At 35.2% G+C, this 117104-nt stretch overlaps 23 protein-coding genes and 2 long non-coding RNA genes across 47 annotated transcripts; 12 read left to right on the forward strand and 13 right to left on the reverse strand.

Annotated features, from left to right (window-relative positions):
• The first annotated feature begins 684 nt into the window (after positions 1 to 684).
• On the forward strand, positions 685 to 2067 carry Gr10a (Gustatory receptor 10a). The gene is made up of 2 exons (XM_014236435.3): positions 685 to 1862; positions 1915 to 2067. Exons 1-2 carry the CDS (start codon positions 789 to 791, stop codon positions 2065 to 2067), a joined length of 1227 nt encoding a protein of 408 aa, XP_014091910.2. The 5' UTR covers positions 685 to 788.
• A 1108-nt stretch (positions 2068 to 3175) lies between these two features.
• On the reverse strand, positions 3176 to 3670 carry LOC138857180 (uncharacterized). The gene is made up of 2 exons (XR_011396203.1): positions 3586 to 3670; positions 3176 to 3507 (listed from the first exon to the last, which is right to left on the reverse strand). It is a non-coding gene; the product is annotated as an uncharacterized lncRNA (long non-coding RNA).
• LOC118683125 (gustatory receptor for bitter taste 22e-like) lies at positions 3293 to 4591 on the forward strand. The gene is made up of 2 exons (XM_036374478.2): positions 3293 to 4366; positions 4433 to 4591. The coding sequence occupies exons 1-2, from the start codon at positions 3293 to 3295 to the stop codon at positions 4589 to 4591; spliced, it is 1233 nt and encodes a 410-aa protein (XP_036230371.2).
• Positions 4592 to 7328: 2737 nt separating this feature from the next.
• ppk6 (pickpocket 6) lies at positions 7329 to 10540 on the forward strand. The gene is made up of 6 exons (XM_014236434.3): positions 7329 to 7558; positions 8051 to 8254; positions 9215 to 9951; positions 10024 to 10141; positions 10199 to 10308; positions 10373 to 10540. Exons 1-6 carry the CDS (start codon positions 7329 to 7331, stop codon positions 10522 to 10524), a joined length of 1551 nt encoding a protein of 516 aa, XP_014091909.2. The 3' UTR covers positions 10525 to 10540.
• Positions 10541 to 10566: 26 nt separating this feature from the next.
• l(2)k09848 (lethal (2) k09848) lies at positions 10567 to 12396 on the reverse strand. Its single transcript, XM_014236482.3, has 4 exons — positions 12192 to 12396; positions 11268 to 11953; positions 10850 to 11208; positions 10567 to 10780 (listed from the first exon to the last, which is right to left on the reverse strand). The coding sequence occupies exons 1-4, from the start codon at positions 12277 to 12279 to the stop codon at positions 10669 to 10671; spliced, it is 1245 nt and encodes a 414-aa protein (XP_014091957.3). The 5' UTR covers positions 12280 to 12396; the 3' UTR covers positions 10567 to 10668.
• A 110-nt stretch (positions 12397 to 12506) lies between these two features.
• On the forward strand, positions 12507 to 13922 carry LOC106618661 (pseudouridylate synthase TRUB2, mitochondrial). Its single transcript, XM_014236483.3, has 3 exons — positions 12507 to 12908; positions 12963 to 13166; positions 13229 to 13922. The coding sequence occupies exons 1-3, from the start codon at positions 12779 to 12781 to the stop codon at positions 13834 to 13836; spliced, it is 942 nt and encodes a 313-aa protein (XP_014091958.3). The 5' UTR covers positions 12507 to 12778; the 3' UTR covers positions 13837 to 13922.
• Positions 13923 to 14025: 103 nt separating this feature from the next.
• Positions 14026 to 17535, forward strand: SmydA-5 (SET and MYND domain containing, arthropod-specific, member 5). The gene is made up of 5 exons (XM_070108995.1): positions 14026 to 14382; positions 14525 to 14918; positions 15121 to 15375; positions 15456 to 16017; positions 16102 to 17535. Exons 2-5 carry the CDS (start codon positions 14563 to 14565, stop codon positions 16639 to 16641), a joined length of 1713 nt encoding a protein of 570 aa, XP_069965096.1. The 5' UTR covers positions 14026 to 14382; positions 14525 to 14562; the 3' UTR covers positions 16642 to 17535.
• Ars2 (arsenic resistance protein 2) lies at positions 16853 to 22417 on the reverse strand. 4 transcript variants are annotated; one of them, XM_014236478.3, is made up of 9 exons: positions 22312 to 22417; positions 21769 to 21923; positions 21536 to 21708; positions 21188 to 21470; positions 20188 to 20254; positions 18741 to 20123; positions 17944 to 18683; positions 17765 to 17872; positions 16853 to 17027 (listed from the first exon to the last, which is right to left on the reverse strand). In XM_014236478.3, the coding sequence occupies exons 2-9, from the start codon at positions 21918 to 21920 to the stop codon at positions 16949 to 16951; spliced, it is 2985 nt and encodes a 994-aa protein (XP_014091953.3). In that variant the 5' UTR covers positions 21921 to 21923; positions 22312 to 22417; the 3' UTR covers positions 16853 to 16948. The 4 variants fall into 4 exon arrangements, 3 of the variants coding, with proteins under 3 accessions (XP_014091953.3, XP_014091952.3, XP_014091954.3); XM_014236477.3 differs by having other exon boundaries at positions 16853 to 17568; XM_014236479.3 differs by having other exon boundaries at positions 16853 to 17568; positions 22336 to 22400.
• A 5624-nt stretch (positions 22418 to 28041) lies between these two features.
• flap (flapper) lies at positions 28042 to 38211 on the forward strand. 3 transcript variants are annotated; one of them, XM_036374446.2, is made up of 5 exons: positions 28042 to 28349; positions 28993 to 29228; positions 33485 to 33799; positions 34721 to 37027; positions 37506 to 38211. In XM_036374446.2, the coding sequence occupies exons 2-5, from the start codon at positions 29099 to 29101 to the stop codon at positions 37964 to 37966; spliced, it is 3213 nt and encodes a 1070-aa protein (XP_036230339.2). In that variant the 5' UTR covers positions 28042 to 28349; positions 28993 to 29098; the 3' UTR covers positions 37967 to 38211. The 3 variants fall into 3 exon arrangements, with proteins under 3 accessions (XP_036230339.2, XP_014091975.3, XP_036230343.2); XM_014236500.3 differs by having other exon boundaries at positions 28042 to 28253; XM_036374450.2 differs by lacking the exon at positions 33485 to 33799 and having other exon boundaries at positions 28044 to 28253.
• A 1575-nt stretch (positions 38212 to 39786) lies between these two features.
• Rcd1 (Reduction in Cnn dots 1) lies at positions 39787 to 45199 on the reverse strand. Of its 3 annotated transcripts, none has more exons than XM_014236442.3 (9): positions 44780 to 45199; positions 43541 to 43887; positions 42957 to 43483; positions 42585 to 42882; positions 42373 to 42520; positions 42080 to 42314; positions 41874 to 41924; positions 40969 to 41781; positions 39787 to 40905 (listed from the first exon to the last, which is right to left on the reverse strand). In XM_014236442.3, the coding sequence occupies exons 1-9, from the start codon at positions 44876 to 44878 to the stop codon at positions 39941 to 39943; spliced, it is 3483 nt and encodes a 1160-aa protein (XP_014091917.3). In that variant the 5' UTR covers positions 44879 to 45199; the 3' UTR covers positions 39787 to 39940. The 3 variants fall into 3 exon arrangements, with proteins under 3 accessions (XP_014091917.3, XP_069965091.1, XP_014091919.3); XM_070108990.1 differs by lacking the exon at positions 44780 to 45199 and adding an exon at positions 44112 to 44307; XM_014236444.3 differs by lacking the exon at positions 41874 to 41924 and having other exon boundaries at positions 44780 to 45198.
• A 291-nt stretch (positions 45200 to 45490) lies between these two features.
• LOC106618643 (WD repeat-containing protein 43) lies at positions 45491 to 48121 on the forward strand. Of its 3 annotated transcripts, XM_036374454.2 has the most exons (9): positions 45491 to 45762; positions 45817 to 45930; positions 45995 to 46524; positions 46586 to 47074; positions 47173 to 47301; positions 47368 to 47517; positions 47586 to 47683; positions 47742 to 47933; positions 48032 to 48121. In XM_036374454.2, exons 1-8 carry the CDS (start codon positions 45550 to 45552, stop codon positions 47894 to 47896), a joined length of 1878 nt encoding a protein of 625 aa, XP_036230347.2. In that variant the 5' UTR covers positions 45491 to 45549; the 3' UTR covers positions 47897 to 47933; positions 48032 to 48121. The 3 variants fall into 3 exon arrangements, with proteins under 3 accessions (XP_036230347.2, XP_014091928.3, XP_036230348.2); XM_014236453.3 differs by lacking the exon at positions 48032 to 48121 and having other exon boundaries at positions 47742 to 47973; XM_036374455.2 differs by lacking the exons at positions 47173 to 47301; positions 48032 to 48121 and having other exon boundaries at positions 47742 to 47973.
• On the reverse strand, positions 48099 to 51697 carry Pgi (glucose-6-phosphate isomerase). Its single transcript, XM_014236451.3, has 5 exons — positions 51312 to 51697; positions 49775 to 50357; positions 49459 to 49698; positions 48865 to 49396; positions 48099 to 48811 (listed from the first exon to the last, which is right to left on the reverse strand). Exons 1-5 carry the CDS (start codon positions 51443 to 51445, stop codon positions 48624 to 48626), a joined length of 1677 nt encoding a protein of 558 aa, XP_014091926.1. The 5' UTR covers positions 51446 to 51697; the 3' UTR covers positions 48099 to 48623.
• A 570-nt stretch (positions 51698 to 52267) lies between these two features.
• lin (protein lines homolog) lies at positions 52268 to 57265 on the forward strand. Of its 4 annotated transcripts, none has more exons than XM_014236447.3 (2): positions 52268 to 52595; positions 53061 to 57265. In XM_014236447.3, exon 2 carries the CDS (start codon positions 53121 to 53123, stop codon positions 56406 to 56408), a length of 3288 nt encoding a protein of 1095 aa, XP_014091922.3. In that variant the 5' UTR covers positions 52268 to 52595; positions 53061 to 53120; the 3' UTR covers positions 56409 to 57265. The 4 variants fall into 4 exon arrangements, with proteins under 4 accessions (XP_014091922.3, XP_069965093.1, XP_069965094.1 ...); XM_070108992.1 differs by lacking the exon at positions 52268 to 52595 and adding an exon at positions 52612 to 52798; XM_070108993.1 differs by lacking the exon at positions 52268 to 52595 and adding an exon at positions 52612 to 52782.
• LOC106618642 (probable serine/threonine-protein kinase DDB_G0268642) lies at positions 57259 to 61566 on the reverse strand. Its single transcript, XM_036374462.2, is given in 5 exon segments — positions 57259 to 57661; positions 57735 to 57968; positions 59753 to 59837; positions 59931 to 60787; positions 61479 to 61566. Coding segments are annotated over 4 exon segments (1386 nt in total). The 5' UTR covers positions 60774 to 60787; positions 61479 to 61566; the 3' UTR covers positions 57259 to 57437.
• Positions 61567 to 61935: 369 nt separating this feature from the next.
• Positions 61936 to 63756, forward strand: LOC106618673 (ADP-ribosylation factor-like protein 6-interacting protein 6). Of its 3 annotated transcripts, none has more exons than XM_014236506.3 (3): positions 61936 to 62248; positions 63207 to 63426; positions 63487 to 63756. In XM_014236506.3, exons 2-3 carry the CDS (start codon positions 63248 to 63250, stop codon positions 63593 to 63595), a joined length of 288 nt encoding a protein of 95 aa, XP_014091981.1. In that variant the 5' UTR covers positions 61936 to 62248; positions 63207 to 63247; the 3' UTR covers positions 63596 to 63756. The 3 variants fall into 3 exon arrangements, with proteins under 3 accessions (XP_014091981.1, XP_014091980.1, XP_014091979.1); XM_014236505.3 differs by having other exon boundaries at positions 61938 to 62373; XM_014236504.3 differs by lacking the exon at positions 61936 to 62248 and adding an exon at positions 62549 to 63133.
• Positions 63437 to 64844, reverse strand: LOC106618672 (uncharacterized). Its single transcript, XM_014236503.3, has 4 exons — positions 64738 to 64844; positions 64187 to 64681; positions 64000 to 64125; positions 63437 to 63949 (listed from the first exon to the last, which is right to left on the reverse strand). Exons 1-4 carry the CDS (start codon positions 64748 to 64750, stop codon positions 63792 to 63794), a joined length of 792 nt encoding a protein of 263 aa, XP_014091978.3. The 5' UTR covers positions 64751 to 64844; the 3' UTR covers positions 63437 to 63791.
• A 57-nt stretch (positions 64845 to 64901) lies between these two features.
• sotv (exostosin glycosyltransferase sotv) lies at positions 64902 to 67489 on the reverse strand. Its single transcript, XM_014236502.3, has 3 exons — positions 65928 to 67489; positions 65712 to 65871; positions 64902 to 65642 (listed from the first exon to the last, which is right to left on the reverse strand). Exons 1-3 carry the CDS (start codon positions 67396 to 67398, stop codon positions 65141 to 65143), a joined length of 2133 nt encoding a protein of 710 aa, XP_014091977.3. The 5' UTR covers positions 67399 to 67489; the 3' UTR covers positions 64902 to 65140.
• Positions 67490 to 67746: 257 nt separating this feature from the next.
• 128up (GTP-binding protein 128up) lies at positions 67747 to 69527 on the forward strand. The gene is made up of 6 exons (XM_014236458.3): positions 67747 to 67942; positions 68059 to 68182; positions 68243 to 68418; positions 68482 to 69020; positions 69087 to 69209; positions 69266 to 69527. The coding sequence occupies exons 1-6, from the start codon at positions 67901 to 67903 to the stop codon at positions 69366 to 69368; spliced, it is 1107 nt and encodes a 368-aa protein (XP_014091933.1). The 5' UTR covers positions 67747 to 67900; the 3' UTR covers positions 69369 to 69527.
• A 415-nt stretch (positions 69528 to 69942) lies between these two features.
• On the reverse strand, positions 69943 to 75580 carry pds5 (cohesin associated factor B pds5). 2 transcript variants are annotated; one of them, XM_036374438.2, is made up of 14 exons: positions 75410 to 75580; positions 74571 to 74734; positions 74129 to 74514; positions 73857 to 74064; positions 73627 to 73795; positions 72806 to 73547; positions 72485 to 72748; positions 72325 to 72418; positions 71431 to 72267; positions 71212 to 71348; positions 71056 to 71135; positions 70726 to 70997; positions 70308 to 70664; positions 69943 to 70239 (listed from the first exon to the last, which is right to left on the reverse strand). In XM_036374438.2, the coding sequence occupies exons 2-14, from the start codon at positions 74649 to 74651 to the stop codon at positions 70144 to 70146; spliced, it is 3723 nt and encodes a 1240-aa protein (XP_036230331.2). In that variant the 5' UTR covers positions 74652 to 74734; positions 75410 to 75580; the 3' UTR covers positions 69943 to 70143. The 2 variants fall into 2 exon arrangements, with proteins under 2 accessions (XP_036230331.2, XP_036230330.2); XM_036374437.2 differs by having other exon boundaries at positions 75402 to 75580.
• Positions 75581 to 75889: 309 nt separating this feature from the next.
• LOC106618646 (retinol dehydrogenase 12) lies at positions 75890 to 77892 on the forward strand. The gene is made up of 7 exons (XM_014236456.3): positions 75890 to 75946; positions 76010 to 76150; positions 76208 to 76373; positions 76825 to 76922; positions 76986 to 77142; positions 77209 to 77468; positions 77526 to 77892. Exons 2-7 carry the CDS (start codon positions 76092 to 76094, stop codon positions 77764 to 77766), a joined length of 981 nt encoding a protein of 326 aa, XP_014091931.3. The 5' UTR covers positions 75890 to 75946; positions 76010 to 76091; the 3' UTR covers positions 77767 to 77892.
• A 370-nt stretch (positions 77893 to 78262) lies between these two features.
• LOC106618683 (protein 5NUC) lies at positions 78263 to 88301 on the reverse strand. Of its 5 annotated transcripts, none has more exons than XM_014236525.3 (8): positions 88041 to 88301; positions 80416 to 80655; positions 80202 to 80352; positions 79881 to 80137; positions 79704 to 79825; positions 79472 to 79626; positions 79108 to 79408; positions 78263 to 79051 (listed from the first exon to the last, which is right to left on the reverse strand). In XM_014236525.3, exons 2-8 carry the CDS (start codon positions 80640 to 80642, stop codon positions 78486 to 78488), a joined length of 1779 nt encoding a protein of 592 aa, XP_014092000.3. In that variant the 5' UTR covers positions 80643 to 80655; positions 88041 to 88301; the 3' UTR covers positions 78263 to 78485. The 5 variants fall into 5 exon arrangements, with proteins under 5 accessions (XP_014092000.3, XP_014091997.3, XP_014091998.3 ...); XM_014236522.3 differs by lacking the exon at positions 88041 to 88301 and adding an exon at positions 87824 to 87963; XM_014236523.3 differs by lacking the exon at positions 88041 to 88301 and adding an exon at positions 84794 to 85042.
• Positions 88302 to 88677: 376 nt separating this feature from the next.
• On the reverse strand, positions 88678 to 91405 carry Mppe (Metallophosphoesterase). Of its 4 annotated transcripts, XM_070109002.1 has the most exons (8): positions 90899 to 91405; positions 90620 to 90764; positions 90386 to 90471; positions 90218 to 90327; positions 90063 to 90162; positions 89711 to 89873; positions 89119 to 89626; positions 88678 to 89057 (listed from the first exon to the last, which is right to left on the reverse strand). In XM_070109002.1, the coding sequence occupies exons 2-8, from the start codon at positions 90671 to 90673 to the stop codon at positions 88876 to 88878; spliced, it is 1203 nt and encodes a 400-aa protein (XP_069965103.1). In that variant the 5' UTR covers positions 90674 to 90764; positions 90899 to 91405; the 3' UTR covers positions 88678 to 88875. The 4 variants fall into 4 exon arrangements, with proteins under 4 accessions (XP_069965103.1, XP_014091986.1, XP_014091985.1 ...); XM_014236511.3 differs by having other exon boundaries at positions 90386 to 90448; positions 90620 to 91405; XM_014236510.3 differs by having other exon boundaries at positions 90386 to 90451; positions 90620 to 91405.
• On the reverse strand, positions 91377 to 92736 carry LOC138857179 (zinc finger protein 497-like). Its single transcript, XM_070109004.1, has 2 exons — positions 92578 to 92736; positions 91377 to 92508 (listed from the first exon to the last, which is right to left on the reverse strand). The coding sequence occupies exons 1-2, from the start codon at positions 92689 to 92691 to the stop codon at positions 91474 to 91476; spliced, it is 1149 nt and encodes a 382-aa protein (XP_069965105.1). The 5' UTR covers positions 92692 to 92736; the 3' UTR covers positions 91377 to 91473.
• A 3583-nt stretch (positions 92737 to 96319) lies between these two features.
• LOC138857194 (uncharacterized) lies at positions 96320 to 96802 on the reverse strand. Its single transcript, XR_011396220.1, has 2 exons — positions 96685 to 96802; positions 96320 to 96473 (listed from the first exon to the last, which is right to left on the reverse strand). It is a non-coding gene; the product is annotated as an uncharacterized lncRNA (long non-coding RNA).
• A 121-nt stretch (positions 96803 to 96923) lies between these two features.
• Positions 96924 to 116114, forward strand: otk (off-track). Its single transcript, XM_014236464.3, has 9 exons — positions 96924 to 98492; positions 103093 to 103224; positions 103287 to 103448; positions 107948 to 108864; positions 109969 to 110404; positions 110529 to 111343; positions 111413 to 111573; positions 111660 to 111996; positions 112183 to 116114. The coding sequence occupies exons 1-9, from the start codon at positions 98429 to 98431 to the stop codon at positions 112273 to 112275; spliced, it is 3117 nt and encodes a 1038-aa protein (XP_014091939.2). The 5' UTR covers positions 96924 to 98428; the 3' UTR covers positions 112276 to 116114.
• The last annotated feature ends 990 nt before the right edge of the window (positions 116115 to 117104 follow it).

Below are 117104 nucleotides of genomic sequence, written 5' to 3' on the forward strand. Positions count from 1 at the left end.
CCAACCTGTACTTGTATACGTGCGCTTTCAACACCACGTTATTATAAGTAAAGGTGTTATGGTATATCATTGTATTATAAATTAACCGACACGCTTAGGCTATTCGGCCGAGAAAATGTGTTTATTATAATAGCCATTTAAGGAGCATAACATGAATTTGTCGCAAAAATTTATATGTGCCTTCATCAAGGCAACATAAAATCACTTGCCAACACTTTAAATCAGCGTATATTACTCATAGCAATGTCAATAAAGCTGGGACGTTGTCACGTTCGCGGCACCGCTGCGCTGCGTTGCTCGCAGTTATAATAAATCCTTTGGGCCACGTCATTGGTATACTCTTTTTTCTTTTGCTAACGCTTTTACATGTTACTACTCTTAAGCGAGAGCGTAGCGTGTTGGCGCTTACGAAGGTATGTGTGCTGGAGCATGCGTGCGCCTAAGCTGACAAAGATGTGACGCGCGTGACATAACTGCGTGCTTGAAAGCTGGTAGCGCACCGTTTGGGTTATAAATAAGTAAGGAGTTCTGATATTTTTTGTGAAACGAATGCAAAAGCAATACATTAAAATGATTAAAGCACGAAATCCCAAATTCGACAACAGAGAGGTACAAATTGTTGTGCAAAATGTTTTTAGTTGTTAAATCCACTGTGGACAGCATGGCGGATGGCGTGCTTTGGAGCTTAAACCTTATACGACGTTTTTGGTGGGCAGCTAAACCATTTGTACGATTGGCTGTCATCATTTCGTTGGGCAAAACAACTTTCTCCCTGCGCCTTCAGCAGCATGAGTTTCTGGGAGCGTCACAAACACAACATCTACAAGTATGGTCATATTTACGCCACACTCTACGGCCTCATGGTAATCAATTACATACCTCAGCGTCGAACCAATACATTCACGCATCGACTAGCCGTTATTTATGGGCACGCGCTCAGCGTTTGCCTGATCCTTGTGCTGCCCATTTATTTTGCTCGCCACATCTCCGTCCTTACTGAAGCGCGTGACGAGCGTGGCCACCTGTTGCTTCTGGTGAATTTCGCCAACACTTTGCTTAAATATATAACTGTTGTGGTAACGTACGTTGCCAATTTTGCACATTACGCAGCCATACGTGCCGTCACTAGAGTGCGTCAGCAGCTGGAGGATGACTTCAACAGCAGCCTACATGCGATGCCAGCATACGACGAGCGACCACGCAAACAATTCGAAGCGATGCTACTCTTTAAATTCGGCCTTATCAACGCCATGATGGCCGTACAGGTGGCGAACATACTCTACCAGCATTTTAACGGAGCACATCCGGTGCGCGTACACATCGCTGTGTACACATTTGTTCTGTGGAACTATACAGAAAATATGGCAGACTACTTTTACTTCATCAACAGCAGCGCTTTGAAATTCTACCAGCAACTCAACCAACAGCTGCGACAAGTGTTGCGCGAGAACAAACTGTTGCATTACTTTTGGCTGCGCGGTCAGCGGCGCGGCACGGTCCCGCATTTGTGCGGCTTACTATGCGACCGCCTGGATACGCTAGCGCAGCGCTACCAGCAGATAAATCGCCTCTACCAAGACAGCTTGACAATGCATCAATTCCAGATACTCGGTCTTGTCTTCATTACGCTCATCAGCAACCTCACCAACTCGTTCATTCTCTTCAATCTGTTTGTGAAGCATTCAGAGTCAGGCGCCTCACCGGCCATTGTGCTGAACGCGCTGCATGCCATCATCTTCTACGTGGACACCTACATTGTGGCGCTGGTGAGTGAGAACATCAGTCTGGAATTGCGAAACATTAATCAAACCTTGCGGCAGTTCAATCAACTGGCCGTCCTCGATGTGCGCCTGCAGCAGACGGTGAGTAAGACAAATCAAATTAAATACTTATATCCAGTTTTCATTAACGCAGGTGGAAGGTTTCGCGCTCTACATAATGAACAATCGAGTTGAGGTTCGCATCTGCGGCCTCTTTGTGCTAGATAGGAGCTTGACATACCTAACGGCGGCCGCCGCTTTGTCATATTTCATAACGCTCGTGCAATTCGATATGAATTTGACGTAAGGATTGTAAGCAAATTTTAATTGAATTCATAAAAAAATAAGCTCACGTCTGCCCGGTATTGAATTTTATAAATTTCATTGTTTTCATATAAACCATAATCGATGCGTTTAAACTCATAACAAGAAACATTTAAATATAAATATATTTTTACTTCTAGTTGAGTCTCGCCAGAAGTATAGCTAGTCATACTAAGGCGTGGGCAATTTAAAAACTCCAACATATCGGCTTAATGACAAATGAATTGCCTAAAAATAAAGCAAATTCATTTTGTTAGACTCCATTGTTGGAAATCATAAGAGCCTTTCGGTTCAAAAATAAATTTGGCGCTCAAAATAGAAGCGTAATGCTCATTTAAAGACCGCGTCAGTTTAGTTTTATAAGTCTTCGGCAAAACATAAATGTTTCAGGCGAAAGAGGATTAAATATATTTTAGGCAGTTCTATTTTTGCTTGTCTCCCGGAAGCGTTCTCTTAAAGAGCAGCGTGTTGTTGGTTCAAAGGCACAGACAAATTATGTAATTCACTTTAAAGTTCGATTGGCGCTTATCAAGCCGTGGGTGGTGTCTCTAATGCTTACGCAGGTCGAATTGAATTATATGTAAAAGTTTGAAAGCTCAGTAGCACCGGAGTGAAGACAAGAAAACGGTAACAATTGCAAAAGGCACACGGCTAAATACTTACGTTGTGGGTCCTTTTGAAGGATTAATATGAGTATAATGGGAAGGTAGCATGATTATTTTATACTCCAAAAAGTTTTTTTGACTAAAATCAACCTCCCAATATGCGATCAAATTTAAAAATCAGTACCCTACACTGATTCTTCGAGGAAGCTTTCGGCCTTGTTGAAGCTACACATCTGCTTATAAGACACTTAGTCACATAAGTTTCGTCTCTACAAACTATGCAGCTCCTTTCAAAAGCGTGGACATGTTCATTTGACCAATATATTGGCCAGTCGGTATTAAGCAGACAAAGAACCAGAGCTTTCCTCGTCCGACAGTTCATGTTCGATTAGTTGAAAGTCCCACTGTTTAATAAACAATTTAAGATGCATAACCTCATCATTGCACTAATTAAAATATCTGCTTCATCAATCAACAGATAGCCAGTCAAAGTAAAACGTTGTTAATTTATTAAAGGTTATGCATAAACTCCATCAAAGGCACGTAACAGTCGATTCGTATTACTCTGACCGCCAACACGTCGATTTTAGGTGCACCAGACCAATGTCGTTAACCGCGACGTCAACACTGACGACGGTCGCTCCGCGGCGTTGGCAACTTTATACTTACTACTTTGCTCTCGCCATCGGACTTATCGCGTTTCGTGTCGATTTTGATCAGCGCCGCGTCTATCGTTGGCCGTTCATGCAAATCTACGCCTGCACTTTAAATGCGCTGATCGTCATCACTTTGCCACTATCGTACCCCATCACCTTGTCCTACTTAAATAACCTCAACGAAAATCGTTTGATGAGAATCGTAAACATATTCAATACAATACAGATATTTTCGATTACCGCATTGGCCATAGTTTTTCGCTGGAAACGCGAGCATACAATCATCGAAATTCTAACGCGGATGCTGGACTTAGAGCGCGAGTACTTTGAGAAGTGTGTGCCTCCTGTGGTGAAGCGCAATTGCGAACAATTCTACAGCAATCGTTTACTTTGGATAAAATACTTCAGCATCATCACTCAAGGCATATACACTGCATATAACCTGTCGCTTTTAATTCCCGAAATTAATCTCATCTCGCTCCTCTATAGCTCACACATGCTCTGTTTAATCAGCGTGATTTTACACATGATCCTACATTACTTCCTCGCGATGTGGTATGTGTGGCAGCGGTTTTGCTGGTTGAATGTGCAACTGCGACGTATTTTCAATATTCTTCAACTTTTGGCCCATAAGCGCTATAGCCGCTCTTTGCGCAGGCGCCTGAGGAGTCGCTTGGCGAGAGAGTTGATTGATGTGGCGCGCGTACACCGCCAGCTCACAGGATTCGCTGAGCGTCTGACCGACTGCTACCGACTACAGATAGTCGCTGTTCTATTAAGCAAAATCATCAACAATATCTCGATCGGTTATTTGTGCTTGAAATATGGCAATAACCCTTATTTAAGGAGCCTAGGTGCATTTAACCACACGTTCAGCATTGTGGCAATTATGATGACTCTATCAGACTCATTCTACTTGGACATAATCTGCGATCGTGTGGCTATTGCCGCCCGCGAAACGTCGGAGGTATTAAAACGATTTCACGAGCTGCTTAGAGTTGACGATCCAGTTGACTATGCGGTGTGTATGACTACAAATGTAATTTATAAATGAACATTTGTGAAAACTAAACAAAATTTCTCGCAGTGTGACTTGCTTTCCCAGCATTTGCGCTTGTGCAAGCTAAGTATTAGTGTGTTTGGCGTTATCGGTGTGAATAAGCGACTTTCCTTCCTAGTCTTCGGAGGATTCGTGAAAAATGTGTTGCTTCTATTGCAGTGGGATCTGGCAAAGCAGTTCGATTAGAAGCAGAATGACCTAAGAAATGGAATATTATCTTATTTATAAATTGGTATTGGCACTTTAAGGAAAAGGAAATTATTGGTTTTTTCTTTAAACTAAAATGGGTTTTTTGACAAAAAAATAGTCTATCTAAATGGAGAGAAATTCACTTTTATATTTTTACACTCCTTTTGCTAGTAAATTTGGCTACTGATGCGGCAGAGTACGTTTTCCATGTGTGTCAACGTCGAACGTGAGCTTCGTCACTTCAAGTCAAAAACTGTATATCTGGAATTAATAATAATGAAATAAAACTTGAGACATATGAGACTAGAGGCCGAGTCTCCTAGTAAATTGTCATCGTATGCATAGGATGTGCATATACAACGAGTAACGCGGTGTTCAAACATGTTGGAGGGATATGTAAAGAATTTCACATACAATGACTGTTATTGTTTTCCGTTTTGGCAGCACACTACCAAGTCTGGATGTCAAACGCCAACGGATGGACTCTGCTGCATAGCTGCCATATTCTTTGTTGGTGTGTTTCTATTTCATTAAAGGTCCAGCATGTGCGCGCCATTAATGAAGTATTCGAGTGGGTGCCAGTTGTATGTTTCGTAGCACAAAAAGGCGAATTGCGAAGGTGCTCTTGCACCAACCACCGCTCAGCACACCAGCGCCATCAGCAGCCCATTGTCAGCGTAAAGGTGTCGCTGACAGCGCTTTCGAAACACTCCTATTATTGGCGGCTTTGACAAGAACTCGTTGGGCGAGCAATAACGCTACCTGGTGTAGATAGTTTATTTGTAATATTCCAGTTTCTGCTGCACTAAATTTTGCTTTAAGATAAATGAGAAAATCTTTTTAGACACTTGGCCAATAAGTCGTGGGTACATTTTTACATGGAAATGTGAAATAAGGAACAAATGGAAGAAAATAATCGACTCTCATCCCCTATTTCCGAGTAATATTTGTATTATCAATTTTGGTAAGACTTAGTCACCCTTTAACCTGCACGTCACACATACATATACTCGTATACACACTTTTATGTAAAAGCATATACCTTCAAATGTGTGCCAGCAATATGATTCTCTTTCACTCTTACTTCTGCGACTAAGATTGAACTTCTGCGACTATCTCTCAAATATGCAAACTAAAATTCTTATAAGACAAATCCTTCTTATTATGAACAGTGGATTTGCAAAGGTTTTCCAGCCGTTCCATCCAAGCTTTGAGCGTATCTATCGCCATGGCTTGTGGACTTTCAGCCCTGGCGTTCCCCCTTCAATAAACAAATGCATTTAGCTTCACGAACTTGCTCGAGGCTTATAAAGGAAAACCAATTCATAGCGTTAATCAAAGGTTTGCAGCGGCTCTTGTTCTTGCGCTATTCACCACAAAACTTTAACTATTCCACAGAAAATTGGCTATTATGGGTAAATGAAGATTTGAACAAATTACTTGCGACCGCGAAACATTTCTTGGCTTGATATAATTTCGTTTACACCCAAGTGAGTCTTGTTAAGGATTTCAAATACTGACAGTTTCTCGTTTCACTTGAGAATGATATTCGCCTTCATTATATTTCCCCACCTCTGATTTGGTCACCTTAATCAACACATAGTGCGGTATCTACATATGTTCGCATTATATATTATTATGTGCCATTGCAAAGAGCTCACCACCAAGCCAAGCACAATTCTCGATGAGCTGAGAAGTGGGTTCTAGGTTGGCCATTAAGACCATTCATATTTCTCATTAAAAGTAATTGTTTGTTTTGCTCAATGGCAAGTAAATAGTCAAGATAGTATAATGCAGACACACATATGATTGTTGAAGAAGCTTGTAAACATCACTAAAACACAAAATACATATATACGAGTACTTATTACTTACTTAGGTGTACACTTTGCAGTTATATCATTGTTAGCATAGTGGACATTTGCGCTGATAAAAGAAAATTGAGTTTCTTATTGGTAATAACGAGATTACAAACATATTAATGTACGTAAATATGTGCATCAGGATGGAGCGAAAAAAATTTTTTTTTTGCTTGGCCTGAGGGTAAAATTTGTAGATTATAAAAAAAAACAATTTTGGACAAAAAAAATGTTTTTTTGCTCCACCCTAATGTATATGGTTATGTATATTTTATGTATGTTTATTGTACACATATAAATTTCCATTGAACAAGGTATGAAATATGGGAAGTACAGATGCTTATTCGTAAAAACGTCCATTTAGCAGAGTCTAGTCAATACAAGCCGTTTTCAAGAGCATTAACACAAGTTGGCTTTAGAACATTAACACAAGTTGGTAAACCACAAAAAAACTTTGTTGAAAAGAGCACACATACCACCACACATACAGTCGAGCATAGACTAATGTCCAAGCCATTAAAGGATACAACGACGAAATTGACTTGTTGGACTTTATTGATCAATTTGCATGTCTCCATTTTATTTCTTCTTCTTGCTTTTATTTTCCAAAGACAGAACCGAAAACTGAATGAGAAACGACAGTATATTCTCTAGCAATTGTTCCAAGCTTTCCTCATCGTGCTCCTCCCCCACCGTTGTACTTAATTAGGAATATTGTGTTAATTGATATAACTTTGGAGTTGTGGACTTGTAATTGTTATTGTAGCTACCGAGTCCTATACATACTGCCTAATCAATTGAAACATTTAAAGGTATTTCTGTCGGAGAGTATTTAAAGCTCTGTAATGTGAAGATGTTCAGCACAGTCTGACGAAATGTTTCTTAACGTGTGGAAGCAAAAGGCCAAAGGCAATAAGCTCAGAAAACGCGGAAAATTACATCAACCGCAGCGTTTTCACTCCAAAGTGTTGAATCCCGATTATCGCAGGGATGTGGCACAAAGATTGCGTCTTGCCATTGTGGACACCTTTTGGGAGTACACACAGACAACTAAAGTAAGTGGCATATGGCTACTACGACGGAACAGAACCCATGGCGTTTCCAGGTATGCTTTATCGACACTCCGCCATGCATTTATGTACATACTATTATATATGTAAAACAAACGATCCAATAATCAACTCTGGTGGTAGATTTTTTCTGAAACAAGAAATATATGCTTTGCTAGATTTATTGATGAGTTAGGCCTTTACGTAATACTCTTATTGGAGTTGAAAGTGGAGAACGCAAGATATGACAGCATTTCCAATAAGGAAAAACTTCGTATGAAATTCATCAGAACTTCGCAAGTTAAGCTCGTTGAATATGCAACTTATAAATTATACATGTAGAATCCATATATAAATATGTTATATTGGACTTGATTTAAGTAGTGAAAGTAACGAATTGTGTTATCACTCGAATATAAATCAGGAAAAGTACTTGTAAGAGAGCTTCAATAACCTAGATAAAATAATATAACCGTTCTGAGTTTAAATTTCGTTTCACTTGAAATGTATTTGTTAATAACCTTATTATTTGTCTGTTTGAAAACCAGATGGATTTGGTCGAGTGTGCTCATCAGTCTGTTCCTGCTCGGCGTTTATTTGTCTCTACAACTGTGGCTGAAGTTCTACTCATACCCCATCTTGAACACCGTATCCAGTGACCTGGCCATAACCGACGTAGCATTTCCGGGCATTACCATTTGCAGTCCTAAGGTGGTAAATCGCGAGCGTGTACAGCGTTATATAAAGACATTGTAGGTTTAAACAAATTCATCTGACACAAAAATAAGCATGGATGCCTAAAAGATTTCAGAAGATTTTTTGGTTTTTTTTGAAAATTTGTGTGTTGATACTTCAAGCAACTGTAGTGGAAACATCTGGTATTTGCCGTTTGTTAGCTTATCTTAATGCTCTCTTGAAGGTATCCATGCAATTGAACTTGTATAAAAATATACAAAGTCTATGCTTGCATGTACATTAGGGTGTTTATTATTTCACATGTTAATTTTGTTTGCAAATGCTCCTTTAAGTTTCAGTTTTTGCCCTAAAAATAAGCATCCAACGTAAAGAAGCTCATATTTAAACCGTCCCTATATTATTTTTTTCTTACTTACTTTCTTAGTTTTTGCAATAAATTTTTTATCTGCAATGCAAATAAACCTAGAACTTTAAAAGAACGATATTCAAATACAAACATGTCCGCTCTACAAAAAGGTCTTGATAATTTTTTCATAAAAACATTCCTTTAGAAGCTATATGCAGTTAAAGTTATGCATCAAATGTACTGCATTCATATAGTACACCATGTCGTATGAGCAACACAGAATGTATACATGACTTGTATGTTATGAATACTCAGTACATTTGATGTATAACTTTAGCTGTGTATAACTTTTAAAGAAATGTTTTTATGAAAAAAATCAATAACATTTTTTGTAGAGCGAAAAGTTTTGTATCAGAACTTTTTCAAAACTGTAGATTTATTGGCTTAATGCAAAATATCAAAAAATGACATTATTATGAAATATGACTTAGGTACGGTTTAAATTGAAAATAAAGAGCTTGTTTAGGTTGGATCCTGACTTTTAGGGCAAAAACTGAAACTTCAGGGGACTATTGCAGAAAAAATCAATATGGAAAATAGCGGACACCCCAATGTACATACATATGTAAGTACAAGTATATATTTTTGATTTCAAATAAATGTGACATAGAGAAATTCCTGCTGGTATCGACCCACAAGATGTTGCCATTGGTTTGGAATATATAAACGCTTTCACCGATCAGAATTGGAAATCACCATCGCAAGATAGCTTTAAAAATGCTGACGAAGTGCTACGACTAAACAACTTAACAATTTACGACGTTGCCAGAGCAGTTAGCGGTAGTTGTAATGATTTTGTTAAACGTTGCTACTGGGGCATCAAAGAGTTCCCTTGCCGTCAGAAACACGAGTACCTGTCATTCATATCTACCACATCATTTTTAGGTCCTTGTTGCTCATTTAATTATAATCCAAAGAATCTTTCCTACGTCCCTTTTTCGGCAAATATTTTCGGCATAGATGGAGGCTTAACTATTATCGGCGTTGAGGGCTCCGAACGGAATCTTTTAACCGGCTTAATTGTGCTGGCACATCACCCTATGGACTACGTAACGGAAGCGACATCCTCGGTAACAATTACTTCGAACTCAGAGAGTTTTGTTGAAATCTCACCGACTGTACAAAGCTCTTCAACTGAAGTACTGGAATTATCGCAAGGCAAGCGTGATTGTCTAATTTCAGATGACCTCGAGTTGCATAATTATCGGCAAGCAGCTTGTTCACTCGCTTGCCGCACAGAAGCTATAATGAAAAGGTGTCAGTGCGTACCGTATCACATTCCGAATGCGAAGGCCGATTATCGAGAGTGCAAATTAAATGACAGTGTATGCTATTCCAAAAATTATGGTTTGTATATCGTTTTTCTAGCCCATACACTTGTGGATTTGTCTTAATTAGCATCTGTATCTTCTGCTATAGATGGTTTTAAAAGCGTCAAGTGCGAAAGTTGTCTACCAAACTGCTATGACGTCACATATTCAACTTTAGCCTACAAAACCGATCTGAAACTACATAATTGCTCCGTCAGCACACATTAGTAAGAGCAATAACGTTAACAGATTATAAAAAAAAATCAAATTTGTAACTTTTACAGTAGGACGAGCTTTGATACACAGGATATATTTATCGTTCGGGCTTATTTGATAAAGCAAACAGTACCGGCTATACGCAAGGTGGTGGTCATGTCTTGGATCGGTTTGTTATGTGTGTAAATGTATATACTTTGGTTATAACAGCACCTAACACGAATAACTCTGCTCTCTTTCAGCGGATTTGGGAGGAGTATTTAATTTGTGTCTAGGGATCAGCATGGTATCCCTAATAGAATTCGGATACTATTGCATACACCGTTTATACATCAATTATAAAGCACGTTGCGTTCTACTTAAACCTCTCGTTCGAGGAAATGATGAAAAATAAAGGATTTAAAGTACGATTCAATTAAAAGGTTTCAAAAATATCTTTGATAAAGATAAAAAAATTTATTTTGTAATTATCATAACATTCCTCTAATCTTAAGTTATTTATACATTTTTAAGCCTATGTAAAGATAGTTCCATCTATTCACTCTTTCTTCTTTTTGCTTGTATTAAAGTTTTTACCCCCTTTTCGTTTACTCCCGATTTTTTGAGATTTTTCTTCTTCCTTCTCAGCGTCACTGACATCATCGACGTCACTAAAGCAAATGAAATTTTAGGTTTATTACTTAAATTCACCTACTACCACTAAAAATACTTTGACTTACCAAACAGTTTGCATATTTTCAAACATATCTTCGTACTCCTTATCCTCGGGAACATTAGGTTTCACATTTTTTTTCTTTTTTGTCGAGTTTTCGTTATTATCCACGTCGTCTTCAGTTGCTTCAGTGGTACTGCAGTTGGGGTTTTCGGCTGACTGGCGTAATAAAACGCGCGTAGCTTTTGATTTAACATAGCATTGATACAACAGTACTGTAGAATCAATGTGGTGCACACGCACATAACGATCCAAAGACGCTGAAGCTAGGTATTTACCCGTAGAGTCTAATGACACATCACTGATGGCACCAGTAAATCCTTTGTAAGTATGTACGAATGTCTTCATGCGCCTTATGTCAAATGCCTGCAAATATGAAATGGGTACTAATACTGATAACAATTTATTTTTAATTTGTATCTTACCTTCATAGCGCCCATAGTAGTACCTGTGTATATGTAATTTCCATGTGCGACCAAAGTAGCAAAACTCATTTGTTCTTCTGTAGCAAAACACTGCACTGGCCGCCGTTGTTTACGTGTGTCATAAAGGCGCACATAACCATAACGAGAGCAAGTAGCCAGTGTATGTGGTGAATCTATAAATCCAACGTCACTATCCCATACAGGTACCTCCAACTGGAGGTAGTCGTTTGGCAAATTTTTTGAAGTGAATATTTGTTTTCCATCTGCTGCCATATCGAAAACCTTCAAATTATTTTGACGACCTTTACCTCCTGTAGCTACCAAATTTCGATTGGTTGGGCATTGTCGCATATGTGACATGTCGTCGCCACTACTAACAATGAGCTCTGAATCAACGCTATTTTCAATAGCTATTCGTTGCACTTGACCATTAGAAAATCCGGCGGCTAGGTAATCGTCAAAACGTGCAAAACCTACTACGGGCGCAAATTTAAGTTCGATTGTGCGTTCTACTGTGTCACTGCGGAGAGAATGCAAGTGGACACTTTCTTTAGCCCGCCCAATAAAAATCTCTGAGGTATCATTCCCAAAAGATAGCGCCGTAACCCGATCATCTTTTTCAAGCTGATTTATATCGTATAGGTTACGTTGAGCAAAGGGATTCTCCTCAGAGGCAGGAACAAACCCTGAGGAAGATGAAAATAATACAAAGGAAATTGTTTTGTATTAAATGGGCTCACATAAAAACATGTACATACATATGTATGTACGAAAATGGCCAACATGAATTGTTATGAAGATACAAGCTCATAGTTACATGCATAAAAGGAAACTTAAAATTATATGAGGTAATTTCATGCGTTTATGAATATGAATATGAATTATGTGAGAAATTAAAGATCGAAATATATAATTTTAACTTACTTTTGAATGTGCCGGTACTAGTGCCAACGTATATCTCGTGATTTTCTGTATAGTTGGGACTTTTTAAATTTGCTGTAGACCACTTCATTTTTCAGCCACAAACTTATAGAAAACCCGAAAAATATTAAAAAATGTTAAACAATAAATTTATTACAAGCAAATCGAAATACCGCGCACGTGTAACAGAACAAAACAAATCAGGAATAAAATGTACAAAAGTTACTATTGACAATTCCAAAAATGAATAGCTGTCAGAAGAAATGAACTGAATGTCAAAATCATCTGTTACGTGGATTGAGTTTTTCAACATTCGATTCAAATGTTTAATATAATTTTACGCGGAGAATAATAATTTATTAATTTGATAATATTAAAAATTCGTTTTTTTTTTAATAATTTATTCATAATATAAATAATACCTCTAATAAACAACAATTTAACAATTTTGCATATCATAAAACGAGTTCTGTCGGTATTGCAAAACTGATAATAATACCCGACGGAGGAAAGTTTACAAATTTATTTAATGAAAAAGTACATAGTTAAAACAAAATATCCGTAATAGTTTTTTTTTATTATTAGTGAAAATGTCGTTGACAAAGGTTTACGACGCGCCAACAGTTTTTAGACATTTGAACGGTATTATGAATATTTACAAGCCTGCTGGAATGAAAGCTAGGCACGTGAAAGACGCAGTTCTCCACAACATAGTCCAAGGTAAAGCTAATAGAATATAAATTGTGCAAATATCAATACCGATTATGCTTTTAGATTTAAATAATATGCAAGTACGAGAACCTCGTAAACTGGAAACACCGCTGTTAGAACCTGGAGGTGATGCAAATCCTTTGTTGCGTAAAATCCATTCGATTGATTTAGCCGACCATGTGTTAGCCACAGGCCCAAGGTATCAAATATCAGATATACGTTGTGCACAAGTCGCCGGATTGGGTATACACACGAGCGGTGTGCTATGTAATCATAACTTTCACTTTATTCTACATAAATAATTTCTTAAATGATTGTTCTCTTTATAGTGTTCGGATTGAATAAGGGCATTGGCAAGTCACACCTCATTCAACGAAATCGGCCGTTACGTGCTTTTCATATAACTGGTCGTATGGGTATCGCAACCGAAACACATTTTGCTGATTCACGCATAACGGTTAAATCCGATCATCGGCACGTGCATCCAGACCGTATAAGTGCATTAGCAGCATCGTTACAAGCATCACACCAACGTAAAATGTACGAACTCTGCGGTGTAGATTTACAATCACAAGCAGCCTATGAGATTGCTTGCAAAGGATTAATCCGTCCAGCGGATAATTCACAGCCAATTATATATGGTATTAAATTAATAGATTTTAAGCGTCCGGAATTTACAGTGGAGGTACATGCAATCAATGAAACTGAGGAGTATTTGGCATCTCTGGTGCATGAGATGGGCATTGAAATGCGTACGGTGGCACACTGCACGTCCATACGCTGCATACGACATGGCCACTTCGGTGTAGAAAATGCGCTGCTCCGACATGGTTGGAGCTTGCGAGGTGTAGTGAAGAATATGAGAGAGCAACGGAGAGTTTTGGAGCAGCATCCACATCTTTTAGAACAGGATAAAATAGAACTCAGAAGAGATTAGAAAAAAAATTTGATTCTTGTTTTGTATTATAATGTTAACTTATTTCATCTAAATATAAAATGAGAAGATATATATTTATATATAAATATTTCCTTTCATTAGACCTCAAATCATACAATATCATCAATCGGATCGCTTCGGATATTAATGATGTTATTGTTAAAGAGCGATTTTTCTTTTTAAGAGATGATTGTGGGCGAATAATTTTTGGTTAAGCTCTATTTTTACGCCCTCGTTTATCAACGGTAGAGCATTCGACAATTTTCAGAATTCGTTCTGAAAAACAAGCATTCGATCCACACCCCACTAGTGTAGACCATCAGTCGCAGAGAAACAGCAGCCCAGTAAAGACGCTAGTGACGATAACTAAGAAAATACGTGTTTAAAGCATACCATAATTACGCATATCTTTTAAATGAAAATTCTCAAATTTTGTGCCAGATAAACTCGGAACTGCATGGAAAGTGTCGAAGTGCGGAAATAATCATCGTGTGCTAAAAATAAAATATCAGTGTACAAACATATACACATATGTCATACATATAAGTATGTATGCATATGCAATTATATCCATATAAATACTCTGAAATGTGGCAGATATAAACATTTATTGAATGAATCGAAATTTATACAAACGCTAACGGGATTAAATTTTATAAAATAAAATAATATTATTTTTATTAAACAGAATTTTACGAATAGTAGAATATAAAGAAGTATTCAAACATGTCCACCTCACCACCTGAATCTCTCACGACAAGTAACTGTGCCGTGTGCCAAACACCTGCGAAGCTATATTGCTCAGCATGCAAACTAGTAAAATATTGCGGCGCTGATCATCAGAAGCAGCACTGGAAGCATCATAAAACCGAATGCCGGCCATTTCGCATAGCCAAAGACAAGGTTTTAGGTCGCTATTTAAAAGCCACGCGCTCAATTAAAGCTGGCACTGTTATTTTCGCTGAAATGCCTATTATAGTCGGTCCAAAGTGGTATCTGAATGAGCGCGAGGAGCAAGTGCCTGTTATGCCATGCGTGGGATGTTTCACACCTTGTCGTATGGGAGCACATCATTGCCCCAAGTAAGTGAGGTACACTAACAAATACAATACACGAGTGAATTTGGTATCGACAAGTCAAAATTTTGATGTATTAGTTAATTTTTAAATTTCGCCAATCGGAACTTCCGGGCAACGGAAGTAAAACTGTTTGATGTTTTACTGGTGGAAATGTGTAAAATTATACTCTGTTAGGAATAATCTGTTCTATGTTGACCGATTTCAGATGCCTTTGGCCAACGTGTTCACCGAATTGCGGTGGGTTAGACAATCCAAATCTTCATGGTCTTGAATGTTCAATATTAATGTTGGGACCTGGACCCACTTCCTCAGACCCCCGTTCACTCATGGACTACTATCGCTCTGATGCCTTGGTTGTCTTAAAATGTTTGTTGCTACAACGTCAAAATCCCAAAAAATGGTCCGAACTGATGGACATGCAAAGCCATGAGGTGGAACGCATTGGTTCCGAGTTACACGAGTAAGCGAAGTATTTTTTCCAGAGCATACAAATTATAAATATAGTATATCTACACCATATCTCACTCTACGAATGCCTAGTGATGCAGAGAAAAGGGTTGTGTCTTATCTTCAGCGAAACTTCCTACAACGCCTAAAAAGTGTGGAGCAGAAACAAAAGCAAAAATATCTGCAAGAGTATGACACAGCAGTACTACATCGTATTTGCGGTATCATTGAGACGAATTATATGTGCATCAGCTTGCCGTCTGGCATGGAGTTAAGTGGTGTTTACTACACCGCCTGCATGATGGAACACGCTTGCCAACCAAATTGTTATTTTCAATTCGATCAGCGAAATGGCTTCAGAATCTCTGTTATAGCCGGTAGAGATATTGAACGCGACGAACACCTGATTATAATGTACTCGAATATGCTGTGGGGCACTCAAATGCGCCAGGAACACCTGGTCATGACAAAGCATTTCCTCTGTAAATGTGAACGCTGCCGCGACCCCACCGAGTATGGTTCGAATTTCAGTGCAATGCTATGTATGGGCGATGAGGGCGAGTCATGCGATGGCATTCACCTGCCAAAGAATCCACTTGATATGAAAAGTGATTGGGCATGCACCAAGTGCCCTATCATGATCAATGGAGAAGAGGTGAGGTGACATATATATTTCTAATCCATACACTTACTAACTTATAATCTGCTCATACACTCACACACATATGCATGTGTATAGGTGCGATATCTTCTCACGCAAATGACCGAAGAAGTTGACAATCTTCTATCGCGCAAGCCCACAGTTAAGCAATTGGAAGCGCTGATTAACAAGCTTTCGAAGTTTTTGCATCCCCATCACTACCATTTATTCAATTTGAAGCATACGCTCATACAGTTATACGGCACCGAAATCGGCTACTCACTGAAAAGTTTAAGCGACTCACTGCTAAATAAGAAATTACAGTTGTGCGAAGAACTCTATGACATCTGCCAGAAATTGGATCCATACACTATTCGTTTGTCCATTTACGTGGGTATTATTTTGTTTGAAATGCAAACGGTGCAGATTGAGCACGGCAAACGCCTACTTGCAAACGCCACCAAGAGCGAAGAGCAATTCCTTACGGCATTGGATTATTTCAATTCCGCTCGCGAGAAACTGCTGAAAGCTGCTAAGATCTTGGAGAAGGAGCTGGATAATATGGCAGGTAGCAAATTGAGCGATGCTGTACTGAAATCACTCACCGAATTGGATACTCTAATCAACAACAATACCTAATTGGATTCACAAGTCTCAACTATCGAGCGTTTTTCAATATTAACTTTTTTTTTAAATGAAACTCATCTTAAACAACATTACGCCGCAATAGATTCCATTAATGAATATTGAATTTACTGAAAATCTCGTCGCCTTTTTAGCATGTTCTATTCGCATTTCTTTTTTATCTTCGTAAGAAAGACAAAAAAGTTTAAATAACAAAACTAATAAATTGTAATGTCTTGCGTTTTTAATTAAATTTAAATCTTGTTTACATAAGAGTCTTAACGTTTAATTAAATACAATGGATATAGCTTTTCATTCAGCATTAGTTAAATAAGTCAACTGGTTCTTGAGGGGCATCCAAGTCCCTGTACTGTGTTAATTGACGATACTTATTAGCGGGTCTGTAAGCATACAAACATAAATAGAATTGTTTTATATTTAACATACTTCACTTTTTCTTTGTAATTTATTAAAAAAGTTCTTAAGTTCATTAAATTAAAGACGAAAATTAGGAAAAGTGAGAATTAATATTGACTTCAAGCAATGGTATACGAAAGGCTTTAAGTGCTTTGAAAACTTTCTTTCCTTGGCAAATATTTTACAGAAAACAAGTTTAAACTAAACACAACCGCTAAGATAATTTAACTATTTATAAGGAAATCATAAAATGTACATGGTTAGTTATTCGCTGAATGTCATTTTATGTTTGTAGTTGTAAACAGTACATTTCCTGTGGCCTCTTTCAGATTCTACATAGTATGTGTATTTATATCGTGTTTTTTAATTTTTTATTTTTATCTGAAATGTGGCGTGTAAATATAGCAGTTGTATGTTGTTGTAGTGCTCCTACGAGTCAACACAATTTATTCGAACATATCGAAATTTGCGGGCGCGTCCAAGTCATGATAACCAATAATACGACGTTGTTGTTCCATTGGTTCTCTGTAAAAAGGTTGTACACAACAAATTTCACAATACGTTCGTAAAATATACTTTTTATAAAAGAAAAATAAAAACATAGTCAAACAACAAAAGACAGGAACCAATACAAACTACAGTTATCAATACTTTGCAATATTTACAACATAATATATCTATTTATATACATATGTATGTAAGTTCTTTAATTAAAAACTACCTGCGACCAGGTCCAAATCCTCGTCCCCCACGACCAGGCATCATCATCGGCGGCGCATAAGCCGCATATGGAGGCATAAATGATGGTGGATATGCCGGTGCTCGATAACTATTAAAATAAGAAATTTTAATCAATAAATATATTGATGAATATTGAAGCAAATGCGCCGCATAACTTACCCAAAACCACCAGACTCTGAAGTGGTTCGCTTAGTGGAACTGGCATGTTCGGGGAGTTGTGGTCGTTTGGGGTCCCGCAAATAGTTGTTAAAGAACTCCACCTCCTTACGTACTTCTTCAACCTTCTCTGTATGCTTATTGAATATGTGTTTACGTATAAATTCTGGGCCTTTGAATTTCTTGCCCGATAGCGGACACAACCACTTGTCTTTCGCCAACTCCTGAGTGTTCGCTTGTATAAACTTCTCGACTTCAGCTTCCGCATCTTTGCTTCCCAAATTTTTAAGCTCTTCATCATCTATTAGCGTCGTCTTGGCCAAAAATGTTTGCATTTTATTTTCGAAATTCTTAATATAATCCTGTATGTCATTCTGTAGAACTTTTGCTGGCGGCGGACCACGTGCGTGTATTATGCCACAACGGTTTGGCATCTCATCTTCGTAAGGGTATTCACAGTGATTGTAAAAATCAACAGAATGCACAATGCGAAGATATAAAATTAGGCTGTCAAGCACCGAAATGAGTTGCGCATCTCTTTCAATGGTTTCACCCTCGGATTCTTTATTTTCACCAGATATACCCAGTAATTCGTCTTCTTCAGCCGAAGCTTCTTCAATTAAGAAATCTGTTATATTTTGTAGAACTGGATTGTTCGACTTGAAGCCATAGGAGGCACCGGCATCATCAATGCCTTTGGGGTTCTCCATGTTTTGATCGCCATGATCCTCTAAACTCTTATCCTGTCAAAAGATAGTTATTTAGCTATACAAATAATAAACATATATCTAAATATTTACCCATAGCTTAAATTTCTCATCTAAATTCATCGCAATCTTCGCACATAATTTGATGTCAGCGCGCACAATAGTTTTATGCCCCGTCATACCATTTACTGGACGCACCCGTCGACTTAGGTCACGATTCACAATTGCACCCATTTCGCAATCACGCAGCCTAGTATTATTCAAATTCCAACAAATCTCTTTTATGTTCACATCCCGTTTGAATGTTACCCAGCCGCGACGGTACCAGCGGCGATCCACCAAGGGATCTGCAATAGCTACACGCAGATATCCATCAAAACGTTGGCATAAAGCTTCAATTTCCGCTTTGGTAATCGATGGAGCTAGATTTCGCAAGAAAATAGACGAAGTTCGGTGAAGCGCCCGTGGTTGTGGACCATCCTTTACATTGTCCAAATCGATAGTCTCAGGCTGCTCTTCGGTATCAATTGTTTTGTCTTTTTCTTCGCTAGTTTCCTTATTTTCACTTGAAAGTGAATCATCCTGGTCGTCTTTATTTTCTTCGTTCTTGGAGTCTTCAGTATTTGGGCTTATTGCTTTCATACCTGTATCGTCAGGTACTGTTTCATCAACATTGTCAGAATCAATTTTTTCATTAAGTGATTCTCCATTACTCTTTTCTGCAACTTCTACAGACAAATCTTCTGTATCCATACCATTTTGGGTGACCTCTGACTTGTTTTCGTCCTCTCCAATGGATATATTTTCAACCGTAGCAATTTCTGAATCTTTTGTCTCTTCTTTTATCTTACTTTCATCTTCTTCCTCTTTGTCTGCCAACTTTTCCGTCTCTTTATCTTCTTTCACACTACCCAAATCATATTTGTCTTTCACTTTTTCATCATCGTCTTCGTCACTAGAGCTGGAGCTACTGGAATCCGAATCAGAAGATGATGAAGATGATGACTCAGAACTGGTACGTTTCCGTTTTAAGGACTTCTTGTCTTTACTCTTTTCATCTTCATCACTTTTATCTTCGTCGTCCGAAATATCTTTTTTCTTGTCATGTTTGTTATTTGTAGTTTTGCTATCAACGTCTTCTTCGTCCCAGTTCTCTTCATCATCTGAAATAGGTGCGCGACGTATCGGCCGTGGTGACACCACTTTCGGTTCATCCTCTTCTTCATTGCGTTTTTTGCCAACTGAAGTAATAATGACATCATCATCGTGTTCGGGCTTCTTATCAAAAGACCGATCCGGAAAGATGTATTCTCGGGGTTTTTCATCTAGAATTTTCAAATCCTCATCCGTGCCACCTTCTAATTTAATAACCACCGTATCAAGCAAACGCAACAAAGGATCCGTTTGCGATGTATCAATTGATACTGCTTTCACCTGGCCATTTTCCAAAAGTTCATTAAAAACTTCAACCCGGTTCTGAAATAAAGAAATATCAGGTATGTATTAACAATTACAATTTTGTGTAGTTACAGTATAATACCTTCAAGAAGCCCAATTGCTCTTCCTTACGTTTAACGCTGTCTAAGGGATGGTATTTATTTTTAAACCTGTTTAAATGAAATTAAAAATAAAAAAATTATTTTTACATCGTTTAAGTATTAAAATGTATGAGAATATATATACATGTATTCCTTTCTTAGTATTATTATTTAACATAAAGCACGAAGGCGGAAGACAAGGTCTTCATGTCACTGGTTGTTAAATTCAATTAGCTATAGATGTTAAATTTTCGAAGATTCATCATTGCTAGTAAGCTAAAAAAAAATTGCAATTTTCACTCGGTACAGAAGTAGTTGTAAAGTGCCATATCATTTAAATTTAATTAAGAGTTAAATACCCAAATCTTACCTCTTGGTCAAAAATTTTTCATATCTTATTTGTATGTGTATTTCGTTTGAATTTAAAAGCGGATAAAATTAAAACGCGATCAAATTAACACACTAGAGCATTGCTCGCCCAGTGCAAAAGTTACAAAAATTCGAAGATCTCGATATATATTTCTGAATATATACGAGCAGCGCGAAAACGAGAATGTGATAGTAGTAGTGGTAGTTGGGAACATATTGTAGTAGCTACGTGCGTGAGCGTGTGTAGCCTTTTCGCTAAAATTGAGCTGCTGCTGCAACCAGCTGCACAATATTTTGCACATACATAAGTTTAACAGCAAATCTCAAGTAACGTATAGCTCCCCATACGCAAATAGCTGTAGAGAAAAACTTTATTATACAAAACTTTACAATAATTGTAAATCATATCAAAAAATTGTAAAGGAAATATTCAAATAAAAAAAAATTAAATGTATGTGATTACATACACATAATAAAAGAAAGTTAACAAAATCTTTTATTTTCCATGTTGCATTGGTTTTCATTTCTAACATACTATAGACTTTGAGCAGCAACAAACAATGATAAAACTACTTAACCATAAGCAATCTGGATTTCGTTTGTTAATTTTCTTTAATATTTATAATGCCTTACCATTCCTCGTCTTTGTGAGCGACGAAAAATTCATTTAATTGTTGGCGCTTGAACTCAGTTTTATATTCACTATATTTTTTCAAGACTTCGGAGTCAGAAATTCCATCATCTTGTGTATCTAAAAATTGTTTTAACGTTAACATCGCGGGCTGTGTTTGCAAATCGTTTGAGCTTTGTGACTCCCGAGGCGCATGTGGTGCATGACCATGGCCACCGTAACCGCCGTGATAACTATGTGCAGCATAATGTTCATTCCAAGCATGCATAAGATAAGGATCATATCCTGTATTAAAACAGAAGACCATAATTTAAACAAATGGCATTTAAATATAACTCTCATGTGTATACCATAACGTGGAGTTGCACGCATGTCATCACCCCAGTCCGGTCGCATTCGTTTTGCCGGGGGCATTTCCCGACCAGGAGAGCCATAACGTTCACGACCGCCGCTACGATACTCTCGATAATCTGGCCTAGGCCTGCCACCGCTTCCACTTCCACCGCCTCCTCGGAAAGGATTACTGTAACAAAAATGTTGCTTATTTATATATACAAAGTAGAATGAAGATATTTCTACTTACCGCTCTGCCCAGTCATCACGCCCACTTCCAGCAGTGCCTCCACCACCGCGACGGTCCTCACGACGTTCTGAACGGTAGCTATCCCCCGAGCTGCGCTCGCCACGGAATTTATCACGACGTTTGCGATCGTACTCATCATCTGAATCGGCCATTATCTATCAGGTGTAAATAAAAAAAAAATTAGTTTTAAATACACAAAACGTGTTCATATGTATGTACATTCTAAAATTGTAATACGGGAAAAATAAAGCGAGTTTAACAAGTGAAAGCGCCGAACATAACCTCAACATGAATTGATGATAACAGCAACTTTTTCAAAGACACATTTTTTAACACCGAATTCAATTATAAATTGATTTTTTACTTCTTTTCACATTTGCTTTTGCTAATTTCACTTTACATTGTTTATAAAGCATACATTTGTACGCCCATATACATAACATATTACACGCACTCTTTTTACCAAATCGGCAAGTTACTTTACTTTCACAATAATATTTATTATTTAAATAATATAAAATACACAATATTACAATCACTTACCAAGAAGTTCTCAAAAAAACTCACAGAAAAAGACGCTGATGAACACCAAAGGAACGTGAAGTTGGTATATTTTCAGCAATGGTTGACGTATAAATGACACATAATCATCGCTTTACAGACAGCACGAACTGCTGAAAGTCAGCGCGTATTGTTTAAGCATTGATTCTACAGATGGCGCTTTTCAAAATAGGGTAATTCTAGTGAAAATGTCTTCGGAAAACAATATATAGTTTGTTTCATTATGTTATATTTTTATTTTGTGTAAAGACTTACCTTATCTTACTTAGAGAAAAATTAAACGAAGCCGTTTTCATACATTTGTAATCTGCATATGTATAAGTAAATGTCAAGCAGTGCCAATAAAGAAATTTTTTCTTGGTATGTTCACAAAACAAATGATATTTACATAAAATATTTATAAAATATAAGTTTGTTTACATTAACTATACACATTACATGATATACTTAAGTACATACGCATATACACATATACTACATTCATACACACTTATGTATGTCCTACCCGCTCCTGTAAACCTTAGTGGCGGTTCACATAAAACTTTTGCTCCACGTTGCTTTAGATATTTCTTTTGACAGAAAAGTTGTGATGTATGCTTTTGTATCAGTTCCTTCCCAGCAAACCGAAGGAAAATGCAGGGCAATTCTTATCTTTTTACTCTTTACCAAGCAACAGTCGCCACTTTTCTTTACGGAAAGTAAAGCGTTCATTCTGCAATAACCTTTGCTTTCCTCGCTTTGTTGTTAAAGTGTTTTGTAATTTTCATTTCATTTTCCTACATTCTTAATATACATACATACATATGTAAGTATGTAACTCCATACCTATATAATAAATTTACATTTACAAAATCCGTTGATCTCTTCACCTTTGTCTCTTTCTTTGCAATTTTCTATAAGCATGCGAAATTTGAATAAACAAAAACTTTTAACCAGCATCCACGACACCAACAGAAACATGATATGAGCAGTCTTCCAAATATGTTGTCATCTGAGAGCTGTTGAATGTGTGTTAAGGTCAGGGTGAAGCCGCGCGATGATGAGGCGGCGCTAATACACACCATAAAAACAATCATGTATACAAGTTAACAACAAACACTCCGCAGGTAGGTGGTGCCAGCGTCAGCTTGTGTGAGATTGTATAGCACAGAAATTATCAACAAATACTGCAGTAAACAATATTAAAATTAAAAGAACAACAACATACTACGCATCGCTGTTTAAATTGAAAAAGCGACAATAGGTCAACACGGTTATGGCCACATTTTGGCCATAAAACTTTACGAATGCAAAAACTGCATTTTCCAGTTTGCAAGCACGTTTCTTAATGTGCGCTCCTTTTTAAGTCTGGCTCTGCGTTCAATAATAAACTAATTGATTGATGTAATTTTTTTCACATTTTCAATAATCGCCCACTATCCATATTCGCATTTCGGCAATACAATACATGTATGTACGTATTCGGCATTTGCAAGTGTGTAAAGCAAGGCGCATTTTTATGGTAATACATATTAAGTTTTGAAATTATTGCTGACTGAAAATGTGTTGCTCACATGGCGAGTATAACTATTATATTAGCACGTCAATCGCTGGCGCGCTTTACTGCTTGAGCAACCAACAGCATCATCACCATCGCTAAGCATCATGATCGTCAGTCATCACTTTTCTATGCGACCACAAATTCGAGCAGCGACATATGAACCATGCTTCTAGTCATCTGTGGTTATTTCTTTAGAAACTGGTTCATAATTTAATACAGTTAACTACATAGTAATTTGTAAACTGCGATCAAACACACGTAGATACTATATACAAATCGGCAACAAATTTACGAAGTTATACTAGTTTTGGTTAAATTTTATTGGTCGCAGAAATTCAAATTCATCTGTGCTATTATAAATATTCGGCTTTCAAGTTATATAATTCATAGTTTTATTCATTTGGATACAGCTGATATATGTATGTACATACATACATCTATACATATGCACATCTAAACTTAAAACTGTGTGCTTTACCTGTTTACTGTTTTTTGAATGCTAAATTTTCCATATTTCAAGACGGCCTGGAAAAAAGGCTCTCTCATTTTTAGCCATCCAATGAATACATGAATATGCACATATATAAACTATTTTTGTTTATAACTTATTGAAAAATTAGGCAAGTCAACACTTGGCTGAATATATTTGTATGTTTTGACGTCAGCAATCATGTCTGTATAATTTTCAAACACCTAAAGGTACGTGATAAATCACTAACTTGTTGCCCGATTATAATCGTAATTTGTTGTACTGTGTTATTAGATATTGCTGTTTATTTATTTATTTTGAACGCTGAATGATGAATGAATGGAGAAATATAATCCGCAACCAAATCTGCAAATCTCAAGTACAGAATAACAGTAAACGTATAAAAGATCTCCTGTGGCATCCAATTATGTATATGTACATATGTACAACAATATTTGCGTATATGTATACCCTCTTACAAACATATAAGTCAGCTGAAATTAATTATTATGATTAATAATTAATACGAACTTATGCAATTATTTCATGTATGTGTGGGTATACATATATTCCAATTCCAGACGTGAGCTAGTATTTTTGGGGGATTCAATTGTTTAATACTCTACCTTGATTCATCTAACCATTCAAAAACTAAAGCGAGGACATTCCCACAGATATGTACGAACATGTGTATGTATGTATTTCTAATACAATAAGCAATGCAATTTCAATAAATTTTAATAAAAACCCGTAATGCAATAAAGTTAAATCCACTCAACACCAGCTTATTGTATGCGGTAGTTGTGGGTATCTAAATAAATTATTGATTAAACAATCACACACGAACGGCAAACGCCAACCGGTAAATGGCTTAAGGCTTACGCTTTACGATACTTACAAAACTATAAAAAGAAAGCAGGAAAAAAATAGAATTGAATATAGAAACCGGGCGCGAAATGAAAACAATTGACAATACCACGGCCACAGCCAATCCCGGATATCGGCTCGTTCGTCTACACCGTCGAACAATAGATAAAAAGTCACAAATATTAGTTGATAGAACCTAACGAAAAGACAAAAGCTGCACGATTATTAGTTTGCAAAAATTAGCAAACACAAAAAAAAAAACAAGTTTATATTTTCACATATTCATGGTTATCCACACATACTTACATATCTCTACTCAATATGTTAATGTGTATATAATTATTTATAAATCGCACGCCTCTGACCGTCAATCAAGCCGTGTAGTAAAGAAATATGCCCACAAAGTCTATGTTTGAACATATATTTTGTTAGTAAAATGATCAATTGCCCAACGCCCTAGAACGTGAGAAAGCGATAAGTGGTCAAAATATAGGTACGTGAGCATGCATATATGTATGTATTTATAAATTAAATGGAAATTTTATTAAAACTTATCATTTAATATTTTCACGAAACTCTCCGCTAAAACCGATTCATTGTATAAAACAAACTTATGGGAATAGATTTCCTCCGAAAATACTGATACTCTCGCAGCATTCCGCAGCATGTCAATCCGGCATGACCGGAAATTATATAATCACACTGGTGCATACATTGAAGGTGCTGTTTTGCACAATTGTTAAGAATAATATGACAAGAATACGAAAAAACTCAGTTATCACAAATCGCCAATATAAGCTTTCCTGTGCATGTAATAGCATATTTAGTACATAGCATGCATATACAAGTATATACATTACTATAAAATATGCCAGTTTCAATAGAAAATAAGGCTTTTTTTTGCTTGCCAGCTGAATTTGATAGAATTCTCGCAAACTGTTCCGGTTCTTCTATTGTTATATCTTCTTGGAGTTCAACCAGTTTTAAATTAGCATAAACCAATAAAATTCGACACTAACATGAAAATCCACAAAAATCTTGTCCCATCGGAACAAAAACATTCACATACAGTAAGCTAAAATAAAGCAATACAACAAGCAGGCCTCGCTTGTGATGAGACACGGCGTTGTTTACTAACACCAAAGCTTACAATTTTCTTTTGAAGATGCAACTCAATCAAAATGTTTGTCTCAAGAGTCTGTTTAATTATGATTACGAGCGTCCTTGCACAATCCATCATTGCCATTAGTTATGCTGATTGTGTATGTATCGAGTCTTGCCATATTTGCGTTACGTCATGGCAATATTTTATTAAGTTTCATTGAAGTTTTGAATCCGCTGATTATAATTTTATAGACAATCATGACATGAATGCAGCTGTGGAGTTTATAGTCGATATCGAAAACCTGATCGCAGCGGATGGGTGGCTTTTGCTGGATTCAATGGAACACTGCAAATTTTGATTTCTGTTTAATTCATTACAGTGGCAATACCTTACCTCCATTCTATTTTGTAGGTGCATATTAAGCCCTTATAGAAATATTTTGATAATGTACACATATGGTCATAAGTCATATGAAGTTACAACAGTAGAGTTATGACCTCACTAATACGAGTACTTCGATACGATTGTGTATGCGTTAATAAGCGTATTTCATAATTCACGGCGCTAGCTTCATGGTACCATTACTTGCTTCGTTAATTGATCCATTTCATAGCTAATTACGAATTTGATAATGAGAATAATTACAATGATGATATATAGTAGGCACCGTTATAGCTATGAATAATTACACATTTATTTTTGGCTTCCATGTGTATGTCAATAATGATATTTAACTTGGATCCGGAAACTAAGGTGGCGTAGTGTTTCGTTGGAAAATTCACAGCAATACCATTTAAACATAAAAGTATTATTGTTGTAATAAAAATTTCCAAAAGTAAAATCTTAATATTTTCAATCTTTTCAAAGTGCTTTTGAAAATAGAAATTGGAAAGTGCAAGAAATGCGAACGCACTCGTTAAATTAAGTTCTCTTCTCCAGGCCAGCCACTTTACGCTAGTGCGATTGCAGTTCTGCATACATTTATACATACCATATGTGAATAATTGCATACTACCTATGTATGTATGTGACTCCTCGGCATTTGACACAGCCATGTTTTGAGTACGTATGTACATACATATGTATATGTAAAATTATACTCATAGTAGCAAAAAATCCCAGCATCGTCTCAAAGTAACAGTAATAAAATATATGACTGTCGCTTTGAACTGAGATTTTTTCCAATGCATAGCTAATAAATTTCCTAAAAATCACAGTGTTGGAAAACTAAGCTCTAAGTTATTAAAGACAAAGCTTTATACACACAATCATACATACATATGCACATAGGTAAATATGTATTAACGAGCATATAACAATGACTGCATGATATAAGCAGTAGTAATGTAAGAAAGTTAAAACGTGGTGTTGAAATATGCATTGAATACGCTGAGCAGTCAGGTAATAATAACGCCCCAACACTGTGATTGTTCATTTGTGTGATCAGCCAAGCAACCGATCGATTATACGCGATGCAAAACAATCTCGTATTCATCAGCATTTGTTTTGCCATATTTATACATACATATGTATATATATTATACACGGTTGTGTGTGTATTTTAACTTTGCGGTTTCAAAGCGCCTGCGCGGCTCCCTATTTGCGCCTTACATCAACGCCAAAATAATCATTAAAAAAGCAAAAGCAAAACTCTAGATTCATCATGGAGCGATTGAGTTTCGAGACGTGATGCTGCAGCGCAGTGGCTGACGATCGTTCGATCACACTTTGCTATTGACTAGACGTCACCGTCAGCAGCTCAGACGACCTGTTAAGCGCTGGGAGCACAATGCTTTAAGTTGTGGTGGCGAACTGTGGCAAGATACGCTTAAGAAATGCGCGCTTATTAAAACTGTAGAACTCGTGCGGTGCGGACGTATTTTTTGACTTTCCGCGTTCACATTAACTACACAGAAAGTGAAATAAGTTACTACACACCAAATGTACGCTCTTAATTCAGTAAATCGTGCGGCTACGGCTATTTAATGCCTTCTTATACTATCTTCATATGAACGCTGCTTCAATCGTTTTCATTATATGTATCTATAGATAGTACTCACAGTTTGAATGTTTCTTTTTTTTTTTGTAACGAATTTGCCAATTTCTGATCTACATATGTATATATGCATACATACGTACTCGTATGTAAATAATACAGCTATGTGAATGTGAAAACTTAGTTTAGTATTGCGGGAAATACTCGAGTGCGTCTTACTTTCAGACTGGCAGACACAGTATACCTTACATTTTACATGCTCACATATGTAGTATATACATACTAAGTGGATATTTCAAGTACTAAATGATATCCGAAATAATACAATATGTTGAAATAAAACTTGACAATAAGCAGAAAACGGTGAAATACTGATGTAGATTTTACAAGGAAAACGAATTAGTGACAAAATAAAACCTTAACATAAATGCTCGAATACATATGTGTTAGTGGAGAAATCAATAATAATACAGTTGGGAATTTATGCCCGCGCACATTTCTCTAAATCAAAAAACCGAACAAATCAAAGTCATGTTTCATTAAGTTGGCAGATTTTATCGCAATCAAAATTTTGTGTGAAAAGTGCTCAGCTGAGATTTATACAAGACATTATCTAACATAAAAATTAAATATTTTCGCGACAACTTGAATATAGTAATCCACATTTCTTTTTTTTAACTCAACAGATCTTGAAAAAAAGTGAAGTTAACCGTTAAAGTTATTTCAAGTGCCAAACAACCAAGAAACAAAATTTAAAAAGGATATATAATTGCCGTATAATAAATAGCGAGCATGATGCGGTCACCAAACGGGCGAATGCCTCAACAGGGTCTGAACAGACTTTGGATAGCCACCATTTGTGCCATTACCGCTTTGAGTGGATCATTTGTGAGCCCCGTTTTCGGAGCACCTGCCAAACTTGGTATTTCTAGTCCTTGATCAGTTCTTTTTTGTTATTTTTTATATTTTATAAATATAAATTTCATAAATATAAAATATTTATAGTATATGAATGTGTACTTAAATAACGTTACGGTAACTCATATATTTTACTTATGTTTGCTTCTGGTTTAGGGAGCTTCATTACTAATGCTACTCTGCTATGAATATTTATTTTAATTTCTGCTTTGCAGCAATGCCAAAAAATACATACTTTAAGTGACTGTAATAGACACTTTGTACGTACATATGTATGTATAATAACTGTGCATACATACATAAATCTTTCTAATGAAATAATATATATGTTTATTGTATTGAAACCGAAATTTTTGGCTATTCAGACACATTTATAAATATGTGGAAATTTATATGTATGTGTATGTGTGCATTTATTTATATATTATATATATATATATATGTATATATTGTTGTTGCTAACATAAACATTTGTATATAAAAATTAATTTGTAAGTAACATACATTCACGCCACTGCTTATTTAGTAATTTACCTGTTGAATTTTCGCAAACCCTACTGAAAGTGCATTTGTCTGTGTTTCTACTACTAAGTTGGGCATTATCAATCTCGGGAGCTAATTGTTTGAGCATATGGCGGCATTTACTAGTTAGTATCCGCACTCCAAATGATTGAAGCCATTAGCGTTGTCTAAATACCCTTTCTTTCGCATCGGCTTCACCATCGAAGGTGTACTTCCTGATGCTATCCTATGAATATAAGTTGAGGCCGCTTTTGAAGGCTGTATCTTTTTTGTAGCTCTTGATTCTGATCATACAGTTTTGTAATTACTCACAGAAGCTTGAAACATTGCATCATAGCAATTTTAGACATAAGCCTAAATATGTACTCACCGTCATATATTTTTTTTTTTACAAATAAATAATAAAAAAAGGCCGAAACACCTTTTTTTGGGTTTACGAAACTGTAAAGCTATTTATTTTATGGACCTGTCGTATACATTGGTAACAAGTACCCTTCGTATACATTTTAGCATTTTAAATACTTTTTTGTGCATTAAGTTGACAGAGATATTTGTTTTGCTAATTGAGTTGAAAAAAAATCATATATTTGGTGAATGCCACTTCCAAATGGCATTCGAACTTAAGCTCTTTCAATGAGCGTGGGACTTAATTTAAAGATGATATTAAGCAAAATTTATGCGGTCGACGGTTCATACATATATGACAGTTGTCAAACCAGTGACAAACATTTGCTCACACCCAACACACCCTTAAAAAGACATGCACGCTACAACCTCTATATATACCCTAAGATAGAATTAAAAAAAGTGAAATAAAATAAGAAAAAACGTTAACTCCGGCTGCACCGAAGCTATAACACCCTTCACAAATACAAAACGTTCGTCATGTCAAGCGCTAAATTTATGATCGATATCTCATAAACTGAAGGACTAGATCATATATGTACAAACGGACGGACAGACGGGCATGGCTAAATCGACTCAGCTCATTATGCTGATAATTTATATACATGTATAACTTCGTGGCAACTTAATATACCCTTCAGTGTATAAATAAACAAGTGGAATAAGTATTGAAAAGAAAAGTCACACGTGCATATATATAACTATGTATGGATATGTATGTTCACACACAGCTACATTTACTTATCATAATAGTTTCAACCGGAATTAATTAAAACCTAAAGGTACATAGTATATTTTTTCATGCATTTGTCCGCACTCCGCTCCCCGTCAACTTCACTCCTCAAGAGTAGTCATTGAAATGTCAAAAGATTTATTTAAACATTATACTTGCCGTTCACTCCCCGCCGCGCATTCGCAAACTTCGACAATGGTGATAATTAAAGCGACAAGACATCTGATGTTGGGGATTTTTTATGGTATCATTTTAAGTAACGCTTTGATCAATTAATTAAAAGGCTAGTTTGCAGATCCACTTAAAGAGTGTGAGATTATTTACACATATTCATAAGTGTGTATGTATTTATATATGTTATTTTGCTACATCTTACTGCTTTGGATCCAAATCCAACAAACAGTTCTTTTTAAATAATAATTCTGTTGGAGATCTACAAATGCATATTAAATTTTTTATTTATGGCTTTAAGCAAAATTTAATTAAATATAAAGTCAATTATAAACCAGTTTGACAAGCGAAATTGTCATATTAACCACAAATAATAATCCTCCTCCTTTGCCTTGGCATTACATCATACATATGGTACATACTCATATACTCATATGTACGCTTATATACAGTAGAAGTCAATCGATTGTGCAAGCCACGTATCGTGTACATACTGAAGATGCAAGTATCAAAGATATGTATACAGCTTCACCGTATTTACGTAGAGAAGTTAATGGATTTTTATTAAAAATATGATCAACAGAAAAAAAGAAGCAAGAAGAAAACAATACATACACACCAGGGTGAGGCCATAAATACTCGACCTGACAAAAACCGACAACAAAATCACAATCGGTCACATAAATTGTTATTTTTTACAGGTCAGGTCAGGAACTTTAGGGCCACCTTGGTAAGTGCATCCGTTGGCAAATTTTTTGATAATATGAGCATCTATTGTAGATACGTGTTTTAGAATGAAAATATGACCATTAGAAGTATAAATTTTTAATTAAATGTATGTGTGTGTTATTCAATTTGAGTTGCGATTTCCGAGAATACTTAAACAGCACTTTGTTTCAAAACAAGCTGTCAGCCACGAATGCGAATACTAACTTGGCAAGCAGTAAGTTTTTTTAAGTTGGTCAAATCAATGAGTCAGTCAGTAATATGTTCAATAAAAATTCTTGCAAAATCTCCATAATTAATGGCATTGGGAGGCGTGAGTGATTAATGGCAGAATAATACCACCAATTGGTGGAATGTGACGTGATAATTACTATAATATTGTGTTTGAACTTGTACATATGTATATTGTGTGGGAAGAAGTGAAAATTAGAGAAACTATCAATTCACATGTGCAAATTTTTTAGCTTAGCAGTTACGCTTAGTTAACGTAATTGATATCCGTATCTAAAACTTGTTTATTGAGCGGTTGCCTTAAATTATTAATTACAAAATGCTTGGATCAACCTATGTATTTTACATATATAATTGTCGATCGAAATATTATATACAATGTAAGTAGACTGCCGTCCATGTTGTTAAATTTATAATTCGAACATGAAGTTCAAAAACGAGTTCCAAGTGTGTATAATAAGTCAACTGCCCATGACTTTAACGTAATCTCTAATTTAAATTTGAACTGAAGTCTAAAAAATTAAAAACTTAAATAAATAAATTTAAAGAGATGCGAGCAAAATATTATGATTTCGGTAATTAAACAATGTGCCAATTGACGAACGGTTTGAGAAGTAATATCAATCAGAGTAATCCATGCACTATACATATGTACATATACTATATACCTGTATAATATGTTCTAAGAGAATTTTTAATTTGTTGCTGTTTGCATGTATGCGCTTGGGACAAGAACACCAGCTATTGTTATTTCTTAATTACGTGCTGACGGTGTAAGCGAGCCTTAATTGCAACGTGCGATCATCTTGGCAAACACTAGGTCGGAATATTATTACTGTGTACATCATGGGAATATTTTCCTGGTGTAAACCTCACATACAAAATAAATAAAGAGTATGGAATAGAAAGACGGAAACATATAGATATTCGTTATGGCTAAAACTTTCTTCGACAATTTTGTGTATTATTTGTTTGATTTACTTTCTTTGCCTATTTTATGTGACGCCAGAAATGCAGTAATATAGAAAATGTTTTAAATTGTATATGTATGTAGGCCAACTTTAACAATTTTGGACACAATTAATAAATCTAACAATTAACTTGTGAATGTTTTTGCATAATTGTTGCATAAATGCATGTTAATTTTTAAATAAATGTACTTAGACTTATATACATATGTATATACATATATACACGTATATTCTATAGATGTGTGGTACAAATGCACAGAACTTCGGCACGAACATAATGATGCACGCAATCAACTCAATTCCATGGTATCTTACCAGCAAACACATACTACATCAACCATGTACACATACACACACACTTGTAGTATATAATACATATGTATGTATAGCATATACTTTTATATACTACACTTTCCATAAGCATTAGCACATAAACACCAAATACACTACAATAAAAGAACAGAAAACGAAAAAAAAAACAAACAAAAACTTAATTTTCAGATGGTATTGCGCCACCACCAGAATCACCTTTCCCTTTAGAGGCACAACCGACACAATTTTCCGATGCGATTGCTGCGGCTCTTAATAATGATAATGGTGAGAGTAACGGTGACAGTGGCGTTAAAGGCTTCATCAAAAATCAACCGTCGGCGGTCGATAGTTATGGTAATCCGATTGAGACGCTTAAACCCATCGATACACCTGATGGGCGGAAGGTAATCAGTGCGCAGGGTTTACAATTTGAAATACCCAACTATGCTTCGGGCATAACTGAGATAAAGAAGCCGGCCGACGACTTACTGCCACCATTCATTGGTGAGTTTACAAATAACACTAATACAAAATATACAAATTTTAGTGCACCAAACAAATTTACCGAGTCAAATACGAACGAGAATCAAATACAAAAGAGCGCCACAACAGGTCAAATTGGCAAAGAAAAGTTGGAAATTATGTATGGTGAGGTAAACAGCGACAAAATGATCGTAATGGTTGGCAACGATGATTCGAAGGTCACAGACCCTAATATCTACCACGAAATTGATGCTAAAGCCAAACCTATTAATAAGCAAACTGGATCAAAATTTTCCAGTTCTCCTCAAATAGCTCGAGATCAAGTCAAAAAACACCAACTTATTTATATTACTGATACTGACATACACAGAACCAAGAGTTCTGGAAGAAATAAAACACCAAAACAAAGCAAGCACTGGTATAATGCGGAGCACACGCTTAACGGCACTAACGCGTTCGAAAGCACCACAAATGCATTCGATACAAACACTACCAACACTGCCAACACACTCACAAGCGCACCAATTTCGTATACTTCTACGTCTCCGCTCTCGCACAGATCACCATTCTTTACACAATTAGCTAATTATATTTTTACTAAGCTTTCTTTAATTAAGTTAACCCCCAAACATCCAAATAACATAGTATTTAGTACACCATATCCATTAACGTTCCCATCAATTCCACCACATGCTCCTATTGACCGGGCTGACTTTAATTCACCTCATTTCTACCCGTTTGAAAGAGAAAATCAAATATACATCGCTAATCCTAGTAATAAGAATTTTATTTCTCGAAGCAAACGAAGCTCCATCTCCACACAACACAAAAATATCCCTCAGCCCCTAAGTAATGGTAATTTTAACTATCCAAACGTTCCTACTGATTTAGCCACTATTAATCGCATAGCTGCTAAATACCAAACTCCCCTTCCCGCCTTAGATCCCATTGCCGTTGCTGTGTCGACTGATTTGGCTGATGGAGCAACCAGAACGAGCTCAGTTCCAGAACCTGCGGCTACAGCAATCTCGGCAACGACTGTGGATGTGGAAAATGCGAAAGGGGCAAATGTGGTTATATCGAGTCAAACAGACAAGAAATTACCAAACCATAATATTAACTCATTGCCATCATACATACTTGAGCTAAACGACCCGGATATTGGAGGACCTGTGGAATACATGCCAACTGATGATGGATCATCTTTGAAAGTTATCGCATGGGATTTATTACCACCAATAGAACAAGAACCTACAATAATCACTTCGGAAAATCATTTATCAAAACTTGTTTCTGGTATCGAAGATCCTACAACGCATAACATTAGAGTATCTTTAGCTACGGGACAGAGCTTCCGTGCACAAGCACCTCAAATTGATGTTTCCAATAAAGGAAGTGTTTCCGTGGTATCCCTTACTGGTCCGCAAGAAAATAAGATTCATGCCACGAGTTCAACTACAATTACTCCCAAATCGACTACCGCGCGCACGACGAGGCCCACAACTACAACCACAACCACAACGACAAAAGCTATTACAACAACTCGTCGTCCAACCACAACAACAACAACAACAACACGTCGTACCACAACTACTAGACGTAATCCAACAACTACAACAACGACCACACCAGCACCACTTGATCCAAACGACTTTTTCCAATTAGAAAACGGTGACTCATATACTCTACCCTCATGGTTAGCTGATATTGATGACCCTGAATTGGATGCAGCAGTTAGTTTTATTGCCCCAGAAAATATACACGAATATAATGATACTATTTCGCGGGATATTCTCCCTCCACTTGAACCATACACCGATCTTAATGACATTGAGGTGCCAGAAGATCTTCGTACAACTTCCACCACTACCAGCCGGCCTCGTACCACATCTACGCCTTCTAAGTCTCGTCAAACGTTTAGTACCACCCCTAAAAGTTTTACTGTATCCACACCTCGACCACATTGGGTACGCGCATATCCCACAACTGCCAAAACTACCACTACTACAACCACTCAAAGACCCAACTCTTTTGATGATCGTTTTTCCTCCAATCATATAGCACAAACGCATGATTCGACATTTGCATCAACTTCTACCTTTCCCAATTCGAAAGTGCACACGTCATTCCTTAGTAATAGCGTTATCAGAACCACGACTAGCACGACGACACCAAAACCTCGACTAACGACAACGGCGGCACTTCCGCACCATATCAATAGATATCAACAAGACATCAATAGATTTAATGAAAGTTCTTCCACTATCGCAGATTATACAGCAAGTACTGAAGTGAAAAACAGTCAAGAAGCCGCAACATCGAAATTCTCTAATTCAAATCCATTCTTGCCAGCACTCAATAGTGGTTCACGTCCATTTTCGTCTCAGAATGCAAATAAATTTACTACCATCACGACATCGACTACTACAACTACAACTCCTGCAACTCCAATAGAAGAAAATCCGTTCGATTCCGTCACTTTACCATCGTGGTTAGCTGATTTCGATTATCCCGACTTGGCTCCAGGTGTGCCGTTCATATACAATGCTGATGAATCGAATTCGGATGTTTCCAATGATTTACTGCCACCTTCGCAGCTGTCTGCTGAAACAACAGATACAACGAAACCAATTTTCATAACATCCTCTCCCACATCCTTTAACTCCTTTCAAATTGCACCAAGTTCAACTAATCGGCACGATTCCACTTTTGCTTCCGCCTCCACCTCTACTACACGTACGCTCGCTTTTAATAATTCCCCATCAAAAGTCATCACAACAGCCAAACCATTCAACATCCAAAACCCATTCGCGAAAGTGCCTAATAGCAACAATAACAATCAAGAGGCAGTCACTTTGCCGCCAGTGCTATTTATTCCACCAACTGCAGATGCCGAGAGTAAATTCGACATTGTGGCCTTTAACGATGTCAGCAAGGCAGATACTCATTTTGATCGTGAAAACGCAGCAACAACAGCTGACCAAATTCATAACAAGAAACCATCCTCATCAAGTTTTAATAAAAATTTTGCAGCTCCATTCGAACCAACGTCGACGGCTGGCAGCGCCGATACATCGGCTTCCACAGATCAAGATTTTGGCAGCTCAACGAAAACCACATTTTCGAAGAGTAACGAAGGCAAAGTGATTACTAACAACGTATTTGGTACTTCCAGCGGCGTTACAACTGCAACTAAACAAGTTGGATTGAGTGCAGGTACCACTGCCGGGCAAGCAGCTTTTGAAAAAGGTAACTTTTAAATTTTAGAAAATAATAATTAGTATATTTTTAGTTTTATTATCGTGTGTAATCGTACACCTAACAACAAATAAGACACTAACCCTAGATTAGATTAGGACTAGAAATTTAATATCGCCAAAGCGACTTTTCCACCTCACTGAGAGGTATGAGTAGTTTTATATCCATCATTCTGGTTTTTGATTTGATTCCGGCAAATGATCAGCTTCTTGGGAAAAAAGAACGTGTACAAAATTTCAGAAATCTCAAAAACTGAGAGACTAGTTCAAGTACAAGTATATACGGACAGACGGACATATCAGCTCGTCACGCTGACCATTTGTTGTATATAAATACTTTATAAGATCTGCGACGTGTTCTACTCTCCTAATCATAGTATAAAAAATTAATTTGTTAATTTTTTAATTTTTATGGAACCAATTGCTAATTTCATTGTATGTATTTAAAATGTGTTAATTTCCACTGACAGACTTCCAACATAGTAGCAGCAGTTTCGTCGGAACTTCGAATGCCTTCAATAAGGCCTCAACTCCGAGCGCGTTCTCAACCTTCAACAATGCTCAACAGAGCACGAATTTCAATAGTTTTAATAACAAGGGCAGTAGTAGACCAGCAACTAATGTAGATACTGGAAAATATACTGGAGGTTTTGGCGGATCTCCAGGTATTTTGGGTAGTGGAAAATTAGGTTCCGCAGTGCGAGCAGATGGATCCATACGTCCTTCGAATGGTGCATTTACACAGGCAACGGCCATTGCACCTACAGCATCACCAAAGCTCCCAACGAATCCTAACTTTGCAAATCGCGTTGGAATTTCAGCTTCCAACGGTTTCGGGATCGATACTGGAGTCGGTGCTAATAAGTACCAAGGCACATTTGGTGGGCCACCCGGAGTGTTGATACCTTTTGACAATGTCAAAAGCGGATAAATAGAAGTAAGGACAGCTACGAACTCATCGCAGCATCAAAGATTATTTATTTATAACATACTTTTGTTTTTACAATATGTCAGAGAGTAGTATTTTAGTATATCTTTCGAAATTCTGGTTACATTGTATTTCGAACAAGTTAAGACAATGTTAATCCCATAGTTTTCTATATGTGCATATGTATGTATGATTATGAGTTTAACATTTTATGTAATTAAAAATAAAAATTTTAAAATTGCTTATAACTTATTGGATTTTCAAATTTGAACAAAAAATATATAAAATATATATTTATTTTCAGATGTTTTATTGTTTAGAAAATTAATGCGAAACTTGTTAAACCAGAGAACTTGTAACAATGAGAAGGTGCAAATCGAATTTTGTATGATTCTAAGCTAAATAAGGATTAGATTACAACAGAGTTTACTTTCAAAGAGGATAAATTCAATCAAATTAGATTCAGAGCTACTGATCGAAAACGACGGATTAATCGGACTTAACGATATTATCTTCGGTGAGGTTTGTAGAGATGATGTTGTGCCAGCGGCATTATTTTGATCACTATCCTGTGCTGTAGTCGCCTGAGCTACTATAGGTGATGTTCAAAATGAACTAACTGGATTTGTGCTGGATATGATATTTACATTTTACGTACGGTCCAATTTCGACTAAATACGTCCGAGGACAAAGTAGGTATTTATTTCAATCCTCCGGGTTTTAATATTCGGGCAAGAATTCAAGGGGTTACGATTGATAAAGACTACCTTTTTTTTGTTTTTTGACTGATGTTGAGTAGCTTGTTGTCAGACTGGGCTGCCAATGGATTTGTGCTACCACCAGCCGAAGGCAAAGTGATCACAATTCTACTGGCATGGTAGTGTGTAAAGCTATATGCGCGTATACAAAATCGATCAGAGTAAACATATCGAAGCATCAAAGGTTGTTTATTTATAAAACTTTTGTTTTACAATATGTCAAAGAGAAGTATGTTACACCTAATTCTGTGTTCACATTCAGGGGTGTTGTAGAATCTGATAGTTGTCGGAATCAGAATTGAAACCGATAAAAAAAATTTAGTAGGTGTCATGGATTCAGATATTATTGATTTGACGTTTGAAACAGAAATTGTATCGGTTTTGGGTGTCACGGAAACCAATTTTATCGAGTTATCAGAAACAAAGCAAGATAATTTTTGCTGACAGATTTGAAATATAAGTTAAGAAATTTCACATATGACTCCCCTGGTATATCAAGTGGGTTACTGTGATGTTTTAATATCTTCCTTTTAATTTTTTCGTTGCCTATTTTTCTTTCAATATAATAAACTCATTGTAAACTCTAGTAGACTTCATGCAGCATTTCAAATTTATCAAACGTTTGCAAGTTTTGTCACATAAGTAAACAGCTTATTCGAATATTGGTTTTGCATATGTTCGAAAAGACGAAAATCCAATCAGACTCTGTGACACCATTGAAAATTAGAATTTTAGCACTATCCAAAATTTTTTGGGCTTGAATTTTATATGACAGATTAATTTTTGCGAGATAGGTTCATAAGGGGAACGATCAATGTCGGTTTTTTTCAATTTTTTTTTATATGGTTTTTTCGGTAAAAACTGAATTAGGTGTATTCTAGTATATCTTTCGAAATTCAGATTACCTTGGATTTCGAACAAGAGAATGTTAATCCCATACTTTTCTATATGTGCATATGGATGCATGATTATGTAACATTTTATGTAGTTGAAAATAAAAATTAAAAGAATTGCTTATAACTTACTTGGTTTATGAATTTGAACAAACAAATTATAAGACATATATTTATTTTTAAATGTTTAATTGTTAAGTAAATTAATGCGAAAGTAGTTAAACTACGAATTGAACGCGAATGAGATGAAATATTAAGATGTATCTATTTCTAATGCTAAATAAGGATTAGATTAACAGCAGAGTTTACTTTCAAAGGGGATAAATTCAATCCTTCTTTGGTTGAGTGCTATTGGCCGTGCTATTACCATTGCCGGATGCAGAGCTACTGATCGAAACCGACGGATTAATTGGATTTAAAGTTATAACTTTTGGTGAGGTTTGTATAGATGATGTTGTGCCAGCGGCATTATTTTGACCACTATCCTGTGCTGTAGTTGCCTGAGCTACTATAGATACGCCAGGTGAGGTTGAGGATGAACTAGCTGGATTTGTGCCGGATATGATATTTACCATTTTACGTACGGTTAAATTTCGATTAAATACGTGCGAAGTCAAAGCAGGTATTTGTTTTAATCCTCCGGGTTTTACAACAATATTTCGGATTTGCGTGCGGTCGTTCAACACACTGCTACCACTAGTTGTAGCTGTCGGATTGCCTGTGTTAGTGATACTGCCCACAGTCGAAGGAATGCCTGCCCCGCCAGCGGTTGTACTAATAATTTGCACTTGTGGCAGCGACTTTGTGGAAACATTCAGTATACCTGATGTCTGTCGTGCACCAATACTGACTGGAGACTTTAGTGTCTGTAAATTCACCTGCTTAACAGACGACACAAGTGGAGTGCTGCCACTGGCTGTACCCACTGGCAGCTGCGTCGTCGATAGTTGCATTGCTGGACGGGGTACAAGTGTTGTTGCAGATGTCTTTGGATTCGTAACAACAACCTTAGTGTATTTCGGCAATTGTTGTGTGACATTCGATCGGGAAATAATATTCGGGCAAGGTTTCATGGTGTTACGATTGATAAAGACTACCTTATTTTGTTTATTGACTGATGTTTGAGTAGTTTGTTGTATGAGTGGGCTGCCAATAGTTTTATTAATTATATATGTGCCACCACCAGTCTTAGGCGAAGTGCTCACAATACCAGTCGTGCCAGACCCAGTGGAGGTAGCTTCTTTAATGATTTTCTGACTTATAATTAGTTGCCCGACACCGGAAGTATTGGCTACAAAAAGATTAATACAATTTATTACAGTTGCAGATGAAACGAGAGATTTTAAGAACCCACCTGACTTGACAGTTGCGGTAGAGGAAGCCACCGAATCAGACAGATTACCTTCATTATCGGCAAACACAATTGGCATATCGATTATGTTTGACAGGTCCATATTGGAGGCGGATGCAGCGTTTGACGTACTCCCTTTAATGCCACTAAAAGCTGCATTTGCTATTTGCAGTGTAGTTCCACCACTTACATTTTTCATGACAGTATACTTTTGCTGAGCCGTACCAGGTGGTGCAGCTGTAACGAATTGCGTCGTCTGGCCATTGGGAGATTTCAAAGTGAATATCTGTTGCTGATGATTTGCAACGGTGCTGCCGGTTGGTGATGTTGATACAATACTGCCAATGTTTGTATTTCCAGATGTGCTACTCTGTTGCATCGACGCCGTTTTTATTGTATAAATTTTCGATTGTGATTGCAGTGGCGGCTTGAGTTGCACGAATTGATTAGAAGGTATCATCTTTATTTTTGCACCAGCCGGAAGAGTTTGCTTTTGCAGCGGATTCATTAACGCGGTTTTTATTGGAGTGGACTTTGATGGTGCAACAATTTCATAATTCGTCACAATTTTCTGGGCACTTTGAGCAGTGTCGTTACCGGAATTCTGCATCGAACCATCATGTTCATTGGCATCACCCAATATTGACTGTATGGCCATGTTCAGATCCTCGTTCGTAATAGAAGAATTTGTTGATAACTGTGTCTTTTGTTTTTGTATCTGAGCTGTTTTAGAAGTACCACCTGCTAATGCACTCACTGTTGTTTTAGCTGGAGTAGATGTGGATGCTATCAAGGGGCGCGTTCTTGGTCGGCCGACTGTAAATATACGTAGAAACACAGATTAACCTTTTAAAGTAAAAAAGAAAATCATCATGAATTTATTGCAAGTAATAAAAAATAATTTTTACCCTTTCGTTTCACTTGAAATGGTTCTGGGATTTTTACTTTTTTTAATTTGGCTTGAATATGGAAGGAATATGAAGGTAACGGAAAATTCATATGATGTCATATTATGATGATTAGTTCATGAAAAATGAAATATTTTAGTACTTGTTAAATTTGATCAGTATTACTATATAATAAAAGTTAGATTTAATAAAATATTGTGACATACTTGAATTAACATATTTAGTCTTCGCTGGCGTCTCTTGATCTGAATTCAAACCATCGTTCTTACGCTTCCTTTGTGCAGACCCATTTTTAGCATTGCCTTCAGCACAACTACCACCAACGTTGTTATTAATTGAGTTTCGTCCTTGTTTAGTGTGCACAAAACTAGTTATTGTTGTAGGAACCCGTGGTCCAGGTGGATTAATGAGGATTCTTTTTATAAACTCATATATTTCGTCCTGCACAAAAAACAAATTAGTTAACGCTTTTGACGATCTATGTCATAATTAAACATACCACAACCATAGCATCTACCATCGATTGTGTGACATTATCTAACTTCCTACGGCTTTTAGGAACGCGCAGAACATCATCTGCACTGCCCACCACCACCAAAGAACTTTCCGATTGCATTTTTTCACGCAACGATTCCATTTCTTCGGAACTGAAATGTAAAGTTAAAATATTAACTTGTTAGCAATTGTTTCATAAAATAAGTTTTTTTTTACCTTGTTTTTGATGAATTTTGACCAACCACAAATAGTATTGGTATCTTTATGTCTAATATGCGGTCGTCAGGAGTGCCACGTATTCCGTTGAATGTGTTATAAGCAAAGCCCATACACACTACGCATGCTACATTCTCCGACATCGCCACTTGCAAAGCAAGGGCAGCGCCAGCGTTGAAACCAATCAATATGATGCTTCGCTGAGCATTTTCGTTTCGCAACTCTTGTATTTTAACTCGAGTAAGTGACACTATTTGTTCAGCTACTTGCTCCAATGGTTGCCGGACTATATGACTAACTGCAATTTAAAAAAAAAATTATATAAATTGCTTATTAGACATGTTGACACTATACGTGCGTGTGGGTACTTACCATTCGATGGTAGAGTTACTTGTACAATTTGTGTTATGCTAGCCAATTGATGATACCATTTTTGAAGGCGATTAGGTACTGGGCCACTGGTAGGTACAGAAGGCAGTGCAACTATTACGGCATTCTGTGTTAGTTTTCGGGCTTTCGTATTAACAATTGGCTCCCATTTGTTTTTCAATACCGGCGCCAGAAGTTCTTGGCTAACATTTAACGGTCGCCCAAATAACATTTTATCCATGAGTGTTGGCAATTTAGATTTTAATGTTTGCAAAATATCTAAATAAGATGCCATATATGTTGATGGAAGTGAGTCCATTAACAGACAATGCAACCATTGTGTGAGTCGTGAGTCCCAGGCGACAGCAGCTAACGCTCTTCGCATTCGACTTGCAGACTTATCGACAGCAACACGACGCTGCATGGATTCGTTTTGACGATTAACATTGGCTAGTCGTCCTAACTGATCATTATCCAAAATGTTTGCTACTTTATTGAAAAGTGTCTTTTGCATGTTGCTCCAACCCATTCTAAAAGTAATTTTTTTAATAATGTGTTGTTAACATAGCTAATAATTTTGTACTTACTGGTTAATACGTGCTTCCCAGTCATCGTCGTCTGGATTATTGTTTTTAACGTATTTAGCGATTCGAGAACACTCATTCATTGCTTCTTTTGCCGCTATTTCATTGTATGAAGGCACATTGGCCTGATTAAAATCTTCAAAATCATGCTCTTCGGGATGGGTGTGACAAGAAGGGCACTGTGGCGTACGTCGAACTAGTATTGTACGAGCTGGTAACAAACCAGTGGTAACACTCCCTATTGGCCGGGAGTTATCTCTCGTATAACTGTGTTCCATTTTATTACTACCACCACCCTCACTAATAGAATTAAGAGTGCCACACACAGACTCAAAAGACGAATTTGGATGCTAAAAATAATAGAATAACTATAGTTTAAATGTTTTTCTGAGACATACTGGCAGTTAATTATTGGTATTGGTAGAAATGACTCAAAAATTTTGACTATTTGTTCAAAAAATCTTAACAATCGCTAAAAATATGTCAATTAATTTATGAAAATAAATATATTTTATCTTAATGGGATGATATTTTAGAGAATTGCACTTTTTCAGTGGCTTGCCTAGTACTTTACCTAATGAATAGATATGTTAATGATCCAACGTTTAAAAATATATACTGAATGCATTTAGAGATTTCATTCGGTGTAGAGCTATATGCTGTAAACACATTTTCAATTTCCACTAATATATTATAAAGTTATTTTTATTTAACAAAGCTTAATTTTCACCACAACACTATTATTGGACAATTTGCTTTATATCACTACTTGGCTTTTTCGCAATATGGCGTCGTTTCATGGAGTTACCATATATTAAATTTTAAAATTTTTTACACTTAATCAAATGGTGCTGCAGACTACAAACAGTTATTAAAAACTAACAACATATTTTAAAATGTTTATATTTATTACTTTTATTGGATGCAGTTCAAATTGAATTTCGGTTTATATTAATTTCAATGGTGATAGAACAAAAATATTAAATATTTATCATAGACACAATCATTTTGTACTTGTCAACATAAACTATAATTTGTAATGTGTGGCACCATTGTTTTTCATTCTCACTAATTCTTGTATGTAATAGATTGTTTAGAATTTCACCAATATTTTCCACAATATCTATAAACAAATAAGCAATTAGCTCAAAATTTAAAAAGTTAATTTTAACAACCATGGTTTACTATTGATGTACTATTTTTGCGTTCTGCGATTAACAAAGAAATTACAAAAATCGTTACCTCTATATCTTCATCTTCAGACGCAGCAGATGTGTGAGTTCCATCACATTCCTTGCGCTGCAAAAAGTCCTCGAACAGTTTCATATATGAAGTCATCATCACCTGTAGCTTCCCACCTGAGTAAATTATACTTTACTTCTACAATTTTCTCAATAGTACTATAAATTGAAACATTTGCACTTAGTAAACACCTCATCCAACACTCCGCCGATAACAACTTTGACAACTAATAATACAACTCGTCATAAAATGTCAAATAATATAAATCACAACTTTCAGAATGTTTGTAATGTGCTAACAGGTTAAGAATTTAGCTTTGTGAATAACTAACTAACAATTTTATTCTAAAAGTTGCATTAAAAGGTTGTATACGTTTCAATTTGTAAAAATCACATCCCAATACTCGATGTTGCGCTCATGTTGAATAGTTGCAAAGATATGGTGACTTTTCAAATGCGGCCAGATCTTAGAAAACATAGTTATATTTTTCATTAATATCTAAGTAAAAAACCTATTGGTATTGGTATTGTATAAAAATTATACATTGATGTGTGAATATTGGTTAAGTTTTTGGACTGAAATTCGTACATTCTATAAAATTGTTTCATTGCTGTTTGCGTACAGATTAATAACAGAGAACGTAGAATATATTCTCAATCTATTTACTCAATAAAGTGGCAACTTTAAGAACTGACACCAGAGAACGTATATCATGATATACACGTGCGTAAACTACATTTATAATTTTGTGTCTTTAAAGTACGTTCGCGATGGCATTAGGACAACAGCACGTGTTAAGCTTTTCGCCTAATGGCAAATTATTTGCTCTCATCAACGACCAAGGTATTCTGAGGATATGGGACACAGAAACCAACGAACTAAAGCAGGATTACACACCCAATCTACAGTTATCGGGCCCTTGTACTGCACTCACATGGGTTATAACAAATTCTTCAGCCAGACATTCTGCTGAAGGGAAAAAGGTTGGTAGTTATCTAGATTTTCTGAATTGTTTCTATACAGTATTTCCAAAATAGTCGAAGAAAGCTCGCAAATCACACAATGGTCCAAACCATGACACAGAAATAATTTACTTGGCGCTGGGTACAAGCAATGGACACATCTCTCTTTATTCTTACGCTTTAGCCAAGGTAAGGTCTTCGATTGAAAATTTGAGTAAATTTCATATAAAATAGATGCTATTATTATATGCAGATCGAGCGAAACCTTAAAGGCGAAGGACACCGAGGAAAAGTTACATGCCTTACTAAAGATACTGAAGGTCACTTATATAGTAGTGGGGAAGATTGCCAGATAATAAAATGGTCACTATCTGAAGAAAAGCAGCTCTCATCTTGGTCAGTGGGGCCGGAAAAGCCGTATAGCATTGTTTATTTGGAAATATCAAATAACTTGGTAGTTGGAGGTCGTCAAATTAAAGTTTATTCAGTTGCCACGCAGGAGTTAGTACAAACATTTACCGGCCACACATCCGACATTAATTTGATTAATTCGTTGGTAATAGATGAGAGCAGTGAATACGTCGTAAGCACATCACGAATGGAGCGTATAATATGTATATGGAAAATTGGGAAAAAAGGTCGTAACAAAAGTGCTAGTTCTACTTTGATTATGGAGGACGTAGCACACTGTCTTACTTGTCAAGTAGATATTGATGGCAATGTGAGAGTTGCGAGTGTGACACGCAGTGGTGTGATTCATATGTACCTTATTGCAGTAGAAAAGTGGGTATAAATATTTATTTTTTTGTTACGTCAGATGATCCTAAATTGATTGTGTTTGCAGCATTAAACCAGAAAAACCAATAAAACCAAAGCTGACCATAGAAGTTGCGTCAGATAGTGCAACAGTAATTGCGCCAATACCAGCTGTCTCAGTATCACTTCAGCATAGTAGTCACACGCAAGAATTAATTTTCGGTTATGGAAACAAAAGCTTTTTAGTTTTCGAACATTTAACCCCGAATTTCACTGAAAAATTGCAAGTTCTCATACGCACCGACCCAAAAACGCTATACTTGATGCGTGGGAAACTGTCAAAAAAAGACGGAAAAGCTGGTGACGCAAAAAAAACAGTTACTCCAATCGTCAATGATGCCGACGTGGAATACACATCTTCAGCTACAGTTCCAAAGAAGAAATTAAAATCCGTTGAAATGCCGATGGAGTCCCGACTACAAAATTTGAATTTAAATGCTGTTGCTGGCAGTGGAGCACCCCAAGCTCAAAGCAAAGTTCAGTTGTTGGTGCAGGCCTTACACAGCAAAGATAATGTGTATGTATCCGTTTAGTTTTTCATATAATATAAGAGATCGTAAGGTGTTGAAGAAGTGACTATTAATTCAAATAACCAATTTGTTGCTCCCTCTTTAGTCTTCTACGTTCTGTATTGCACACGCATGATATTAAAACTATTCAACTGACCCTCCACAAACTACCTGTGCAATACGTAGGGCAGTTGGTCAATGAATTAACTCAGTTTATGCAGCAAAAACGTATGAAGTACGTACTACCTCAAGTTCTGATAATTGTATAATTTTTGGATAAAATATCATAAATACTTTGCAGTGTCGAGTATGCAGTTGATTGGCTTAAAGTTCTTGTTCAGACGCATTCCAGTCAACTAATGGCTTTGGGATCTGAAGATCTACTAAATAAATTCGGTCCATGCATTGGTTTAATAGAACATCGCGTGAATTGTCTGAAGGAGTTATCAAAGTTTGTTTATTTTATAATTAGTAAATATTCTCGAACTGATGCCACTAATTATAATATTACGTTCTCAGGGTCGCTGGACGTCTGGATTTGTTGATTAATCAAATAAAACGCAACACCAATGAGGATAACTTAAACAATTCAAATGTGTTAGTCTATGAGGACAATGGTACATATGATCTAAATAACTTTTGCCGCACAATAAAAATTTTAATAATTGGTTACAGGTTCTTCAGACTCTGAAATGGAAGATACAGGCGAAAAGAGTGCCTCCGATGATGAATGGGATGAGGATATTGAAGAGGACATTGAAAACATGGACCAAGGCGATGAAGATAATGATGAAAGTGACGCTGACGATGCAGAAGAAATGGAAACTTGATCGTAATGTTTCTCTCAAAAGTTCTTAGACAGCATATGTATGTTTATTATATAAGTAAAAATGAAATATTTTTAGCATTTTATTTAGTTTCCTTTGAACCTTTGGAAGCACTGCTAATTTTTATACTTTCTATAGGTAAAGTTTGTTGAACTCAGATCTAAAACGGTTTAAACTGCGAACAAATGAAATATACAGCGAAAAATTGTATTTCCAGCTAACATCAAATTTATTTTTATTTTGATATACATACAATACAACAATTACTAATAGTGTTTTTTGTCAGGATACTGAGAGAATCCTTTATGGCATTAATAATAATAATCATTCAACAACAGCAGACGATAAAACGTTAACAAAACCTGAATGTAACTTTACTAATAGGCTGAATGAGTCTAACAGCAATTTTTAAGTGTCTTCTATTCGCTAACCACATCATTGCGTTTGACAACTAATCTAAATTTATAATGCGTTCACAAGTAAAAGCATTTTGTAGCATAATACATACAAATTGAGATTTTAATAAGTTTCAATCAATATTATTAAGCATGCTGGTGAAAACCATATGTTAAGCTGCAGTGTTTCATTTTAGTTTAACATAATTTTTGTTTTTGTGTGATCTCATAGTTGTTTTTTTAATGATTCTTATGCTTTTAAATGCTTTCGGTCTTTTGTTCTTCCGCTGGAAAATGTTTAATGTGGTATATTTTGAAATAGTCCACAATTTAGTTTACCAATTTGCTTTAAGGAAGTTGATGAGACCATTAGTGGACGCATCGTGTGTAGTTATTTCATTTGGCGTGGCCAATTCTGGTTCAATTGCTTTAGCTAATTGTTTACCTAATTCCACACCCCACTGGTCGAAAGAGTTAATATCCCAGATTGTTCCTTGAGTAAAGATCTTGTGTTCATATAAAGCTAAAAACAAAAATTATTATTTTTTATTTGGTTAATTTGCATCAATAAATTACCAATAAGGACGCCCAAAATGAATGGTGTAACTTTCTTTACAACAATTGAGTTGGTTGGACGATTACCAGTAAACGTCTTATGTGGCAAGAGCGCATCAAGTTTCTCGCCAGACAAACCCGCCGCTTCGAGTTCAATACGCGCTTGTTCCGTTGTTTTCCCTTGCATTAAAGCCTCTGTTTGAGCCAAAAAGTTTGCCAATAATATTTTGTGATGAACACCGCCGGCAATTGGGTTCTGTGACTGAGCTGGCGCAATAAAATCACAAGGTATTAATCGAGTTCCCTGATGAATCAATTGATAGAAGGCATGCTGCCCATTGGTGCCAGGTTCACCCCATACGATTGGCCCAGTATTGTAAGTGACAACCTTTGAGTCGGTCTTGGTTACGAATTTTCCATTACTTTCCATATCGCCTTGCTGAAAATAGGCAGCGAAGCGATGTAAATATTGATCATAAGGGAGCAAGGCTTGTGTCTCGGCGTTGAAGAAGTTCGAATACCAAACACCCAATAGTGCTAATATAACTGGCGCCTGATAAGTATATAATTTTATTTATGAAATCTTCTTACTATTGTAAATTATTCACAACTTACATTCTGCTCCAAAGGCGCTGTCCGAAAATGATTATCTAAGAAATGGGCTCCTTCGAGTAATTGCTCGAAATTCTCAAAACCTATTGAAAGACATATGGACAAACCAATGGCAGACCAAAGTGAGTAACGACCACCAACCCAATCCCAGAAACCAAACATGTTTTTACTGTCAATACCAAAAGCTGTTACCTTTTCCTTATTGGTAGACAAAGCCACGAAATGTTTAGCAACAGCAGCAGGCTAAATTAGGTAATTAAATAGAAAGAATTAACATTAGCAAGTCTTACATAATATATTTACATAACATATAACATACATCTTTAGCGTGCTCCAGTAGCCAGTTCTTTGCAGATGTTGCATTAGTTATTGTCTCTTGGGTAGTAAATGTTTTCGACGCAACAATAAATAGTGTAGTCTCATAGTTGACACGTTTTAGCACTTCAGCTAAGTGTGTACCATCAATATTCGAAACAAAATGAGAGCGCAAACCCTTGCAATATGGTTTAAGTGCTTCGGTCACCATTAATGGACCCAAATCAGAGCCACCAATACCGATGTTAACCACATCGGTGATTTGTTTGCCGGTACATCCACGCCACACGCCTGATATGACTTGATTAGTGAACTCTTTCATATGTGACAGTTCAGCGCGCACTAATGGCATGACATCATTACAATCGACAAGAATAGGTTCATTTCCACGATTGCGTAGCGCTACATGAAGTACTGCTCGATTTTCTGTAATATTGATGGGTTGTCCCGTGAACATAGCATCGCGCGCAGCAGTTACTTTGCGGGCTTTTGCCAAGTCAAGTAGCAGGGGCCATACGTCTTCCGTAATGCGGTTCTTTGAGTAATCAATCAATATTTCGCCATCATTGGGAGTTTGAATACGCAAACTAGAAATATACAAATAAATTGAGGGTAATGAATAGAACATATAAATTTCCTAGTGCATATTGTAATTTCTTTTATAAGTACACAATTATTTACAGAGACCAAAACAACATGTAAATTATTGTTTAAATTTTGTTCAGTAATAGCAAGTTGTTAAAGTATTCACACAACAAAATTTTAAGATTCAAATTTTTCAACCAGATAATCTTATCATTCATTGCCTGGACACGTGAATTTTGGCCGTTCGGCGATTCTACAGTAATAACATATATAATATTATAGATATGTATCACATATGACTTACATTTGCCCACTGACAGTCAAAGGTTAAGTGTTTAACATATAAAACAAAAACAATTATAACCTGATAACTTTCGTAGCGAATGAAATATGAGAGCAGCCTTGCAATCTTCCTATACAAAATCTAATTGGTGAAAATAAATAATCACTGGGATACACTTATGTATGCAAATACACACGTACATATAGTGTGTTGTAGGTCAACGTCAAGGTCTAAAATACATTCACTTGCTTAGTTTCAATATGTGTCGAAATATTATCATCAAGCGCATTTCTAAATCATTGCTAGTATAATAAACACCTGATCTTTTTGAAGAATATATACTGACAATATTACTATTATCCCATATTTGAATATAAACTAAAAGAATTTTAAATATTAACATTTGAAATAGGTATACAATTGTTAAAAAAGGGGCAATACCAACAAACTTTTTTGAAAAACCTATTATGCATGTTGGAAAAATTTTCCGGTTGTAAAAAAGAAAATAAAAAATGTTTATCAAGTTGGTGTACACATAAATATATGTATGTATACATTTTCAATTAAAGATACACATTAATAGAATACATCCATCTACAAGCTCACTGCCGAACCAAAGTTTTTCACGTAACCGTATTTTTCACCCATTCGATATAAACACAGGACAACTCACCTGTACTTCTTAAAACGATTTGTATCTCGGGCGAAAAGCTCCTTCATATTAATGTCTTTGCCATGAGCATTATAAAATTGTTGTAGCTTTTGGTAAGCCGGTTCCTCCGAAAGCAGTGGAAGTGGTCCTGCCATTTTTATTAGTATATGATTTCTTCTGATAAAACAATTGCAAAGAAGTTGACTTTTATGAATACTGAATGTAATTTGGAATTTGTGGAATAAAGTATACAAGTATTCAACAATGCACAATTGTGAAGAGAACTTCGTTATTTTAAAAAGGAAATTAATTGAAAACTCGAATTTTTCCAACTCAACAACGTTCCCACAAATGATCAGAAGAATTATAATTTATAACGACTAAAGTAATCCCACTCCACGTTCGAAACAAATTCAGTTTCTCTCTACGTAGCTTTGTCAATGTCGAATGAAAAACTAAAGCCATGCACACAATGCGGTGCGTTAGATTTGTTTAAGTTTCATGTAAGTTTTACTAGTGTAGCAAATTTAAAGCTAATAATTAATATCATTATACTGTTTAGGTGGTCTATTATAATCGTACTTGTCAGAAGCAACAAAATTAAATAATCTTGGAAAAAAGTTATTTAAATATAAATTTGTTTTAGTACAAAGTTTCATGTCATTACTTAAGCATAATGCTTAAGTTTATTATGTTTCCAGGTTTAACTTATCATTAAGTAATCTTTTCAATAGGGCAAAAGATGCAACAGCGACATCTATATGCCTTTTCGTTCATAGCCTACTGAAAGGCAAACTTCATTTCCAGCTACTTATGTTCTATCTTAGTTTAATAGCTTTGGACAAGATCTGAATTTCAATGAAGAAATTTCAAGTTATTTCATATAAATGATATAAATTAGAAAAATGTTCGGGTTAAAAATATAAGAAGAAGAGGTGGCATTTCGGATCTGGTAGCAACTGGTTGATTTGTTCGTTCTGTTGTCGGTTGGCTGCACTGGAATGTAGTGTGTATTGGTGTGTGTAATTAAGAAGTCAAATTCCAACAAAACAGCAAAACTAAGTAGCGCATAATAATTGGGAAAAATATAGTTTCAGTGCTATGGATTTGCATGGGATTGTATTAAAGTTTCAATTTAACTTTTAGAAAAGAGTAAAATGCATTTTTAACTAAAATGATATATTAAAGAAATATGTAATGTGAATAAGGCAAAACCAATCTCGCGAAAAAACGAAAGATACAAGAAAGTGTCGCAGGTCTATTGCTACTGCTAAAAAGCGGAAAGCGAAAAGAAGATAGTAAAAGGTAAATAGGCATATAAAAGAGTACTACTTATCTACAATAGCGATTCGTTAAATGAATAAATGTTATTAAATTTATGAAATTATTTTAAAATAATAAAGTTATGGCAGTGTAAGATAGTAGCATGCGTTGCCGCGTGTACGTATTCGAAGCAGTAGAGAACCGACGCCTTCTCCTAAAGTTAAGAGCGGTAACTATATAAAACTGTGCGTGGTTTCAATGATGTTGCATACGTAACCTTGCAAATGCGTAGCACAGTAGCATCTTTTGTCCAATGGCAAAGCGTAACGTTGAAAATATTTATTAAAAAAGTGACAATTTAGTGAACGTGTTAACTCCTAAAAAGGATTTTAACTTGACAATGAGTTTAGTTTTTATAAAATTACAGTACGTGTTTAATACATTACTAATTTATGCATAATTAAAAACGAATATTATTAATAATTCCTGTGGTTTTTGAATTTACAGAACAAAAATACCGGAGTTCAATAAAACAAAGTTCTACCAAGGCATTGCCGAACATAAAAAATGTCCAATTCGTCGTCGTGCAAATCAGATCTTAGCACTTCTAACAGTAACTCTACACAAATATCATCAAGCAGTAATAACCACAATTGCAGTAGTAACACCAATAACAATGCCGAGCAGCCCCAAACAAAAAGACAAAAAATTGAAAAAATCAGTAAAACCAGTAGAGTTGTTAAATCGGTTTCTTCCAAGGCAACGGCTGTTGCAGAGGCAACATGTTCTCCGCCACCGGACATTATTGACACCGGCGGAGTTAATGCAATGCAAGCAAACATCAATGGCAAACTATTGAGTACTAATAATCATCAACAGCTACGATGTTCCTCGCTTTCGTCATCCGCCAATTCAATATCCACACCTAGTTCAGCAAATAATTCTCCTACAACCACACCAAGTGGATCACGTGCTACTTCATTGTCTCATTTATTAAATGAACAAGGCAATGTAACACAAATTTTGCCAGGAATTTTAAATGTCACAAGTAGTACTAGTTCCGCAGATATGGTAAAAAAACCAGAAATGCCCTTAAAAAGTGCCGATATTATTGGAAAAAACAGTAGTACTAATACGACTGGTGTAAGCTCCGACGAAGTCGATCGAATACCATTTCAGATGCCGGATTTACTATCTATAACTGTAAATACGAATAGTTCTAAGATATTAACGGCGCAAACTATAGAGCAAGAGATGCAGACAAACGCAAGTCTGACGTTAACTGCAACACACTCAGAGGACATGCGCGAATTCGAAGCCTCCTTAAACAAGCAATGCCTTTGCGGTGTATCCGAACGTACACTACGAAAGCCTTTTCAGTCACATTACTCCATCGACACAAATGGGCAAAAACGCATTGCGAATCTTTCGGAATGGCCGACGGAAAAGCTTTTGCAATTTCTTTCTAATTTACAGCTTTTGTTCGATATATATCTTAAACAGAATTCCAAAGGATTTATTTGTGCAAGAATAATGGACGTCTGCGATGTTCTCATTCGTAACGATCATAATCTTATTGATGAAATAATTGTTTTGTCCTGTTACAACAATGAATATGTACAGTTTTTAGCTGCTAGAGTATTGGCATCGTTTCTGGTGATTGCAAAGCAGGAGCTGGATGATAATTGGCTTAAAAAATTAGTTGACAACCTTTTTAGTTTTGAACGATTGGATAGCTCGGCAGTTCAAAAAATTCATTTCAGCTTGGAGATCATTAAAAGAATAGTTGAATGGAAAGATATGGATTTGCACCCACTTGAAGACGAAATCGTTGACACCCAGGTGGGTAGTGATGTTTCTCCGGATCAAAGTAGAAACACATCATTCGGCAACACAAGCGCAAATGAAGAAAGAGACAGTTTGGATAGCGAAAGATTTTTTCATTTCCAACCACAGCAACCAACATTGGAAACAAACTATTTTGCATTACAATTTCGAGGTGCGCTTAACGATACAGTTGACCACGAGGAAGGACTGGACGGTGAGGAGGAAGGGATCGCAAATGATGAGGATGAGTTAGATGATGACGTGTTAGAGGAGAGTATGGTTCAAGCGCATGCGCGAAGGCACCATCACCATTTATCGCAAATATCGATGCAACATCAACATCAGCAGCGTCAACACCATCTTCAACATTTTCCCTCCTATGATATTATTGAAAGAACAATGCAAAATAACACAAGCTTTCTTCCTACAATAGCATATGACCCATCAAATGCTGTACCCCATTACGTTAGTGCTCCTTCACATCTATTTGAACAACACGTAATTCATCAAAATCACGTTGATGATCATCATTCCCATCCGTCATCTTTAAATACTCATGCAACACACTTTTCGAGCATTCACAATTCAGCAGAACACATTGTGAATATTGGCAATGTCGAAGAGCCTCAAACAAATTCTGTATCCAGTTCTTTTGTATCATCAAGTTGTCAAATAATCACACTTACGGACTCTGAGAGTTTCGATACGTCACATCTAAAAGGTGTCACAATTAAAATACTCGAAAATAAGTGGCCTGCATTGGTAAAGAACATGAAAGCTCTTATTGTTAACCATATGCATATAGATCACGCTGAGCATTGTATACTAAATTTCCTACAGCTGTGGGAAAATATAATTTCAGTTAAGGCGAATCTCTCTGTGGTCGAAACACGCCCGTTTTATGCCCAGCTGGATAAATTTGAATTACTTTTACAACAACAGCAACTTTCCTGTACTGTTTATAAACAGCTACTGTGCTTATTTAACGAAGCGTTGTGTTACGGCTCCACGCTTGCACTGCAGGACATGCTGCCAGTCGAGACGTGTCATTTGGCGCAAAGAATTGTGCGGCATGTAAAAGAGGCACGTATTTTAGACTCTCTACCGCGTCGTCAACCTGAAAACATGGTCAGTTTTTTGGGCTTCAAACGCGCGGCCGTTACTTATTTAGAAGATATGCCATGGACTCCGAAGCCGGAACGATGTACAACACAAATGTGCGGTTCGTCCACTCCGATGAATCGAGAATTCTCTAATAACGAAAGCATTCCAAATTCAGGGGGGATTCCAGGGATATTGTCAGGTGGTCCAATTGAGCTTGATGCCAATGCCATTGAAATGGATAAAACAATATTACAAAAAATGGTGCTCCTAGTTCTGAAATCTGTTGCTGTAACTGTTAAAGAGATACGAAGCGATTCTTCGGATTCCTCGATTGATTCTCAAGACTGTGACGCCTATCAAGATATGGTGTTGATTGAGCGTTCCATACGCGATGTTTTACGCAAACTGGAATCATTTATAAAGCACAAACTAGAATTTCATCCTGAGTGCCACTTTAGCAAAATACTCATACATCTTTTCGATGATCAGGATGATCATTTAATTGAAGCTATGGTGTGTACCTTGGATGTTACAGCAGGCATATCTTTCCGCAATAATGCATTCCCTGAACTCGTTTCTATGTTGAATCCGGTCTATACCTTCTTAGAGTTCCTCAAAATGATTTCCAACAGTTCAGACCTCTTACTGGATCTACTGGTCAGCAATGAGACTTGTTTTCTACTCTATCTACTACGACTACTAAAATATATACGAGCAAATTGGGATATGTTTCTACGTAGTTGTCATGATTTTGGAATGGGCTCACCTGTCCTCGACGAAGCAATGAGTGTGTTGATACGATTGCGTTTGCACATCTCCCGATTAGTAGCGCGTCAATTATATCCCTACGATATTTCACCGGTGCTGCGGCTGCTGGAAAGCTGTGAAAGCCTTTATGAGGGCAATGAACGTAGCTTAACATAAAATGTTCCTTGGGACCTTTTTTTTTTTAATCAACAATAGCTTAAAATACTTTATCGAAGAAGTTATTTATTTATTTTGTATTTAATATGTTACGATGATGAATATTGTTCGAGTACGAATAATGAAATCATATTTCATTACATATATCTTTATATGTATGCCCTAAACATACGAACATTACTGTTAAAATGAAAGACTTGAATAACTTTAGCAAATAGCAATTTTCTTCTAAAAGCGATTTAAAATATTTGGTTTTGAATCAAACGTCAAAATAACATAAATCTTAATATTAGCACTTCTAATTAATCTAATTTAATTTGTCGCTTAGTGCCTTTTATTAAATGAATTTAAGTAGCATTAACATTAAAAAAAACTACAAATATTTTGGTTTTAATATGAAAACCTTGATAATTTGTTGCTGTAATTGGTCTTGCCTTAGCTTAAGTTGTACTTATTGCGATTCTACATTATAAGATACATATACGAGTATATATAGTTCGTAAATTAAATAATTCTTAATTGTTAACATATCAGCACAATACATATGTTCTTTTATATTTTATTTTTATTAAATTAATATATAGTATTTAATAGTTTTTTTTTTTTTTAAATTTAAAACTAAGATGGATGTAAATATGAACTTCCGAGAATATATATATAATACATACTTATTTAAGTATACAATATAAAGGACGAATGTCACACTAATTTTGAAATATACCTTTGGCATTTATCGGAAATCGAAACATTATTTTTTTATAACACCAAAAAAATCATGTACATACTTAGAATATTTGTAATAATTTTTAAAAGTTTTTACATAATAAACAAATCTTTTATATTATAATTGTAAAGAAGAAAAATTTTATTTTGTGGTTCAACATTAAATACTGCAGACGCTGTCGAAATTTGGTGGTACTGTACTTGTGCTTTGCCAACAAATTAATCACAAAATCGTACAATACCAACAATTTTAAGAGTATTGACATGCTTTCATTTATCCATTTTCATATTAAATCGTTTTGGTTTTTAATGTCGATTTATCATGCGAACACGTCGTTTAACTTCATGAAATGGCGTATCTTGTCCATGGTCAATTAAATTTGTTTCTAGGCCAATATGTGCGCCGGATAAAGAGGTACGACGAGCCAAATTCGAAATTGGCAAAGCGACGGCTTTTACGTTGTGACGTTGGAAACTTAATGAAACTGGCACCGAGCATCGTCGGCCAGAGATTTTTGGCATAGTACTTTCTGAAAAATTGGATAAACGACCTCATTTCCCTATTTTTGAAACTTCCATGCGTTTTATGTTTTACTGACTTACCCAAAGGATTTGAAGAACTTTCACCACAATTCTGTGATTCCCTCGATGGCTGCAGTGTTAGACCATGGACTCTGCGTTGTATATTTGCTAAGCGATCATGTTCGTCGAAAGATGTGAATTTCCGTAGATTGGAAAGTATTTCAGATTTTTTCATTGCAGTGTCGTTGAAGCGATCTACAGATTGCTATCGCATTTCCAACAGTGATTCGTTTTTTGATTTTCTACTCGAAGAGTCTAAAGCAAAATTTGTAAATGTAAAAATAATTTGCCAATTTGTATTAACATTTCTAATTGCTCATCATTTAATATGATTATCACTCGCAACCAAACTTATGACCGCAATTTCTTATATGTAGTAGTCAATTGCAATTGTAACTTATCAATTCCCTCATTTATTTACGCGTATATTAATAATATATTCAACATATGTTGTTTTAAGGAAAAAGTAAGTAATTTTTAATAAATTTATTATCCCACATTGTTAAATGAAACAGCAAACATTTTTAATTACAGTTAGAGAGAGTTAAAAATTTATTGACCTTTGATGCGTAAATCTTGTATATGCAGTTCTTGCTAAATAACTCATACAATCCAAGAAACGTTTAGACTATGACCAATACTTGTCCAGAATTTCCATATAATTTACGAAAACAATAAAATAGCAATAGTATTAATTTACAACAAATGTTTATAGGTATTCAAACATAGTTAATGTACATTTTAATATGCAATTGCATTTATACATACTTATAAATTTAAAACATGGTAGGATAACAACAGCTCACACATAGACAACAAAGTTATGAATAATGACAAAATATCGCTTTCATATGAGAAGAAATGCAATTTGAGATAAAATAATATACATATATATAGTTGAAGTTTTCAAGGAGAGTTAGAGCTTAGAGCTGGAAGGTTGTGCTGTTAAAGTGCGAACAATACACGATACCATAGATAAACACATTGAACACATTTGCATGTAGGAAAGTGCAAGGGTCTTTCAGTAAGTACGAGTACAAATACGTTGGAGACCTGAAATTTAAAAAAAGCAAACGTAAAGAAGGCGATAGGAGTGATTTAAAGGACTTATCAATCTATTATATTTACTCATGTGTACTTATAGTATAAAAGAAGTTTTTTGGTTATATACAATACATATGTAGGTAACACGCATAAAAATCTCAAAGTAAAATTTATTTAATTAATATGTATGTACACATAATTCAAAAAAAAAAAGCAAACAGAACAACAGAAATAGATATAAACATATTTATATACATACATACATATTTATGCAAATTTATAACAAATATCAAAATACACATGTAAAACGTTTGTTTTCGAAATATGAACAACACGCAATATAAAGTCAAACGGAATTCAGAGAACAACGCATTCAAGGATACTTCTATTCATTTATGCAGGTTAGTGTGGTATATTCAAAGGTATGTAAAAATATGTATCATGTCGAATGATTTACAAGAGAACGTAGAAAAACTTGTTTGATTTAGGGAACATACATATTTAGAAGAATTTATTTTAGGTTCTCCGTTTTTTTAGTTATTAGGTTGTAACAGAGAACGTAAAGTAAATGTTAGTAAGTGAGCAATTAAATTTAGACATCCATTAAAGGTATAGCGAAACGATGATGCAAAATATACAAGCATTAATCACTAAATTCAGCAGTTCTACTAAAGACATTTCTACTAGATACAAATGTAAATGTAAGTATTTGATTCCGTCAAGTGCTCCATATTCGGTTTAGTTGATTTTCGATAGATTTTTACCGTTAGTAATAAGAGTATTTAGGAGGTATAGATAGTAGCTGTTACATTTTCATAAATTAATGTTTTAATTCTTTTTTTTGTAGATCTAGTTAGTCTGCTAACAATTACAGTTATTTTTTATGTTTTTGAATTAATTTTTTAAATATGATTTTTATGTTTCTTTTTTTCATTTATTTTCTATTCAAATCCAAAAATATTAATAGCACCCTTACGGTTTATTATATGATGTACCTTTTGAAGCTCGACGGTCTTGTTTATGAGTCTGAGCGTAAGATTGCAAGGAGCAACGTCGTAACCTTTTGTCACCTTTGTTTTGCTGGAAAACGTAAAAAGAAATAAGTGACGTAAAGATGTTTATAATTACTCTGTGCAGCAACTGTACAGTATTATAGAGCGTCCGCACACTTACCGATTTGTAATGCTGATTTATGTCTGAAGCGGCTTTTAGCAGCAAATATATAAACACCAATGCAAACATATAGATAATGGGTTCTGCAGTGTTTGATTTTTTTGCTGTTGATTGATCCTTTTTATTATTATTGTTGCTAGCCGTGCTGTTGTTGTTCTTAGCATTTTCGCTATCAATTTGATTTTTCTTCATTGAAAGTGCCTTATTAGATCGCCTTTTTTCATTTTGTGGCGCAATATTGCTTTTATCCCTGTTAGTACTTTGGGAATCAATTATTTCTGTGGGCTTTTCTTTATGTTTTGATTCTTTCTGGTCGTAGTTTTCACCATTCTCAACTCCAAAGCTCATAATTACTGATTCTTCAGTTATTTGTTCACGTTCAGTATCAATTTCCTTTAATTGGTTTTCTTTTCCCATAATCTCGTTTACCCAACGCAAATCCTTTGTAAAAACTTCTAACTCAGTGCACAGGTCTTTGTATTCCAATAGCTTTTCAAGTATTTTTATTCGTTTAGCTGTTTCCTGTGCTTGCATTTCTTGGTCTTCTGAAGTATTGTCGAAATCGCTATTCCTCTTATCTTCTGGATGAACATAGTTCACATATTTGAATTGAATAGCTGTTGCTGTTAAATACAATGTAAAAAACACAATCAATACACCTACTGGCACCACATGGCGTATGTTGTTGTTTTTCTTAATGCTTATTTTAGCTGGCGATCCTGATCCTGATCCTTTCATGCTAGCCTCATACAATTTCACTCGTTCAGACACATGATGTCTGAACTGTTCTGAAAAATCTTTGTTTGTATCTTCACACTCCTTTTGTTCATCGAGAAATGACATGACTTATAAACAACCTAAACAAGAAGAAATAGCTCAAAAATATTGCACAAATACTCCTTACATTATTATAAATTAAAAGCTAAAAGAATGAATTTTTTGTAGGAAAGCATTGAGATAAAACAAAAATTTAATGCAATTTTTACTGGTATATGTACATATATTGGTAATGCGCTTGAACAAATCGGTGTATAAGAAGGCATTTGTGTGAAAAATCGATTGCTTCTGTGAGTCTAAATGCATGTATTTATATCTTAAAATTAGCTGTCATTTGAAAACTTTGCAATTTGTTAATTATCCAATTATTTTCATTTAACATTGCAAATTTTATTAATACATACATACATGTATCCAAATAAATAACGATTTTTCTAACGGTATAGTCGTACTTGTTGGTAAAGTTTAATATATTTTGTTGTACATTATTTAAACTTCACATTTAAATCACGCCTAATTTATTTTTTTACTTGTACTTCAACATTTAATGCTTTAATGTGTTTTTCTTTTTACTTTAAAGTACTGAAATGATTATAGGTATCTCTCAGCATGTCGCGTACAGTAATCCGCCTTTATTACACTTCCGGACAACAGACCCAGCTTGTGTGAGAATAAAGTTAAGTTAGTGTGAATGTTCACTTAAGAAATAGTGTATAACAGAATTAAACTACATATGTGCAGCTTACTGTTTTACTGTATTCTTAATTGTACCTGTAACAAGCAACATGTTTATGTAGTGACAAACGTTTGCACTATTTTATAAACTATCTGTTGCACCAACTCCCAACAAAATCATTTCAAACGAAGGGCCAGTAATGCCTTCTCCATTTCTACCCATGGCCGGAATTTAATTGAAGGAAAAGCAATTTAGTTTGATTAATTTTAAATATTTGCATTTGAAATATTGAGACAATACATTGTGCTACAGTAATAATAGTTATTTTGATCGCAAGGCAGTATTTTATATCATCAGAAATCACCGTGCTAAGATGTATAGCCTTGTAGTAACTAAATTTGTATGGGAATGAATACTGAAAAGCTAACAACACTTTTCTGATTTGTATGTGACGTCACTAAGAGCCATTTTTGTTTATGAATATAACACCTTGATTCGAAAAGCAGCATATGCATTACATTTTATTTTTGCTTATTGTTGTTATTTTTTCAGTAAAGAAGACTTTTGTAGCAAAATGTATAAAAATATTTTGTGAAGAATTTATATATTAAGTCTGACAACGAATAATAAACATTGCGCTTTTTGCAAAAACAAAAAAAAAACGTTTGTAGAGAGCATTTGGGTGCTGCGCTCTGTTCCAAAACAAATGTGGTGACGTCACGAACGACGACAATCGTTTGCTCCATTTTGAACTATCCGCCAGTCGGTGCACTAACAGATTCAAATTCATTTTAGCTTACACTAATAACGAAAGGGGATTCAGATTCATCAATCGGACAAAACATTTAGTAGCCAAATGAAAAATGTTAAGTGAAAAATAGAAAATAATTGAAATTGGCAGCAGTTAGAAAATATTGCTTTCCTAGCATTTGTGGATATCAATTGGTTAAAATTTATTTTGTTTAATGTTTAAAATGGTCATAGTCGCGGGTATGTAATTTTCTAAACGTTATTGCTACTAATTTTTGCATACTGAGAAAATCATTTAGCATTATTATCTGATCCAAGATCATTTCAACAACCCTTTCTATAACTATTAATTATATTTGGCAGCTTCAATTGTATTTTGCTAGTTAACGAGGTATATAAGCGGAAGAGCTGTACATGCATTTAAATACGTACATAAATAGATATTATTGATATACATATGTATAAATAGATAAATAGCGAAAAGTATCGATGATCTCACGAATTCCCCATTCATCAACGCCCTATTGAAATTTTACATATTAACACCCATATATACATACATATCGTACTAAACGGAAAATTTGTGTTTTTTGCTATTATTGAAAATTAGTAATCATTAATTTTGTTTTCACTCTCATTGTAGAAGTAACATTAATGCTTATCTATCCAAAGGTTAAGCCGTCAGATAAGCTTGTCTTTTCAACAATTTATTCCAGTTTATCCTTTTCACATATGTACACACGTATGTACATATATTTTTTATAAACATCCCATCTTTAAAAGAGTCAGAAAAGTCTTTTACTAATACAGTTTATATATGTGCATATATAAGTACATAAGTGTGAACATATAATTGCATTTGCATATATACGTATGCACTTTAGCGTAATTGCGTTTCAACTAGCTTCGTGTGGCTAGTAAGGTCATAGCGAATTGGATAATATAGAAAATGATTATGCATAACGAATGACAAAAAACAGTAAACCGATAACGTGCACAGGTTGATAAGGCTCAAACCTTTTTTTTAACTTTTTTAAGGATATCCGTTCTTATATTTATCATTATCTTCATAGAACACTTCGCCAAAACCGAGAATATTTTTGACATTAACAAGATGGTGCGAACAGAAATGCAGGAGGTTTTAAGATGGGCGCATGAGCACCAGGTCTATGCAACACTCAGTCCAATGATATGTGGCATTTGTTTAGCATTTTTTTCATATATGCTAGTGTATTTGGATAGCGACGTGCCAGGCTTAAATCCTCCTTCACCCTTTTCACCGATAAAACAAACGTAAGAAAAATTTATATTTACTATAATTTGGTGTTCATTTTTATTTTATTTCATTTATAGATACCTCCGCGAACGACGCAGTGCCTTACATTTGGGTTATATAATGGCTTTAGCTTCTGGTTTAATAGTCACTATATTTTTGTATTGTGATTTCAGTAGTGTAGACTAGTCTGAGTATTATTCATGAATAGTAACCATTAAGAAAATATGATTAATGAATTTGAAAAAATAAGTACAAATTATTTTAAGTATTCAGAAAAGTATTAGTATACTGTAATACTACTTTGTAGATGACTAACCAAATATACCTGCTTATTTTCATATATTTAACATTTCACTATGTTTTATTGTTTTTAAAGAAAATTCTAATTTCCATTCTGTAGCAGCGCAAAGGAGGAAACGTTTTGAATTCGGTTAAAGCACCGTACCGACTGCATGTACTCTTCCTCTTCGATCCTCTTAAGTTTGAACGTATGTAGTCGATTTTCTCCAATAAAACGACCAACTGCTCGTAAATAACAACCTAGGGAAAGTAACTATAGAAATGAGAATTTTGAATAATGGCAGACAAACCTGAATCTAATCCAACCAACGCGAAGTCATAATAAATACTTAGAAGTATTGGTCCTCCATCCAAATTTCGCAACAATAAGACATTTTCTCCTCTTTGTTTTCCAGTAATTATTTTTTTTAATTGCCCTAAGTAAATACGAATTCGTAAAATTAATACAATTTCAAAATCTAAATATTCATAACAAACCGTAAACATCCCATAAGGCATCCAATGTTGGGTGCACTTTATGAATTTTTAAACAAAAGTCCACACGTCCCACTAGTGCCATTTTATTTCGCCCATTCTTGAATGAATTCATATACTCTTTCATTGAAGAATTTGATCCTTGTACATCAAAGCGCTCATCGCGAAAATCTTTAACAACAACGTCAATGGTTCTATTCAAACTCCCCTTTATTTGTACCGATGGTGTGACTTTTGGTTGTGGAAGTGGTAGGAGGAAAAATTCCGAATTTCGGTGTGCGTTCGATGTTAAGACTGTGTTATTAAATCGTCCTTTAGTTTGTGGTTTTTTTAAAAAATATTCATTGGATAACTTCATCTGTTTTAAAGGTTTGTCAAAGGTAAAACTTTTATGAAATAAGTTTTCAGCCGTTTCACGCTTTCCATTTAGAGCGGCAACAAATCGTTGACACGAGTTAGATGGTTTGGAACCAGGTTCCACCAAATACTTCCGATTATCTAATTATATGTACACATTTATGTTCTACAATTTTTCTAATACTACGAATACTTACTGGAGGCAAACATTTCCTTCAAATTTATGCGATTTTTCTTCAATATCTACCGTTTTAACAAAGTTCTCTTTTCTTTCTCAGACACGTTTAGTAACGGAACTTTAACAATTTACAGTATGTATGAGTTGCTGTAAGTATTTATAAAATATTAATTGCCTTGAAAATTTCTTGTTTATTTAAATATTGCAATGTTTTTATTCATTCACAATATTAGCTCGTAAAATGCACCAACAATACATAATACACGTTATTTTCAAAATGTTCAGTTAAACTTAATCGTCTATTCTTACATACTATGTACGAGTATATCTACATTCCTACTACATAATTATATGGCATTCAAGTATATTTTTTACATAATATTATAAATCGATGCATTAAAAGTCATTTTTACGAGTATTATTTACAAATTCCCAACATCATTAAATCGCTTCAATTTCTCAGGGAAGTTATCTCTAAAGAGTACAGGATCTGCCCGAAATTCTACGCTGCGCAATGGCATGCGACCATAAATGCTGGAAAACCTGTCAATGCAAGCTGATCTTTCGCGCATGTGATTTAAATCAGCAGATAGCATTTCGGTATTAGTGCATTCAGGACATTTAAATTTTTTCCGTGGTGTAACCTTTATCGGGGGTTTATTAGTAACGTTTGCAACAAGAAAATTCATCGCGATATCTTCGCAGTTCATATGCTGGTCCACCCATTCTTTAATATTTCCAGGCATTGCATATGTGTACATGTGACTCCAAAACTTATGATGAAAAGCCGCTCCAGTGAGAACCATCGAAATTTGGTTAGTCCACTCTGACTCGTAACGCCAATGCATTGAAGCATTGTCCCACACATGAATTCTACTCGGAAATCCTACTATTCGATCTGGAAACTCTCGCCAAACTTCGTAACTTAAAATAAAGGAAATGTATTTAAGTTTCGTTGACAATTATAATTATTTAAGTATCCGTAATAATTACCCGAAATCCAGTTCATCAGTAGTAAGCATATTAATGTCATCATCAATCGTTAAAATTGCTTCAGTTTCAATTTCATTGTAGGGATAAAAACGGTTTGAAAGCTTGTTTGCACGCGTTTGAATGACCTTTAGCGGTTTCGGAATTGTAGGAAATGAGGATACTGAAATGGAATGGATCAATTAAGTAATAAGACTTAAAATCTTATGTATATCTTACAATGTGGTGGCATCTTATTTTGATTATTCCAAATAACAAGTATGCTCTGAAGAGATGGCACCATAGCTAACTTTTGAATTAACGTGAAAAGACTCTCAACTCGATCATACGTTAATATCACAGCTGTAAATCCTTGTGACTTGGGAGATATTACCGGCAAAAATAGTGGGTTGAAAGTACTTCGATAATTATCATCTGGTTTATTCCAATCCATTAGGCTACGAGCTCGATGAGGGAATATCCTATTTTCCAAAATTTCCAATGATGTAAGCGTTATGGTATTTAAATCTTTGAAATATCGATTGTACACCCAGCGGCCGTGACGTTGTAGTTCAAAAATTTTTGTATGCGATACTCTGCTCAACTTTTTTACTATAGAATGAATTTCTGCCTCACGAATACTTATCGAAAATAATGTCCAATCAAGCACGTCCTCAAACGGCAATATGAAATTATCAACAGCAATCAAGGGAATGCAATTATAGGCTAGCATTTCCATTAAATCGGATTTACCTGCATTTACACTATGTGAATATAAACAAAAGGTTCCTTTCTCATATGCCCGCGGATATTCAAAACTTTTACTACGACTGCTATTACAACGCAACGTATTTTTTGACGTATAATCTATACCATTTGTAGCACACTTATCAAGCATTAGCACTTCGCTTGGGTTATCGTCCACTAATGAATGTATTTGTCTATGATATTTTGGATACACGTTTGGCAAAATTATTACCAACAAATTTTTTCGCGGTAAATGTGTTGATCTTGGCGATAAATCTGACACATGTTGTTGTGCAGGACTATAAATAGGTAACGATATATCAAATCCGTTCCGATAGGTCCACGAATCAAATCCTCCTCCAAGCATTATGGCACGATCAGTTTTCAGAGTACTTCCATCGGTTCGTGGCATCATATTAAAAATAATATGATTCTCACCATTATCCCAATAATTTTGCATCGCTAATGCTCGTTCCACTGCACTTGGTTTTACTAAGTTACTATTCAAAGTATCAATGCTTGGCAGGAAGAGGCAGGCTTCATTTGGGTTTGGCGTATAGTATCGACTTCGTACAACCGCTTCAAGTATTTGGTAATATTCACGGGTGAGAATTGAAACTGGCTCCCCTTTCACCTCATCGAGGTATTCTTGGAGGGGGTATACATAAACAGAAAGATGGTCATGTCCTTTTTGCCCGCATTTGTATAAATTTATACAATCCCACATTCTACAACTGTCATCGCGGTTGCGTGCTTCCTCGCTGTCTTTTGATAACAAGATTTCACGTACATGAATAAGATCCAGCGGAACTTTATTGTTGTTTCGGCCAGCTTCATTCTGTAAATTAAATATATTGCACACGATGCAAACACCACAGATAGTCAAAGTCAATATAATTATATACGAAACTAATGTTTGGAAACGTTCGCTACGATGATTGAAAACTATTAGCAATTTCTTCATTCCTAACTTTTTTAGTGGTCGCTAGAAGGATACCAATGTTTCCCACAGTGGCCACAACCAACGAACCTCCTGCAACACAAAATTAGTGATGCCACTTGTTAGCACTACAACATAAAGACATAAATCGATTATACTAAGTTTTCAGATATGGTAACGAAAGTGTTACTTCTATTAATGTTCAACTTATTGTAAATTATTTTATACATTCTTCTTTTATTAATCAATTTATTTGGCTTATATTAATTGTTATATCATACATTGTATACTCGTATGTGAATTGGAGTCTCATATATGAATCATAGCCTGGCAACATGTTCAATGTTTTTGAACAATTCTAATTTTTGACATTTGACGTCTCCAACTTTGTATTCGACAAATCTCTTTAATGGAACTCCAGTCGATTGTCCACGCGTTATTAAGGTTTTTTGTCAACAAAAAGCTTTATTATTGAAAACCTTATTTCTAGTTTTTAATATAAAAGGCTTGGAGAAATAACGGCAAAATGAGTACAATACTTGAGAAAATTGCTGCCATCGAATCCGAGGTAAAACTAAAATTCCAAGTGAAATAGCAAACTAAATAAAAACTAACCTTAACATTATATGCCGCATACGAATGTATGTTTACCAATACCATGGGAACTTTGGGTTAAAATCATAGATGGCACGCACCCAGAAAAACAAAGCAACATCGGCTCATTTGGGGCTTTTAAAGGCCAAGTTAGCGAAGCTGCGTCGTGAGTTAATATCCCCAAAAGGCGGTGGCGGCGGTGCCGGTGGCGATGGTAATAGTATTAATTAGATATAAATGTATATAATTTCGGAGAAATATAATGTTTTTATAGGCTTCGAAGTTGCAAAAACTGGAGACGCTCGAGTTGGGTTCGTGGGGTTCCCGTCAGTTGGAAAATCGACTTTACTTTCTAACTTGGCAGGAGTTTACAGTGAAGTCGCAGCATATGAATTCACAACCTTGACCACGGTTCCTGGATGTATAAAATATAAGGGCGCAAAAATTCAAGTAACCCATTTAAATTTATTAAATTATTAATAATGATATTTTTAATTTTTTGTTATTGTGAAGCTTTTGGATCTGCCTGGAATTATAGAGGGTGCGAAAGATGGTAAAGGTCGGGGTCGTCAAGTTATTGCGGTGGCTCGAACATGTAATTTAATTTTTATGGTTCTTGATTGCCTTAAGCCTTTAGGACATAAAAAATTACTTGAACATGAATTGGAAGGCTTTGGTATTCGTTTGAATAAAAAACCTCCAAATATTTATTTCAAACGTAAAGATAAGGGAGGCGTCAATCTTAATAGTATGGTACCGCAATCTGAGCTGGATGCTGATCTAGTTAAGACTATCCTTTCTGAATATAAAATACATAATGCCGATATAACATTGCGATATGATGCAACAAGTGATGATTTAATTGATGTTATTGAAGGAAACCGGATTTACATACCTTGTATTTACTTGCTGAATAAAATTGATCAAATATCGATTGAAGAACTGGACGTTATTTATAAGATCCCACATTGTGTTCCGATTTCGGCGCATCATCGCTGGAATTTTGACGATTTGCTAGAAATGATGTGGGAATATCTCAAACTGGTTCGAATGTGAGTAACACACCTAGACTATGGATTTAAGCAATTGTTCAATTTACAAATTTGTTTCTTTCACAGTTACACCAAACCTAAGGGTCAACTTCCGGACTATAATTCGCCTATTGTACTACATAATGAACGCACAAGTATCCAAGATTTTTGTAATAAGCTGCATCGCTCAATTGCAAAAGAATTCAAATAGTAAGTATTTCCTATTTCAAATAATGATTTGTTATTAAAAAGCTTTCATTTATTAGCGCTTTAGTTTGGGGTTCTTCTGTTAAACATCAACCACAAAAAGTAGGCATTGATCATGTTCTGAACGATGAAGATGTCGTGCAAATTGTGAAAAAGGTTTAAAAGTTCAGCAACTGTTACTTACATATACGAATTATACGATTGTCAAAAGTTTTAAAATCATATAAAAATGTAATTTTTCCTTCAAAAAATGTTAGCAAACTATAGCAGTTAAATAATAAATTTTCATGGAAATACAATACACATTTGGGAGATAACAAAGCCGGAAATTATTTTTAAATATATTATATTCAATCCAGTTTTCTCGTTTCGTATGTTTGCATGCATATTTATATGTGATTTTTAGAGGCATATATGTTATACATAAATACTTAAATGCTATCTAAATTAATTTTGTTTTTTTCTTTTATATTATTGTATATAAATGAAACAATTTGTTTTTATTACTATGTTCTTTGTGTAATTGTAATAATGAGGCATAACAATAAATCTGGGATTACGAGAAGCTTGGCTGAATAGCAATCAAATCCATAACATCGGCCAAGACTCCCAGTTATAGATTAAAAAAAAAAAACACACACACACACAAATATTGGACTCGGCTGTTTTGAGCCCCAAATGTAGACGCAACAGGAAAAGTGTGTCTAACAATGAAAAATAAAAATTCACCTACTAGTAAGGATTTAATAGGATTTCTTTATCATTTTAAAAATGTACAAATTTCCGTTACTAAATGTAACGAATAGGTGTGTATGTATTTAATTATGTTGTTACGGTTCCCTGCATAGTACGTATGATTGCTCCAAGGCGCTTGGCCGGTTTAGGAGGGATGTAAATATGGACGTCTGGTTTTTTTGACCACGCCATTGTATTGATTTTATGAAACGGTCTTTCCTGCCCTCAATGGACCGCGCGTTCGCTTGGCTGGTGGCTCAGCCATACTACTACTATCGTCGTATGTCACAGCGTTATCCTAAGGATAAAAATACAAATTGTAATAAATCGTGCCTTAATTTATCCTATTCCCCAATTTCTACTCACTTGTGCATTAGTTGGCGAGTTTTCATTGCTCGGCAGATGATCAGCTGTGCGTTTATCGCCAACTAAACGCAATGTAAGATTCGCACTACTGGCGGCCGAAGTATTGACTTTTTTAACGACCGGCGCTGAGACTGCTGTTGATGAGGTTATCTTTGACGCCGCAGATATTGGACCTGACGCTAATGTGTAAGTGTCTAAAGGTATGTATACCTTTGTATGGTTGTCTGGTTTATCCAAAGGTTTATAATACATTTCTGGTAAGTGTATTGTTACAGGAAAAGAATTTGAAGATGTGCTGCTATCGCCGATTTTCGAGTTGATTATGTACAGGGCTAGATCACATGCTGCCCACATTTTCTATATAATATATATATATATATATATAATTTTCACAAATCATTACTATCTTTTTACTTACTAAATTATATGAATTATCTTCTGCATTCGGTGTGGTGTCCTGGTGGTTTTTCATCATCTGTATTAGATTTACGTAGAAGCTATAAGAGAACGCTTCACGCTTCATCATAAGTGGTTCAAGAATAAAGCGCAAACATTTCTCCACTTGTTTCAGCTGTACACGATCTTCGTAGTCGGTGAAGGCTGGGTCATGTGCTAAAACAGGTATCGCAAACGCTAACATGAAATCAGGTAAAAGGTAAGCGGTTTGCGCATCATTTTTGCTCTTCGTCGCTATAAATTAAATTTGTTTTAAAAATATTTTTGTGATAAATTACCAAAAGTTACGTACAGATTGCCGCTATTGTTTTGATATATTCACGCCTTTTGTTAACGTCCATTTCCACATAGTTTCGAATGACCTCAGTGTGTCTAAATAGAATCAACAAACAGTTATAATTATAAAGTTTGTTTCTGAAAGCAATATTTGAGGTTAATGCGGGCGCACCTTTTTTCAGTTTCACGACCAACTAAAGCATAATATCCCATAAAATCGAGTGGTAAGCATTTATTGGGCAATCCTTTGCCCAAACCTTTATGTAACTTCTGAGCGAATATATCGCGCACCTCAGACACGGGATCACACTGCAAAAAGGCGAAAGAGATATACATTGATGTTGATGGTGTATAAGTATTTATTTAGAAAAATATATTTCCTGATTCTCACCATGACTTGCGATAAATTAAAATACTGTTCAGCATTGTACTGATCCCCAACTCCTTTTTGTTCGCAAATTTTCAGCATAGCACAAGCAGCACTAAGTCTTAGCCATGATTTTTCGGCGGGACACAAGCGATTCTGTTCTAACAAATCACCTCGCTGATTTATAAAGGCAATCAGCATACGAAATGTTTTCTGTGCTGCATGCTCATCTGAACGCAAACCAATTAGCCAACGTGCCATTGTTTTAAGAGCGTCCAATTTACAAAGTGTGTCATTTGGCAATATTTCTTTGCTACACCAGTCACCAACCGGCAAATCGCACTCCCGTGTCTCAGAAACGCCTTGGATCAGTAACTCTTTGACAACACGTCTTGCAATCATATTTTTGACTGGAGTGAGAAAGGCTTGTGGCATATGGTAGGCAATATGGCCCAGGGTACAAATTTTCGTATGCTGATATGGATCTTGTGGAGATAGGGTAACCCGTAAAGATTCAATGATTTCATTAAATATTGGATGAACTATAGGCGTTTTTGTTGTAGGACCGATAGAATCTGCGCCAGCACTTCCAGCCATTTGAGTTTGCACATTAACAAATATGCAACGAACTGCATGTTTGGCCTGCTTCACCGTGCCTGTTAATGCAAAGTCTTTGCAAATTGAAGCCAGTGCTTCCAAAACAGTTGGATTGATGTCACATAAGGGTTGATACCGGCCTAGATGTACGAGAGCCTTAAGTATAAGTGGTGCAGCGTAATCCTCCTCGTGACTTAATAAGGCGATCATGTGTCCTAAGGTTTCATCGGTGAAAAAATGCGCAGAAAATATATAAGAAAGCATCTATATGAAAGAAAGATTAGCACGCCATAACTAGGATAATATAGTTGTTAACCTTACACATAAAAATTTAAGACCACGTTCACCGGCTTCCTCACTGGGTACACCCATTTCTTCTACAATTTTACCACGTTGCATGCATTGATCAACAAGGCTGCAAAAAATATATTAGCATTATCAAAAAAAATTGCAAATTGCCTCATGAAAACTATGATCTCACCTTATTAAAATACCGATTGATTCCTTATCTACCATGACCGACGCAATACGCTCAATCAACATTTTGACGGTATTGTAATATAAATTGGCGGCCATTGGATTTCCAAGTTTCTTTAGAAGCAGTGACATAGTGTCAGCGCATTCTTTGCAAGACACATCGCGCTTTAAAATTATCTCCATATAACGCAGTAAAGATGCATCTTTGCGCATATTAACGCTGAATTTCGCTATAAATTCAGTCGCTTTAAGAGGGTCTGGCAGTAACCTATATTCATTAAGTTGTATTAAAATTTACTATTATTTTTATTATGTGAAAACTTACTTGCAAATTATGGCCTGTTTAACGTTAAGTTGGTTTTGCATTTTTTGTGTAAGTTCTTTGGTGTGATGCATTTTTACCCAATCACTAACGGTTTTTCGTGTTTTCATTTGATTTTTTTGAATTTCCATAAATGCTTTCATAGCATTATCATCGAGTGTACCCAGAAGGAGGTATAACTTCTTCATTCTTTCATCTGAAGGCAATTTGTACGGTACGAGGCAGGTGATAAGTAAACGTTCAACAAGTAGCCGATCCTCGATTCCGGGCATATAATAACCATGTAATATTTTATTTTTTATCCAACTTACAGATTCCTTTAAGTCAAGCGATAGGTCATTGGGTTCACACAAAACCCTTTTGTAAATAAATGCCAGACCATTCATAGCTTCTTTACGAATTTTAAATTTTTTATCCAGCGTACGTTCTCGTACAATATGCAATAAATCCTGTGACTCACATACTATATTAAATTCCCTTTTGGCTGTCGCAACAATGGCCATAACCACTTCATAGCGGACTGTTTCATCGGAATCATGTTGACGGGCGCGTAAACAGTCGATTATATCTTTTCTCAAATGTGGATGATTTAATAGAAAATGCATTGAAGATTGTACACACTTAACGCGTATCGCTGCAGCAATGTCGCAAAACCGACCCAAGAGCATACGCAATAATGAGGTATGTTTTTTTGAGAGCTGTGAGTCCTTTTCGGAAAACATTCGAGCTAATAAAGATACAGCCTCTGTATTGGAATTTAAAAAAAAATATAAATTCACAATTCAAATAAAACGAAAAAAAAAAATTAGAAGAAGATAACTTACTCATCCGCTCTATTTCTGTTGTAGACTTTAGTTTACATTCCAGTTGTGGCAGAACGGAGCACATCAGATTCGGACTAATTTGATATAGTTCGTAAATGAGATCATACATTTTTGCTGTAATCGCAATATTTTTGTCGATTTTACCCAATATAAGGACTTGGTTAAAAAACTAGAAAAAAAAAGGATATTAATTTTTTTTCAATATACAATATAATATATTTAAATCGTACAATTTTTATGATGGGTTCCAATGCGTAACTTGTCTTTTGAATCAATTGCTCCGCTAAATGATAGGCGTTAATGTTAGCAGATTTTTGAGGCTCTACAATATTAATCAATATTAAATCTAATAATGGTGTAGTTAAATTGTCAGCTTCCGTAATAAGAGGACTCATGATATCAATCATGAAATTTTTTACTTTGGTGCTGTGATCATCGCTGAAAATACAATTGTATGTCAATTACTTTCAATGAATAATACTTTTAAAATGTGGACACTTACTTAATAATTCTAAACATCATAGCAAAGAGTTGGCAGAAAATTTTTTGGCAATCTTCAATTTCAAAGCACATATTAAACGATTTAACGAAGGCTAGGTTTTCAAGCAGGTAAAAATATCTCTTGAAAGACGCATCTTTTGGATCTTTGAGACCGTTAAGCTGTTTAATGAAAAACATAAATATAGCTTTGATTTGGTCCTGGTCCTTATAAGGTGCCTCGGGGGCAAAAACTCGCAATATATCAGCAATGCAACATGCCACTAAAAGTTGAACATCGCGTGATGAATGTTGTAGAAAGTATTCATCTACCAGCATCAGTGCTAATTGTATATAATCAGGAACGTGTTTTTCATCTTGGCCCATAGCTTGTAACGCATGAGCTAGAGTCTACAAGAAGTTAAAATTGTGAAATCAAAGAGTTTTAATAGCATTCAATCTCTTACCTTAAGTCTGCGAATAAGCTCATCCGTCCCTAAATCCTCAGTCAGCGGACGACAACCTGAGGGATATTTTACGTCCGTCATATTTGTTTATCAAAATATGCCGATTTATTTGTTTAAAAGCGGACTACTTTTGTTGTTTTTTTTTTACGAATACTAAGAAAAATCTGTATGGGGAATATAAAGATATGTACTGTTTAATAAAATGTTATTAACTCTGAATTGCATTTATTTATATATTTGATATTATTGTAAGAACGCAGTGCTACATGCGCAAAACATACAACGAATGGAAAAGAAAAAAAATTAATGAATGTAAATATCGCGAGTTATTGAAGATAACAGAGTTACCAAATTCCTTCATATTTATCAGATTTTTTGATAATTTATGCGACTAATTTTTTTATTATTTTTTACAGAACCCACATAATTAACCATAAATTTTTTTTTTATCTGTATAGAGCACGAGAAAACACTGATTATATTTTTAACTATGAACAAAGTTTTGAAACCAAATAATTCATCAACCAACACAAGATTAAATTTTTATATTTTGCAATGGCATCACTGAATATATAAAAAAAAAATCAGAAATACTGCTTCACAATTTTGGGACTTCTGCTTTTGCTTTTACATTTTTACACAATGCAAATATATTGTTAACAATTTCATTTTCACTGAAAGATATTTTCAATACTTCATATACCGGCTCGTTCTCATATATTTCTCGTTTTTTGTATTTTCTTATCGTCTTAACATTTCACATCAGCGCTAGTTGCCGCTGTGGCTGTCACTACCACTGATACACAACAAAAAAACATATTTTATTCTTACATATTTACTTAAGAAATATTACGCTCTGCAGCAGACATCGAACGCTCACTTTTCTTGTTTCTTTTCACGAAATTTGCATATCTTTGTATAAATTGTTAATAGATTTTCGCGCAATTACTTCACAATATTTTTACGCTATTCTTTCCGTGTGTGCTTCTTCTTTAACCGAATGTAAAACCGAACGCCATCTTTTGAGGCGTCGCTATTGCTTAAACTTCCGTTGTAGATGGCGCTTCTGCAAAACAAGTTCAAGTTTTAGCTCTAGGTGGCACTAATCATCAAAAAGCAACTACAATATTCATCAATATTCAGCGCTGATTTCAAATATAATTTATAATTATAGTTAAATATTTAAATAATGTAACGAAATATTTTGAATATCCGTGTTAATCATTAGTAAATCTCAAAATAATGTTTTTGTCTCATTAGCATTTTTATGCTAGAGTAATTTTTTTGAATACCTTTATATCCATAAACGTTTGTGTAACTCTGGCGTTGCTTTACTTCGTTTGGCTATTAACAATCATTTTTACATTTTTTATAATGTATGGAATAAATATTTGGGTATTAGTTCACTTACTTTAAAAACTAATTTGAGGTTATTCTAGGACGCATATTTTATAAAAAAAAACTGTTGTTAAATTTCCACTATAACTGGTTGTTATAATTGCGTACAAATATTATAAAGATATGGAGCAAATACCATATACTTGGTTATTTATTGCAGCCGGTGCGATTTGGCTTATCAGGTATTTGATAATGTGATCTATTTAACATTATGAATGACAAAAGCAAACTTTTAACAGGTTGTATATGCAAGGAGGCAAATACCGGAAGAGTACCACCGCCATGGGGAAAGTAGTAATTGTAACAGGGGCAAACACAGGCATTGGAAAAGAGACTGCCCGTGAGCTTGCTAAGCGAGGAGCTACCATCTATATGGCTTGCCGTGATATGGAAAAATGTGAAAAGGTGAATATTACTATCTTTAAAAATCAAACCAACAAATTATTCCTATTTGAAATTCTAAATGTTATAATTTTACACTATACGACAAAATCGACTTTTTTTGTGTAATTGGCCAAACAAATTTTTTTCGAGAATTGAGAGTCATTAAGAAAATTTCAAAATGCCCTCCAAACCTTCAAATTTTGAAATTGAGCTTTGTATAATTATTAATTATGTTATGTAAGTTCCTGATAAAGTAAAAATATGGACTTCATCTACGTTTAACTCAAACACAGAAATTCGTAAAAAATTCAAAATTAGAAAAAGACATTTAAATAAGAAAAAAGCGTAGATGAAAAAAAATTGGTTTGGTCTAATACCCATCCCAGTGTTGTATACGACATATGTAAGCATATACAAAGCATTGCTGAAGGAAGTTACAGTCTGTAAGTCGAATAAATTTTGTTCATTTCAGGCACGGCAAGAACTCATCAAAGATACTTGTAACAGAAACATTTTCGGCATGCAACTTGATTTGGCCTCTCTAAAATCAATTAAAGATTTTGCTGATAAGTATGTACATATAACATTTTTCATACTAGACAGAATCTATTAATATGGAATAAAAATTTGTAGCTATAAAAAAATCGAGTCGAGACTGGATATTTTGATAAATAATGCTGGAATTATGCATTGTCCCCGCATGGTTACTCAAGACGGTTTCGAAATGCAGATTGGTGTCAACCACTTAGGACATTTCTATTTAACTAATTTGCTTCTTGATCTTCTAAAGGTATTTATTGTACAATTATTAGTAAAAAAATGTTATTCAACAAAGTTTAACATATTGATTCTAAAGAAATCTGCACCCAGTCGGATTGTTGTTCTCTCAAGCTTAGCGCATAAAATGGGACCCTTTAAAAAAAATGATTTTCTTAGTGAACGTTCATACAGCCCTTCAAAAGTTTATTCACACAGTAAAATTGCTAACATTTTATTTGCACGTGAATTAGCTAAGCGATTACAGGGTACAAAAGTAACTATAAATTCATTACATCCCGGTGTTGTTGAATCTGAATTAATGAGACATCATACTATAATTGAAAACCCACTTTTTCGGTATGTATAATATTCATTTCAACATTCGCTAAAATCAATTAAATATTCATTATAAAGGCCTATCGCAACCGCTTTGAAATGGCCGTTTTTCAAAACCACACCTAATGGGGCGCAAACTACAATATACGCAGCCTTGGATCCAGACTTGGAATTAGTTAGCGGAGCTTATTTTGCTGATTGTAAACCAAAAAAAACTGCAGCAGTCGCTCGAGATGACGACTTGGCTAAATGGCTGTGGGATGAAAGTGAGCGTCTAATCAATTTGAAATTGATACAGTTGGGTTTAAATAAAAATTAGAAATTATAAATTTGGCAACATTTTGTAAGATTGTCTTTATGATTTAAAAATGAATATTTATCTGAAGCTTCATATGTATAACTAATATATAAAATAAATAAATATTTACAAATATATGCTAAACAATTTATTTTTAGTATAATATGTTTTTGAAATAGACTTGTTTAAAAGGAAATGCAAACTACAAATTGTCAGAGTGACGTGAAGTTCAATCAGTATTTATTCTACTCCATATAACATAACATGGTTTTTTATGAAGTGGTGTGAAATCTACTTTATAGCTTTTTCTCATTTTTTAAGCGAGCGTCCATATAATTCTTTTCCTTTTTTACAATTATTTTGTATTATTTACTACTTACAATACTCCGAGTTATCTTATTCTTTGTAGCCCTCTGTACGCTTTTAAAATATTAGAAACGTAAAATAGCTTCAATTAATACTTGTTTGATTCAAATTAGTCGCTATGTTCCCCTAATCCACCAAAAATCAATTAAACTTATTTTGTAATTATTTATTATATAAAACAAGATGCACGAAAAGAGTTTGGCAAATATATATTTTAAAGTTCAAAAATAATTACTTTTGTGCTATTAATAATCAATATCTCAATTGTGCTCCTACTAAGATTTATGTATATATATTTTTGTAATTCAATAAAAGTACATTGTTTAATACAAAAATATGTAATTTTGGCGACTGTTTATAAAGCAGATATATATCTAATGGAAGGATCGAAGAAAAAACATTACTAAACTGGCAAGAGTTAGGCATATAAAGGATTTGGTATTAGATGCGCCGGAGTTACTTGACTCAATAACCTCAATTCGACCTTCCAATTCAGGATATATGAAGTCACGATGTTTTAAATATTCAATTAACGCTTCTCCATCACTCCATTTCATTAATATGGGTTCTGAACCATTCTCAACCAAATTGTATTCATCCCCACCATTTACTAAGAATGCAGTAGATATAATCTTATATGTTTTGGAATCGTCCAACGGTTCGTAATCTGGCATATCACATTCACCACAGCGTACTTCCACCGAAGTAACCCGACTACCCTCCTCGTTACGGTAATCATATGCGACATGTAAACCAGAAAATTGTAGGAAACCGCCATTAGAATCTTCAGTGCGTTTTTTGGCCGACAGTTCGAGACTTTTGCGCAGCTGTTTTCCAGATATACTAAGCACATACAATTTATTATTGAACGGCAGAACAGATAAAACATCATTTTCTGTAATTGAACCATCTGAGCGCTTGTCGATTCCAGACCGTATACCTATTTTGAAAATAAACATACACTTTTTATACACATGCATATTGCTTACTAAATACCTCCGCCATTCATAATTGCAATTGGTGCATCAGTCCAGAAAGCACCACCTTGGTCTTCGATTACACGAGCATAAATCATTGAGTCAGCAACTAAATTCCCCAAATTGCACTCCACACTGCGACACATTGTCGAACGACCATCTAATTGCACCTTTGTGTGGCCTACAATTGTGTTCTCCAGATTGGTGATGTTTGGACGATACACTTCAAGTAGTTCTAGAATATCGCTTTCTCGTTGCACGTCAGCGTTCAACAAAATTGGCGTGCCATCAAATTCGATCAGATTTCCGTCTTTATCGAACTAAAATCATTGTATTCAATATGCTTCAAGTGTACTACAAATCTTAACTTTATGAGAATTTACCTGCAAATGGAGTTTTCCTAAATATTTCGTGTAGGCATATGCTTGCACCACTGGCACTTCTTTGCCGCTCTGCTGCTTTACAATTGTTGGATAGGGGCCCTCAATGGGCTCTACATCGGGCGCGTTACCGGTATATAGAAATGAGTGCGAATGACCTGAACACATAAATAAATGTATTGGCATAATAGACGGTTATTTTATTTACATATGTATGTATATATTAAATACTTACCGCCAATAACCAGATCAATATCTGGACAATTAGCCGCTATTTTCTGGTCTGTTTGATACCCTGAGTGACCCAAAGCGAATAATATGTTTATACCTTGTTCTTTTAACTTTGCAGCCTCCTCACTAAAAAAATCGTCGGATTATACATTTTGCATATCATTATATATCTGCTACTTACTTAATGCATTCAATTTCGTCTTTAAATTCAAGGGTGTTGGGTGTTATTAAAAACTTGGTGTCAGGTGTCAAATAGCCAATTAGACCAACTTTTGTACCGTTAACTTCGAGGACAGTTGAGTTCATTAAATTCTTGGCCATACTCAGTTCGGGCGTCTTACTTAAGTCCAAGTTGCAAGTCAAAACAGGGAAATTAACTTTTTCGAGGAACGGCAAGAGACCTTCAATCTTTTCGTCAAACTCGTGATTGCCCAGTGACTGCAGATGAGAATGGCAAAGCGAATAATTTTTAAACAAATTTTACACTAACTGATTAACTTACAATTGCGTCTGGTTGCAATTTATTCAGGAATGCTACGCTAATATTGTCCTTAAAAATAGTGAACCATGGCGTGCCGGTGTACGTGTCTCCAGCATTCAAATATATCACAGGTGTGCCACCCTTCGCTGCCTCTTCTCGATATTTTCGTACTCTGCAATTAAAAAAAGCGCGAGCGTTGTTTAAAAAAAAGGGCATAAGACTTTCGCATACTTACTCATGTGCAACTCGCGCGAATCCGCCGTAGCATTTATTGTAATCGGCATCCGCCTGCAAACACTTGCCGCCATTCACGTTCGTTTGCTCGAAACGAGCATGCATGTCATTGTTGTGCAACACCAGAAACTCAGTAGCCACAAGGGCTTTTCCATCGATCGGGTTGGCACGTGACTGGCACATTAACGCGACACAGAGCACCAAAAAGTATAAAACTATTTTGGCCATTTCTTTGGTATGTCTGCAGTTAAATTAAGGTTCTTTAGATTTTCGTAAGAAGCAAATGAAATATTAGCATTTCAATGTAAATTTGCACTATGCTCGGCTATTATAATATTTTTTTAAATAATACATAATATACTAAACGACATAAGTTTATACTTATCAGACATAATACATTGTGCTGATGAGCTTGTAAATATTTAATGTTTTAATTATTATTATAGTTTTAAGCTTTTTAGTAATTAAAAGGAATTAAATCAAAAACGATTTGAAAATTATTTCAATTTAACGTCTCATTATTTTTTTTACCGTCCTTCCAAAACTCTGATGTTAGTTGGTTGTAACGGGATATCGAGCACTTAACCTTCATTAGACTTAATTTACTCTGAAACTTAACTATTTCATTTCCTATCCAAACATCAGAAAATATTTGCAAAAGAAGAACTTTAATATAATCAACGTATACTTTTGAAACTCCTCATTTTATATTTTGTTGCCGAAAATAAAACACAACACAATCAAGTTGTCCATGACTATTGAATATAAATCGTTACCATACATATGTATGCATGCATGGAACGTCAACCATGGTCCAATATAATATAAACACATACATATGTATATTTGATTTTTTCAAACGAAAATCGTGTATAATTAACCGTTAAATTTGAAACGACCTTTTCTGCGGCAGGCAAACAAGTGAACCGATCTTCTACAGGATTTAGACGCGATTAATCGCACTAAATACGAAGACAGGAGAACTGCTCCAAGTTGTATATTTTTCTGCAAGCAAATAACGCTATCTGACAACCATCATTTTGGGCAATAAAAGTGGCAGACTCGAGTGCTATAATGTCGATAAGATACTATGTACATATAAACATACAAATGTATATGTGTACAAATGTACGTAACAACTTTGGCAAATAGTTTCTCAAAACGTAGACTTCTGATTTTAAAGTTACATAAATTAACGAAGTTCTAAATCTTATCTTGTCGTAAGTGCTTCATCGCTACCAACAATATTTCGCTAATATAACTCATTAATTTTTGTGTAGGATGTTATGTGTCTATTATTACTCGCAGATTGTTTTCTATTGGCATTCAGTAATATATAACAAGAAAATTTCAAGAACCTTATCAACTAGTTCAGCGTAATTGCTGACCAGTTCTATACACTTCGCTACTAAGAGGCTAAGATTACACGATGTCAAGTCAGGACATGGTCCTGGAAGGTACGCATCTAGTAGAAATTTAGTATTTGCTATGAGTTCAGCAAAGGCCATTGCTATACCCTGAACAGGTTATAACGACGGAAGCCCTATAAAATATATACATACATATATACGGGAACTAGTCCTTCAGTTTTTGAAATATCAATCTGAAATTTTGCGCACGTCCTTTTTTCTACAAAAAGCTACTCTTTTGTTTTCCCCGCAGATATCGAACCACTATAGCATATAGCTGTATACAAACTGAACGATCAAGGTCAAGTTCTTGTATGAAAAACTCTTTTCGAGATATCTTCAAATAATACAAGTATGGCATTTATTATTGTCCAAAGCAACGCTAAACTCTGCGGACTACTATAGCATATGTATGTATGTGTAGCTGCCATACAAACACACACATATGTAGGACACTCCCTTAGTTAGCTGAATGCGTATATGCATATACATACACAACTTTTTATCCATTCATTATACGCATATGTATGGGTGTGTAAAAAGCTGACAATCCTACCTGTGCCCTCAGTTTAATTAATATTTTAATTAATTCTTAGTTAAACGTGGTTAAAAGATGTAAATACTACACACATGTACGCGAGGTTCTTTGCTTTGCGTCTCGGTTTGTATAATTATAGTTTAACATGCAAGCCTTATATAATATGTTTTTCTAATTTACGAATGAGCATTCGCAGCTGAACTAATTTCTTTAATTTGGAAATAAACATTTTGGGCAAACAATGGAATTTTAAGCAGGTAATGGACAACAAGGCAATCTGGATGCCATAGAACCGAACGCCCGAAAAGAGCTAGTTCAAGGTTGCCTGTTGAACACAGAAACACCCTCACAAAAGTATTTCAAGCCGTTATGCCATAAACATGTATTGTACATACATACAAACACATTCGTATAGTACAAATTGGTATATTTAGTAAAATAATTATAACAAAAACCATGGTACGTACATATTTACATACATGAGCAATAATAATTTGCTAATTCAGCATTCTTAATATGTATGTATGTATGTACGTACATATGTGAGTATGTGAAGTCATTGTTTATTGCAAATACACAAGCACGAGCCACACAAACGTTTTTCTGCAAGTGAAATGGCACAGCGGCTTGTCCGACTTCTAATAATTCATTACCTCTTTTTAGGGAGCGTTTTACTATGACCATTTATAAATACAAATAACGGCCGTTTCATAACGGAGTCCGTTCCTTACATTCATGGAAATTAATTTGTACGTAATCGACATGGAATGTAGCAGGGAGCTATAATAATTCATATAATAAAGAATATTAAAAATTAGAGCTTATTTATTACACCCATATTGTAATTGCAAAAGTTATTAATTCTCTGCTAATGAGGTCATGATCATGAAGTGTTCACACAGCAAATTACCTCTACGCTTTATTGTAAGTGGAGAGTTTTCCTATTGGTATTTGAGAACTTAATACGCTGAACTTTGTTTACGTTTGTTTTATATCTAAGTACATATGTATGTATGTATATACAATGTATATTCGATTTGAGTATTCAAAAGTATTCAGATCTATGGAAACTGCTTAAGACTAGGGAGCACGTTAAAAAAGCATAATTTTCCATTGTAAATACATATGTAGATATATACCTATTATTAGACTTAGTTAATTTCGAGGTACTAGTGAATTTACTATAGTTAACAGATTTTAGATACATATTAGTGTAGCACTTGAGCGCCATTTAAAAAAAAACCATTTTGAGTTTAATTTTTCGGCATTAATCGCGTTAACATTGTAATATAATATTAAGTTAGAAAAAAACTGTTTAGAGAATTCAGCTGCGAATTGAATGTATAAAAGTTAAATTTTTGGAATTGCACATCCACCCATCAATACAGATTTAATGTTTCGATTACGAAGCGTGTTGCCGCAGATTCGTTTCAAAGGATCTAAAATACGTACAGAGTACGCCAAATTCGCATTTCCTCGGACTTTCTCCTAGCCTCGAGGCTTAAATATCTGCTCAAGGGAACGCAATATATGTCACTTGAGGACATTAGAAATGAAAACAAACAAAAGGTCATTACTGGCAAGTCACTCTGGTTTGTCTCACAAGGAGCCTATTGAAAACGAGATAAATATGTGTGGTAGGAATGGAAACTATAGGGTACTTGTTGAAGCAAAAGTGTGGAGTTTACCTGCTGTCAATATGCAAAATCTAATGCAATCTGTGAGTAAGATATATACATATATTCATGTACGCTTTGATGCAATTAACTGTAAAAAGACTAGCCGTGACTTTGAAATAAGAGCATTTATGTATATATGTATATACAATATGTATGAGTGCATGAAACAACTACAAATGGCAGCTTGAAGTGCTATACATGTTTCTTTTATTTGCGAATTTTGAAAATTTACTTAAAATCTTTTATAAATCAGTTATGTATGTACATACCATATACAATATAATACGATTTGAATTTTCGAAATATTATAAAATATAATTTTAATTTATTGGCATATACAATACATAGTATGTATGTAAAAAATTCAATGAAATATCAATTCTAAAACTATGACACCGTCAGAAACTGAATTTTGAATTGTAGTTGCAAATTTTTTTTTTCTTACTGTATGTATTATAAATAAATATGTGTGATGGCAAACAAAATCAAAAGGAAAACGCATCTGACAAGCACGCGATCATGTATCTGCAAGTGGCCAATGAGAAAAAAAAGTAGAGAAACAAACAAAAAAAAACACATAAGTTTCTAAATTTCTCGTATTATTACAGAAGATACAGTGGCGGCAAAATTTATGGCGGGGTCAAAGAGTAGATCACTTTTATCAATTAGAGATATGTAAGAGACACATACACATATGAGAATTTACAGAGATATTAACACATATGCGCGCAAATAGGCAGTACTATCACTCACTTTATATGTAGGTGATTATATGTTGTATAACTTCGATACGGTAAATATTAAGACGAATGCACAAACGTAAAAATCTCGTTCATTTAAGGCGCTATTTAGCACTTTGAGTCACGATCAAAAACAACCCGGCAACTGGTTCGTACTTGTATACCTACTCACTTACGTACATTTCGTACATGAATGCGAGCAACTAAACGAAACAACAGCGGACGCAACCTACAAGACCAGTGCCAACGACTCCACTAGATGTTTTGAAACAAATTTTGTATATTGGCCAATACATTCGCACATTCATGAGTAGGAATATGCGAATAACCAACCACACTTAAATGGCTGTAGGAAAACGAATGCCAAGACGAAAAGAACATTACGAAGTGTTCTTGCTGACGAGCGTTTGTAGCAAGCAAAAACTGCAAAAAAATAATGTTTTCCTAAGTTCAGGAGAATACATGAATTATATATGAGATGCTAAGCCGACTCATAACGAACAAGTGTGAAACTAGTAATGATGAGATCGTAGGTAGTCCCTGGATTAGTTTAAGTCTAAATGATATTTTTACGTATGTGCATACATATAACGACTACCACGGCTCCGTTTGCACATTTAAACCCTAAACCTTTGATTTATTGATTAATTTAACATACATATATCCAGAGAAATTAATTTAGAGGCGTTAAATCACATGATCTTGGCGGCCATTTGACTGGACCATTTCTTGAAATCAACGAGTCGCCAAACTTTTCACGCAATGTATCCATGTTTAGACGTGAATGATGAGGCGGCACACTGTCTTGTAGGAAATAGAGATCGTCCGCGTGGATTTCATTAACTTAACGGCGTGTCCTGCCTCATTTCGAAAGAAATAATCCGTATCCGTATCCTGAACCACACGAGGATTAACTCACCCCAATAGCGAGAATTTTGTTTGTTGGCGAAGCTATTAAGCCAGAAATGGGTCTCGTCTGGGAAAATGATTTTTCGGAGAACATGAATTTGCGTAATAATTTTGGACAATGAAGTGACATGATGAAATGACAAGCATTTCTCAACACACTGACAAAATTATGTTTCTGTGTGTTTATCTGTAAACAAACATGGCCACCACGAGCTGTCAAAATCGCATCATCCCTATTGGTAGACGCTGTACATAATTTCCAAAAAATGCACGTACATATGTACACACATATTATGTTTGTTCTATGAACTTTAAATTACTGGTATTAAAATGTAATTAATTATTAAAGCCAAACCTATTAAAAGCTGTAATCATGATATTTTATGTAACGGAAATATTCAAAATTCTCCCGTTAGTTATATAAATTGTTTGGTTAGTATTTACTAAATGAACTGTGGTCTATAAGCGTATACACATAGTCGATCATAAAGATTAAATCATATACATACATATGTATATGACATGGCTGCTTTTATTAAATAATATAATTTTTATAAGATTAGTATGTCGGTAGCGAGTATTTGCTATATCTATAGAAATATAAGCACTTATCTCAAAATTATCTGGAAATTCATATATACATGTGTGTATGTAAACACCCGTACTTATGAATATTATTTTACGTTTAGTCAAAACTACTAATCGCAAATGGATAATAATTTGTATAATTAAGTATTTGAATTTGAGTATTCGTTTTGTGAAAAAATTCTTTAGCGTGAGCAATCAGAATTTTAGCTCAGAAACATTCATACGTATGTATGTATTACAAGTATAATATATCCGTTACTGTAAACGAAATAATACAAACGTATTTGAAAGAAATTATTCAATTTTCATGCCTTGTACATATGTATGTATTTATAATCATACAACATATGTATGTATGTGTATATAAATACATGTACACTAATGTACCGGTATGAAATGAGCGGATTTTTTTGAAAATGAAATACTAATTTTGAATGGGAAAGTAAAAAAAACGTATTCAAAATATTGACCATTGCTTTTTACTTATTTCGACCACCTTTCTGGCAATTTGTGAATACCATGCCAATAGAAATGTACGTCTTTTGAGCAAACCAATCAGACACCCCCTTTTCGACTTCTGCGTAGGAATTGAAGTGCTGCTCAGCCAAAGCATGTCCCATCGATGAAAACAAATGGTAATCGGAAGGTGCCAAGTCTGGCGGGTGGGGTAGCAGCTCCCAGCCAAGTACTTTGATTGTATCCTGAACCGATTTTGCTTTGTGTGCAGGTCCATTGTCGTGTGACAAAATTACTTTGCCGTGTTTTCTGGCTCATTCTGGTCGATTTTCGATCAATTCATGGTTTAAATTGATAATTTATTGTCTGAAGCAATTAGTATTAGCAGTTTCAGATTTTAGAAGCTCATGATATACCACACCCTTCTGTATCTTACCGCTCACTTCATACCGGTACACCGTACATGTATAAACACAATAACAGCTGGGAAGTCATGAAGCAAATGTACGCATTTGTATACGTTTTTAAACACGAGTTATCAACATGCCTAAATACATGTGACAATACCGTTGTCACGACAGTCTGGTCTACGTAACCGAAACGGACCCGTACTGTCAACTCGGCAGAATTCTGCCGCTACAACAACAACATGTGACAATAAGCAATATTTTTTATTTTTGAATAAATTTCAAATCTAATTTGAAAATTGAAATTAAAAATAAAATACTTCCATTCTCATACAGGTAACTTAACCTTTTTTAATTCCCTAAACATTCTGAAATCCTCCCAAACTAAGCAAGAAAAATACCTTTATAACAAAAACTTAATATTATTACAAATAAGTTGAACATTATTTACTATTTGTGTTCTGTAAACATTTGCATTTATAAAATACAAAATTCGAAAAAAATAATGAATATGTTGCCGAATATTCAAAGACTTTCTGTATATAAAATTACCTAATGAAAGTTTGTGTTGTGTCGAATTTTGAAAAATATGCATTTTATTGAACGTGTTTGTTCTTGTTTTGTTTTTAAAATTTAAATAATACATATGTATGTACGTATGTTGAACATTTGAATTAACTTACTTCATGGTATTTTAAATACACTTATTTCGCAGTAACTGTATCTGATTAAAAAATATATGTACTTCTTATAAACACAAAATACACCTGCTACTTTTTAAGTTAAGCATCAAGTTCATTTGTTTGGATATACATATATACCTTAAAATCGTTTTTGTTTTAATTTGTTTATTATCCTTTTTATGGAGATCGTCAAATAATATTGCTACTATTTTTTTACCTAGGTTGTCGCAAGTTGCTGAATATTCGAATATCTTGAATTTATAGATAAAAAAATGTTAGGTATTTTTATAAGCAATTTGAAATGAAACTACATTGCTCGCAAAATTATTTTTCGCACAAATATGTTATTTCTATTAAATTATTTCCAAGCACTTGTGCGTATGTATGCATGCGCTTTGTATTTTCCGCTGCTGTGTTTTTTTTTTTAACAATTATCTGATGTTAACGACTAAGCGTGTTATTGGTTTTGCTCTGCAGCGCCTTCCCAATCTTTCGATCGACTAAACTTAATGTGATTTATATATGGATGTTCGCCCCCATTCGGTATTTTTACGAGTTAAAAATATTGTTTGACATATACCTATTTACTCTACGATTGGAAGTTGTGAAATTCGCAAGTAACTGAATTCGCAGTAAATAAATATACATACATGTGTAAATATGTACGAAAATTGTGTTGGAGTTACATGTGTGCAGCCAACAATGTCATAATGTGAATATAGAGGAACAAATGCCTACATAAACAATTATATGTATGATTACAATAATAAATATTTTAATTATTTCTGTATATATGTATAACGAAATTTAAATTGTCCGCATATACGCTTAGCAAAAAGAGAGTGAACCAAATATTTATTATTTAAAACATATATTAGTTACTATTTCATATTATACTTAATAACAATATAAATTCAACAGATATTGGTTACACATTGAATACTTAATATTATTTATAGGTTTCAACCCTTACAGAGAATGGATTTTGACTTATAATTTGTCATACTAACGCTTTAAATAATTTTACATTTTAGATATATATAAGTTTAAAATTAAGACATGTTTAAAGTACGGTTGTATAATGATTGATGTTTAGTTACGCGAAATGGGCACCGCGTCATCATTCTGAACACAATGAAACCACAAACTGATAAAAGCAGCCAAAATAAATATAAAAACAGGTAAATGAATCGGTTGGGCAGCCAGAGTACTGTGTAGCTAAGTTGATAGTTTTCTACAAAAAAACACATATGTTGGTATAAAATATTTAGATCAATTAATTATAATTAGCTCACCAAGCACCGCGTACCCTAGACCCATCTTCATTTTCCCCATACGGTACGAAGCTGTAGGTACCATAATTTCGAGATACTGATGTTCCTTCTCTTTTAGAGAGCGCAAATCGAAATGTCGCACGGTCGACTCATAAAAGTTCACTACGTGCGTTGATGGATGTATGAATATTCTAGATTCATGCCAGTGGCCAGAGAATATTACATGAGGATCCAATTCACTAAGTACCGAACGCAAGAGTGGCCCACCACCAATGAGAATTGGGGCATGAGAAATACCAACACGTAAGCGTTGTGCATTGTGTTCACGATCTGGATTCGAAAAGTCGAGCATCATCCGATTTATTTTAAAAAAGCGTAACATATTTTCATAGTCAAAGAGATCTTCATTTTGAAAAGACTCTTCGAAGCGGCGCACATTTGAGTTTGAGATATATTCCCCATCCTCACCGCCAATGTCATTATCTCCAGGCACATGAATCCGCTGCGCATATGGAGAGATTAATTTAAACTATATACATTCATACCCACATATATATACATATTTAGATGTTAAATGTTGAATGTAGCTCAACCTGAAATGCTGGTAACTTACTTTTATGTTTGTGATAGCGTTGTAAATTCGATTGAACCGTTTGACGTAGCTATCAAAGTCTTGTTGGTTTGCAATGCTTCCCTCATCCAAGAGATCGCCAAGAAAGCAAATAATGTGTGGTTGTGTGAAGTCTAGTGTTCGTTCAAAAGTCTTTCTCAAATATCTGGGAAGAAGAAATGAAGAATTTATTTTTTAAAACTTATTATGAATAACGATTTATTTGTACATGGTTAAAACATAAAAACTCTATAATAAAAAGGATACGTTAAATTCATTTAAACAGTTTCTGTTTGGATCAGTGTGATTTTAAATAAACAGATATGACATATTGTTACAAAAATTGTATTTTTACCTATCTGCATCGTACCGCGATATAGGGCTCCAAAACCCTTTCTCGTAAGAATTACCAATCAATTGTGGATCCGCTACAAACAATATTCTTGTACAGTTATCTAAATAAAAATAATTAGCAATAAAATATAAATAGTTATGTATTGTATTAATTACCGTATTTACAATAAATTTGTTGCCATGTGGACTGATTGATGTAATAAACTATGAATTCGTTGAAGAAAACCAGCAACAACGACAGCGATATGAATCCACGTATTATTAACCTGAAAGAGATAAGCTTTATAAATCGACAATATTTGATATATATCAATACAAACGTACCGATTTATCAATCGAAGCGATGCCATAGTACATGTCTCGAAAATGTCTCCCTTAAGCCCGTTTCTCCTTAATAAAAAATAATAATTCTAAAAATAATTTAATTCCATAAAAGCAGTTTGGAAGCAGTTTTTATTTATTTGGTCGCTACATAACACCGTGTGCCTTTATCCCTTAGGCTCCAAATGATATTTAAAATAAAATCAAACTAAAGTACATTTACTATGTCAGTCTTACCTGATAATTAGTTTTGAAACGAATATTACACGCACAAAAACAGCAAACAAGCATTCTCAATTCCCAATGAGCGATACTGTGCCGGTTGAGTGCCACTTTTCATGTTCACAAATTGTGCGATAAGAGGCAAACGCTTCTAGCCTGGCTGTATAAAAAATAAACGCCATTCAAGCAGTCTGCTACGTCACTTCTTTCATAATTTAATTAAAGAACATTAACACTTGGCTAAGGGCCATTCGATTTGTTGATTGTATAAGAGCATATCTAGTATGTTCATACCTACATACATATGTAGTTATATATTTTTCTTATGTTGCCTGCTCAATTTACTTAGTGCATTGTGGGTAGTTCTCTTCTATTCGCATTAACTCTTTTACGATCTCATTATTTATTTGTAGGTATTTAGCTATAGGGTGATCTCACTTTTTTGCTTTAAATATGCATATGTATATTCTTGTCTAGAAGAAATTGCTGCTAGACCTCCATGGCTGCATATTTATTTTGTATGCTTTTACAGCTGTTCTTCGTTCTTGTTTTGCTTAGGCTTTTCGTAAATATGTGAAATTGTTGTCAGCTTGAAAGTTTTTCTGCGCATGGATAAAAGTTCATGCGTTTTAAATAATATTTCTGTGAGACCCTCAAAATGTGGCAATATTCTTATTAGGGAGCACCTTCTTCACAGTTGGTATATGCATATGATCCTAAATTTGTAAAATAGCATCAAATTATTGCCCAGTATAAAGCTAAATATTAATGATTTAATAGAAAGCAAAAAAATTATGGCTAGTTTTATTTGTCGACGCTTCCAAGTAATTAATTAGTATTTATCGTATTATAGGTGTACAAGCTCTTAACTAGTAGATGTTGTGTATATTCCGCACGTGCTCTCTCAGACCAGACTTTGTTGTGAAGCGTCTTTGGCAATAAGAGCAGGGCACAATACTACGTTTGCAAATATCCTTCAAAATATGTTCATCTAGCTTTTCTTTGAAGCGAAAAGGATAGCCACAATGTGGGCAATATACAGTTTCATTTTTGTGAATAACTTCATTATGGTATTTCCATTGATCATAAACCTTAAAGTATTTATCACAATCTATGCAATGATAACGTGAGCTTGTTTGTTCAGTATGTGTAGTGATGAAATGACGTCTAAGAGTGAACGTTCGAGTGAATGATTGCTCACATAGTGGATCAGGACATTTGAAACTACGAGGTCCATGCCGCTGCTTTATATGTTCTAACAAGTGCACTTCTCGCATGTAGGCACGACCGCATTCATTACATAAATATTTTTTATCTGCAGGAAGTATTTTGTGGTCTATCTCTATATGTCTATACAGTGTTGGTTTCCAAGAAAAGCTTTCAGAACAAATACTGCAGGTATAGATATTTGGATCGTACACTCCATGCTCAATTTGTTTGTGTTCTATAATACGTTTACCTATCTTGGTGTTATAGTCACATTGATCGCAATAAAAGATGGACACTGATGTAACTTCTTTACTCTTCAAACGTTTTATTGCTGGTTCGTAATTATTTGAGAACTGACTTTGGTCGTCTCCAAGCCGTTTAAAAGTATTCACATCATTTTTTATTATATGAAGTTCTTTGACAGATTGTAACATATGCCCACCATTTGGTTCCAATGGTAATGCTTCTTCCAAATCACTGCAGGTCGAAGCAGACTGATATTTTCCATAGCTTCTTACGTTAAAGCTTTCTGTCTTCGCAGTTGGCGATTGCCTGGGTAAGCAACTTTCCTTTAAACGACGAAACTGGAGATATTCTTCTGACTCTTGGCATCGCAATATAATGTTTTCAGCAACCAATATCGATGCAGCGCAGCGACGGCAAATGGTTGCCTCTGGCTCAAGCTTTTTTGAAACCTGTGAAAAGTACGTACATATATTTTAAAATACGTGCTTTCTGAATTAATTGTATTTTTTGTAATGTACTTTCACTCCACTGATGTTAAAAATAACACTAGGCAAATATTTTTTCCCCATACATTTATAGAGAGAAAAATTCTTCGGATTTTCCACAAAACAAATCCGACAACAGAGAGTCATTTTTGATTATTTCTATGTTCCTTCTCAGATAACTTGGTAGCTCAATGCATTCCACAATACATGTACTAACCCAACAGCTGTTGTAAAGCGTTCGCTTTTTGGATGTAATTATTTGAAAATTAAACAAACCTATTAAATAGCTTACCGTCGATAGGGAGAATTAGGGTGGTGAAAAATGTGGTACAGTTCAAACTATTAGCCACTTGCAAAACCACCAAATAAATTAAATAAAATAATGAACATTCCAGGTGGTAGCCACAATAATTGTAATATGAATACTATCTAGGAAATGGTCAATATCCGGTAAATTAGGTATTCCACCACTTGATCTTTACGACCACGAACGTTTGACCCTGTAACTAGACTACGTTTCGTAGAACATGCATTCTAAAAAGTAAATTGCGTACAAGTGGTTAGTTCAAAGTAGATATTTATATATGTACATACATATGTAGCACTGAGTATTTGCGTATTACATAACTGTTTGTATGTATGTTTGAAGCTTTTTAGAATACCTACATATTTATGCGACATTGTATATAATCGGGTGAAACGGAAACAACTTAGGGGTAGTCAATACGAAACCCCCTTAAAACACTATCCTAACAATAACCAAAGGCACTTCTTTGGTTTGGCGGGAGGTCGTACCATAAATCTTTGACTTTATGGCATCAATAAATGTCGAGGAGAGCTGTGAAATCGTCATTGAGCAGAAACGATTGCGTCGGCAGCGATATGCTGAAGGATTCGTAAACACATACTGACTATTGTTGCTTATGTGACAGACAGCTGAACGGTAGAGTGCTAAGACAGAACTCGTTGGTAGAATTCTGATTATGTTGGCTGGCAATTACCACCCCTCGCTAAAATGTTTATGTTTTCTCTGCCTCATTATTTAGAATTGTGTTTCTGCTTACATACATACATTGGCCGAGTGTTTTTCTAATACATCGGTTTGTTCTGATGTACCCAGTAGTAAAGTTACAAAATACGCAAACAAGATTTACATATGCTTTTAATTTGATGTAACACAACGTTAATTGTATGAAATGACGAGTTGAAGTAGAGCTCAGCTTTAATATTTGCCTCATTTAATGAGAATATTGATGGTTTTAACAATACCAATAAGTTGAAACTTACACATTGAGGGGCAAGTAGAATGTCAAACTTCTGAGTTTTGGTGCTCACAAGCCAGACAATTTGTCAACGATACAGTAGTTGGTAGTTTTGTATTGTTATGAGCGTACTGAAATTTTCGACGGGGTAGGAATATATGTATGTGTTACTACTATCTCCCATAACTGCGCCAACGGCAAGGATATGTCCTTTTTACATGCCACACAATGGCGGCCCATAACGCGAGGTTAAGGGGTGTACAAAAACTATAAAATCTAAATTACTCTGCGCAACGTCACTGTGACGCGGCTGTGCGGCTGGGTCGGTTGAATGTACGGTCGTAAAACAGCGAGCAGTCGTCGATGTTCGTAAATGCGAACAGTATTATCGGCTTTTAGGGGTGATGAACATTATCGCGCAGAATTAAAACACGTACATATGTATGTGTGTATAACCATAACAATCTTCAACTTTGGTGAAATTACTATTTCTTGCGCTTTCCCCACGTGTTAGTCATAGAAATACACTCCCACATGCAATCGTGCGTTTCACACCTTACTTGCACAGCAAATCATACTGTTAGAACGCATAAATTTTCTACTTTACTCATACACTTCTGCTACTCGTACCACCAATTCCGTTCTCAAATTTACGACTTTTAAACAGCTTACCCAGTTTTATCGCCCAGCTTAGCTCTCTGCCTTGTACAACCCTCAGCCATTCACTTTTCTAGTGGGCAGTGCAAGCGTGACTGTCACAGCGTCCTATGGTTTTCATCCTTTTCCTTTTCATTGCGCTGTTATCAGGCGCTCGCAACACAAAACGCTCATGAAAAAGGCAAATAAAAAAGTCGTAAACTCTTAAATTGACGCTTAGAAAGTGGCTTTCCGCTACTGAACACTAGTGGAATGAATTTCTACTTGCTGCCACGATTTTACGATCGCGCACGCACCCTTCTCTTTACGCCGCCGTGGATGTGGGATGTTAATTAAGCCTGAACTAAGGGAAAGTGCTAACAAAGTTTATGGTTTCGCCTTCATAAAATTGTTTATTAAATAATACGCACACATCCTCGTATAGCGGTTTGAATTTTTTGAATTCAGCCGAATGGGCTTCAGTTTCCTTTGCGCAAGCACAAAAATTCGTAAACAAACTTCACTTGTGTGTACAAATGTGCAATACTCATATTTAATAAGAGTATGACTATATACCCATACATTCATACGTAGTATGTACTCATAAATAATTTCCTTATTATTAATTTACGTATATATACATACATATACATACATATGTATATATGGTAAGAAATTATTATGTACATACATAATGTGTATATACATATTTATTTGTATGTAAAATTAGTTTTGTTAGCAACAGTATGAACCTGTAGACTAAACAAAATAAAAACATAAAAAGAAAAGAACAACATTACCGAATTTTCAGTCAGTCCTACCAATGTTGTTTAGAGGTGTCGACGATCGTTTTTGAACCTGGCGGCATGCTCTATTCGGGCGACTTCATTCTTCAGCAACAACCATAAAATAAAGTAATAAACACAAAAATAAAAATAAAATGCACATTGAACTGCTTCATAACATCAAAAGAAGTTCTCATCATCAGCATCAGCATCAGCTGCAGAAGGAAGAGCGGAAGCATTGCATTACCAGCAATGGCTCTAAGTAAACAAGTAGAGGGCCCACCGTCGTATTCTTCGTACAGATCGCTCAATACCTCGAATCGTTTGTAGTTTCGTGCCACACAGAAAGGCCGAACATCGTATACGAGTACATAGAAAACTGTCTGCGTAAAATTTGGTTGCAATTCGTGAGATTGAAGCCTTCGTTTTTTGAAACAGCAATAAAAATGCGATCAAACTGGAAGCGGTTGGATTCATTACTTTATGTGGCCGCATTAATAAGGCATTAAAAAGTTTAGCACTTGTGATACGACAATATCCACACTCTTATACTTTAATGTATACTATGTTGTATTTGATTGGACTGCCGATGGAATAGGTATTGTATACATACGTATGTATGTACATATACCACATGTTAGAAAGTAAACAAATCGCTGTGTTATGCTTTTAAATGCTGCGAGTTCAAAGTGATCGCAAAGATCAAGGTGTGAAGTTTGCATCTGATTTCAATGTGTACATATACACTGAGCATTTTTTTAATATTTCACATCATAATTCAATGAAATATTTTCACTTTGTACTTCTTTACGGTAAATACGAATATGCATAAATATTTATTTGTTGCACGAATGGCTATTCATAAGTAAGATACATATGGTATGTATGTATGTACATACTCTTACATATGCATGTATGTGTAAATATTGAATTTTAACTTTAGATCCCAATACTTAAAAACATTTCATGAACAAAAATAAATTAATTTTAAATAAGAAATAACAATAACAATTTTTCCATAATCAAATAGTTAAAATTTCTTTGTTCAATACAGCAGAATGTTGAATTTGCTGTTTATACGTGCTAATTAAAAAAAACGTAAAATTTCCCCAACCTCCTTTCCTCTACCTACAGAATAAAATTATTTCTTATCCTTTGGTCAATAATGATATCCAACGAAAGAAGGAACTCACTAGTTCGGATCCGATCTTGTGATGTGGTAGTTCCCATTTCTAAGTAATGTCCCCTTGTTGTATTGTAATCGGTTATTGTATCATCACGTTTGAAAGTAAAATTTTGTTTTAAATAATATTCGAAATTCAAATATGTATCATATTTTTTGTAAATATCATCTGATTAAACTACTTAATATATGTGGGTAGAGATGTGCATAGGTATGTATGTGTACATGTATCTATGTACAATAAAATGAGAACTTTTCATTCGTGTCAACATACATATGTATATAATCGTTAGCTGAACTGTATGGATTTATTCAACAGTGCGTGCCAGAAGCCATATCTTAGCTCCCACTATCCAGTTCTCCTTAACAACGCTGCTCTCCCGGGAAAGGGTATGCAAGTTTCTCGTAAAAACATTACTACAAATACACTCATCTGAAATAATTTTCTGGCATTTGTTTTGTTCTCTCATTCATTCCAAAATATATTTACACGCGTATAGAGAAATTGGGAGAGATACTTTTATATTGGAAACCGGCTTTTGGCGGAGATACTCCTATAGGATAGATGCCGAATGGTAACTGGGTGGTTGCGTTTGGGTGTTCATTGCTGCCTGGCTGCCTGGTTAGCCGTTCATGTTCCTGTTCTACAACTTCAGTTCTTGTCGGACATCGAATGAATACGGTTGAGTTTTTGTTGAATACGCGCGTGTTTATAAAACTCTTCATTTATGAGAGGAAAGTGTATAATTTAGAAAATAAAATTTAATACTTTTATGAAAAGTGAAAGATTTATCAACAAAAATATAATATATCGTGTGCGTGAAGTATTTATAATTACTTAAGAATGATTTTCGATATTGTCAGTGAATTTTCAATACAAGGGGTGTCTATTTAAACGTTTTTAATTAAGCTGTATGAAGGTAATTGAACTGTCTCGCGTCGATTTGTCGCAGTTGCCGACACTATTCATTGATATATATTAACACGCCGCGCATATCTTCGCGATACATATTTCATATTTATGAATATACGCATCGGCTTGTACACTTAAAACAGCATATGCACTTATATACATCCGCGCGTACAATTACCGACGACGGCAACAAAGTCGACGATGGTAACTTCATTTGTTTAACGCATACCAACACACGCACACCCAAAAGTTTTCAGTTGGCTGTTGACGGTATGATTCCACACAAACGATAGTGCCATCAATCGAGCCGCACGTCTCCTTTTATCACATTCGGCACACATACGTGTCGCCAGAGTCGTAGCCACGACCATTTGCCATTAGGCGGTTCGATATCAAAGTTAAATAATACAAACAATACCCATAAAAAGATTACAAAAATACTGTACTGGTATGGAACAACAACATCAGTTTATTAATTATACAAATATCGAATGCATTTTTATCTGGTTTTTCTTTCGCTCCGGTCAGAAAGTTAAAGTAATAGGCAATAACCAGTGAATACCCAAGGCATATAGTGAGTGTGTACATAAGAAACGCGTTTATTTGAAAAGTGCACCATCAAACGAAAAAGTAAACCATCAAACGATCCAACAACTTCCCTTCCAAAACGGTACCAAATAAACTCGCGGCATTCGACAAATCACGTTTGCCGGTATCATCGATGCATTTACAGCTGCACTGATCTAAAAGTGCAAAATTACCGAAGTACCAAAATGTGTTTATCTCTGAATGCATGTATGTCCGTGCGTACCTGTGTATAAATGTACTGAGTATAATATATATTGGCTGGAAAATAACAAATATTTGCTTAAGTGCCAAGTGAAGTGAGTTGCTCAAATGCATACACATACACACGCGTTCTATTGCTTCCATGCTTGGTGTTATATTTCTCTGAAAAATTATTAAAACCATCGTTCACGCATAATAATCGCTTTCGTTGGAAATTCACGCCAATGTGGTGGTTGCAAACCCGCGACCAGTAAAAATAAATACATACTTTTACGTACTTACCTCTGCATCTAAGTAAAATTATCCGATTAGCGAAATGGATTCTTCCCGCACTCTTAATTGGTTATTGACTACAACACTCTGTGTACTCCAACTAATAAGTAAGTAGATTTTTACTAAAACCTAATCACAATTAAATGATAACTGATATGTGTGCTCATATAGTATAAAGTACTTGTAAGCACTTGTATCAGTGGCACAATTACTTTAATGACACTCGAAGATGATACCTAGGTACCTACATCGTTAATTTTATGGCGCATAGTATTTTGGCTTTGACACGTTTTTTTAAATTTATCTGGTGTGACTAGTCTAAATCATAATATCGCTCAAAACCCTTGCTTATCCCATTAAACGCTTATAATACTAACAATGAAGATTCACCGCGAATCGCTCTGAAAGATTGGTTACTGATTAGATTCCGCCAATCCACGAATATAAATAAAATTTTATGGTAGCTGAACTTAGACCAGCCTTTTGGTTTTATATACCTTCAGATTTGTCCTACCGAGCAATTTTTCAATCGCCCGAATTCGAGTATACCTTATCCTTTGCCTTATTTTTCGGGTTTGTGCTGACTCAGCCAGGCCAAAACTTATCAACCTTCTTCTTGGTTTGTTTTATAGGGTAATAGTATATATTTATCGAAGCGAGGGTGTCCTGACATGTACATATACACTTTCATGTCACCTGTGAATACTAATGAAGATACATAATTAAGTTAATTACAAGCAGCAATCTAAATGTTTTTATTTTCTTAATGGTCGAGTATGTGTTTATTATCTCTGCACTTTTGACATTAGTAATGTGTAGCAAAAAAACTGGGATATGCAAAGCAGGATGCCATGGTTAAATGTTGGCGGTCAATAACTATGTGACAAATTATTTGATTTGAGCCGAACTTCGACCTATTATTACATGGATATTAAAATTACCCTCTTCTCTAAGTAGGTACAACGAAATACTAGTATGTAGGCTTAGTTTATGCAGACACCTTCTGAGTTGTTGTTATTTGCTATTTGTTCACATTTAAAGTAAAATAAAGCAGGCATTAAGAATGTAAGAATTACCGGGTTTATTCCTATGAAAATTTCGTTTACTTAAATAGCTACTCATGTCCATTGGAAGAACAAAAAGAGATTCTAAAAAACAGCCGGCCTTATTGTGCTACCTTTCGGCATAGTGTACTTACATACCTACATATACTCGTATGTAGTGTGTATATGAATTTTCACATATACTCGTACTTACATACATATGTATAAGTGATTATAATGACGGAGCTTTACATTATTATATAATACTTTGTTGTACCATAGTAGTAATACCGGTACCTAGGCTTAGCACTATGATTCTTTTCGTTTCGCTTCGCCTTCTTTGCTGCGCTGCTGGTATTTAACGAATTAATTTCTATGGTTATTTATTTCTTCTTCTGTGTTATTTTAAGTCGGATCTATTTTTACGCACGAGTGTGCATCCTGCCATATGTGCAATTAGCCATTGACAATGCCTTTGTAAACCGTACCCAACTCAATTTTCTTACGCTCCTTCCGAGTTTTCTTGTGCGGCCACAAGACAATATCTTCCTTTTCAGTAGCTGTCAGTGCCTACTTCAAAACTTGTATTTGTTGGTCTGCATAGTTTTTCCACATAAATAACTTATCATAAATTAGTCCACTTGCAAAACTCTTAAAGGACACACTTAAGAACAAAACTAGAATACTGTTCAAACCGTTTTTGGTAGCGCAAACAATCGGTTTATAATTCCTTTGTATTTGGGCCGCCGATACAAGTAATCATCTGTAGTTTCTGCTTAGAATTCAGTTTAATTTTTCGACATCTGCTTTTTATTCATTAAATATTTTCTAAACTGGGAATCTGTATCTATTAGGGCCACAGGTTCTAGTCGCTGTTTTACCGTCGTTATTATAGTTCATACAGTCCATAGTTCTATGTTACGGGAATTTCGAAGTTTTCAGTGCATATTATCACTTTCTACCATGAGTGATTCTTGGGCACTCGCGAATTTTATATATTGGAATCTTGAGCATTTAACAGTCCAATTCTCTTCAATTCTCCACATCAATATATCTATGTGTGTATATATTAAAAACAGATATTTATACACCCACAGATTTCTTCTAAGTCCAAGATATTGTCTACATACATACAGTAATGGTTCATAAATGCATAAATTGAAGGCTTATAAAAATTATTAGCGGTTTATTTACGGTTGCTGAGAGATTTTGCCTGAAATTTTTTATCTTCTTTCATCCCTCAAGAAATGGTATCGTCAATTGTTTCTCTTCTACTTGTGATTCATCCACAATCACTTTCGCGAATCTCGATGTACAATAAAATGCTTTCAGCAGCCACAACAGATCCAACGAAATCGACAATAAAAGCAAGGAAAACAACGATGATTGCCATTAATGCAGTTGCTGCCATTCAAATGTAGCGGCAGCAAACGGCGCCAGTTTAAGTCGGTGCAGCAAACTCTCATGGGCGTAGCAAATATGCCTTAAGAGGGAAATATCCAAATTACCAGGTCTCCAGCATAGCTCCGACGTTGCATAAATAAGAATGTGACACGAGGAAAATGGATACTCTGCGCAAAAAATCGCTTGCCATGTCGAATAAGACGAAAAACAAAATACATATACAATACATATGTATATGCATTCGGCGCATTTTATGGCTGCGATACGCATGCGCTCCAGTGGCGTCTTTAGCGTTTAAACTTACTCAGACGGTTACACGTGAGACCCCGGTTACGAAAGTATTTGTGTACCGTCAATTAGTTGGCTTTACCTGCTTGTACGTTACGCCACTGCAGCGAATAAGCCCCGTGGCAGCTTCAGATATTTATGCATTCAACAGTCCGTTTGTGCGCCAATTGTCTGCCGACCACTCAGTTTAGCCTAATTATCTGGTGTAGTCACTTTTGTTGTACTACCATACATACTTCCTCATCTTCTGGTTCCTCATATACTGACTGTTTGCCGCACAAACTTCATCAACGCGATCACAAGCATTCAGATGTGTCTGAAGTGTTGGACACTTAACTTGCGACTTTCGTTGCGATTGTATTGGAAACTTGAGCCCCTACATTTTGCAAACCTATATGTTCTACGAACAATTTGTGCTCATCACGCCTATTTTCACCGCCCCCATTCACCTTGAATTTTGAAAACGATTAAACTCAGGTAATAAGCGGCTAAAGATAAGATCCTCTAGGTGAATTGTTTACCTAATACTTGCAAATGTATGTTAGTTTTACAGGTGGAACATTTTTAAAGCGTACATGCAGTATGCTGTGTCTGAAGCTTCGATGCTGAACTGACAAAATTCCATAAGAATATATGATATTGTTTATGATTTTAATAAAAGTTTTACATTAAAGAAGTTTAGCGAATATTTTTGCATATATGTTATAACCACTTATAGTAATTCTACTTTAGCAAGCCTTCTCTGATTAGGCTCAATTACCTTAATAAAGAAATTTCTTAATGACCTCAGATGTTGTGTTCAGAAAGCATAACTGCAGATTAGAACGCATACGGAATAATACTTGAATAATAAAATAAATGGAGTTATATATTCATCACAACAATTAAAATTTCTTCATATATGTGACAACAATAAATACCTAAAAATACACATATGGCATGTACTTAATGAGAATTATTTTTTGCAGCATCGACAAGTATTTTCCACTTCTACATGTATTTATACATATGTACATTAGTATACATTGTAAAATTCTCAAAAAAAAGTTTACTCAGTTGTCATTGGAAATACGAATGGTTGAGTTGCTGTCTTTATGGCTTCATGACACATAATGGAGAGGATCGAAAAACCGTGAAAAAGTCCTCATAAAAGGTGGAACGAAAACAACAACAAAAACAACAACCGCAGAAGTCGCAAGACCGTCGATTGTGTGTGTTAGCCATTACCACTGAGTACAAAGTTTTTCTAGCCATTAATGGATGGCGACGACCTCAAATGCTTTCCAACATCACTCCACATATATGTATACACTTGCATATGCTCGTATACATATGTATGTATGCATGTACGTTTGCACGGGCTCGAACTTGCACGTCCAATCACACTGGTGTGCATATGTCTACGTGTAAACGTGCTTATACATACATATATATTTATGCAAGTGTAGCTCCATATTTCAAGCATTTGTGAGCTTGTCGGTTGCTGTGATGTCTGCCCGTGCACTTCCTTTCCTCCTTCCGCTTACCATGCCTGGCTGTCTGTCTGCCATCGCTATTTGTCTGGCTGCAGACGCGGTCCTTCATGTTGTTGCTATTTGTGCCGTTGTTCTGCAATTTGCCCGTAACGAGAGTTGGTTTGCGCTCTTGTCTTGCTGTTGTGCGACTTTTATTTTTTTTCTGTCTGTTTTTTGGTTCGGCGTTACTCTTTCTTTTGTAAAAAATATACTTGTCCCTACTATTGCAACGAAAGGTTGGTTATTTGTTCCATATTGTTGACTGTAGCAAATACAAGTGCTTGCGCGTCGTTGAGCTTTAAATGAGTTTTAAAACTTTTTAACAAAATAGAAGTATCATTAAAGCATATCTCTATTTCAAATTAGTATTATTTTATGCTAAACGGACCTAACTTCATAATACATAAAATACATAGCAGATTATTTCACATTATATTTATATTATTATTGTTCTGCAGCTTCCGCCCAATCAGAGTCATCGCGGTTCATCACTACACCTCAAAGTCAAACCGTCGTAGACGGCGATCCAATTGTGTTTGCATGTCGGGCAAGTTCTGCCGATGGCCTCCATTACGCATGGCTTCATAACAGTAAGTAAAAGTATGCTTTATATAAGGTAAGTCTGTCTTTAGCCCCATATTTCTGTCTTCAGACGTGCCAATAAAAAATTCGACTCGTGTGCGACTATTCGAATCGGATCTTCACATAGAGACAGTGCAGCGCGATACCGATGTCGGTGATTATGTTTGCATAGCGACTAGTATGACAAGCGGAGCTCGACAAGCATCACCCCCGGCACGACTTAATGTAATATGTAAGTAGACTTTTGTACACATTAGTAGAACTCATTAGAAACAATACATGTACGTATAAAAACTTTGCACTTGTGAATTGTGAATTATATATATTCAATTATGAATTAAATTAAACTCTCTAAATATGTTTGCGAATTGTAAATAAAATTTCCTAGTCATAATCATGTAATGAGTATTTAAAGTCATTAACGGCTGTCTTGGCAGATGTGCCACGAAAATGATGTCCTATGAAATCACGAGCATGCTGCTTCTTTTTATCCGTTTATTCATTTGAGCATTTATGAACTCATACGATTCATTTCTTTTGATTAGGAACCGCCAGCTTGATATGAGTTGGCATAATAACCGCAAACCAGCTGTTCATAAGTAAATAAAAAATCACTTCAATACGAAATGCCGATATAACATAAGAAGGCTCCAAAATAAGCAGTTGGTAGCATGTGTTGCACAGATTTTCGATTTAGTGATGTTTTATATGTTTTGTTTACTTTTCATAAGATGCATCAGTCTCCAGTTGTAGACTTCTTCATCTTAATTGACTGCAGTTTGTGTTCTTGTGGTTATTTGTTTAAGTTTTCTCCGTCGTTTATACGCTTTTTGCTGTTGTTGTCGGTACATTATATATGGTTATACACACAGTAGAATGTATGCTATAGTTGCCTCGTGTCAATTCTCTAAATGGGCGATCCAACTGCACTTGCTCGCCCCATTTACAAAAGTATTCATTCTTCTTTCGACTCTTCATTTGTCTTTCTACATATTATGGGTCGGTCTCTCTCTCTCTCCAAATGTAATCTTTTAACAAATCATTTACGTCTCGTTATTTATGTACATACATACATACATATGAACAATTTGTATACACTCATTTATATGGAAGGAATTTATCTTATTATAAAACTTCATCTGTATTATACAAATACTCATTGGATCTAGATTCGGTATCACCTGATTTTGTTCTATATTGATGTCAAATTTTACTATATGATATATAATATCCGGATCCTCCAATTAAGTATATGATAGCCTGCCTTCATATACATACCTGCATACGAACCAATTTTACTAGTTGAGCGTGTTTTAAATATATGCCTCTATTATAGAATATACCATCTGATCAGATATGCCTCGGACTGGACCATTTAAACTGCGCGCGCGAACCGAATCGATAAAATTTTGTACCCTTGATTCATATATCGATTAGTATATCGTACATAAGTGTGTATTTTGTAGCTATTTGTTTACCAAGCGAAAAAAAATTTATTATGGAAAAAATTAAACTAAGACTTTGCTAGACAATTTTGTCTTTCTAATGAAATCACGGCTACGAAATCGTTGAAATGTTGCGTTGTGAAGTCTAATTCATCACAAATCCACCTCTGTTAATGACGATCACGTCGAAAAAGTTAAAGAATGACGAGACGTGGGTTTATTAATATGACTTCGAGACTGTCCAGTCGAGACTTATGTATAATAAGTTTATGAGAAATTGGATGAAGCGTTGGCATCAAGCATGTGCTGGTTCAAAAGGAGTATATTTTAAAGATTTGCAACTGATTTAATGTAATTTAAATGCTAAATCATAAGTTTTTTATCTGGTCTTCTAAATATACTTGTATTTTCATTAGTCTTGGAAAATATAATACAAAACATTTCACATAATACCAGAGTTTGTTAATAGCGTAGGATTGTGTGGAAGCATGTGTGTTATATAGCCACCACCTCTTGCCGCCATTTTTCTTGTTCTTGTTTGGTTTTAAATGTGTGTGCGTAGATTTAATATAAACACATATAACCTCACGTAATTCTGCCCAAGCCAAGTCAATTTTATTTCATGATTTGCTGAAGGCGACATTGCCTCCACCGCTATCACTGTTCACGCTGCTGTCTTCCTGCTATATTCTGTTATTCGTCTCCGTTCAGCTGCTGCTCGTAAAATTTTATGCGTTTTTCCGGCGTTGAAAACGAAAATGAAATGGAAGTTGGTGCACAATTCTGAACAAATTCCAGCTTCTCGTATTCAAGCCAAGCCGAGGGTGTAAATGTTATGAGCGACTGTTATGTTGGTAAACTTTACGTAGCAAACACCCAGTAGAGATGTGTATGCATGTGGGGTATGTACAAGTATTATGTTTGTGCATAACAAGTATTACATACTCTTATTATGAGTGTTTGTATGCGGGTGGGTGAAGGAATAGCAGTCGGACATGGTATGCGGAGGGTCGTTAGAATGTTTATTCCGTTAGTTGTTGGGTTGTTCTGCTGTTCTGCTGTTGTTAACGATTTGCCTTTTTATTTTGTTTTTATGTTTTCATGCCGCTCTGCTGCATTTAACGACTTTTCTCCGTCTTCTAGTGTTATCCGGCCACCCCAATTTCAATTTTATAAGCCCACATGTGCGTATGTAGGTATCAGTGTAATACGATTATTTTATACACTCTGGTGTTCTTTGCAAATGTTCTGATTTTTCCAACATTTCCTTAATATTTTTGTTTCACTTTCATGCATATTTGTTGTCTTGTTTCTTAAATCCCATTTGGTTATAGAAAATAACGATGAGAAATGAAGAATGAAGTCTCGTTTTTCACCTAGTCAGTGGGTGGCATTGGTGTATTACGTCTCTCAAGATGTAGACAAACAACCCCATGAAGATTACATTCCAATTGTATAGGAGCAGCGACTGACTTTGCAAACATTGTTTTTAGCGATTGTTGGCGATTGTTTCAATGTCCTCATTCATTCTCAACGGTTTTCAGTGGATCCTTGGTTTGCCATTCATTGTCAGACAAATATTATTGCTTTTGTTCGCCTTCTTTGTTATAAGGGGATTGATTTTGTTGTTTTTGCTCTCCTGTTGTTGACGTTTATTGTTTACATTTATGCGTGGGTTGGAGTGCTGTTGACTGTTATGTTCACTTCAATGTGGCAGGGTGGTATATAACATAGGGTAGCGTATACTGCTTCTTTGCGGTGACGGTGAGAAAATGTGTGTTAATATTGCATAAAAAGGAAGATTGGTTACCAACGAGATAATCTTTGCCAAAGTAATTAGGCATTCAACAAAAAGTTCAAATTTAAACATAAATATGTAAGAGCATCCATGCACGTATTAACATTTATTATAAAATTTGATTATTTTTTTATTTTATTTTTAGCAAAATACCTATACAACCCTAGGCTTAGGTTATTAAATTATTTTATTATTAAATATATAATATGAAAACGCCAGGATAAGACATAATTCTAATTTTATTACTGAAACGAGTGTTGCAGTATATCCATATGTACATATGTGGAAATGCTATAGATGGTTACTTGCAAATTTAAATGCATATATTACACATGTATTTACTTCCATTTGTATTTATCAAGCCGAAAGGCAATTGAACTCACATCTCTTCTTGCACCGTCAAAGGCGCTACAACGTAATCACTTCGCGCTAAATTTATTTCCGTCTTTTAACACCTTCATTTACCTTCGCACAATCAAAGTGAAATATTTCTCACACTGCATTTCCAAACATCATACTATAAACAATTTTCTCGTAAGGCTAAAAATAAAGCAAACATGTTAATTACAATCGCTGCAGCGATGATTGATAAACTTTAACCTTTTTGTTTACGCAGTACACGATCGCTGACCCGTCAGGGTAAGGCAACGAAACAGAGGAGACTAGTACCTACATCTTTATAGTGCTGGAAATCCTTGTCCTAAACTAAAAACTAACAAGGCATGGCAGCCGACAGTTAATATTAGTGTGTTAATTGGCATTACCTAACTGAATTATCTGACATGCAAGTGTATTTTTAAATTTTTTTGCAAAATAAATTATACGTGTGGCTTCAAATTTGAATTTTCCTACCGGTACTCTATTTATATGTCAGCATGCATTCTTTATGTGCATTCTGCTTGTTCGTACTCTTTTCCAATATAAACAATCCATACAAACATGGAGTTTTACACAACATAAGAAGTACAATAGCATAACGAACTATGTGTTTGGAAGATGAGAAACTAAAAAAATCAAGGCAGAAAATAAGCCACACTTCAAATAATTAATAAATAAAGCGTTGCAGCGATTAACCACAAAATCGAAATTTGCAAAACATGAAACATTTAATGAATTGGAATGAACTTTTTCAATATTCTAACTTGATCACGCTGAATGTTCGTACCTTGACGAACGAATGGCTATCAGGCCATACCAACTAAAATCAAACATAAATATAGTTTTACAATTTATTAAATATTAATTTATAATATATATGTATGTAGCAGTATGAAATAAATGATTATAGTCTCTATTGGCGCTACTCGTATATTTAAATTGATTACGCTATTCTCGATTGATTACGCTATACTAATAAGTAGCTGCCAATCAATCAAAGGTTTCATACTCGTACTTAAAGAATTCCTCCGCCACCCTAATTTGTAAGGCACTTCAGTCGCCAATACTCCTTCTTACCCTTCTTTTATATCTTATTTCGCCAATTTGCAGGGATTCAAGCGGCCTCCGTGCAGTTGTTAAGCAGCACTCACAATGAAGTCACTCTCAAGTGCCATGTGGAGGGCTCTTCTGGCGACGGAATGCTCGAAATCGAATGGTTCCGCAACAGTGAAAAATTGAGTACCCTCAAAAATATTGAACTACAACAAAATCGACTTATTATACGCCAACCCAGTGCCGCAGATAGCGGACTCTATCGCTGTATAGCCTCTAATGCAGCTGGTCGTGCGATGAGTAAGAAAGGTTACGTACTACAATGGTCGAACAACAAAAGTGGATCGCTTGAACGCGACAGTGTCAGCTTTACATCTTCCAGTTGCATTCCACGACTCAAGAAAAATCAAAAATTGCCAATAGAAGCCAAGAACCAGATATTTCTTTGCCGTGGCAAGCGAGGTGGTCAGACAAGCGAAGACAAATTACCAGCCGCTACAGATATTACCATCACAAAAGGTCCCGCCGACAAGCAAGTTAAAGAGAATGAGCCTATAGAAATGGTTTGCTTACACTCAGTGCCGGAAAAATATCATCAAGGGCAGCTACGGTGGCGAAAAGACGGTAAAATATTTCGTATGGTGGAACTCGGTGCATCTGCTACCACGTCCATGTCTACACCCACTGAAACCGGCAAGGAATTGGCACTACGAGAAGATACTCGCATAGTGCTCAACCGATCTAATGGCTCATTGCTGTTCAGCAATGTGTTTGCAAACGATGCCGGGCAATATGTTTGTCAAATCTATGTGGAGGGTCTTCGCCCCATTACTTCGGAACCTGCCGAGCTACAAGTCATTGAACAGTTAAAGTTCATGCCGCAACCGACGTCAAAAAACTTAGAACTGGGTAGTGTTGGGAAGGTGCATTGCAAGGCGCAAGGAACGCCCTCGCCTAATGTCAAATGGATACGGGTAAGTAGAAGTTGCATGCCACAAGTAGAATAGCATTCAATACACATTCCTACACATGTTTAAGAGCTTATGCACTGCTGCTGATGATGGTCATTATAAAACGAATATTCAGCATAAGCTGGAGACAACGAAAAGATGAAATATTAAATGTTCAAACAACATGGCAGTGCCGCAAAAGCTCAACGGCTTTTTCACTTACCATTGTCTATTTTAAGTAAAACTTGGTGAACAGATCTGTTCACTTTTCAAACAAAGACACAACAAACGATGAAAAGGAATGAGAAAAGAGGCAACTTCAGCATGCTTCACTGAGTTTCTTGGCTGTTGTTTTTTGACAAAAACAAAATTAATATCGCATACTGTAAAAATATTGCTAAATTTGAAAATCTTATGGTTAAATACAGTTATAATAAGTATTAGAATTTAAGCATCAAATACAGCAAGAATACCTTTAAAGTAGCTCCAATTGAAAATCAGTTAAAAATTACCTGCGCTCATATTGACTTGCAATAGTCCTGACTTGGCCCCACATATCTATATCGTATCTATATCCATTAACGTTAGTATACTTTATGGCTGTTTTAAATGGCCTTCAATGGATGGGTTAAAGCTTGATTCATTACTTTCAGGTGGACTGCGGCACAAAGTAAAAAAATCACTTTGAAAAATTAAAACCGCGGTTATTCAAAACTTGCAGCCAATACAATCACAAAAATCTCAATAGTTGGGCGAAGTGGTTTGGATTATTGCTTCAGCGTCCGCTTTGATACACAAAAGTACATATTGATGTACATGCATAAACGTATGATTACCTACAGATTGAGATCTGCGGTGGTCCAGTAGATGCACAATTTTTAAACAGACGCCAACATGTCGAAAACTCATAGTAACATATATATATTATATGTAGATACCACAAAGCTGACGAGCTCAAAGGTATACTTCAAACGAACAACCGTCAAATTTCTTCTAACGCCTGCAAAAATTGAAAACACAACTTTTTTGCTTTAATACATATCTATATACTTGAAAGGATACTGTTTTTATCCTTATATAATATTGTTTTATTTTTTTTTTATATTCTATTCATCAATTTCCGTTTAGGAACCTGGTGCTCAATTGCCCGAGGCAATCGATGACATCAACGGTACGCTAATATTTAAGAACGTCAGTGCTGAGCACCGCGGCAATTACACCTGTGTGGCGAGTAATTCGCAAGGTCACATCAATGCCACTGTTACCGTTAATGTGGTAGTAGCACCACGATTCTCCGTTGCTCCCGAAGGTCCTATCGAAACTGGTGAAATGGGGGTGGCGGTCATCCACTGCCAAGCTATTGGTGATCCCAAACCAACAATAAAATGGGATAAGGACTTGAAATATTTAAGCGTGAATAATACGGACAAGATGCGCTTTCGCTTCTTGGAGAATGGCACGCTCGAAATACGTGACGTACAGCCGGACGATGAGGGTCGTTATGGATGTACGATAGGTAACAGTGCTGGACTGAAGCGCGAAGAAGTACGATTCGTTGTTAAATGTGAGTAAAGTAAACTTTTATAATTTTTCATTAAATTTAAAAAAGAATAACTAGTAGAAGCTAGGGATCTCTTAAAAGCGAAGTATTGAATTACAGTTTCCTTTTATTTTCGTAACGTTTGCAGCCTCTGATGCTGCATCGGAAGAATCCGGCGATGGTTTTCTAATTACACGCGCGGTTCTCATCACCATGTCCGTAGCGTTTGCTTACATAATTTTGGTTGTTGGTTTAATGATTTGGTGTCGCTTCCGTCGTCAAGCGCGTAAGGCACGTCTTAATGAAGCGAATAAAGATAACCCCGAGTCCGGTGAGATGGGTAAATTACCCGAAAACGAGCCTTGCCTGCCAGATCACGCTTCTTCGGGAAAAGTACGCAAAGTAAACGGTAACAACAACCCGCGTGGCAGCGGCAATGAAGCAGCGAAATCCGATGACACTGCTTGCAGCAACCACTCGAAGGGCTCAAAACGTTCGCACGCCTTGGATCAGCTTTCCCTCCCACGTTCTGGTATCTCTGAGTTGCTACAAATAGGTCGAGGTGAGTTCGGTGATGTTTTTGTTGGAAAGGTGAAAGCGTCGGTTATTCGCCAAGTAGATGAAAAAGATGTCGAATCGGAAAGACACAATGGCAGCGATAATAATTGTGCAATCACTTCAATCGAAAAACGACGCTCAAAAACGTCAATGGATGACATCGAAGAGATACGAGAAGAGCAGGAAACAGGAAGTGCCGATGGTGATACGACTTCTACAACAACAGATGAATACAAATTAGTGTTAGTTAAGGCCTTGAATAAGTTCAAGGATGAAAATATTTGTCAGGAGTTTAAAAGGCAAATCGATATGTTTCGTGCTATTTCACATAAAGGTGTGGTCCGATTATTTGGATTATGTCGTGAAAAAGATCCTCATTACATGGTTTTAGAATACACTGATTGGGTGCGTGTAACATGAAATTTATAACAGGGAATCTCATTTATTTATTAACACAATTTTTATTATAATTAGGGTGATCTGAAGCAGTTTCTTCTAGCCACTGCCGGCAAAGTGAATACTTCAAACAATTCTGCTCAATCGCCTCCGCCATTGCAGACCGGACAAATTTTGGCGGTAGCATACCAAATTGCACGTGGTATGGATGCCATTTATAGGGCTCGATTCATACACAAGTAAGCATTAGCATTAACATAAAAATTTAGCAGTTTTAATAGAGCATTTTAATTTACCATTATCATTGTATTTTTCATTTTGTAAGGGATTTGGCTACCCGTAACTGTGTCATTTCGAGTGATTTCATTGTAAAAGTATCATATCCCGCCCTATCGAAGGATAAATACAGCCGAGAGTACTTCAAGCATCGCAACACTCTTCTACCCATTCGTTGGTTAGCACCCGAATGTATTCAAGAGGATGATTATACAACAAAGAGTGATATCTTTGCATTCGGTGTCGTTGTTTGGGAATTATTCAGCCAGGCCACGAAAGTGCCTTTCGAAGAGCTGAGCAACGAAGAAGTCATACAACGCAGCCAATCGGGCAATTTAGATTGGGCATGTGCAAGTGGTACACCGGATAGTCTGAAGGAGATTTTGGTGAGAATAGCATAAATGATATGTATCTATACATATGTATGCATCATATATACATATATGATTTTAAATAAGTAAATATTACGCAGTAATTAATTTACTAAGAATATTTTTTGCTTAAAAACGAACGTTTACGAATGCATTTGAATACACATTTAACGGTTATTGTATGTTTTCTTTCTTTTGTAGCTTACGTGCTGGAACTCCAACCCAAAAGAACGACCCTCATTTAGTCAACTGTGCTCAGCGCTCAGTAAAGCAATGCAAAACGGTGATAAATAATTTTCATACTTTATATTACTTCAACTTAAAATATGATTTTACGTGTAAGTATATATATATATATAATTAGCTGCATAGATTAATTTCGAGGAATTTTAGTGTTAAGTCTAAAAAATTTTATTCCAATAATTATTGGCTAAGTAGTTTCCAGAATCTAAATTGTTTGAATATACATATATGTAAGTATATGTGGACTTTGACTGAGCAGTTGTGGAAAATGTGTTAAACACATCGATAGAAAGTACTCGTTTATTATCGCCTAAAGTTTCGTAGAAATGACCCGCCAATCAGCTCCACAATATTTATAAAACATGCATTTACTAGATTTAACTAATAATCGATTTGGTTGTACAAAAGTATTGGTCATACATATAAATATTTATAGCCAGAAATAATGAAAAAGTAGTATTTTTAATTACAACATTTACAACAAACATATGTACATACACATTCACTTATATATAAGATTTTTTTGAACTTATTTGCAACGTGTTGAAAACTAGGAGCAGCTACAAACCGAAACTTCCAATTAAGTTTTCCTTAGAATAATTAACATGTGTACATACATGTTTTATATGTATGTAGGTATAGGGTTGGTAATGACATCTTCTTCAAAATGTATTATATGCGTACTTTGAGCTCATATTTATTTACTTTGAACATTTTGTGCAGTGCAAATGCACTTGTAGCATTGTTTGAATGTCCATATGTATGAACTTGATTCAAAAATCAGCAACGAATTCTTTAGGTTACCATGCAATAAGCTTAATCATATCTTAGGGACTTTATATTACTAAGTTACTAGCCATTTTAATAAGCATACAATCATAAGTCATAGAAATTCCACTGTACATACAACATATGTACACACATAATATTCGCAATAATTATTTATTTATGTAGAAGCAAATATAAATTCATATAAGAAGAATACATAAGCATACATGTATGTGGAGTAAACATATAACCAGTGAAGCATTTACACATAAACTAAAACAAAATTCAAACAATTACTAGTACATCAAGATTTAGAAAAATGGATACCACATCGCATTTATCTTTATACATCCGTACATACCATACATTTAATATGTACAAATATTTGACAAAACGCCATAAGATACGAGTATGTATATTATAAGTATTACCCAGTCACGAATGATTTATTTATCATTCGAAACTGTTCGGAAAGCATCGAAATCTTGTCTCTAAAACAAACGGAATCGCGACCTACGCTTTCGCTAATACTAATCATCAGTTTACAAGTACATATGTTTTTCAGATAACTGATAAAATGATTAACATCAGCTTAACTTTGCAATATAGATTTCCCGAACGGTTTCTATTGTAGCTTTATAAGAGTTGTATATTCTTATCACTTTTGTATGTTGGTTTCTTTCATAATAAATAGTCATAATAGTATGGTTTAAGTTTATTAAAAACTATTAAATTCTTTTGCAATTTTTTACTAAAAGTCCAATGGAAATCTATAAATAAGATATATATAGTAGCTTATCATACATGTATGTAGTAGGTATGCATATTAGTTCTAAGTGCAATTTAAGCTTTTCATGTTTGGAAAACAATATTTTTTTTATAAAAAATATATTTATGTAACTAATAAATAATAAAATATGCACACATATATAATAAATAATAGAGATGAAAAAATGCTTGTTTGTCCCAAATTGTCCTCTCTTAGCGCTCGTCAATATAATACGTATTTGTAAACACTTTTCAAACTTGCCTCTCATACTTAATGGAGCAGCCGAGAAACTTAAACTTTTGCACAAATAATACAAATGAATCTGAATGAATGCAAGTGGAGCAAACAAATTAGCGCCAACGCTTGGTATGAAAACACTAATTGTGCACAAACACATACATATTCGTACTTGGTTTTCACAAGTGACGTGAAAATAAATGTGTTTGTGCTGTTGACTCTGCGCTTGCTTCTGCATACGTCTGTAAATGTGCTGTCAAACACACAAACAATTTTACGGTCTTATATACAAATGTATGTGTGTATATACTTAAGTGTACCAATTCAAACGCCGTCAAGTATGATGAAGTTTTCGGGTTAATTGATGAAGCTCATGCTTCATTTCCGTATCCGTTTCCGGCATGATGCATATGGTGCATACGCAGCGTCAAGAGGCGGACTACGGAGCGTATGCGCAACATTTGGTTAGAATAGTAAAACGGTTCGAGTGTGTAGCAAGCGTGAAATATCTCAGGCACTAAAATATTGACGTATTCTAGTGAACACCCCCACCACAAGTGAGAGCTCATTAAGCAGACAGGAAAATACGAAGCAGAAATAAGTGAACCATATTTATTCACTCATTTGCCATGAGTAGATTCTGAACATGCTTGTATCAATGTTGCCAGTAATGAATAGACAATAAGAACATAACTAGCCACTGTGTAAACTGAACATTCTTTGCGTTTGCTTGTTCGACATAGTTTCTGGAAAGTTTGCCAGTTCGACATGAAAATATTCACTTATTGTTCGCTGTTCTTGTGAGATTGCGTGTAACGTACATGTCCTTATTACCTAAGTGATAACACAGACTATTGCAATAACTTGTAAATGTATAAACTTATAAATATGCACGCTGTAAATGTACCGAGTATGAATTGGATGGCAAGAATAAGATTGACATTTTTTACTCGGCGACTAAGCGCACTACTGAGTTGTCCAATGAGTTCGAAATATGTCTGTATGTGTGCCTACTTGGAATCACATTTTGACCCAAGTACAGGTTATATCATTGGACATCATTAAATCGACGGATAATATAATATTATATATAATGTAGTCGACGCTTTTTAGTATCATATTATTAATAATTCTTGCAATTACAGTTATTTTGTAACTCCGAAGATGATTAAAAATAATGTCAGAAAGAGAAATTTAACATCGCTTACATATCCCAAAAAGAGCATCAAAACCCATCTTCAATCACCTGAAATTCAAATATTAGAAACTACTAATTTGATTTCTTTCAACACAGATGGCATCAATCGAGGTAATATATTCAAAATGAGTGAGGAAAAAAAACATTCATTGTAACACGACAAATCCCATCAAAACTAAACAAACAGAGAGTCGTACTTTTTTTCTCCAACAAATCACGAATGTTCATGTGCAGACTGCTGCCCAAACACATACATACAACTATCACACTACGTATGCAATTTTGTACATGAGACTGCATCGTATAAATCAAAAAAGTTAGACCTTTTGCTGGTTTTCATTGGTCCAATGCATTTTGTGCAATGATTTTTGTTGTACTACAAAAGTCCGCCAGCAAAGACTGCAGGGGTCAATATTCCATATTGCACTCCAAACTCGAATCGTATTCATACACATGGATTAGTGCAGCCGAAACCAATATGTAATATTGATAGGCACCGCCGTGTGTGAATAGTATATGCAAATATCTAGTGCACTTTTTGTAGTGTTTGTTTAGTTTTTTGTTTGCAAATTCATAGTGACCCCTTCTTCTAAATAAGTGCAAGCACCTGGTGCACACTGGATTCGAATTCAGCATTGTGTTTGTATTTGCCGTCTGTCTCTGGCTGATGTGTTATTTGACTAATACCGCCGCTAGCAGTCGAGCGAAATTGCATTATGTAAGAACCAAAACCATGGACGATACTAATGTTTTTTTTTTATTAATCTTTCTACCCTTATAGAATAATTGTTTGAAATCCTTGTTATTACAGCTAACTGTATTTATTTCATCTTAATGTTTGTTAAACTCAGGCATTTTCCAATTCAATAAAGAATAGATTAGATATAATAAACACAAATTTAATGAAACTTTTAATATTAAGTGGTAACGGTGCATTTACTTATTTTACTTATTGAGAAATCAGCGAAACTCAAGCCAGATCGAAGTTCTGCCAAATACAAAATACGTTATGTGTTTAGTAAGTCTTGCAATATCTTGTATATTATTTTGCGTCCACGGAGTGTGCAGCGGTGAATTTGAAGTCAAGACGCAAATAGAACATCAACATCAACAGCAAATGAAAATAACAGATTCATATAATAAAGCAGACATCGAAACGCCGTATGCCCATGGAAACTTCAAACGCTTACATAAACTTCTGCAGCGAAGCAAGACTGGAGAGTTTGTATGAGCTACTTTCGAGCAGCGAGGCTCTGTGAAATGAAAATAAATACGACTGATTTGTTGAATGATGAAAGCCACAAATTAATGAGCAGCATGTGATACGTTGAAAGGTAAATGCCTTGTCGAATTGATGGATCGAAGCGCGATATCGTGCGCACAATGTGAAGGAAGCAAACATGCGTTCACATATGTATGTGCGCTCGGGTCATTGGTTTCAATTGTAGAATTTTTTTAGCGATCTAACGCACCAGGTCATGCTAGACATGGAATACCCTTTCGTGTAGCTTACACCAGTTGTAATTCAAGGCCATATGATTGTAGCATTTGCACCACAAATAGGCGAAGAAACTCAATCACATATATAACGATAATTAATGTAGCTAAGTACATACGAGTATGTGTGTATGGTAAGTATACATATATACTTGTACATAAGGAAAAATAATCCGAGCAGCAAAGGAGAGTATTTGAACGTTCAGCTTTAAGGTTCGCAGAGTTGATAGACACAGCTGGAACATACTTTGTCAGGCAATGGTCTCACATTGTTCAAATTTATAAACATGATGCAGCAGCATAACTTCAATTGCAGTGTATTTCAGAGTATAAAATGTTTTTATTGTGTAGAAGTCAACGCTCTAATTATATACATATATATGCATGTACATATGTAATGTATATGTACCT

This window comes from Bactrocera oleae, chromosome 4 (assembly GCF_042242935.1).
Source record: "Bactrocera oleae isolate idBacOlea1 chromosome 4, idBacOlea1, whole genome shotgun sequence".
NCBI lineage: Eukaryota > Metazoa > Arthropoda > Insecta > Diptera > Tephritidae > Bactrocera > Bactrocera oleae.

What these genes read in the sequence shown, in the direction of transcription:
- flap (XM_036374446.2), top strand. Translation starts at nt 29,099, where the DNA reads ATGATGCGGTCACCAAACGGGCGAATGCCTCAACAGGGTCTGAACAGA. An exon ending in CTTACTGCCACCATTCATTG is followed by an intron (nt 33,800 to 34,720) that starts GTGAGTTTACAA and finishes TTCCCGCCTTAG; the next exon opens with ATCCCATTGCCGTTGCTGTG. An exon ending in GCAAGCAGCTTTTGAAAAAG is followed by an intron (nt 37,028 to 37,505) that starts GTAACTTTTAAA and finishes TTCCACTGACAG; the next exon opens with ACTTCCAACATAGTAGCAGC.
- Gr10a (XM_014236435.3), top strand. Translation starts at nt 789, where the DNA reads ATGAGTTTCTGGGAGCGTCACAAACACAACATCTACAAGTATGGTCAT. An exon ending in ATGTGCGCCTGCAGCAGACG is followed by an intron (nt 1,863 to 1,914) that starts GTGAGTAAGACA and finishes TCATTAACGCAG; the next exon opens with GTGGAAGGTTTCGCGCTCTA.
- lin (XM_014236447.3), top strand. Translation starts at nt 53,121, where the DNA reads ATGTCCAATTCGTCGTCGTGCAAATCAGATCTTAGCACTTCTAACAGT.
- LOC106618673 (XM_014236504.3), top strand. Translation starts at nt 63,100, where the DNA reads ATGACAAAAAACAGTAAACCGATAACGTGCACAG. An exon ending in TAAACCGATAACGTGCACAG is followed by an intron (nt 63,134 to 63,206) that starts GTTGATAAGGCT and finishes TTATCTTCATAG; the next exon opens with AACACTTCGCCAAAACCGAG. An exon ending in TTTTCACCGATAAAACAAAC is followed by an intron (nt 63,427 to 63,486) that starts GTAAGAAAAATT and finishes TTTCATTTATAG; the next exon opens with ATACCTCCGCGAACGACGCA.
- LOC138857179 (XM_070109004.1), bottom strand. Translation starts at nt 92,691, where the DNA reads ATGACTCTCTGTTGTCGGATTTGTTTTGTGGAAAATCCGAAGAATTTT. An exon ending in TTAACATCAGTGGAGTGAAA is followed by an intron (nt 92,509 to 92,577) that starts GTACATTACAAA and finishes TACTTTTCACAG; the next exon opens with GTTTCAAAAAAGCTTGAGCC.
- SmydA-5 (XM_070108995.1), top strand. Translation starts at nt 14,563, where the DNA reads ATGTCCACCTCACCACCTGAATCTCTCACGACAAGTAACTGTGCCGTG. An exon ending in GGAGCACATCATTGCCCCAA is followed by an intron (nt 14,919 to 15,120) that starts GTAAGTGAGGTA and finishes GACCGATTTCAG; the next exon opens with ATGCCTTTGGCCAACGTGTT. An exon ending in TCATGATCAATGGAGAAGAG is followed by an intron (nt 16,018 to 16,101) that starts GTGAGGTGACAT and finishes GCATGTGTATAG; the next exon opens with GTGCGATATCTTCTCACGCA.
- Mppe (XM_070109002.1), bottom strand. Translation starts at nt 90,673, where the DNA reads ATGCTTGTTTGCTGTTTTTGTGCGTGTAATATTCGTTTCAAAACTAAT. An exon ending in ACAAATTTATTGTAAATACG is followed by an intron (nt 90,163 to 90,217) that starts GTAATTAATACA and finishes ATTTTTATTTAG; the next exon opens with ATAACTGTACAAGAATATTG. An exon ending in TCGCGGTACGATGCAGATAG is followed by an intron (nt 89,874 to 90,062) that starts GTAAAAATACAA and finishes TCTTCTTCCCAG; the next exon opens with ATATTTGAGAAAGACTTTTG.
- 128up (XM_014236458.3), top strand. Translation starts at nt 67,901, where the DNA reads ATGAGTACAATACTTGAGAAAATTGCTGCCATCGAATCCGAG. An exon ending in TATCTCAAACTGGTTCGAAT is followed by an intron (nt 69,021 to 69,086) that starts GTGAGTAACACA and finishes TTTCTTTCACAG; the next exon opens with TTACACCAAACCTAAGGGTC. An exon ending in ATTGCAAAAGAATTCAAATA is followed by an intron (nt 69,210 to 69,265) that starts GTAAGTATTTCC and finishes TTCATTTATTAG; the next exon opens with CGCTTTAGTTTGGGGTTCTT.
- LOC106618646 (XM_014236456.3), top strand. Translation starts at nt 76,092, where the DNA reads ATGGAGCAAATACCATATACTTGGTTATTTATTGCAGCCGGTGCGATT. An exon ending in GGTGCGATTTGGCTTATCAG is followed by an intron (nt 76,151 to 76,207) that starts GTATTTGATAAT and finishes AACTTTTAACAG; the next exon opens with GTTGTATATGCAAGGAGGCA. An exon ending in ATTAAAGATTTTGCTGATAA is followed by an intron (nt 76,923 to 76,985) that starts GTATGTACATAT and finishes AAAAATTTGTAG; the next exon opens with CTATAAAAAAATCGAGTCGA.
- LOC106618643 (XM_036374454.2), top strand. Translation starts at nt 45,550, where the DNA reads ATGGCATTAGGACAACAGCACGTGTTAAGCTTTTCGCCTAATGGCAAA. An exon ending in TTACACAGCAAAGATAATGT is followed by an intron (nt 47,075 to 47,172) that starts GTATGTATCCGT and finishes CTCCCTCTTTAG; the next exon opens with TCTTCTACGTTCTGTATTGC. An exon ending in ATGCAGCAAAAACGTATGAA is followed by an intron (nt 47,302 to 47,367) that starts GTACGTACTACC and finishes AATACTTTGCAG; the next exon opens with TGTCGAGTATGCAGTTGATT.
- LOC106618672 (XM_014236503.3), bottom strand. An exon ending in TGCCTTATGGGATGTTTACG is followed by an intron (nt 64,126 to 64,186) that starts GTTTGTTATGAA and finishes GTATTTACTTAG; the next exon opens with GGCAATTAAAAAAAATAATT. An exon ending in GTTGGTTGGATTAGATTCAG is followed by an intron (nt 63,950 to 63,999) that starts GTTTGTCTGCCA and finishes TACTTTCCCTAG; the next exon opens with GTTGTTATTTACGAGCAGTT.
- Rcd1 (XM_014236442.3), bottom strand. Translation starts at nt 44,878, where the DNA reads ATGATGACTTCATATATGAAACTGTTCGAGGACTTTTTGCAGCGCAAG. An exon ending in CAAAATTCATCAAAAACAAG is followed by an intron (nt 42,521 to 42,584) that starts GTAAAAAAAAAC and finishes TTTACATTTCAG; the next exon opens with TTCCGAAGAAATGGAATCGT. An exon ending in TACCGCAACTGTCAAGTCAG is followed by an intron (nt 40,906 to 40,968) that starts GTGGGTTCTTAA and finishes ATCTTTTTGTAG; the next exon opens with CCAATACTTCCGGTGTCGGG.
- LOC106618661 (XM_014236483.3), top strand. Translation starts at nt 12,779, where the DNA reads ATGTCGTTGACAAAGGTTTACGACGCGCCAACAGTTTTTAGACATTTG. An exon ending in TCTCCACAACATAGTCCAAG is followed by an intron (nt 12,909 to 12,962) that starts GTAAAGCTAATA and finishes TTATGCTTTTAG; the next exon opens with ATTTAAATAATATGCAAGTA. An exon ending in ACACACGAGCGGTGTGCTAT is followed by an intron (nt 13,167 to 13,228) that starts GTAATCATAACT and finishes TTCTCTTTATAG; the next exon opens with TGTTCGGATTGAATAAGGGC.
- otk (XM_014236464.3), top strand. Translation starts at nt 98,429, where the DNA reads ATGGATTCTTCCCGCACTCTTAATTGGTTATTGACTACAACACTCTGT. An exon ending in TTACGCATGGCTTCATAACA is followed by an intron (nt 103,225 to 103,286) that starts GTAAGTAAAAGT and finishes TTCTGTCTTCAG; the next exon opens with ACGTGCCAATAAAAAATTCG. An exon ending in AGGGCTCGATTCATACACAA is followed by an intron (nt 111,574 to 111,659) that starts GTAAGCATTAGC and finishes TCATTTTGTAAG; the next exon opens with GGATTTGGCTACCCGTAACT.
- LOC118683125 (XM_036374478.2), top strand. Translation starts at nt 3,293, where the DNA reads ATGTCGTTAACCGCGACGTCAACACTGACGACGGTCGCTCCGCGGCGT. An exon ending in ACGATCCAGTTGACTATGCG is followed by an intron (nt 4,367 to 4,432) that starts GTGTGTATGACT and finishes AATTTCTCGCAG; the next exon opens with TGTGACTTGCTTTCCCAGCA.
- Ars2 (XM_014236478.3), bottom strand. Translation starts at nt 21,920, where the DNA reads ATGGCCGATTCAGATGATGAGTACGATCGCAAACGTCGTGATAAATTC. An exon ending in CGTGATGACTGGGCAGAGCG is followed by an intron (nt 21,709 to 21,768) that starts GTAAGTAGAAAT and finishes TTTTTGTTACAG; the next exon opens with TAATCCTTTCCGAGGAGGCG. An exon ending in TCAGAGTCTGGTGGTTTTGG is followed by an intron (nt 17,873 to 17,943) that starts GTAAGTTATGCG and finishes TTATTTTAATAG; the next exon opens with TTATCGAGCACCGGCATATC.
- ppk6 (XM_014236434.3), top strand. Translation starts at nt 7,329, where the DNA reads ATGTTTCTTAACGTGTGGAAGCAAAAGGCCAAAGGCAATAAGCTCAGA. An exon ending in ATGCTATTCCAAAAATTATG is followed by an intron (nt 9,952 to 10,023) that starts GTTTGTATATCG and finishes CTTCTGCTATAG; the next exon opens with ATGGTTTTAAAAGCGTCAAG. An exon ending in GTCTTGGATCGGTTTGTTAT is followed by an intron (nt 10,309 to 10,372) that starts GTGTGTAAATGT and finishes GCTCTCTTTCAG; the next exon opens with CGGATTTGGGAGGAGTATTT.
- pds5 (XM_036374438.2), bottom strand. Translation starts at nt 74,651, where the DNA reads ATGACGGACGTAAAATATCCCTCAGGTTGTCGTCCGCTGACTGAGGAT. An exon ending in TGGAACCCATCATAAAAATT is followed by an intron (nt 73,796 to 73,856) that starts GTACGATTTAAA and finishes TTTTTTTTCTAG; the next exon opens with TTTTTTAACCAAGTCCTTAT. An exon ending in GGTCGTGAAACTGAAAAAAG is followed by an intron (nt 71,136 to 71,211) that starts GTGCGCCCGCAT and finishes GATTCTATTTAG; the next exon opens with ACACACTGAGGTCATTCGAA.
- LOC106618683 (XM_014236521.3), bottom strand. An exon ending in AATTGCAACCAGACGCAATT is followed by an intron (nt 80,138 to 80,201) that starts GTAAGTTAATCA and finishes TCTCATCTGCAG; the next exon opens with TCACTGGGCAATCACGAGTT. An exon ending in TATTGATCTGGTTATTGGCG is followed by an intron (nt 79,627 to 79,703) that starts GTAAGTATTTAA and finishes TTATGTGTTCAG; the next exon opens with GTCATTCGCACTCATTTCTA.
- sotv (XM_014236502.3), bottom strand. Translation starts at nt 67,398, where the DNA reads ATGAAGAAATTGCTAATAGTTTTCAATCATCGTAGCGAACGTTTCCAA. An exon ending in AAATAAGATGCCACCACATT is followed by an intron (nt 65,872 to 65,927) that starts GTAAGATATACA and finishes ATTCCATTTCAG; the next exon opens with TATCCTCATTTCCTACAATT. An exon ending in ACTGATGAACTGGATTTCGG is followed by an intron (nt 65,643 to 65,711) that starts GTAATTATTACG and finishes CTTTATTTTAAG; the next exon opens with TTACGAAGTTTGGCGAGAGT.
- Pgi (XM_014236451.3), bottom strand. Translation starts at nt 51,445, where the DNA reads ATGGCAGGACCACTTCCACTGCTTTCGGAGGAACCGGCTTACCAAAAG. An exon ending in AATCGTTTTAAGAAGTACAG is followed by an intron (nt 50,358 to 51,311) that starts GTGAGTTGTCCT and finishes GTATATTTCTAG; the next exon opens with TTTGCGTATTCAAACTCCCA. An exon ending in CATTTTGGGCGTCCTTATTG is followed by an intron (nt 48,812 to 48,864) that starts GTAATTTATTGA and finishes TTTTGTTTTTAG; the next exon opens with CTTTATATGAACACAAGATC.